The sequence below is a fragment of the Trichosurus vulpecula genome, chromosome 1, assembly GCF_011100635.1.
Source record: "Trichosurus vulpecula isolate mTriVul1 chromosome 1, mTriVul1.pri, whole genome shotgun sequence".
NCBI lineage: Eukaryota > Metazoa > Chordata > Mammalia > Diprotodontia > Phalangeridae > Trichosurus > Trichosurus vulpecula.
The window spans coordinates 566,057,391-566,168,862 of NC_050573.1; the positions used below are offsets into that span (position 1 = coordinate 566,057,391).

At 40.3% G+C, this 111,472-nt stretch overlaps 1 protein-coding gene across 1 annotated transcript; it reads left to right on the forward strand.

Annotated features, from left to right (window-relative positions):
- Window positions 1-9,313: 9,313 nt before the first annotated feature.
- HSD17B3 (hydroxysteroid 17-beta dehydrogenase 3) lies at window positions 9,314-75,547 on the forward strand. Its single transcript, XM_036749701.1, has 11 exons — window positions 9,314-9,467; window positions 14,328-14,374; window positions 34,489-34,564; window positions 39,879-39,986; window positions 41,180-41,247; window positions 44,783-44,818; window positions 49,323-49,357; window positions 55,719-55,800; window positions 57,861-57,926; window positions 63,215-63,364; window positions 75,440-75,547. Exons 1-11 carry the CDS (start codon window positions 9,314-9,316, stop codon window positions 75,545-75,547), a joined length of 930 nt encoding a protein of 309 aa, XP_036605596.1.
- Window positions 75,548-111,472: the final 35,925 nt, after the last annotated feature.

Genomic DNA, 111,472 nt, shown 5'->3' on the forward strand with positions numbered 1-111,472 from the left:
AAGAAAGGGTCTTTTAGGTGTCCCAGTAAAGCTAACATTCTGGGACTTTTCTGATCCTATAAAAGTATTTTAAAATTAAATTTCTTAAGATATTCAGGATGATTTTTGCATTCCAAAGCTCTCATAACATGAGGACTTTATAAATTAAAATTCTTTTTCTACTTTGATGATCCCAATGGCTGGTTTTTTTTTTTAATTTCTTCAGTCGTCTTTTATTTGGCAGCCTACTCAGGAAGAGGGTTATTTCTCTTTACTTCTGTATATTGACCAGCAGAGGGCACCCCAAGAGCATCATAGCTATCTCCTGCTTAGTCAAAGTTCTATTTGGTACCATTCATTTGTCCAGTTGGTGGAGGCAAAATACCAAGTTTCAGAGCATCTCAGCAGAATGATGTCTGACCCTTGGAATTCCAGCATGTTTTGTGAAGCGTGGTGTGTGTGTGTGTGTATGTATGTGTGCGTGTATGTGCATGTGCATGTGTGTATATGTATGTGTGCGTGCGTGCATGTGTGTGTGTGTGTGTGTGTGTGTGTGTGTGTGTTGCTTTTGAGAGAGGGTGGGAAGATTGCTATAGAGGAGTGAAGGGAAATCTGAGGGTTTAGAGAAGGAAGTGTTGGGGTTCAGTTTGATTAAATGGTATAGGTGCTGCCATGAATAGAGCACTGAGCTTGGAGTTAGGAGGACTCACCTTCAGGAATTTAAATCCCACTTCAGATACTTACTAGCTGTGTGACTGTGGACAAGTCACCTAATGCTGTTTGCCTCAGTTTCCTCATCTGTAACATGAGCTGGAGAAGGAAGTGGCAAAGCCTCCAGTATCATTGCCAAGAAACACCCCCCAAATTGGGTCACAGAGAGTCGGACATGATCAAACAAGTAAAATGATCCTTAGCAGTCACTATTGATCGACTTGACGATGAATTTTAGCTTATTTGATATTTGGCATATATTTTCTGAACATTATTATATTTCTTCCAATAAAAAATGATGCAGTTTGTTAACTTGGTGGATTTCTTCCTCTTTATTTTGCCTTCTGGGTATCCATGTATATTTGCACATACATCCTGAGTCTTGAGAAATTAGCTTAGAGAAAGCAGTAAGAGTTGCTGCAGTGAGTCAACCAGCATTTATTAAGCACCTATTGTTTGTAGTTAGGGAATACAAAGAGATAGATGAGACCAGACAGTACAGAATCAGAATCCTTTTCTGTCACTATCAAAAAGAGCAAATATGTGGGCATTTTAGGTAAAGTCAAACAAGGTATCGCCAGAGACTTTGTGCTACCGTGTGTGCAGGGACATCCTGCTCCCCACCATGACCTTCATCCATTTTTATATTGTTAAATTCAGGTTAAGGCTTTCCTTGAAGATTAGTTTAAAGGGGAACAGAGGTCTATACTATGCAGCCTCGGAAATTCAGTAGTACCTACCCAAGACACTAATCTTTTAACATCCTCATCGTAACGATAATTAGCATTTGTCTAATGCTCCAAGGTTTGCAAAGACCATTACAACATTCGGTAGATGCGGGCATAGCACTCAGATTATCTAGCTATTCCTTACCTCTCATCCTGATTGGCCCACCTCCTTTTCTGATCATGCATTTCCTAGATTATTTCTTTCGTTCAATTGAGTTATTATTGATAATCCTGCATCCACCCTATGAGGTAGGTATTGCAAACATAATTATTTTAATTTTGCAGATTCATTTCAATTATGTATTTATTAATCACCATCATAGGAGCCAGAATTTATATATCACTTTTGGGTTTGCAAAGCACTTTGCATATGTTACCTCATTTGATTCTTACAACAACCTTGTGAGGTTTGTGTATTTTTTTTTTAAAACAGCAACATGGGTTGACATGGATTTTCTTAATCAAATTTTTAAGGGGAGTTCAGATTTACTGTAAGGCTGTGTTGGCTATTTTTGAGGCAATGCACTCTAAATCAGAAGGCTATAAATATGAAATCGGACCTCTGCCTCTTGCTCCCTATGTGTCACTTTGGGCCCCGTCAAATGGGAGGGTCGAACTGGATGACTTCTAAAATTCCTTCTAGCTCTATGTTTCTCTTCAATATTCCTCAGCTAGTTTAATTGCACCTGGAATTATACTGAGTCATTGAGTGAATTAGCAATGCCCATGCGAGATCCAGGATTTTCAAGGTCACTTAGAAGCAGTACTAGAATCAATGAGTTGGAAGACTTGAGAGGTAATTTAGTCCAATCTCTTCACTTATATGTAAATCCTATCCGTCGCATTTTTACCATGTTGTATAGGGAGTTTGGTACCCAGTTGATAAAATTCCAGGCTTGGAGTCAGGAAGATTCGTCTTCCAGAGTTCAAATCTGGCCTCAGACAGTCACTAGCTGTGTGACCCTGGGCAAGTCACTTAGTTCTGTTTGCCTCAGTTTCCTCATCTGTAAAATGAACTGGAGAAGGAAATGGCAAACTACTCCAATATCTGTGTGAAGAAAACCCCAAATGGGGTCACAAAGAGTCAGACATGACTGAAATGAATGAACAACAACAATGTAACCCATGGCTTGAATCTTCACTGTTAGCATAAATGGAATGGGTTAAACCTTGGTGTGTCCTTGGAGAACATCAGAATTTGGCTTATGTTATGGACTGGGTCTAAGATTGGTCCCCTGGTACTCTGGAATCAGAATGAAATGAGACATTCTTAATCCATTTAACAGTTAACAAAAGGAAATTTACCTAGCTGTAGCAAGAAAAGAATATTCAGAGCAAGGAAGGAGTGAGTGTTCATCCAGGGGGTGTATTGGCAACCAAAAATGGGCTCCTTAGCACTTAGTCAACAAGTGCCCTTGACTAGTTTGGCTTTTTCCCCTGAACTGAATGCTGTTTGTATGTTGGACTGGAGTAAGCTTGTCGGCCCCTTCACCTTGCTTCCCTTGCTTAAGCTGATGGAAAGAACCTGTGCTTTCCCGGTCAACCCCTTCACCTTGCTTAAGCAGATTGAAAGAACCTGTGCTTTCCCCGGCGTACCTTACACCCCCGCAGAAGCTGGATGGTTAAAAGCAGCTCCCGTTGGAGCCAGAGGCTGCTACAGCTACAGCTATAGCCACAGCTGAAGCAGGAGCTGCCAGTAGCAGAGCTGACCTACGGGAGGAAGCTGAACAAAGACTTCAGGCCAGTGGGTAATCTTTTTACCATAGAGGGGGAAGCATGATTTTGCTTTACGCAATCATGCTTCTCTGTAGCCTCCTGGTTACTCTTTCAAGGCGTACTTATTGGGCCTGGAAGCTTTTGATCAATATATCAAAATGGGGTTGCTGGTTCATGGGTTGGTTACTGTGGAGCCTAAATATATGTTTTGATTCTTTTGCCTTCTACTTTGAGAGTTTCTTATATCCGGCGGTTCCGAACGTTTCAGACATGTTTATGATCCTCTTTGAGATTATAAACTCTGCCCTCCTAATACAGGGGGAAAGAACTGATTCAGTTGAACATTGTTTCCTAGCGTTTTTGATGCAGCTGGTCTGTGGTTGTATGCCAAGGGATGGAGCTCCACCTTGCCCCATGTCCTGGCTTCCTTCTACCTGGGTGATCAAGAAACTAAGCCAATGTCCGGGAACCATAGTTCTCTGAAACACTTAAATCTTGACCACATGTCTAATACCTTTTAAGGAAAAACAAACACAACTTGCATGGAGCGTGGGGGAAAGGGAGAGGTGAGGCTTAGGATATTGCTTCCAGTACAGCTTATCTTGTCTTAGACTCCAAACTCCCCTGCAGGCACTGCCGCTAATGAACTAGCAAACAAATTATATTTATTAGAGATAGTAAGAGCCCAGAAAAGGTCATAGAAATAGTTCCTTTCTAGTGAACTCTCCTCCACCAAGATTCAGCAGCATCTCCCTGAACTCATAGGCCTAGACCTATTTATAGTCAGGAAGACGTGAGTTCAAATCTGTGCCCAGACACTTACTACCTGTGTGATCCTGGGCAAGTCACTTAACCCTGTTTGCCTCAGTTTCCTTATCTGTAAAATGAACTGGAGAAAGAAATGGCCAAGAAAACCCCAAATGGGGTCCCAAAGAGTCAGACATGACTGAACAAAAATTACAAATTACAATTAGATAACCTGACTCAGTCTGTTGTATGTTCCTATCACTTCTAGCTTAGCTCCATATCTTTGGGTAGCATGGTTGCTTTCAGGAAGTCAGCTCCATTGCTCCTTATGGTCATTTGTCTCAGGCTGGATTCTAGGCTGCAGCTCAATATAACTGCTGGTGGTGCTATGCTTCTAATAGACAGCAAACGCACCCCCACCCTAGCCCAACACCAAGAAACTCCATTCTTTCCTCCTAAAATGTACTTCTGACTTGTTGCCATCTGGTGCAAGGTGGATGGGAGAAGGTAGGTGCTGCTTAGGAGTCACTTGAATACCCTAGGATCCACCTAATACACATATGTGTGTATATGTACATATATGTGTTATATGTATTATATATACATGTTAGCTTCATTGCACATTAGCTCACATTTCCATAATACTGTAAGGCAGGGCTGTCCAAAATGTGGTCCACAGTATCATTTATGCAGCCCACCTACAAGCATAGAAATTTACATAAATGCTTTAGGAAACAAGCCTGGCTACCACAGAGCTCTCACTACAATGGCAAATCGAAATATGTTGTCTATTGTTTCAATAAAAACCTAAGCTTGGACAACCCTGCTCTAAGGTTTACAACGTGAACCTGATAAGTATACTAACCTGATAAGTATCAGAGTGCAGCTTTGAACTCAAGTCTCCTGGGTCCAGGTTTCTCTATATTTTCACTACAACACACCACCTTTCAGTATTCTCAACAAGTCGTCATCCTTGGTGTCATCCTTACTTGACCCCTTACTTGTCTTCATTCCATGTCACTAATCTGTTGTAAAGTCTGGTTTTGACCTTCACAACATGCCCCCTTCTCTTTACTCACACACCCACCACCTTGGTGCAGGGCTTCATCATCTCATGTAGTCATGCCTAGACTTTTGTAATGTAGGAGGATAGTCTCTCTGCTACAAATCTTTTCCTGTTCCAACCCATTCTCCATTCAGTGGCCAAGAGGATTTTCCCAAAGGCTAGATCTTATCAGTCAACTCCCTACTCAATAAATTTCAGTGGCTCCTTACTGTTGCCAGATCAAATTTAAAGTCCTCTGGCTTGTAAAGCCTTTCAAAACTTGGTCCCTTTCTGCCTTTCCAGTCTTCTTACACTTAACTCCCCTCTGTGTACTATGTGATTCATTAACACAACAATTCTGTTGTATCCATCTTGTTTTTAAGGGGCATCTACGTGTTCATGATGACTTTCCCTAATTCTTAAGATTAAAATGGCCAAAACAACAAATAGTAGCTAATAAGCAAAAGTGTGGCACTTCCATAGCCATCCTGCTTATTTTATTTCCTTCTGACCTCTAGCTTTCTGCTGTGCATTCTTAAAAGAATCCTTAAGTGATCCAGTTTTCTTTCTTTTCTTCATTTTTTATTTAGCAACTCTATCACTAATATACTTCTCTCTCTCCTAAGTCTCCACCCCCAAACTATATATATAAAAAAGATAAACAGAATCCTTGTACAGCAAACATGCATAGGTAAACAAATATGTGACAATACTGGCTGTGACTAAAAAGCATGCTTCATTCTGTGCCTTGATTCCATTCTCTCTTTGTCTGGAGGTGGGTAGCTTTCTTCGTCATGTCTTTTGGAATCAAGGTTGGTTATCGCAGGGAACAGAGTTCTTAAGTCTTTCAAAGTCATTTTTTTTTGACAGTTCCCACCATCAATTTCAGAGCTACAAGATGGCAGAGGCATTGCTAGAAAATAGTTCATTTGAAAAAGATCTGGGGGCTGTAATGAATTGCAAGGTCAGTATGAATCTGAAGTGGGATAAGGCTAATTCAGTCTTAGAGAGACAGAGTATTGAGTACCAGGGAGGCGAGTATCCCGTTGTATTCTTCCCTGCTCAGATTCTATCAGATTGCGTTCATTTCTTGGTATCACATTTTAGGAAAGACTGGTATTCCCGAATATCTAGATACAGGTCTATCATGTTGGATAACAGCTCTAAATTCATCCTGTATGGAAAACAGTTGAAGGAATTTGAAATGTTTTATCTGGAAAAGAGAAGGTTAGTGGGGGAAACATGACAACTGTCTTCAAATACTTTAAAAGCTGTCACGTGGAAGAAGGGAGGGGTAAGGAAATAAGCATTTATATAGTGCCTACTATGTGTCAGGCACTTTTACAAATACCTCATTTGATCCCAACAACCATGTGAGGCAAGTGCTATTTTGCACTGAGGGAAACTGAGGCAAACAGGTTAAGTGACTTACATAGGGGTCACACAGCTTATAAGCATCAGAGACCTGATTTGAACTCAAGTCTTCCTGACTCTAGGGCCAGTGTAGCTATCGCCTCTACTGTGCCAGTAGCGCTGACTCGAACTGGGTGAAATAGGTGGAAGTTTCAGAGGGGACAAATTGAGGCTTAATGCAAGAAAAACCTTCCTAACAATTAGAACCATCCCCCAAACAGAATATGTCAGGTGGTACGGGTAATGAGCTCCCTTTCTCTTAAAGTCTTCAGTCAGAGACTGGTGGATTGCTTATTGGGCATGCCGTATGAGGGGCTCTAGATCAGGCGCAGGTTGGCCAGATGTCCTCTGAAGCCTATTTCAACTCTGACATTCTGGAATTCCGTAAAATGCTTCTCGTGCTGGAGAGTTCATGAAGTTATGTGGGAGCTAATGAAACACAAACGAATAATAAGTCAAAATTTGCCTTCCTGTAGCTTCCACACACAGGTCTTCATTCTGTCCTCTAGAGCAACATAGAATAAGGCTAATTCCCTTCCTATGTAGGAGCCCTTCAAATGCTTTTAAACCTGTTCTGTCCTCACTAAGACTTTGCTATGCTGGTTCCAGTTATTTCAACATATGTTCCCTATTGATCGTGGTTTTGAGTCTTTTCACCATTCTGATTGCCCTCCTCTGTGTATGATGATCATCATAAAAACAGTGGACATTAATATGGTGTGTTACTGCTTGCAATGGCAGCTAGGTGGCACAATGGATAGCGTGCAGGGCCTGGAATCAGGAAGACCTGAGTTCAAATCCAGTCTCAGAGACTTCCTAGCTCTGTGACTATGGACAAATCATTTTACCTCTTTAGGCCTCAGTTTCCTCATCTGTAAAATGATCTGTAGAAGGAAATGGCAAACCCCTCCAGTATCTTTGCCAAGAAAACCCCAAATAAGGTCACAAATAGTCAGTCACAACTGAAATGACTGAATGTGACTTGCAAAGCCTATTATACATCTATTACCTTATTTGGCCTTTGCAACCACCCTGTGAGGTAGCCCCTATTAGTAACATCCTAATTTTACAGATGTTTCCTAAGTGACCCAGCGGAGAGAGTGCTGGGCCTGGAGCCAGGAAGACCTCGATCCCAAGCTTCAAAAACTTACTAGGTGTGTGACCCTGGGCTTAACTTCTGTCTGCCACAGCTTCCTCAATTACAAAGTGGAGATCATAATAGCCCCTGCCTCCCAGGATCATTGTGAGAATCATATCAGGTGATATTTGTAAAGCACTTAGCATAGTGCCTGGAACATAGCAGGCACTAAATCAATATCTGCTCCCTTCCCATTCTCTTATTCTATGCTTGATCAAATAAGTTTCTGAAACTCTAATGAAGGTATTTACATTTATCATGATTCAATTTCATCATGTTAGATTTGGCCCATTTCAGCCTAAGAGATTTTTGGATTCTAAGCGTGTCATCCAATGTGTTAGCCATCCCTCCCAGCTTCGGATCACCAATTTGATAAGCACGTCATCACGGGCTTCATCCAAGTCATAAAAATATTGAAGAGAATAGGGCCAGTGTCCGAGTCCTGGGGTGTACCATTAGAGATCTTCTGGCTGGACTTCAATTCACTAATGAAAACTCTGAGTATGGCTGTCCAAACAGTTACACCTCTACCGAACCATATGATTGATCGCCTAGCCTACATCTCTTCATCTTATTCATGAGTGACTATCAGATGCCATGTTGAAATCCAGGTATAATAGGTCAACAAGATTTGATTTAAATACCCATTGAATAATCTATCACAAAAATGTAAAAGCAGGAGTGGATAGAGTGCCAGGCCTGAACTCAGGAAGACTCATCTTCCTGAGTTCAAATCTGGCCTCAGACACATACCAGTTGTGCAATCCTGGGCAAGTCCTTTAATCCTGTTGGCCTCAGTTCCTTATCTATAAAATGAGCTGGAGAAGGAACTGGCAAACCACTCAAGTATCTTTGCCAAGAAAACCCCAAATGGAGTCACAGAGTTGGGCACAAGTGAAAATGGCTCATTATCATTAAAGGACATGAAGTTTGTTGGGTTTAATATCATTTTTTGTGCTCTTGTTGGTTTCTAATGATCACTATTTGGTTACTTTCCAAAAATAGTCAGTTATTTCCTTTAAGGAAGTTGAGTTTACAGAAGGAGTAAGGCATGGAGGCATTGTAATCTTGCTGACCTTGAGATCCTCAGAACTACTGCATTTAACTGTAAAGGGTCTGTCTTCCTCTCTTTTTCTGTCCTTTCCAGTTATAAAAAAAGTCCTTTACTGATCCTGGAACTCTTCTCCTGGAACCTTCTTGGATGAGAATGTTCTCTTTAGTTTACTTAGGGAAACTTCCATACAAGCTTACAAATGTACATTCAATTTCAATGCTTACACTTCTCTTTTCTCTTCCGCCTTGTAATAAGGTGTGTGTGTGTGTGTGTGTGTGTGTGTGTGTGCGTGTGTGTGTGTGTGTGAGAGAGAGAGAGAGGGAACCTTAGCTCACTGGATTCTATTCAACATCATTTTTACCCTCCTTTCAGATAGCATTCATTCCCCTTGGGCAAAAAATGAATTGCTACATGCTAATCAAAGCCTCCTGATAGCCAAGTTCTCTCTGTCCTATTACAAAATACTTCTTTATTTGTACTTTCTAGTTTTCCTTCTCTGAAAGACAAATCATAGTCTACCATCTTATGCATGATCAGGCCACCCTTTCCTCTGTTTTGCCCTTACCCACATCTTTAAAAGAAATCTTCTGGCCACTCCAATAGTCTGTGAATCTTAGTTTGATGTGAAAAGATTATTTTAATTTGATCTTTTATGGATCAGTGGGAGGAACTCATCTGACCTTACTTTTCATTGGACATATTTTTTTTTGGCATTGACCTCAAAGTCAGCTGCATAGTAGTCAGTGTTAGAATTTCATCAAGGTTCACAATCCACATTGGCCATGGGTGAAATTCAAGATCAACTCTTTATTCTTGTAGGGGCACTGGTGTGTCTGAACTATTTGCTGAAGTGCGTGAAGTTCTCCAAATATTTTCTACTGCGTTTATGGAATCCATTGCCAAAGTCTTTCTTTCGATCCATGGGAGAATGGGCAGGTAAAAGACCTCATATTTCTTAATGTTAGCTATTGCTTGTGTTCTTGCCATTGTAATCTCAAGAGCCAGGTGAAGTTATTAGGAACAGAGCAGGTAATTCTGGTTATTTTCATTTTAAAGAAAGGTATGGCTTTAAGTAGAAAGGAAAAGAGGCTAGCAAAGATTCTAGAACGTTAGAGCTGCCAGGACACCTCCGATTTTTCCAAGCATTTGTTAACCACCTTGCACGTGCTAAATGCTTTCCCAATATCTCATCTGTCCTCATAATAATCCTGGGAGGTGGGTGTATTATACAAATCTTACAGATGAGGTAACTAAGGCAGGCAGAAGTTAAATAACTTCTTCATGGTCACACAGCTAATTTGAACTCAGCTTTCTGGATCCTAGTCCAGGGCTCTATCCAATAAGTCCTTAGCTTTCCCTAATGATGTTCGGATATTTGAATCCAATCCCTTCATTTTACAGATGGGGAAACTGAGATGAAATTATGTTATTCAGGTCACATAGCCATAAAGTGACCTAGCTAGTACTTGAATCCAGGTTTTTTGATATTTATTCCATTATGCCCTAGATGCCTGGCTTCTGAAAGGAGCTACCAGGATAAAATTCAGTGTAGTGTTATGAAAAAAAGAGTCGGTTGGGATTTAAGACAACAAAGGATAGTCCTTCACCATCTTGTCCATCACCAACTCATGGTATGACTTCAGACAAATGATTTTCCTTCTCTGGGCCTTAGTTTAACAACTACAAAACTGGGGTGGGAGTGGGGATTGGACTAGTTGATCTCCAAGGTCCTTTCCAATCAGCTTTAAGATTCTGATTTTATGAGAAAGATAAAAAATTACAGGGTGCCTTAACTCTAAATTATTGGAAATAGATACTCTTAAGTCAACTTGTCTCTTCTCATTCTATTTATGAACAAGACCAGCCAGCCAATCTCTAGCTCTGAAAATTAAGATATTAAGGCTGGCAATTCTCTCTGGTCACACAGTTTATTTTTTGTATACAATGGTGATCAGATGCTATCATGTCATCATAAAACTCCAACTACATGGCTGCGATTATAGTAAAAAGAATTGTGGATTTTGAAGAACACTTCCCAAGACTTCTCTCCAATGTGATGAGGTAGGCTAGGCAAGGGCTGGCCCCTGCAGCTAGGTACCAAGCAAAGCCAATGACTAAGATTAAATAGAAACATGTAAAAGCAATCCACACTATATGAATTAAGAGTAATTCTATGCAGCCTTAGCAAGGAGGATGACATCATTTCATGGAATCTTTGTTGGAATAACTGAGCTAATAGACTATTATTGTTGATTACTATAATTGAATCACTGCTTTTTCTGGATTTATTTCTTATCCACATTAGGGCAATATTATATACTTTTTTTAGGTTAACTGGTTAAATAGGTTGATTTCCAACATCCAAACCCCTTCCCCCACCAAGATAATATCCACCATTTTATGGTATTCATTCTCTTCTGAAAAGTCATAGTGTAGAATTAAGGTACAAAATGAATACACACATGAATATCTCTAACTGTATAAAGGGACTGGTTGGCCTATGATTTACTTGGTAGACAGAATTCTCAAATGAGGAAACTCCCTCTACTGATCTAGGTTGGCACATTCTCTGTAATTCGTAGTCTTAGAGAGTTGGTTGCCTAGAGCAGTGGTGCCAATAGCACTGCTCATAACCTTCCCAAGTGCAGCCTGAACAAGATAAAAATGTAATTGGAAAATATTTACCAAATTAAATAAAAATACAATAAAATATAGACATAACAATGCAATAAAATAATGATACAATAAAGTATAGACATTCTTAAATTGCTAATACGTGGCCCACAGGGATCCTATGTGTCACTTGCCTGAAGTCATGCCACAGGTTGGTGTTGGATGAGATGGTGGGCCATCTCCTCATTGTCCTAAATCCCATCCCACTGTTCTTTTCCTAACACTACACTGAATTTTATCCTGATGGTTCCTTTCAGAAGCCAGGCATCTATGATATAATGGAAAAAATATCAAAGAGCCTTGATTCAAGTGGCCCCCGGTTTTAAGTTGTTTGACAACCCTAGAGTCTAGAGCACTGAGAAGTTAAGTGATTTGACAAGGAACACACGGCCAGGACAAGACAGAGTCAGGAATTGTTTGGGACTTTAAGGGCAACTCTCTATCCACTTACACCAGGCTACCTCTCATGTCTCTATGTGTGTGTGTTTGTATTTGTGTATACATGTGTGTGTGTCTCTGGGTATGCACACGAAACACACACACACACACACACACACACACACACACAGAGCAATGTGACATAATGATTAGAGAGCTAGCCTCAGAATCAGGAAAGATTTAGTCCTGCGGTTGACAGGTTATTGGCTATGTGACTCCAGTTAGGTAGGTTAATATCTCAGTGCCTCAGGCAACTCTCTAAAACTAAATCCTAGATTGAGAGCTCATCTGCATTGATGGAAGGCGTTTCCTTACCAGTTTTCCATGCTGATAAAATCATAGGTCCCAGCAAAAATAAGTACAGATATATAGATACATACTCACACACACATACAACACACATTCTCACTCACTTCCTGAAAATTTAGACAATAGTGCAATTTGATAGATGGCTGGGCTCAAAAAGTAGTTAATGTTCGTCATCCTGGCTAATATTATCTACAACATTCATTATTCTGGAACCCTTCCTGCTTGAGTTTCTCTGAATGTAGTTAAGCTGAATCTTAAATAACAGATTCGTAAATCATTGCCAGCTCTCTTTGCTTGGAGAACTCTATGCCACGATGAATTCCAGAATTCCAGAGTTAGAAGGTACATCAGAAACTAATCCAACACACACATGAAAGGAATTCCCACGCTAAGGTTTCTAACCAGTGTCCATTCAGCCTCTGGTTGAACAGCTCTAAGGAGTGGTCAGCAGAGTGTGATTTTGTAAAAGTCACTATGAAAGCCTGTCTCTGATAAGGCATTTGGTATTCCTATATGGGGGGCGGGGGGGAAGAGTATGTAGAGAGCAAGGGTGATCTGCATCGGAGGGGGAAGTATTCACAGGTAGGAAACCAATGGTCCTTTTAGTTTTGAATGAAGTATTAAACTACATACACTCACACAGTACCAGAAACTTAGAGCTGACAGTTCATACATTACTTGAATTAAGGGAGTAGGGAGAGCCTAAGAATCTGAGGGAAAATAAGGCAAAAAGCAGCAAAATAGTACTTCCAAAGCATCATGTTTATTTGTTTCCTGATTCAGTGTTTGAGAAGAGAAATAATTGAGGTGCAAGTGAGATGGGAAGCAAGTTTAAAATGAGTGCTAGCCAAAGGAAACTATAGCATTAATAGTGGAAAAATGGCCAAACTGGATTTTGAAGATGTCATATCCCCAGATTATGCAGGTAGAGAGCTTTGCAGAGCATGTCTAGTGATATTAGAGTTTCGTTTTTGTCATATCACCTTGATTTAGGAAAGAATAGAATCACTCTAAGAAAAGGAAATGCCATGCTGAACTTGGGATGACTTGATCTCTTATCATATAGACTGTAAGTAACAGAGAATCTTGTCAACATGTTTAAGCAAATAGGTAAGAATCTGGTGATCATCACAATATTGGGATATTAAGATAATCGGAGTCCTGGACCTGGAGTTAGGAGGAAATTGTGTTTGAATCTTGCCTCTGATACTTATTAGCTCTGTGACCCTGAGCAAGTCACAGTTAAACTCTGGGCCAGTTTTCCTATCTGTAAAATGGACTTGGAATCTGGAAGACCAGAGTTTAAATGCTGTCTCAGATATTTACTAGCTGTGTGACCCTCGGCAGCTAGGTGACACAGTGAATAGGACACTGGGCTTGGAGTCAGGAAGATCTGAGTTCAAAACTGGCCTCAGAAAATTATTAGCTGTGTGACCCTCGGTGAGTCATTTAACTTATGTCTACCTTAGTTTCCTCAGCTGCGAAATAGGGAACATAAGAGCCCAGGAGGGGGATGTTACGAGGATCAAATGAGATAATATTTGTAAAGTGTTCAGCACGGTGACTGGCACGTAGTAGGTCCTGAATAAATGCTTTCTCCCCTCCCTTTCCCCCTCCCCCACCCCCCTTTTCCCCTTTTGGCTGTTCTATGTCTAGGGAAATGGAGTGGTTTCAGTGGAAGGAATATTGGGCGTGGAGTCAGAGAAGCTGAATTCAAATCCAGTAACGATTTTGCCACTAATGAACTGTATAACTTGTACAAAGTCACTTCCCCATTCTGGGCCTTAACTTCCTCGTCTGTAAAATGAGAGGACTGGATCGAGGGGACCTCTAAACCTCTTCAGGCTCTAAGTCTACGATCCTGGTGTTCCATTACTGGCTGCCAATATACTGAGATTCCTTCCTCCATCTATTCTTTGTACTCGATTATGGACAGAGCCTGTGATAAGGAAAACTATTTTTCCAATAAATGAATGGCTCGATTGTTCTTAAAATGATACTACAGTGTGAACCAATAAAGATAATGAAAACACAATGTCTGCCCTTGAGGGAGTGCGGGCTCTCATGTCCAATTTTTTATCACTGATGAGTCCCTGGTCTGAACAGAATGTTTCTTGAGCCTGGGATGGCCTGTTTTTGGAATGTCTCCATCTCTCCCAACATTTTTAACCTTTTGTAAGGGAAGGTGAGATGGCTATTAATGTTAGTCTCATGGTTTAGAGAGAGACAGGCAGCAGCAGTGAGGGGAGAGTTGGTGCTATGGACTATCAAATGTAGAATGGAAATAGGCATGAAGGAAGTTCTGGGGAGGCAGAATAAAAAGTTTGGATGTGGAATGAGGTTTAAAATGCTTTAAACTATTTTCCCCTTTTTCAGTGGTCACAGGTGCTGGAGATGGAATTGGGAAAGCATACTCTTATGAGGTAAATTACCAAGAACATCTGTGTATTAGACTAGCATATTCCTGAAGATTGCTTCTATTCAACATTTTCCTTCCATTTAAGACTTATTGTTATCACTACTGTGCAGAACCAAATACCTAGTTAGGAACCAGCTCTACATGTTGCTCAGCAAAATCCATTGCCTACAGGCAATTTCAAGGGTTAGGAGAATTTCGTTCCTTCTTCCCTTCCTTCCTTTCTTCCTCCCTCCCTTCCTTCCCTTCCGTTCTCCTTTCTTTTCTTCCTCTCCCTTCTGTTCTTCCTCTTTCTATTCTTTCTTTCCTCTCTTCCTTCCTTCCCTCCCTCCTTCCTTCCTTCCTTTTTTCTCCCTTCCCTCCTTCCTTCCCTTCCTCTCTCCCTTCTTTCTCTTCCTCTCTCCCTTCCTTCCTTCTTCTCCCCATTCCTTTCTTCCTCTCTCCCTTCCTCTCTCTATTCGTTCTTTCCTTCCTTCCTTCCTTCCTTCCTTCCTTCCTTCCTTCCTTCCTTCCTTCCTTCCTTCCCTCCCCCAGCGCTGTGTGTTATAATTGATTCCAAAGCATACCAAATGCAGCTTGAGAGGAATACCAATCCAAAGAAATTTATACAAAATGACACTGTTGGGCATATGGTAACAACGCAATAATCCATTAGACCATGGCACCCTGAAGTAGTGGCTTTGATATTTTCTGCCAATACTCATTCTCATTGATTATAAAAGGACCATCTTATGATTTAGAGCTGGAGGGGAACCATAGAATCCATCTAATTCAACCTCCTTTTTCAGATGAAGATACTGAGGCATAGGGAGGTGACCTGATTTGCTCAAAGTTACCATGGATTCAAAACAGCTTCTCTGACTCCAGACCTCTTCCTCTTTCCATTAAACTACATTGCTTTTCAAGATTGTAACTAAGACTAGAGCCAGGAAATTCTATCTTACCTTAGGGTCCTAGATCTTGGAAGCCATCTTTTACTACAGTTGTCCAGACCCCACTATCAAGGGATCCCAGGTTTCCCGTAGCCACAACTGAAACCAACTTGAACCTTTCCAGTCTTCCGTGCTAGTGAAAGACATTTCCCTTGCCCACCTTAGATGAGCACACTGAAATAAGAAAGGATTAAAAACAAGAGGGGATTTGAATCCAAACCTTTCTGAATTCATGACCAGAATGCTATTTACTACACCAGGGTTTTCAAAGTTTTTGGTCTCAGGATCCTTTTATATACTCTTAAAAATCAGTGAGGCCTCCAAAGAACTTTTGTTTAAAAGGGTTCTGTCTATTGCTATGTACTGTATTAGAAATTAAAACTGTTGATATTTAAAAATATTTATCAATTAATTAAACCCATTACATATTAACATAACAATTTTATGAAAAAATAATTATATTTTCCAAAACAGAAAATTTAGAGAAGAATGGCATTTCTTTACATGTTTTTGCAAATCTCTTTAATGTCTGACTTAATAGAAGACAGCTGGTTTCCCATATCTACTTCTGTATCCAATCTGTTGTGATAGATTGTTTTGGTTGAAGAATATAAAGAAAATCTGGACTCACACAGATATGCGTTTGGAAAAGGGAGGAGTATTTTAATAGGCAAATAATGTCTAGTATTATTATGAGAATAATTTTGACCTTGAGGACTCCTGAAAGGGTCTTAGGTCCCAAGGACCACACTCTGAGAACTGCTATTGCCAGAAACTCGTCGTCTTATTTCATTCATGTACTTCCCCTCCCCCCATTCCTTTTCTTCCTTTTCCTCTGTCCCTGACAATCAACCCTTCTCCCAATTAAGATTTTGGGAAGCTGACAGCTCCCTTTCACTGCCCTTCTCTTTGAGAAAAGGATTATCTCTGAGGCCCTTTTTAATTCTGGAATATTAGAGTTCCATGATTTTGGGATTCTGGGAATAGATTAAGTTTTGAGATTTCTGTTTTTCCTTGGCCATGGAGCTAGTCTCTCTACCTCTCTCTCTCCCATCCTCAATATTTGTACTCCTCAGCCAGGGGAAGAGGAGCATTCAGTCAATAAGTCAGTCAGACATACAGTCAAAAACATTCATTAAGAGAGCACAATGTGCCAGGCACTTCACTTAAGAGCTGGGGATATAAAGAAAGGTAAAAGACAGCCCTTGCTCTTCTGAAAAGGACTACCCAATAGAATGCAAGATCATTAAGGGCAGTGACTTTTTTTTTCTTTGTATCCCTAGAACAGTCTTGCATATTAAACAAACTTAATAATTGAACCGGGCACACAGTGTGTGGCCATGCTAATAAACATGACTGTCAAGTAGCCTTTTAATGACCGTGGTAAGAATTTTTTTAAAGTACATTTCTATTGCCTTTTTTGTTTTTTGTTTTGGGGTTTGGTTTTTTTTGTGCCTATTTTAAGTTTCCCCAAACTATAGTTTGGCTTCCTCCAAGCATTGCATCACAGCAATCAGCAACTTCTGCACAGCTGTATTAGTTATCAGATATTGGATAATAATTTCACCTTGAAATGCACTTCAGGAAATCACCTCTGACAGAAAGAATGGTTATTGTAGGGAACAATTATCTCTAAGTCCATTTATTGACTGAATATTTCACTAAAGCTACTTAAAACCTCACCCAAGGCAACTTTATACTCTCAAATTATATTTCTTTAGAGCTGCCCTTAGCAATGATAATGGCTTTAGATCAAGACGTTAAATCAATACATAGTATGCTCCATTGTACATTATGTTCTCCCTGTTCTTGGACAAAATTACCCTTGGACTAGGCAGGACCTGTGGGCAGAATAAAGCAGAAGGAGGCTTGCTGTCTTTGAATTATTATGTTCAACTCTTTTCGGTTTACATAAGAAAATCTCACTTGGCATGGAGTTTTTGTTTTTGTTGGAGTGATTTATTTATCCTTGTTTATTCTGCCATTTTCAAATTCGTATACTATTTTTGTCCTCTAGAAATGTGTCCTAGTCAATTATTATAAGACTTTAAATAAGAAAAAAAAAAGGTTTTGCTTTGTGAGGTGTTTTTGAATAAGTTCACAATAGACAAATTTTAAAAACCCTCCTCTCCAAACCAAACTTACCCGCAGTGATGCCTTCCACTCATACTTTTAATTTTTTCTTTATTTAAAGTTTGAATTCCTTACTTCCAATATAAAAGTCTCTTTCATCTTTCAGAGGTCAGTCCAACTGAATGATGGGTGAACTTCAGTTACAATGACAGTAGACTTCGAAATCAGGCTTTCCAAACACACTGTCTCATGGTTCCCCCTAGCAGAGGAATGGAGGATAGTTAGAGCGAAAAAGGACTTTTGAATCCCTCAAAGCCGACTTCACCTCTCACATCCAGAGAGGGGATGTAATTTGTACCATATAATACAAGGAGAATAGAGAACTGGGATTCAAATTGAAACCCTGTGACTCTAAACCCAGAATTCTTTACATTCTACCATGACACTAACTCTCTGATTGACCCTTCTCCAACTACTTTGTGGTCTCCTTTTTCTCTCACCTCGAATAAATTTATCTCCCAAAGCAATGGTTTTAGTTCCTGTTTAGTTAATCTACAAGCATTTATTAAGCATTTAACTCTATGGCAGGCACTGTGCTAAGTATCTGGGGTAGAAAGACAATAGTAAAATTGTCACTGACCTCAAGGGGCTTATTTATAATGATATTTTTCAATGCTTTAAGCTGTTACCAGTCATTTACACCTTTGTATTAATGACCAACAAGGCAAATCTGCAGATATTTATTAAGTGCCTTCCATGGGTCAAGTGCTGGGTGGAAATAAAGGCAAAGAATGAGCCTCTGATCTCAACAAGCTGGAATCCTAATAGGGGAGACAACATGCAAACAACTCTATATATACAAGATACACAAACATATTAAGTGCTCTATAAATGTTAGCTGTTGTTTTTGTTATATGCAGTCATATGTTGTTATATGTGAATGGGAGGTAATCTTCTAGAGAAGAAATTAGCATTGGGGAGTGGGTGGGGAGATAAAGGAAGGTTGGGATTTCAGCAGAATCTGGAAGGAAGCTAGGAGGTGAGGTGAAGAGTATTCTAGGTATAGGGGACAACCAGTAAAAAGACTGAGTCAGGTAGAGTATCATGTGTGAGGAGTAAATAGCAAGATTCCAGCATTGCTGAATACAATAGAGGACTACATGTGTGGGGAGAGAGGTGTAAGAAGATTGTCAAGGTAAGGTAGGGCTAGGTTGTAAAGGGTTTTAAAATCCAGACAGAGGACATTATATTTGACCCTGGAATTGTAATAGGATGCCACTGGAGTACCAATGTATTGTAGGATAATGGTTTTTGATCCACTCTGCTAACCACTTCCATTTTATGGGAGAGTTCATCCCATTCACATTCAACATTATGATTATTACCTGTATATTCAACTCTATCCTATTCTTCTTCCTGTTTGTCCCTTGTCTTCTTTTACCCTTTCCCACATCACCAACATTTGGCTTCATCTACGACCTCCCTGATCTGTCTTCCCTTCAGTCAGTCCCTCCCCCATTTTTTAATCTCCTCCCCTCCTACTTCCCTGTCAGGTAAGATAGATTTCTATATTCATCTGATTCTGTATATTATTCCCTCTTTGATCCAATACTGGTAAGCGTAAGCTTCAAGTGATGCCCATCTCCCACCCTCACACTTTTCCCTCCACTGTAATAGGTCTTTCTCGCCTTTTCATGTGAGATAATTTACCCAATTTTACTTCTTGCTTCCTTCTGCATCCATTTTACTCCATTCTTATCTCTTATTGTTTTTTATGTCATTCCCTCAAATATACCTCATACCCATACCCTCTGTCTCTGTTTATTACGTACTATTAGTGATACAATTTCTGAGTTGCAAGTATCTTCTTCCCATGTGGGGATGTAAATAGCTTAACTCTATTGAATCCCTTCTGTTTCTTTCCCCTTTTGACCCGTTTATACTTCTCTTGGGTCTTCATATTGGAAGTCAAATTTTTGGTTTAGTTCTGGACCTCTCTTTATGAAGGTTTGAAATCCTTACATTTTGTAGAATGACCATTTTTTCCCTTGATGTATTATGCTTAATTTTGCCAGGTAAGCAATTCTTGGCTGCAACCCTACCTACTTTGCTTTCTGGAATAACATGTTCTATGATCTCTGCCGAGTCCTGTGTGATCTTGATTGTGACTCCCCGATATTTGAATTATTTCTTTCTGGGCATTTGTAGCATTTTTTTCCTTGATCTGACAGTTCTGAAATTTGGGTATAATGTTCCTTGGAGTTTTTATTCTGGGATCTCTTTCCTGAAGTGATTAGTGGATTCTTTCAATGCCTATTCTGCCCTCTAGTTCCAGGACATCATGGCAGTTTTCCTTGATAATTTCTTGAAAGATGCTGTCCAGGTCCTCCTTTTGATTATGGCTTTCAAGTAGTCCAGTGATTCTGACATTGTCTTTCCTGGACCAATTTTCCAGGTCAGTTATTTTTCCCACGAGGTATTTTACATTTTTTTCCATTTTTCATTCTTTTGAATTTCTTTGATTGATTTATGGTGTCTCACAGAGTCATTGGCTTCCACTTAACCAATTCTAACTTTTAAGGTATTGTTTTCCTCAATTAGCTTTTGTACTTTTTTTTTCCAATATCATCAGTTGTACTCATTAAGCAATAGTTTTCTTCAGTGGATTTTTGTATCTCCTTTTCCATCTGGTCAGTTATACTTTTCAAGCAGCCTTCCAAGCTGTTGACTCTTTTTTCATAATTCTCTTACATCCCTTTCATTTCTTTCCTCCATTTTTCTCCTACCTCTCTTATATGATTTTTAAGCTCCTTTTTGAGCTCGTCCATGAGTTCTTTCTGAGCTTGAGACCGCTTCCCATTTTTCTTTGGAGTTTTGCACATAGGTGTTTTGACATTGTTGTCCTCTTATGAGTTTGTGTCTTGATCTTCCCTGTCACCATACTAATTTCTATTGTCAGATTCTTTTTTTCTCCTGCTATTCCCTAACCCCCCCCTCTTTTTTTTTGGCCTTTTTCCTTTCTTTTAAATTTGAGCTCTGTTCCCAGGGTAGAAGGGGCACTGTCACAGGCTTCTTGTGCCAGAGGCTGCCCCTGACTGTTTACCTAGTGGTGCTGCACTGATCTTGTCCTGAGGCCAATGGGAGAATCTTGTGTATAGTGCCGTGGCTATGAGGATGGGGTTGGGGGTTGGCTGGTACTGCTGGAGGAGTCTGGCAGCTTAGCTGGTGCTGAGCTGGGGTTCTAGTGGTAGTGTCTGGCATGTGCTGAAGCCCAGTGGGGTTTTTCTGTGTTTCCTTGGGGACTATACTGAAGCACATGGAGGTCTGGCCCCTAGAGGATTCCTGTTTGCCCTGGGCTATGTTGAAGCATGTGGAGGTCCTCTGTTGGAGGATGCCTGCTTGGGGCTGCACCAAAACCTACAGTGGTTCTTAGAGCTGGAGTCTGCTGGTTTCCTTGGCTATGTTGAGGCATACGAGGGTTGGTGTTTGCCTGCTCCACTGCACTGGGGTTCAGGATCTCCCACTGGTTTGCTGAGGTAAGGCTTGCTTCTGGCTTGCTGGGATATGCTCCCCTTTTACCTGACATTTCTTGCCGATTCTCCAAGTCTCCCAGGCTAAAACACCAATCTGCTCATCTTTCTGTTGACTCCTCTGTTTCAGGATTTGTTCTGGAGTGCTATTTTATTGAAGGTTGTTTGTTTGGAGGTGCCTATGGGAGAGCTACAGTGATTTATTGCTTGGCTCCCGGAAGTCCACTCAGCTTCATTCTGGGAAACTGTGGAATAAAAGGGTAAGCAGGTTGTGCTGGGAGGAGATTGGCTGTAGTGCCCAAGGTCAATGTTGGGACTCTGAGGTTTCTTCCTTGTGTCTTTATCATAGTCAATAGGTTTCTGGGTCTGAGATTGTGGCTTGTACTGAGAGGCTCAAACATACCTTAGACGCAGCATAACAATAGAAAAGGCATTGGGCTTGATGGTGAGAAGGCTTGGGTTCTGGCCCTACCCCTGACATTTCCTAGCTATGTGATTACAAACAAGTCATTTCATCTCTCTGAGCTCATTTCCGTATCTCTAAGATGGGGTTATAAGGTCTATAACGTAAAGTATCTATAAGCAGTTAGGTGGTGAAGTGGATAGAGTGCTGGGCTTGGATTCAGGAAAACTCATCTTTATGAATTCAAATCTGGTCCCAGAGGCTTACTACCAGACCCTGGGCAAGTCACTTAACCCTGTTGGCCTCAGTTTCTTCATCTGTAAAATGAGCTAGAGAAGGAAATGGCAAACCATTCCAATATCTTTGCCAGGAAAAGCCCAAATGGGGTCATGAAGAGTCAGATAGGACTGAACAACACTATTTTCAAGGAAAACACTTTGTAGACCTCGAGTAAGTTTATAATTGTAAGCTATATCAGAAGAGGGGAGCGTGCAATAATGAAATCTACAGTCGCCTGATTGTTCTAGCTGAAAAGATTCCCCCTTCACCCCTACTAAGGAGTACCACCAGTACCTGAATTCAAAATCCTCTATATATCCTTAAGGGATTGAGTTGGTTCATTGTTAAGTTCCATTGTTATGCTGCTTCTAAGGCATGTTTGAGCCTCCCAGTACGAGCCACAAAAATCCTTGCAAAGAATGAGCTCAGTCCAGAACGTTATCATCTAAATAGCCCTTAACAAAGCAAATACAAATATGCTCCAAAGTAGTTAGTAAGGAGAGGATTTAGGAGCACATGGTTAAGATGGAGAACTCTTATTTTTGGAGGGGGGAAGGCAGGGCAATTGGGGTTAAGTGACTCGCCCAGGGTCACACAGCTAAGTAAGTGTGTCAAGTGTCTGAGGCCAGAACTCGGGTTCTCCTGACTCCAGGGACAGTGCTCTACTCACTGAGCCACCTAGCTGCCCCCAGGATGGAGAACTCTTAAACAAGAGAGACAGCTGCTTGTGGATAATGCAGCTTGCAAACAACTGTTTGTTCTAGTTGTTTGCTTCTAGGGCTATATGTCACAATGCTTCCTGATCACTGGCTATTGGCCAGTAGGGGAATAGGCTGGTGAGTCTATCCTCTGGGTAGTTGTGATAGAAAAAAGTAAGACCAAGTGAGTTGGGAGCACGTGTGTTCAGGGACCAGGGAACTGCTCAGTTTGGCTGGAATGTGGCTGATGTGGAGGTGAGTCGCACAAGAGTGGAGAGGTAGAGAGATGTCAGATTATGGAAGGCCCACGATGCCAGGCTAAAAAGTTTGAAATTTACCCAACAGGTAATTAGTCAGTGAAGATTTTGAATAGAAGAATAGCATGGGCATTTTCAATTCAATCAAATAAATACTTATTAAATAAATGCCTTCTGTCTGCCAGGAATTATAATCTGAATATAAAGACCAAAATCTACGAATAAACGTTGTGGCTGCTATTTGTTCTTGAAGAGGACCATGATATCAGAAAGGTGATGCCGGGACATACAAGTGAATTTGATTTAAGTGAGGCAGGTCTATGCAATGTCACCAGCCTTGCTTTCTCCTCTGGAGCCATCAGGAGGACAGGAGATGGCTGGCCCAGCCCATCCTTGGCCTTTTGAAGCTAAGGTCTTTCCCAGGTCTCAGTTCGTCTGAGGCAACACCCATTCCAAACATTATGGCTAGCAGTTAGGATAAATGGATGGAGTGCTGGAGGTGGGGAAGAGAATAGAAAAAAAGTTTTTTGAAAGATATTGACATTTCTCCAACCTAAACTTCTTGAGGTTAGATATGTGTTGCCTACTCTACAGAAAGAGCTAAAAAGTAATTAGTATGTTGGCTCTTTTGTGGTGTAGCATAGCATGTTAGAGTCTAGTGTGCTAGACTTGAAGTCCCCGCAGAACTGAGTTTGAATTCCATCTCTGATACTCACTAGCTGTGTGACCTTGGAGACGTCACTTAATCTCTTTAAGTCTTACTATCTACAATGGTAAAATGGAGATAATGATATGTACTGTGCCTACCCCAACCCTAAGGGTTGTCCTTAGGCTCAAATTAATATATGTAAGTTTCATTGCAAATTACACATGTATATGATATGCATGTTATTTTATTGTTCAATAATAGTTAATTAGGGGCAGCTATGTGGCACAGTGGATAGATAGAGTGCCAGCCCTGGAGTCAAAAGACCTGAGTTCAAATCCAGCTGTAGATACTTACTAGCTTGTGACCCTGAACAAGTCTCTATATTTGACTCAGTTTCATCATCTGTAAAATGAGCTGGAAAAGGAAATGGCAAATCAGCCTAATATCTTTGCCAGGAAAACTCCAAATGGAGTTGTAAAGAGTTGGACACAACCGAAAAGACTGAACAACAACACAATTGCTAATTGGCTGAGATTTAGCTATTCTCTTAACTCTCTATAAAACTATATTCTTCTATGGCCCCAAGCAGCATAAGTAGTTTTATTTCCCTACTAATCCCTATGAAACTGTGTTGGACAAATAGTGCATTCTTAAATGAAACTCTGTTCTAACAATAGGTATCGTGATTTTTGCCCATAACGTGCAAAGCCATAAAATTTGTAATGGAATTGGTTTCCAAGTTCTTTTTTACTCTTCCATACCAAATAAATTGTCTTAAGATTTAGTGTCATTTGTTAAAAATATTTGAATCTATTTTTTTCTTACAAATAGCCTAAATGATCTCATATTGCATGTTTTAACTCAGATCGTACATTGGAAACTTCTGTGAGCTTGTATGACACACAAATTCCACTCAACATCTCTCAGAAGATTTGGTGTTATTCCTGTGCTAACAGACATTATAAAACAAACTCTCAGGAGATGAGGAACTGAAAGAGCCTTAGACCTAGACTAGAAGTCTAGCGCTGCTATACTCGATAACAGGAGGTCATTTTTCCGCTCTGGAGTTCACTTTCCTCATCTATAGAATGAGAGGTTTGGACTATATAATAATAGTAATTTACATTTACACAGTGCTGTAAGGTTTGCAAAACACCTTCCTTACAACAACTCTGAAGTAGGTGGTGTATTTTTCTCCCTAATTATAAAAATGAGGAGACAGCCTCTGAGAGGTTGTGACTTGTCCATGATAATAACAATCTGTCATATTTATATAGTGGTTTCAGATGTACATTATCTCACTGGAGCCTCACGATAACTCTGTGAGACAGGAACGATGAAAATAGCTGCTATTTTACAGATGAAGAAACCAAGGTTCATAGGTGTGAAATGGCTTGCCCATGGCCATACAGCTGATAAATGTCAGAGACAGAATGGAAAGGCAAGTTTCTCCTGATTCCAAGTTTGGCTTATATTCAACTGCTCCTATCCTGCTCCAAGTCTAATAGCATCCCAGGGTGGATTCACTAAAGAGAAAGTTATATGAATTTTTGCTGTAAAGTAGCCATATTTCTCCACATTTTTCTAGCAGTAAATTCTGCAAGTCAGTCTTGGAGCAGGACAATCTAAACTGCCCAGGTTACAAATAAGAGCATTATAATTTCTTTCTTCTCCTTCCCAGTCACGGAAGTCAGTCTTTTCAAGTCAATTATTAGTCATGGTTTTCTTTGATTGAACTTTGATTTCCATGGTTGGTTGGGAGATCTGTTAATGTAGGTCAGGAAAATGTTCAGTGTTAATCTCAGCAGCAGGAATGGATGACACTTAATTTTTTTTTGGAAGGGGGAAGGCAGGGCAATTGGGGTTTAGTGACTTGCCCAAGGTCACACAGCTAGTAAATGTGTCAAGTGTCTGAGGTCAGAGTTGAAGTCAGGTTCTCCTGACTCCAAGGCTGGTGCTCTACTCAATGTGCCACCTAGCTGCCCCACTTATTTTTTAAAGAGCTAGTTGGTGAAATGTCATGGAGGGCAAGTAAAAGAAAGAAAAGAGCCAGTATTTTGTTTCTTTTCTTCATAATTGTGGCAAAATACTATGTGAGTCAGGGGGCTGTGCTCTATTAACCCACTAAGGACTTGGGATAGAGATGACTTTTTCCCCTATGACCTTGAAACTGGACCCTTTATAACTTCTGCCCCTTTTAGCATTCTATTAGGGTCATCCATTTGACACGTATGAACGCCTACAGGATTAGGATCTTGGAGAACAAACTCAATGTATGAGTAGGCAAATTACGTAAGTATGCAGTCAGAGGCGTGCTGGTAAATGTTCAATAAGTAACTCTCCAAAAATAAGTATACACCATACATTTTAAGTTTAATCTATATTATTAGCATTTTCTTTATCACTTTCTTAAGTCTAGGAATCAGGGGTGGAGAACCTATGGCCTCGAGGTCACATGTGGCCCTCGAGGTCCTTGAGTGCAACCCTTTGACTAAGTCCAAACTTCACAGAACAAATCTGTTTGGATTTGTTTGGATTCAGTGAAAGGCCACATGTGGCCTTGAGGCCACAGGTTCCCTACCCCTTGAAGATAATCAACAAAATAATAAATCAAGCTCTGATTTGTAGTAATTTCTATTTCCAAGGTCTAAATGTTCACAATGAAAATTTAAGAATAAGTTCTCTAGCCAGCTGCAGCACAGGGTACAATTATAGATTTGAACCTGGTTCACCTCCAAAGATTTCTGTGGTTCTGAATTCTCTCTGACCCTGGTCCCATTCCTGGTACTTTGAGATGTTTGTGGTCTCTCCCTAATTCTATTCTGCTTTTGGTCCCAGGCCAGAGACCTCTTTCAAAACTCTCCTGCTTGTTGAGGAAATTAGACCTTTCTTATGTGATTCTCCAGGTTCACTTCTTAAGGTCGGGCTGAATTGGACCACAGATGGCTTCCTGGGCCTTGGATAGGAGGACCCTTGTGAATTTACTGTTTGAACCCCTCCTTTCCTGGCAGTCACTTGCATTCTTGCCTTGTCTTCTTTTTCTAATTGTTCTTTATTCTGGGCAAATTTGTGGTGGAGATAGAGTTGGTTTTCTGTAGCCCAGTCTCCCCTTTTTGTCTCCCCTTTCCGTTGTCCATACTTCTCTGTCCTTCAGGAGATTCTTCTGCTTCAAATGTGTACTCAGGAAAACCTACATCAATTATTTACACTTTATTTTGAATATAAGCAAGTGAATGCATTTTCTCTTTCTGAGGGTATTTGTGTTTTGTGGTATCTATAGCCAGAGCTAGAATGGAACTGAAGGCTCTGCTCCATTTGTAGCATTCAGGCAAATGGGGAAAATCCTTTTTTTTGGAAGGGGAGAAAGGAGTTTTCCTGGGGTGTATAAAATCACTCTCAAGGTCCAGTCTTGGGACGGCTAGTTTTACAATGATGGAGCACTGGGCTTGGAATCAGGAAGACTCATCTTTATGAATTCAAATCCAACCTCACATGCTTATTGACTGTATGACCCTGGACAAGTCACTTAATTCTGTTTGCCTTAGTTTTCCCATCTGTAAAATGAACTGGAGAAAGAAATTATAAACCACTCCTCTATCTTTGCCAGGAAAACACAAATGAGGTCACAATGAGTCACACATGACTGAAACAAATGAACAACAACAACAAATGTCCGTCTGTTTCCAGAATCTAATGTCTCTTCCTCCCCCTCTACCCACACATGCACACCTGAATTTAAACTCTTTCTTTTCAACCGTTTCTAGCTAGTGGCAGCCCTCTCTTTTCTTCCTTCCCCATCACCCATTATGTATTAGCATAAATGATCTCTATTCGTTTACATAGACTCCAGAGGCAATAACCTACAGTGCAGGGAATAGATAGGATTGAACACACATGCGCGTGCGCGTACACACACACACACACACACACATACACACACACACAGAGTCCAAAATGTTGTTCGTCGTAATAATGATTACTCATGTTTTGGATTGTCATACAAGAATGAAATCTGGGATGTCAGCCTACTTAAAGACCTTAATTTTCTGAAAAGAGGGTCTGGAAGAATCCAGTGTATAGGGAGTCAGTCTCCCTGACCATCCCTGAAATAGACAAGAGTCCTGTTCTGGGTAGACAAAGGAAACTATGCCATCCCCCAGACAATCAGAGTTCTTTTTGTTTTGAGGATGGGGGGGTGGTTCTTCCTATTCCCTCTCACTACTTCACATGCAGCCCTTAAAATGAGCTTTCAAAACCTTAGAGTGTCTAAGTGTTTGCTGGGGCCCTAGGGAACAGCTGAACAGTGAGTAAAGAGCAGCTTAGGAAGCCTACTTTGCTAAGAGCATCTTTTGTGCTCAGAATGCAAATGGCTGCCCACAATGCCTTTAATGGACAATTTCCCCTTTCGGAGTTTGATGAAGTGAATTGGGAAACAAAGGTTCTGATTTCTCAGACATTCTTTCAACTGTTTCTGAGAGTCTCAAGGGTGGGGGAAAGGTTTTCAATGTACATAGATAGCGCTTTGGGACATCTTTGCAGGGAGTCAGCTTTGAGATTGAACAGGCTTAGTGTTTTGTTCTGAGGAAAATTTAGGACAGACAGCTGCAGCTGGGAACCAACTTCAAGACCTTACCCTAGCTATCTGCAATCCCAGCAGCCTGATTTCTTCTAAGATTATCCAGGCAAATTTACTATTAAATCATCATCCTTTGCCACCTCTGAGAAGCTTTACTTATGTTCATCTTGTTTTAGATAACAGATAGACTCCAAAAATTGTGAATCCATATTTGTAAATGATGTCACGTTCTAAGCACCACAGGAAAGCAGGTTATTTATAAGAACCTGGAAAATGAGTCCTTGTGTGAATTATCCTTTAATTTATTTTTTTCTTAGTTAGATTTTCATCTACTGGGTTTTCATAAATTGGGGCACTACTGTCTCAGTATATGCTTGTCCAGTGTTGAAGATGTGAAAATACTCTAATTTGGGCTGTCATAGACCCCAAAGGTTATCCAATTTATTCCCCTAGGTCTGGGCTGTGTAACACCCAGAGTAGTCCAGAAAAAAGTACATGTACCCTTGTCATATGTAAAGGATGGTGCCGTGGAGCATATACAATGGCCCTTTTCCATTGATTGTCATGGAGGACAATTTCTCACTGAAGACTCTCCCCGCCCTCCAGTAAACTATAAGAGGAACTAAGGAGAAAAAGCTTCACCTCTCCCTGGTTCTCTTTGTCTTTGTCTCTGTCTGTCTCTCTCCATCTCTCTCTCCCTCTCTTTTGAGTCCTGTCAATTCTCCCCCCAAACTTCCTTCCCTTGCATTGTAGTCATTCTTCATTCATTCATTCACTCATTCAATAAATATTAATTAAGCACTTACAGCTGTACCCACATCTGGGTAGATACTAGATTCTTGCCCTCCAAGAATTTACAATCTAGCTAGTATGGGTTATAGGACATGTACACAGATGAATGTAATCTAAATTAGGATGACGAGTGTGTAAAAGGAGTGCAAAGTGCTATGGAATCAGCCGAAGGAATCATTCTGGCAGAGAGGTTTCAAAGAAAACTTTCTCACGAAGGACCTGGCATCTAATCTGGGTTTTAAAGGATAGGTGGGATATCAGTTGTCAGTAAGGAGGGTGTTCCCCATGCAGAAAGCATAAATAAAGGCAAGGAGAATGGGAAAACTGGGGAGTGACAAGTACCTGTGGGGAAGTAGTGAAAGGCCTTGAATGCCAGGCAAAGGAATTTGGCTTTCATTCTGTAGGTGATGGGGAGCCATTGAGAAATTTTGAACATGGGAGTAACATGATCAGATTAAGAGCTAGGAAGGTAATTTGGTAGTAGTGCGAAGGCTAGATTAGAAAGGAGAAATACAGAAGGGAGACAGAGTAAGAGTATGTTGGAAGGATATTGGTTCGGTCATCAGAGAACCTAGGTTCAAATCTTGCCTCTGATATGTACTTTCCATGTGCTGTGTAAGAACAATAGAATGATAATTATGTAAGGGATGTTCAAAGTACTCCTTAAGCAAGTCAATTCACCTCCTCAGTTTACACATTTGTAAAATGGGGGCAGGGCTGTTTGAATATCTTCTGAGCCCCTTTCCAGCTCTAGAGCTTTGATTCTACAAAGCCCACTAAGGAGCATGATCAGGGCTCATTAAACTAGAGTCTCAGAACCAAATCCCTTTTTCCACCTATTTTCGTGTGGCTCTCAAGCTAACCAAGGTTTTTACATTTTTATTCAGCCCCTAGATATTTTCAGCTAAGAAAAACCATTCTTAGCTCTCTAGTTGATCTTACAAAAATGGGCAACCCAGACAGATTTGTCTCTCAGGTAAGTGATTTGCCAGCTCCTGGATGTGAAAGGCACAGAGGGCATGATGGATGGAAGAGATAGAAAGTAAGAGTCAACAGGATTCACTGACAGATTAGTCTTGTGCTTCTTCGAGATAGTTTCCTCTAATAACTAAACTTACTCATTCTTGCTGGGCTATCTTTTCTCGCCCTGTCCTCAATGGAAAGCATTTTATAATTATTTTGGTTCAAGTCTTCTGGATTTACTGGTTTGTTGCTTTGCAGCTTGTCCTTAACCCAGTAAGCCTAGTCCTGACCTGGAGTGCCTTGAATCCACTCCACTGTACCCTGTCCCTGTCCTTGGATAACTGGCTCATCCCTTGTGTTGATGTGGGAGGGAGTCACCATGTCAATAAATATCCCTGTTGGTATCCTTTTTTAGAGCACATCCAGTTTAACCAGCCCACCATTTACAGTCATCCTAGGTCTTTCCTCCTCCTTCCCCCTACTCCACATCTTATCGGTTGCTAAGACGTGTAGGTTATTTACAAAGTAATTGAGAGGCAGGGGAGCATTAACAGCTAGATGGACCCCCAGAGGCCATAAGTGGGAAGTAGAATGTGAACTGGGCTGTGAAGAGACTCCATTCCCAAGAGACAGTGTTGAGCAGGAATTGAATTCCAAGCATGAGAAGATAGCAAAGACATGGGAAAGACGGAGTGTCATGAATGGGACTCCATGTAGGTCATTTTGGTTGAAAAGTCCTGTCTCACCTGGCTTCCTTCAAGTCTCAGCTCAAACCCACTTTCTGCTAGAGGCCTGCCGTAATCCCCCTCCGTGGCAGGGCCTTCCCTCTGAGCTTACTTCCAATTTACCCCATGTACATGCTGGACGGTATGTTCACAGTTGTGTGCATGTTGTGTTCCCATGAGAAGATGACCTCCTTGAGTTCAGGGACTGCACTTATCTTCGAATACTCAGCACTTCATGTGGTGTGTGGGGCACAGTGGGTGCTTGTTGACATAAAGTGTGGGAGAAGACTAATGTCAATTTAATCTGGGAAAATAGGTCACAGCCAGACTATGAATGACTTGAGATGCCAGACAGAGGAATTTATATCTTATTATCTTTATATATTTATCTCTTTATTATCTTAGAAGCAGTAGGGAGCCATCTTAAGCCATGGACTGAGCCAGCCCTGTGCTTTAGGAGAACTGATTTGGCAACTCAAGGAAACAACATACTGTTGTAGGCTTAAGCTCTAAGGCCACTAAGTGGTGAAGGGCGTAGTGTGCTGGATCTGGAGTCAGGAAGACTGATCTTCCGGACTTCCAATCTGGCCCCAGACACTTCATAGCTGTGTGACTGGGGCAAGTCACTTAACCCTGCCTGTCAGGCCACACCCAAAGGGCACCCTTGCTCTAACCAGTACCTCTTCTTCCGCCCTTACCACATTCTGATCATTTCAAAGACATGTATACAAACCTTCTGTCTACTTTCCGTTGCTACGAAATATACTCATGGGGACAAACTTAAGAGGTCGACCTGGCAACTGTCCACATAAGGGCAAAACATGGGGAGTAAATCCCATGCACAGAGCAAACCCATGAATCTGTATTCCCTTCCCATCTTCACAAGCTCCAAGCTTTATGCAGAAAAGCTAATTGTATTGAAGAGATTGGGAACGGCGCGGGGAAGAAAGTGTAAAGGCAAGAAATCACAGCAGCCAAAGCAGGTAATTTGACTATGTGTGTAGGGATACATGGCCGCCTCCTCCCTGCCTGATGTTCTGTAGCTACATTTTGATCACAGCGACTTGTTAAATAACTGAGACAGTTTTGTCCCCCGATGCAGCCCTATAAAGTCATTTAGTTTCTCCTAGATGATATCATTCTGTGCCTCAATTTGCTCATCTGTAAAATGAAGGGATTTGGCTTTATGTCCCCTGAGGTCTCTTCCAGATCTGAATCTATCATCCATATTCCTGCAATCAAGGCAGCTGCCAACAGGAGGTCCATTGGGACTATCGGCATAGGGCTAGCAGTAAGCTGCTATACACAACCAGAAATACAGAAACATGATTTAGCCTCATGCTTGTTAAAAAAAAAAAAACAGCACTCTAACATAAAAGGAAAACTTACTTAATGAAATACTAATTATTCATTATAGACATAGTTAATGCAAGATATAATACAGGGCAAGATTTAAAGGAATTCAAACACCTATGGTTTATATGCTTAAGTCTTTGTCATTAACTCAACTGCTATGAATTTTTATTTAATAAAGTCTTTGTTTTATTTTTCACTCCTGTGGACACTTTTGCTCTCTCTCAATTACTGTGCTTTTAAATATTGGTTCCTGCAAAGCCTACGGACTTTTAATGCAGCTTAGGCATTAAAAGTCCTCGTGGCCTTTTATTTAGCTAGCTACATTAATTGAGAATTGTAGTTAGGACGACTTCCTCTCTCAAAAGTTTAACTCTCACTAATTGGTTAGGCTCTCTCCTATAAAAGAGGAATGCCTTGATAATCACATGAGAGGCTTCAAACCACTTTCCCTTATACTTGCCATTACTTGAGTGTCTTTCTTTCAGTCCTCAAACAGAAAAGAAAGATGATGTCACTTTCTTTCCTTTTCTTTTATTGTTCAACACTATGAATAATTTCCTTCCCATCATAAGTTAGTAAGCAAATTCCTTTACTAGATTAATTATCTTCTCATCTTTTGAGAGGAAAAAGCAATATTCAATTAGTACTGAACCACCCTTTGATAAGCTTTGGAGTTTTAACACCAGCTTGGTCAGGTCAGCTTGTTTCTTAAATGAGCCAAATGCCCCCTCCCATCCCTGATGTTTTTGCTCTGCTCTGAACGTTTAAAATATATTTTAAAACTACAGATAAGTTTCAGAATAGTGTTCATGAATTTCCTCATTTCAAAAAATGACTTTAGCAATAGAAATAGAGGAAAGCCCACTCAATTTATGGAAATACTTCACCCTTGTTGCAGATACGGTTCCTTGCCAATCAAAAATGAGGCTATTCAAAAAAAAAGATTGTTATTTATGTGAATGGGTGGAGTGGGAAAGAGATGTATGAACTATATTATTTTTTTAAAAGTGAAATATACTCTAAGATTTGTTTTTGACTTGAAGTATAACCACTATTTGCAGTTAGCTTTCATTTGCAAGTTGCTTCTTAGACTCATATTTCCAATCCAGTCCTACAAATATTTATTTATCCCTGCACTGGGTTTGGAGTCAGAAAGATTCATCTTCATGAGATTGAATTCAGCCTCAGATACTTACTAGCCGTGGCCAAGTCACCACCCTGCTTGCCTCCGTCCTTCATCTGTAAAATGAGCTGGAGAAGGAAATGGCAAACCACTCCAGTATCTTTACCCAGAAAACCCCCAAAAGGGCTTATAAAGAGTTAGACACGACTGAAAGAATGACTAAATGATAGTAACAGCATGTGCAAGGCACTACGAATAGCACTGGGACTACCAAAACTGGAAATAGCTCCTGCCTTCAAGAAGCTTATATTCTTCCGAGAGGATGTAAAATGCACATACATGATAATTTGAGGAGAGGAAAAGGTTAAATCTGGAGAGATCAAGAACAACATTATTTATGAGATGGCAGTATGTCTCTATGGGCAAATGCAGTTATACAATTTTTGCATTCATCCAGTCAAATGAAATTGTACATAATAGTTAGTATGTTTTGGTTGGTAGCCAGGTTTGTGCAGTGGAAAGATTTGGAGTCAGAGAACCTCACATTGAATCTTGACTTGGCCACTCACTACATCTGTGACATTGAACAGTTCCTTTACCATCCAGGGAGCTCAGTTTCTTTATCTGTAAAATGAGGACATTGGACTAGATAATCTTTAAGGTCCATTCTGTCTCTGAATCTATGATCCGATGAGTATTTCAGGACTTTGATTTTCCCATTTAAATTATGTAGTGAATTAAGTCATGAGTCCTAGTCTCAAAGTCATGTGGGAGGAACGAGATCCCGATGACACAGACCCCTTTGTTTTCTCTCTGACTTTATCTCTCTCTGTCTCTCTCCTCTCTCTGTCTTTATCTCTTTTTCTGTTTCTATTTCTCTCTCTCTCTCTTCTCTTTCTCTGCCTTTGTCTCTCTCTGTCTCCTTCTCTCTGTCTCTCTTTTTCTTATTCTTTGGCCTTGAGCTCTCTTCTACCACTCTGAGTGCCTTTTTCTAGGAAGACACTACTGGAGTTCAAAACTAGATTAATAATTTAATTATTTCTTTCAGGGCTCCATCACCATAGGTTAAAAGATGTTGAGTTGTTTTGTGGGGATCATTAGGACCCAGCACACCCTGAACTCTGGCTGCCTTCACTCAACCACCCCCTGCTCCCTAAATGGAGATTTGCTCAAGGGACATATCTGACTTCAGCATCCCCACTAAATTCCTGAAACATACCCTTAAAGTGCTCAGGGATCCCAACCTGAATAAAATGCCTGTTCACTCACCAGTACACACTGGCATCTCACTCACATTTATGCATCTCATTGACTCTTCCACTGGATGTTAGACCTACTACTTACATACACTTGAGTTAAATTGTCATGTTCTCTTCTTCCACACATTCACCCATGCTACATTCTCTCACAAACAAATAGGAGCTAGGTTCCACATAATGTCCAGGAATATAATAGCTAGCATTTATATTGCACTTTAACTGCACAGTGTTGTAGGCATGTTAACTTGTTTGATCACCTATACCACCAATTACTACTGCCAGGAAAATGTCCCATCAGTCATTTAGAGCCTTTCATTTATTGATAGCTGTTTTGTCCCTTCTATCTTCTGACTGTCTGACTCTTGGAATCCCCACAGTCTAATAGCAGGCTTAAGCAAGGACTTGACAGTGACTGCTATAATTGTGCTACTGCAAAGCCCTGCACTTATCTGTTGAAACAAGAAGCTGTTCCTATCGATAATCTCAAGCTTTTTAAACCTCTCTAGCTAGCAAAACGTGGACTAAATATTGTGATGATCAGCAGGACACTTGAAAAACTCCAGGCAGTTGCAGAAAGGATTGGTAAGTGATTTCTAGTAATGAAAAAACTGTTTTGAGGATTGTAGAACAAGGCTGCTCATCCTTTCTGCATTCAGCTTGCTACCTGATATGGTATCCTTGATATGTTTTCTCTAGGGTAGGGGTCTCTAAAGTGAGGCCCCCGAGCTGTGGCAGGTCTGTGGGAAGGTGAATCCTATTCTACCGTTCCTCTATGCCTTCCCTTTTTGTCCTGCCATCCTCAGCTGCCACCCATAGTCTTGGCTGGTAAAGTATCTTGTCTTTATTCTCTGGCTAGACATAAGAAGTTAACAACAAATGTTGATGATGTCAGGATTTGAGCAATCTTTGTGTCTCCCCTATATCACTAACAGATAAATTAACAAGGAATGTCTCTACAATTAAAACACTAAAACTCTCCATTGAAATTGTCTGTACCATAGATAACTTCCAGGAGCCAAGAAGGTGGAGTAAGCAGGAAATTCCCATAACCCTCCCATATTCACTTCTAAACAACGATAAAATCGTGCCCCCAAATGAACAAAACAGTAGAACCAGCAAAAAGATGGAATGAAGCAATCTTTAGCTCAAGAAACTTAGAAGATTGACAAGAAAGGTCTGTTTTACTCAGGTAAAAGGGGAATGCAGTCTAGGCTATGAAGCATCCCAGCAAGCCATCAACAAGCCCCCACCTCAGCAAACCAGTGGGAGATCCTGAGCCTCAGTGTGGTGCAGCAGGCAAACAAGACCAAGACCTGCCATTTGCCTCAGCATAGCCAGGTGAATAGGCAGACTCCAGCTCTGAGAACCATCAAGTGCTTCAGCATGGCCCTGGGCAAACAGGCAGCCTCCAGCGGCTGGAACTGCCACCTGTTTCAGGATAGCACTGGGCAAATAGGCAGAGTCAACTGTACGGTTGCTTAAGCAAACAGGCAGTGCCAGCACCAGTCCCTCCCCCCACCCCCCAATGTGCTTCAGCTTAGTCCTGGGGAAACGGGCAGCCACCAGCAGTCAGACTACCATATGCTCCAGCATAGCCCTGGGGAAATGCAGAAACACCCCCATCAACCTCACCACACTCCAGGCACCAGCACTAGGACCCTGGCTCAGCACCAAGTAAGCTGCCAGACCCCTACAGGCTCCAGTAGTGCTACCCCTCACCCTACTGCCTCAGTGCAGCACCAGGCAAATAGCCAGGGCCTGCGGCCCTTGGCACAAGAAGCCTGAGACAGCGCTCCTTCCACCACAGAAGCAGAGCTCAAATTTAAAAGAAAAAGACCAAAAAAAGATGAGCAAAAAACAAGAATGAAAAAGAATCTGACCGTAGAAAGTTATTATGGTGACAGGGAAGGTCAAGACACAAACTCAGAAAACAATAATGTCAACATACTTATGGGCAAAACCCTAAAGAAAAAGAAGAAGTGGTCTCAAGCCCAGAAAGAGCTCGTGGAAGAGCTCCAAAAGGAGCTTAAAAATCATAGGAGAGAGGTGGAAGAAAAACTGGGAAAAGAAATGAGAGTGATGCAAGAGAATTAGGGAAAGAGTCAATAGCTTGGAAAAAAAACCCAGTTACTTAAAAGGTGGGATTGGCCAAATGCAAATGGAAGTACAAAAGCTAACTGAGGAAAGCAACTCCCTAAAAGTTAGAATTTGGCAAGTGGAAGCTAATGACCCTATGAGACATCAAGAATCAATCAAATTCAAAAGAATGAAAAAAATAGAAGGAAATGTAAAATGCCTCATTAGAAAAACAACTGATCTGGAAAATAGATCCAGGAGAGATAATGTCAGAATCATTGGACTACTTGAAAGCCATAATGAAAAGGAGGACCTGGACAGCATCTTTCAAGAAATTATCAAGGAAAACTGCCATGATGTCCTGTAACTAGAGGACAGAATAGGCATTGAAAGAATACACCGATCATCTCAGGAAAGAAATCCCCAAATAAAATCCCCAAGGAACATTATAGCCAAATTTCCAAACTGTCTGGTCAAGGAAAAAATACTGCAAGTGGCCAGAAAGCAACAATTCAAATATTGAGGAGCCACAATCAAGATTACATAAGATTTAGCAGCTGCAACATTAAAGGATCAGAGGGCATGGAACATGGTAATCTGGAGGGCAAAGGAGCTAGGACTACAACCAAGAATCACCTACCTGGTGAAGTTAAGCATACTACATCAAGGTCATTCAATGAAACAGAAGAATTTCAAGCTTTCATAGGGAGAAGAGCAGAATTGAATGAAAAATTTCATCTCCATTATCAAGACCCAAGAGAAGCATAAACAGGTCAAAAGGGAAAAGGAAACAGAAGGGATTCAATAGAACTGAACTATTTACATCCCTACATGGGAAGATGACACCTTTGGTTCTTAAAAATTGTACCACTATTAGTACAGCTAGAAGGAATATACATAGATAGAGGGTACAGGTATAAGGTGAATTTGAAGGAATGACATAAAAAATAATTAAGGGATGAGAAAGAGGAGTAAAATGGGTGCAGAAGAAAGGGAGAAGTAGAATGAGGTAAAATTATTTCACATGAAGAGGCTTGAAAAATCTATTATAGTGAAGGGAAAAAGGGGAGGGTGGGAGATAGATATCACTTGAACCTTACTCTTATTAGTATTGGATAAAGAAGGAATAATATACGCAATCGGTTGAGCATAGAAATCTAGCTTACCTTACAGGAAAGTTGGAAGGAAGGAGATTAAGTAAAACAGAGGGAGGGGCAAGAGACTGACAGAAGAGAGGGCAAATTGGGCAAGGGGATAGAAACAAAGCACTGGTGAGAAGGGAAAGGGTGAAAGAGAGAGCACAAATGGGAGGAAAAAATAGAATGGAGGGAAATACACAGTTAGTAATCATAACTGTGAATGTGAATGGGATGAACTCTCCCATGAAACAGAAGCAGACAGCAGAGTGGTTCAAAAACCAGAATCCTACAACGTGTTGTTTACGAGAAACACACTGAAGCAGAGAGACACACACAGAGTGAAGGTAAGGGGCTGGAGCAGAATCTATTATGCTTTAGCTGATGTAAAAAAAGAAAAAAGCAGGGGTATCAATCCTAATCTCAGACAAAACAAAAGCAAAAATAGATAAAATTAAAAGAGATAAGGAAGGAAACTACATCTTGCTAAAAGTACCTTTTGTGAACTGATCCAACCATTCTGGAGAACATTTCAGAACTATGTCCAAAGTGCAACCAAACTGAGCATAACCTTTGATTTAACAATACCACTATTAGGTCTGTATCTCAAATAGATCATGAAAAAGGGAAAAGGAACTACATGTGCAAAAATGTTTAACAATAGCCTTTTTCATGGTAACAAAATATTGGATATTGAGGGGCTATCCATTAATTGGGGAAGGGCTAAATAAGCTGGGTATATGAATGTAATGGAATACTATTTTTGCAACAAAAATGCTGAACAGGCAGATTTCAGAAAAACCTGGAAAGACTTATACAAACTAATTCAAAGTGAAATGAGCAGAACCAGGAAAATATTGTACACAGTATCAACAACATTGTGTGATGATCAACTACAAGTGACCCAGCTCTTCTCAGCAACACAATGGTCAAGTACAAAGCGCTGATGAAGGAAAATGAGATCCATAAACAGATAAAAAACTGATCTAATCTGAATGCAAGTCAAAGCATACTTTTTTCACTTTTTCTGTTCTTTCTTTGTATTTTTTTCCTTTGGATCTGTTTCTTCTTTCAGAATTGTGACTAATATGGAAATATATTTTACAGGAAAGCGAATATATAACATATCAAATTATCTACCATTTTTGGAAGAGGGGAGGGGAGCAAGGGAGAGAGAAAAATTTGGAATTCAGAATATTATAAAAATGAATGCTAAAAATTATCTTGACACATAATTGGGGGAAAATACTATTAAAAATACAATCACACACACAAAAGAGAGAAATTGTCTGCACCAATCTCAGAACAGAGAGACTGAGTGGCCTCTAGTACCCCTTATTTATGCAGGAATATTGCATGTATTCCTGTGCAATCATGAAAATTGTGTACCACTCCATGTTAACCACCATTTTAGGTAATCTGTTTGAGATTCAAAAAATAGTGGTTTCAAAATTCTTCCCCCACAGATTTGGGAATTTAAGAACCCTAGGCAAGATTGTAAAACTCTATGAAACTACCTATTCCCCAAGTCTTCCCTCTTTCGATCAAGTGAAAATATGAACTCAATTTTGCCCTCTAAGGATGGTAATATACTTGTACTGAGGCACAGCAGTAACAGCACCCCAGAATTGAAGCTACCATATATGGTTTAATTACCAATGTGCTAATGATTGACCAAGCTACAGCACTGGTTTTAGTTATTCCTTGGATCATCAAATTAAAGTACTTTGCAGTTTGATATTCAATGGAGAATATAATAAGGTTAGAGAGTGCACCTGATCAGTTTAAATCATTTTAAATTGTCTTCAGTTGGCTGAAGTTCCCTTCATACAGTGTAATAATAGCTTCTACAAAATCCAAAAGGTGGAGACAGCAGTGTCCAAAAGCATAGTCATGTAGCTGATGAAGGTCAAGGAAACAGGGGTATTTGAGCCTGATGCCCGATGATGGTTTTTTATTGTAATAGAATTCTGAAGTATAGAGTGCATACAGCATATCACCTGGCAGACAATAGGTGCATAATAAATGCTTATTGACTGATGACTTCAATGACTCTGGAAGAGAGAGTGAGGTGGACAGCTTTGCCTCACTTAAATCCTGTTCACTTGCAAGTCAAGACATTACCTTATGATGTCATTGGTCCTCATTAAAAGCAAAGGACAAACAGCAACATTGACTGATTATCATATTGGTTAGCTAAACTATTTGTAAAATTTTTGACATTAACAACATGTGTATATGTATATATGTATGTGTACACACACACACACACACACACACACACATAATCACATCCTCACGTACTATGCACCATAGACAGCTGCAACCTTGGCTCTGCCCACAGGACAGCAGAATATGAACTGAAGGCAGACAGAATGTGTATAAGGATCAGGTAAGTGGCACCACAGTAACTGACCATAGGAACTATAGCATATTCTCCATGACAGATCTTGAGCAAGTCTGTTATTTGCAGTGTTTTATTTTATTTATTTGCGGTGATTTATTATGTAGTGGAATTTATGTTTTATGTCTTAATAAGGAGAAAGGTCCATCACAGATTCCTGTGGTGGCGTTCTTCTTCCAAGTGTCTTCTTTGGGAATTTGAAAAAAATGGGGGCCACTTATCAGCAAGAGAGAGAGAATCAGGATCTTCTTTTGTACACTTTTTCTTCTCATCTTTGCAGAGCAGACAACAGGTAGAAACGTAAAGATCATCCAAGCAGACTTTACCAAAGATGATATTTATGAGCACATCAAAGAGAACCTCCAAGGATTAGAAATTGGAATTTTAGGTAAGTTAATTAGGAATGTAAAACTTGCCTTGATGACAGTGGAAGTTTGCCTTAACAATTGTCTGGCTAATGTTTACAGCTGCATCTACTAAATCATGGCAGTTCTAAATGAATGCATAGCTACATTTTAAATTACACTCAATTTTTCATTGGTCACGCAAATGGAAGGGAACAGTGATTTCAACAATCGAATAATAGTTTACATTTGTGTGAGTGCTTTATTTTACAAAACATTTTACACGTATTATTTTATTTGGTCTTTACAATAACCTTGTGAGAGGGTAATGTATATTTTACAGATAAGGAAACTGAGGACCCTAGTGGCTAACTGAGGTGAGGAAATGACAGCATTGAGACTCAAACCCTGGTATTCTGAATCCAAATTTAGCATTTTCCTCCATTACACCACAGCTTGTGCCAAATAGAAAAATTCTTTATAGCTATTTTAGGAAAACACACTCTACTACCTCTCCCTCCCTACCTTCCCTCATAAGATTTACCATCTTAACTACATTCTCCTTAAGTTGACCTTCAAACACATTTTCATTCCATTACCAGCTCAGTTATCCCAGGAGGTCGTTGCTCAGTGAGCTGAGGTGGCAAATGGAAGCTAGCTCGGGCATAGAAAGTTGCTGTGAATCTTCTGTAGACAATTCACATGTGGGTAATCGAGGGTTGACTATTTAAAAAAATGTTATGTTATTATTTTTTTAAACGTGTGGGAGGGGGAGAGGGGCAGAACAAGATGTTAACATTTAGCCTGATCCATATGCTTTGGACTGGGAACCCTACCTCACACACTTACTCTCTTTGTGATTATGGGCATGGCACTTAAACTCTTGAGTTTCAGTTTCCTCACCTGTAAAATGGGCACCATAATACTTACACTACCACACAACAGGATTGTAAGGAAAGTGTTCTGCAAAACTTAAGGTTCTATAAATGTTGCAGTTATTTTACCGCCCCTCCCCCGGGCCCCCCCGCCCCGCAATGATATAAGTCTAAGTTGTACTTGGGAAGAAAATCCGTCTTTTCTCTGGTCCTTAATAGTCAAGCATATGTAGATTTTGATTGGTCAAATATACTTTGGGGCCTGAAAGTTCTAACTTTGAGGAAGATCAGGTTGTTGTGGATCTGTTTTTTGTATCACACTTAGCTTCTGACATGCTTCAAATTCTTCCGTTTTCTCGTAGTCAACAACGTCGGAATGTTTCATCGTTATTTTCCATGCCGTTTCCTTATCGGATCAGATGAAATACAGGTCAGTAGGTTTGCTTTCTTATTTATATATTGTTCATCTCACCTAGCAACAACTGCATCCTGGGGTGGAGAACCTGAGGCCTTGAGGCCACTTGTGGCCCTCTAGGCCCTCAAGTACAGCCCTTTGACTGTATCCAAACTTCACAGAAATCCAAACTTCATAAAAGAATTTGTTCTGTAAAACTTGGACTCAGTCAAAAGACTGCACCCAAGGACCTAGAAGGTCACATGTGGCCTCAAGGCTGCAGGTTCCCCACCCCAGTACAATCACAGGGGTCAACAATGTAAGGTCTGGGGTTTGGGGGAGTCAGGCCACATCTGGGTTGACCATAGCACAAACTGCAAGCTAAGTGAAGTCTGTCTTTGATGACTTCTCCTTATTTTTGCTGCTCCCTCCTCACTACAGTCCCCCTTCACCCCCATTCCCCCGCTTATCCAGGAGTCTAGGATTCCATACTGTGATGCTCCAGTCTAAGAGTTCAGGAGTTCAGGGTTTCTATTAAGAGGCCAGGATTCCATGCTGTAGCATTCTAGCAATGCCTATCTTTCTCAGTAACCTCCACTAGCTAACCGCCACTAGCAGGTTGGTTCCCCACAGTGAGTCTACTATGTGTCTCTCTGAAGGTCTAGTAACTCAGAAGAGTTGAGAGTAATTTTCTAGTACTATATAGCTCACAAGCCTTCACTACTGTGTCCCTCCCCCATATGGATTATCAGCTGGTATCAGTCATTCAGACTTAACTAGCTTTTAGTACCTACAAAGTACCAGGCACAGTGTCTGGGGATACAAAAAAGGCAAAAGCAAGTCCTGCCCTTTGAGGAGATCAAGATCTAATGGAAGAGACAACAAGAAAACAACGAAGCACAAATATGTTATATATAGGATAAATAGGAAATAATCAAAGGTGGGGGAAGGTACTAGGATTAAGAGGGATTGGGGAAGGTTTCCTGTACGAGGTAGGATTTTAGCTGGCACTTAAAACCTGAATTTATCAGCAAGAACAGTTGATTACTCCCCACCCCACACACACACTCACACACACACACACACACACACACACACACACACACACACACAGGGGCATAGATGTATAGTACATATAGAATCCAAGGGAGTGTGGGCTTAAGCACATGGAGCAAAGGAGATAACTCATAATTCCCAGCTGTTGGAAGGCCTTTTTTCCTCCTTTTGTGAAGTTCCCCGTAGGTATAGTGTTTCTTTCTGTTGGGATTCTTATAGCCACTCAAAGCTGCCTTGCCTCAGTATGTTTGGTTTATCCTCAGCTCCTGATGCAGACACTGTGGCCAGTTGCTGCTAGCTCAGGAACACCACTAGGATGTGGATGAGAAGTCACAATCCTTTGAGCCACCAGGTTATTTTCTGGTCCCTCCACCTCCTTTCAAGGGCTTGGCTCAGACTGCTGTCTCCTGGCTTGTCACTAGAAGCCTAACTTGTTTGTTAGTTTACACAAAACCCAGAGGGTATGACTGATTTGGTTCGATGGATTGGTGCTATGCAAAACTTAGTTATATGAATGTTGTGGTTATTTTATTACTTAGTGATGTGAATCTAAATTGCACTTGGGAAGAAAATCCTCCCTTCCTCTGGTGTTTGATAATAAAATATAAGTGGATTTTCATTGATCAAATATACTTTGTGGGGTTTAGAAATCCTAACCGTGAGGAAAATCAGGTTGATAAAAACCAATGATCCGTTTGATATCAATCAAACGGATTAATTGAATCAACTTTACACCAGCATGGGAACCTATTTTATTACATTTTTCCTTTCCTTTCCACAAATAGAAACTTCGCAGGCAAGGCTCCACTATCAACTATCCAAAGTGAAAATCTGGTAATCTGATAAATGGATTCACCCCCAATGGATATTAACACGTAAAAGAAAGCAGGTTCACTCTTTGACTTTCTCTCTTTTCCCAGATGAGACATGGATTTATAATGCAGAATGGTGTCTTGGCCAATGGAATTTCACAATAATGTCACTAATATAATATAACCATATCCTGCCAAAATGTCCATTTCCTATTTACAACATATTTTCCTATGGAACTCACTGCTTGATAATATTGTTTAATGTATTATTGTATTTCAGAGAAATAATTTAAAATTGTAGGTATGGAAATCTATACAGACATTTTAACCTTCTGAGGATCCTATCTCAGCTTTTCTTGTCTAAGGAAGGGTAAAACCCTTGTTGCCTAACCCAGGCTAACAAAGGGATATCATGAAAAAGTGCCTAGCTTGGAGCCCAAGTGCCACATTCCAATGCCATGCTATATCATCTGTCTAGGGGTGGAGACGGAGCTCAGTCGCTGAGGGTCAGATATATAGCTCTAGGTCTGTCGAAGACACACTTCACCATTTTTCAAATATCCTCCAATTTAATTCAGCAAAGATGGATTCGCCACCTGTTATGTATAAGCTACTGTTCTAGTTTCTGGAGATACAAAGACAGAAATCAAACAATCTAGAAGCTTGCATTGTTCTGGGGGTCTACGAGATGTAGACCAGTAAGAAGAGCTCAAGGAAGGCTGAATCTGGAGAGTTAACAAATGGGTAGAGAGACATCCTCAAAGATAGGACCCCTAAATTGAGTTTTGAAGGAAGACAAAGACTTTTGAGAGGTGGAGATGAAGAAGGATTGTGTTCTGGATTTGGGAAGGAGCTCACATAGGTGAGAGAAAGAAGGAATACTGAGTTCTGGGAATAGCTATTAGTCCAATTTGGCTGATTTATAGAGTTTGAGAAAGGGACCATAAATTTAGGGGAGGGGCCTCCTTTTACAGATGAAAAAATGGAGGCTCAAAGAGGCTGCTTCTTCTAGCATCACCCAAGGGCAGTGTTGAGATTCAGAACCAAATCTTTTATCTCAGAATTCAGTGTTCTTTCCACTGCGCTATGCTGCTTTGTTGCTTCTCTCTTTTGCAGACTAAAGAATCTTTTTTCAATTGATCTTTTTCTGTCTAGTGTAATAGAAGCCTTTTACAATAATAATAATAATAATAATAATAATAATAATAATAACTTGCATTTATAGCAATTTAAGATTTACAAAGTTCTTTAGGAATATTATCTCATTTGATCCTTACTACCACTTTGGGAGGTAGGTGTCCAATTCCATCCCCATTTCATAGATGAGGAAACTGAGGCACAAAGAATTCAAGTGACTTGCCCAAAGACATACATCTAATAAAGGTTTGAAGCTAGATTTGAACCCAGGTCTTCCTGACTCCAGGTCTAGTCCTATATCCCCTGTGCTGCCTTTTAGAGTTGATTTTCCAGTTCATGTTTACAGCAAGAGATAGCTCAGTGCTAAAACAAGGTTGGGAAGCTGACAGAGGGAAAGGGAGCATAGAAAGAGAAGGTGGAAATGTCTGTTTTCCAGTGGGGCTCAGAAACAACTCAGATACTACCTGATATTTTTTTTTGGTCCACAATCCTCTTCCTCAGTATAAGCCATGCCGTCTAAGTCATTTTCCCAAATAAGTGTGAGAATTAGTTGTTGTTTATTACAGAACCTGATCCACTGTAACATCTCTTCGGTAGTCAAGGTAGGTGCCAAATATATTCATTCATCATTCAAGTAAGTATTTATTATGTATCTAATATCTGAACTGAACTGGGTACTGGGGTCAGGGGTGGGTGGAGGAAAATTAGCTAAGTAAGACTCAGTGTTCCCTGACCTCAGGGAGCTTACTATCTAGTAGTGAGAGAGAAGAAAAATACATACTTCTAGAAGCCACTATTTCCTAAGTGTGGGTACTTCCTCCAGTCATTCATATAGAAACCTCTCTACCTTGGTAGAGGGCTATTAAGAGCTGCTGTGGCAGAGAATTTATCATCAGTGAAGGACTTCCTCTCTAGATGTCGCTAGATATTTGAAGCCGTGGGTTAGATTTTTGTCTTCTGTGAACTTCCGAGGGCATAGACTGCAGTTTTTCTTTACTGTAACTAGTCTCTCTATGGGATCTAGCTTGGTCCGCCTTCTCTTTAGAGCCTTTATCACATCAACCTCAAAATGTTGTTTTGCCACATCCTTTATCTTCTTGCTTCACATATCTGTCTTCGTCCTGATCTCCATTTCTGTGTATGTGTCTCCATCTCCATCTCCATCAATTAATAAACATTTATTAGGTGCCTACTAAGCACCAGGAGCTGTGCTAAGTGCTGGAGATACAAAGAGACTCTGGTCTCTGCCCTTAAGGAGCTTACAATATTATAGGGGAAAAAGTATGCAAACAAATACATAGAAAGCAAGCTATATATAGGATAAATAGGAAATAACTAACAGAGGGAAGGCACTGGAATTAAGAGGTGTTCCTGTAGAAGGTAGAATTTTAGTTGGGACTTAAAGGAAGAGAGGTCAGTAGTTAGAAGGAAGAAGGGAGAGAGTGTTCCAGGTATGGGGGACAGCCTGAGAAAATTCCCAGAGCCCAGAAATGGAATGTCTTGTTCACAGAATAGCCAGAAGGTCATGTGTATGTATATGTATATTGTCTATATTCTGGTGTTTAAAGAGTTTGAGAGACAATTTCTAGGTAAGTAGCCATTTTATTAATAATGCTAGCATTTTAATAACGAAGATCAGTGGCACTGTCAAATGCCAAAGATCCTCACGTCAGTGGCTCATGGCTTATATGCCCTTGGAAGAGGGGTCTTCCTGAGGATGGTAATCAACTCTGATCAGTTATCAGTTAATGAGAAGTGGACTTTACAAAGAGAAGTGAGCTCACTCCAATGAGGGGCTGAGAGTGCCTCTTGGAAAGAGAGACTTTTCTTATACCCAGACCACCTCTAGCCTTGGGCAATCTAGACAAAAGGATTTATCTTCACCTAAGCCTGATTGAGCAGAATTTCACCTTAGAGTAGAGATTTCTTGTAAGGTTGTGTGGGGTCTAATCAAGACTGAGGAGAGTTAATTCAATGTCCTTCAAGAAACTGAACTTTGAAATGAGGACTATAGACAAAAGGGGAACTCTGGATCTCCCCAAATCATTGTTTATTAATAATCGTTTCTTTCAATATCAACATCTTCTGTGGCATATCTGTATACATAGATTGGATGTAGAGAGATACACGGGTCCATGCATATTTTTAAAAACATCTTTTAGTTGTCGTTGTAGTCGTTTTAACTTTTATACCCAGCCTTGACTCGTTCTAATGAAAACAGTAACAATGTTGTTAAGTTGTTTTAGTCATGTCCGACTCCTTGTGACCCTATTTGAGGTTTTCTTGGCAAAATACTGGAGTGATTTGTTATTGGCTTTTCCAGCTTATTTTGCAGTTGAGGGAACTGAAGCAAACAGGACTGAGTGACTTGCCCAGGGTCACATAGCTAATAAGTATCTGAGGATAGACTTGAACTCATGTCTTCCTGATTCCAGGCCCTATCCAGCGCACCACGTCACTGCCCCAGGAGCAATAATAGGTAGTGTTTATATGCTGCTTTAAGATTCACAAAGCATTTACATATACCATCTCTTTCGATGCCTACGACAGCTTTTTGATATAAGTGCTATTATGACCCTCATTTTACATATGAAGAAACTGAGGCTAAGAGAGCCTGTGTCTTGACCAGGGTCACGTAGGTATTAAGTATCTCAGGCAGAATTTGAACTCAGTTCTTTCTGACTCCAAATCCACTCTCTCTACTGCACCACCTAGCTCCTGAGCTGCTAAGCCTCTTGACACAGTTCTTATTTATGTGACTCTTTTGTGCTCAAGCTCATTTACTTTTCTTTGTTTCTGTCTTCTGTAGCAACTTTTCTGGCTTCAGTCAGTGAATTTCCTGGGTGTCCGTGTCAGTTTTTTTTTTATGCAATTCCCCTGTTTCTTCCTCCTTAGACTCATTTCTGCTCACCCATCTGGGACCAGTTTCCCTTTCAGATGTTAGGATGTTGGATCCTACCTATCCTTTCTCAGAACCCTCGGGAATACAATTACTGTGTACTTGGTACTACAATAATTAACAGAAGAGAGACTATTCTTGGGTAGATAGAATGGCCTTTTAGGCTGTGAGTGTCTGTAAAAGCAAAAAACATTGACTGGAAACTGGGAGCTTTGAGATGCTACTCAAAATAAGGTCATAGTGTTGTAAGATTTAGAATGAAAAAGGACTTTGAGATCATCTAAGAGCCCAATGTGGGAAGGAAGAGGGCCTGGAGAGAAGTGGCTTGCTCAGAGTCACACAGGCAGTAAATAGCAGAGCTGGGATTTGAATCCAGGTTCTCTGACTGGAAATCCAAAGCTCTTTACACGACATCACCTTGTGGTTCAACTAGAAACACGGAATTGTTGTTCAGTCATTTCAGCTATATGCCACTCTTCAGGACTCTGTTTGCTTTTTCTCTTGGCAAAGATAGTGGAGTTGTTTGCCATTTCCTTTTCTAGCTTATTTTACAGATGAGGAAACTGAGGCAAACAGGGTTAAATCACATAGCTGGTAAGTGTCTGAGGTCAGATTTGAACTCAGGAAGATGAGGACCAGAACTCAATAACATTGTGCTGCAGTATAGTCCAGGTCTATTGTACTCTATCCACCAGAGAAGACTGGTAGATTCAGTGGGGTGACCTTTGGGGTCATTCGAATTTTTGTCTCACTGTAAGCAAAGTACCTTTAATGAAATTAAGGGAGTAGAAGGAGTTTAGGAATGATTAAGCCTCCCTGGGGTTTCAGAGTGATGGTCTTGGATTATTTGTAACTCTTCCTTGCCGTCTATGAAAGAACAATTTTGGAGAAGCTCTGTACTTTATTGGGTAGACCTGGCCTAAACCCAATGACATTAGTAGGTACCTGGACAAACCTCAAAATTCAACCACTTTTTGATGCAGAGCCAGCCCAGAGGCAATTATGAAGTAAGCAAAGTTTATGACTCTTATGACCTCAGTTTTTCCTATCTGTACACTTTTCCCTTTTCTTCATCCCTTCCTTTTCCTTTGAGGCACTCAGTGCTCCTATGCCCCCATCAAAATATGATTTTAGGAAAGGATTTGAAATTTGTCATTTATACCTCATCCTGGATTTAGCTATTAAGCCAAATTGTTAACACAGTCTAGAATATCTTACTACCATCTTAAGCTTATATAGTGCCTTAGAGTTTACAAAGTTCTCTCCTTTCAATAATCCTGTGAGGGGTCACCCCATTTTACAGATGAGGAAAAATGAAGCTAAGAGAGATTAAATCAACGTGTACATTGTCTCCAAGTGAATACGTATCACGGCTGGGATTCGAATCCAAGTCTTCTGGATTTGTCTAGGAGTGTTTTTGCCATCCTGTGGTTTTCTTAGTATTGTCTCTAGTTTCTGGATAACAAATCTGGCATGCATACGGATATATCACTTTGGGTTCGACAATAACAATATTTATTTGTATTTAAAATATATAAATATTTAATAAAACTCAAACTAAAATCCTTAGTACTTGTATAGCACTTTAAGGTTCGCACAGTGCTTTACGCATATATCATTTTTTATTCTCACAATAACTTGGGAGGTAGGTGCTATTTTATTCTCATTTTACAGATAGGAAACTGAAGCTGAGAGAATGTAACTAGAAGAGAGGTTCTTCACTTTATTTTGTGTTGTGGACCCAAGAATGGGCTGGTTTAACAGCCAGCTCTCTTTAAAAAAAGTGGACCCCCTTAGACAGTCTGGTGAATCTTTCTCAGAATGTTTTTCTCCCAAAAATCATATTACAAAAAGAATTGTTAAATTTTAACTGGAGATGAATGACTATAAGTATTCAATTTTTTTTTTCTCATCCAAGATATGGGCTCTCTGAAACTTATGCATAGAAGCGGTCTCTGGACTCCACATCAAGAACTCCTTAACTAGAGAGATGGTTTTCCAATCCTTCTTCCTCCAAACCTCTTTATCCTGGGGGACACATTCTTTTCTCAGCTCTAGACTTTGGTGGTTTCACAATTTTCCCACTGTTTGTTGCAATTTTTATCAGTCTTGTTGAAAGGAGTAAGACCTCCCCTCATCTCCTAACCCTCCCTTCCTCCCACCCCCAAATATCTTTGGCAATACTTAACTCCTGTTATCTCTCTTAGATGACTCGGTTGATTCTGAGAGACATGGAAATAAGGTAAGTGTTGAACCAGCCAGTCCCTTTCTAAGTTCCAAGTTCCATTTTCTGGCAGATTGCCCAGCTATTCATGCTCTCAACTGGAGAAATTTTAGAGGTTAATCTCCCAGGGTGCCGATACCTGAGATATTTGATTCCTGCTGCTGTTACTGTTTTAACAAATGACAGAAATTATGATTTTAAAAAAATAGACATTAGTTCCTGGGCCAACTTTTCTTTTTTTATTATCAACTTAAATATTGAAACTTAAATAAGAAATAAGAAAAGGGGAAAAAATCACTGCCAAATGCACAGAAGAACTTAAGAGGATTCAAAATACACAAAAATAAATTTCCATTTCAAGAAAGCCTATATAATAAATACTATACATTGTGTTGAGAGCTGTCCATCTTTTCTTTGCTTCCTTGTAAGTCTTCTTTTGTTCTCTGCTATGCACTTTTTACTTTGTTCTTTTTTCCCCCTTTCTTCCCCTCCCCCTAGAAGGCTACAATTAAGGGTGGATATAGAAATACACACACATACACATTCACACACACACACACACACACACACACATATACAAATGCATACATACATACATATACCCTTACATACACTTGCTCACACATGCATATACTTAGTTATCTGTATCGAAGTCCCTACTATGCTTATTTGTCCTCTGTTACTCTGAGGGCGGATAACCTCTTCCTTCATAATTCAAAGTCTTTCTATATTTTTCCAAGACCACCAACTCATCATTTCCTCTACCACACAATATTCCAACCTCATACTGTCTAGTTATTTTAAATAGTCCAAAATAATGTTGATGAACATGGCTGACAGATAGTGTAGTTTCCCCATAAACACCCTTCTATACCCCCTTTTAATGTATTATTTCCCCCTACCTTCTAAAGATCCCTCCTTTATCCCCTCCGCCCTCCCTATCTTCTTAGCATTTTATTTATTTCTTAGTTTAGAAGACATTTATACTCTTCTAGATATATATGTATTGTTCCCTCTTGAACCCATTACCGATGAAAATAGGTTTCTAAAACTACCAGCCTTCCACCCCTATCTAATTCCTCTGTGTTGGTTCTTCCTCTCACACCTCATTTGTATAAGACAATTACTCTCTTTGGCTGTTCCTAAATGGTTTTCCTTCTAAAAATCATATCATACTCAGGTCTACCCCAATTTGTCTTATGAATTACCCAATTACTAATAACAATCTTAGACATATGTTTTATATTTCCTCATATAAAAGGTAAACAGTTTATCCTTACTGCCCTTGTAATTAGCTTTTGGTAGGTACCTTATATTTCTCTTGACTCTTGTATGTCAAATCTTCTATTGAGTTCAGGGTGGTTGTTTTTTTTTTAAACAAAATCCTGAAAGTGTGACAATTCATTAAATGTCCATTTTTTCCCCATTCAGGATTATGCTTACTTTTGCTGCGTATATTTTTGGCTGGAACTCTAGTTCTTTTGCTCTTTGATATGTAATGTTCCAAGACCTGTGGTTTTTTAGTGTCACTGCTGCTAGGTCTTGTGTGATTCTAATTGTGGCACTGCCATATTTAAATTGGTTTTTTTTCTTGTTGCTCATAATACTTTATCCTTGGGCTAGGGCTTTCAGAATTTGACTATGATATTCCTGTGCATTATTCTCATAAGATCTCTTTCAGGTGGTGATTGGTGTATTTTTTTTCTATTTCTAGTTTCCTCTCTTGTTCTAATGTTTCAGGACAATTTTATTATTTCTTGTATCGTCATATCACAATTCTTTTTTTTTTTGATCACAGTTTTCAGGTAGTCCAACTTATGTTTTCTCTTTTTGATGTGTTCTCCAGATCAATTGTTTTTCTTATGAGATGTTTTCTATTCTCTTCCATTTTTCTTATTCTTTATTTTTATATCCAAACCTTATATTTATTATTTCTTGGTCTCTTATAACATTGCTGTCTTCCTCTTTCCCTTTTCTGATTTTCAAGGAGTCATTTTCTTCCTTAAGATTCTGGATCTCCTTTTCTAACTGGTTGACTTTCTTTCCACAATCTTCCTGTTTTTCTTGGATTTTTTTTCTTCCAGTTTTTCCTCAATCTCTCTCATTTGATTTTTAAAGTCTTTTTGAAGGTCTTCTATGAATTCTTTTTGGGCAGGTGACCATTTGACATTACTCTTTGGGATAGAAGAGGATTTCTTTGCTTCAGTATCTTCCTCTCAAGATGAACCCTGCTCTTCTCTTTTCCCACAGTAACTCTCTATGGTTGGATTCTTTCTCCTTGTCCTGTGAATTGTTTTTTTTATTTGTAGCAGCTTATTTTTTGTAATCACCTCTAGTCCTGGGGTATGGGCGATGGTGACTTTGGTTTTATATCCTCCTTCAGTTCTCCCCTCTGGCCTGGAACTGAAACCAAGACCTCCAGTCTCCTGTAAGTGCCCACAAGAGTGTCATCTTGCCCCACTGCTTCTGCACTCACCAGGTGTGTGCTGGTTCCTTCTCACCCAAGGCTGTGTCTGCACAGCACAGCTGGGTCTGGCGTTCCTTGTCAGCAAAGATTCTCTAGATCTTTCCTGGCCCAGATGCCCAACTCCCCTCATTGTCCTGAAGGGTAAAAGTTCCTGTCGCTGGGTGTTGAGGCAGCCTCCCAACACAGATAACTCCAGAGCTTGTGGATTGTCATTTAAGTGGAATTAGCCTTGAGCTTTTTTATTCTTCATGGGGACCAAATCTCCTCCTGGGATTTTTATTCAAATTTTCTCTGATTGTCCCAGGAGGATCACTCTTCTGCCTCTACTCTTATTTATTTTTACCACACTATGTTCACCTGGAGGTGCTATTTTATCTCATTTGTGGGGGAAGTCTGGAGAACTTGGATTTTCTAACCTCCTCTGCCATCTTCCCAGAATCCTCTGGCCAACTTTTCATATGGACTTGGTAATTGTATAAATCGAAGTACTCTGGCCCTTTTAATTCACACTAAATTCCATTCTTCAAGGATCCCTGCTTTCAATTCAAATCACCTAAACCACTAATTAATAGGGACTTGCCTGGCTATCCCTGGAGACGCAGAAGCAAAAGACAAAACAATCCCTGACCGTAGGAGTCTGGGGTAAGATAAGGATGACAACACACAGAGAAGTACGTATAAAACGTGTATATATATATATATACATGCACACAGACATGTACACACACACACACACACACACACACACACACACACACACACACCCCATAGTATATAGAGTGCAGGTTTGGAGTCATATAGACCTAAATTCAAGTCTTGCCTCAGACACTAACTGTGTGATCTTGGGTAAGTCACTTACCTTTGTCTACCAGTTTCTTTTTCTGTAAAATGGGGATAATAATAGCACCTACCTCCTAGGGTTGTTGTGAGGATCAAATGATATAAGAATTGTAAGACATTTGGCACAGTGGCTAGCCCGTAGTAGAAGTTTTATAAATGTCAGCTATCATTATTATTACTAGCAACTATTTGAAAACTTCTGTACTAATACAGTTTCTTTCAGGTGGTCTTCAGTGAGTAAATAGTTGATTTTCTAATTTTTCACAGGAAAAAATATTTTGGAGCTATAACTTCATTCCTAGGACCATTAAGAGCCATTAAGGGACCTTAGCTGTCCTTTCATTTATAAGACCTTTCATTTATAAGACCTTTCATTTTATAGATTGAAGCAAATGAAGCCCAGAAAGCTGAATGTATTTGCCCAAGGTCACATAACCATACAAATGGAAGAACATGGAATTTAAAGAAATTCAATTCCATAAACATTTATTAAGCATCTATTATGTGCTAGATATGGCTTTAGGCAAATTTGATATTCATTAATCAAATGGATCCATTTTCTCATCAATTTGGGGTTGTCCTTCAATGATGTGCTTTTTAATCCAGCCACGCCTCTGTGCGTTTCCAAAAGTTTACCACAAGGGATCCTCCCAACATGCTAGATGCCTTGCTCATTTTCTTCTGATATTGAAAGTGTATCAGAGGAGCACTCTTCCTGTCTACCTATCACCCCTTGATCAGCCTCTCTTTCTATTATATAATTTCCTTGCTTCTGTTCTTCAGTGGAGCTCCTTGTAGACTGCTCACATATAGAGCGTGTGTCTTTCCATTGTGTTCTGTGGGATGCTTCTCTCTAACTCTTCAGAAACAGTGATACATACTATCTGTTTGCCATTATTATACACCTGTAAAATATTGGTATTGAAAAGATTGGTCTTTGCTTTCATGGGAACCTGAGATTCAAAAATGTTTCAAAATTTCCTGAAAGCAGTCCAACCAACTGTCTTCCTCCTGTTCAAATCTGGGCCAGCTCACTGTCCATCTGCATTATATGTCCCAGATATACAACTGTGGGATAAGTTCGTTAGGGTACTTATCCCTAAATACATGTTAAAATCTGGAAAATAGACATTCTTCATCCACTTGGTTTTTCCTGTGTGATTTGACAACTCAGACTCCTTTGACTAATTACAGATCTTTTCTGGAAAGCTCTGCAATGTTTTGTGGGTTGATACAATTAGGACAATCTCATCCATAAACAGGAGAATTTGTGGAATCTCAGTATTCCCATGGATTTTGTCTTTTACCTGGGCTCCATGCTGGATTCTTCCAAATTGTACAACACAGCTGGTTTTCATGTTGCTGCTGTATGTTCCCTTGAACAGATGATATTGGGTATAACTTGTGTATGGCTAATGGTGATGCCATTGTATTAAAATGCTAACATTTGATCTTATTCCAGCTACCATCTCCTGAGTTTGGATTTTCATGTGAAATATTCCAATAAAAATAACCAAAAATACCTTTGGGGAGCATACATCTTTCTTTTTTATGTGTCACCTGATGTTTGTGTCTAGAGAAACAGACATTGAAGAGGGTTATTTCTGTTGTATCTTCTAAGAAATCTTGTATGGAAGGGAGATACCTATTTGTAAAAGAGCTTGTAAGGCAATATTGTGGCCTCTTGAATCAAATGCTTTGAATATCAGCAAACAATAAGCAGAGTCTTAAATTCTCTACATCTCTCAGTTAGTTGAAAAATGGTAAAGATGTGGTCAATTGTGTGATATCAAGTGCAAAAATTTGCTGTTTCCCAGCTACTACTCTCACTGTGTTTGCCCTTGACTATGGAGAAATGACTCTTGTAACAATTTTGCATAGATGGAAGAGTAGGTTGATAGTAACCTATATTCTCTTAGTTACCTTTTCCCAATCTTCAATTTTTCCCCCTACACCTTTGGTATCTTCTGCTCCTTCATATGCTTTGTATCTTAGTCCTTCAATATCAGCACAATTGTATTACCTCTGACCCGTATCACTTTTTAACCTATACTTGGTAAATCTGAGCACTTTCCCCATTTTTGTTCCTTTTGCTGTTTCTATAACCTTTGGAGAAGTATGTCTAAAACTGTGGTCCAAATATGATGGTTCCACTGTCCTTGATGGAGAAGATGGTTTGTTAGTACGGTTTTTGCAAATCTCCATTTTTTCTTTGGTTTGTTGCCCTTCTATCTTTTTCATTCTTGAATGCTCTTGTGATGACTTTGCTTAGGTGGATATCTTATGCTTTTTTAAAACCATTTTTAGCCTCCACTGCAAGGTAAATACAAAGACAAAGAAATGAACTACATCCAAGTCTTTAGGAGCTTACATTCTCCTGGGGCTAGAGGCAGAGGAGGAGAATACATTTATCCAAATACATGAACTCAAAATAATTACAGGAGGAAGTGGTCTCAGATCTCCTGACTTCAAATTCAGCATTCGATTCCATTTTACCAGAAGCCCCTCTAGAATGTATGCTCTCTGAAGACAGGAACTATTTTTATTTCTTGTTTTTGTATCACAAGAATAGTGCTTTGTACATATTAGGCACTTGATAAATAATTGCTTAATTGACTTGAATTGAGAGATCATATGGAATTTATTTTTAAAAAGAAATTTCTACTTTAAAAATAAGGCAAAGAAATAGTTGGGGTCATTCTGTAAAATTACCTGCATCAGCATGACACTGGAAATAGCATGAGTCCATCTGGAACCATCTGGAATTGGTTACCAGAAAGATTGTGAAGGCTTCTATTATATTGAAGTCGCTTCTATGGCCTGATCCCACAGCATGAACCCTGAAGATGACGTTGCAGCTATTTTAAGTTCAACACACATTATTGGGGAATCCTGGTTAGTAAAGGGGGATGAGCAAAGCCATTTTATAAGATTTAGAAGCAATTATGTTAATCCAAATGGGAAGATGGAGAGCAGTGTGGCTATCCCCATGAGCCTCAGTTATTGTTTTTTTCTGTACATGATGGAATCTTGTCACAAGTATGTGTGAAACTTTGCTCATTTTGATTTCAGGCGGAAAGGACTGGTTCTGAATATCTCCTCAGGGGCAGGTCGCTTCCCTTGGCCACTATTGACCATGTACTCATCTACAAAAGTGAGTGAGAGCCCAATTTGTTGCCTCAGTGTTCATCAAGTTGAATGGTGTCACATAGATGTCCCCATTTTGTCCTCCCCTTCCTTTTTCCAATCTGATTTATGGGAGATTTTCCAAAATGATTTCTCATAGACTCAACTAGTTTAAAATGTTATCCAGAGTAGAAAGGGTTCACAAGAGGTTCAGGATAAAGGTTAGGGTTAGGATTTGTTGCTGGGATGAGTTCTGGGCAGTCTAGGCAGGGTTTCTAAGAAAGAAGCTGACTTTCCCCCCTCAGTTAAAATCGGTGGACATTTATTAAGTGCCTACTGTGTGCTAGATACTGAGGGGAATACATGATTGATGCTGCCCTCAAGAAGTTTAAAAACTAATTAAGAAACTTATAACATAGTAGCACTGATGTGGCAGCAAAAGGTCGTCCAACCACGAAAGGCAAGAGGTTAGCAGGGATGTCCACAAAGTCACAAGTCTAAGAAGAAAGGACATTTGTTGTTGTTTACTTGTTTGTTACGTTGTTCATATTTGTGTGTAAGTATTATTAATATTATTGGTGTTGCTGTTTATTATGTTGTCATTTCAGTGGTGTCTGACTTTTCAAGATACATTTACCACCTCCTTCTCCAGCTCATATTACCGATGAGGAAACTGAGGCAAACAGGTTAAGTGACTTGGCCAGGGTCACATAGCTAGTGAGTGTCTGAGGTCACATTTGAACTCAGGAAGATGAGTAATATATGAGAGAAGAACATAAATTAAATACGTTGAGTTTACCCCACTAAAATGACTGATCTCATTATTATGGGAAAGCTTTTTTTTTTCCCAATCCGAGGCAATAGAAGGATCTCTGTGGAAATCAACACTTATTCATGATTGGTAAATTGCTATATTTTCATTTCAATTAAAAATTAAATACCTCCTACATACAATGCACTGGGCACATAACAAAAATTTATTGAGTACCTACTATGTGTAATATGCTCAACATAAAAAGATGAAATGTGTCGTTGGACCTCCTTTCATAGAGTATACAGACTGTTAGGAGGAGTCAGGGAGCAGGGAGCATATATACACACAAATAAATGTCATACAATATAGATAATGCAGGAAGGAGCTTTGAAGGGTGAGCTAGGTGGTGCAGTGGGCAGCTTGGAGTCAGGAAGACCTGGGTTCGAATTTGGTTTCAGATACTCACTAGCTGTGTGACCCTCTTTGCCTCAGTTTCCTCATCTCGGAAACGGGGATGATAATAACAGCACCTGCCTCCCAAGGTTGTTGTGAATGTCGAATGAGATAAAAATTTTAAAGGGTTAACACAGCGCTTGGCCATAGTAAGTGCCGTATGAATGTTAGCCATCTTTACTATGAAGAGGGAGCACTCTAGGCATGAGATACATACGTTGGAGTGAAAAGGGCAGAGGGTAACTAGGATAGAGGGTAGGATAGGATAACTAGTATAACAGTGGATAGAGAACTGGATTTGGAATCAGAAAGACTCATCTTCCTGAGTTCAAATCCAGCCTCAGACACTTGCTAGCTGTGTGACCGTGGGCAAGTCACTTCACCCTCTTTGCCTCAGTTTCCTCATCTGTAAAATGAGCTGGAGAAGGAAATGGCAAATCTCTCCATTATCTTTGCCAAGAAAGCCCCAAATGGGGTCACAAAGAATCAGACATGGCTGAAGTGACTGAAGAGCAGCAGAAAAGGGCAGAGTATGATCAGAATGTAATTAGTACCTTTTGGATAGAGAACAGAGTGCAATAAGGGGGAGCGATACGAAATAAGACTGGAAAGGTAGGTTGCAGTGAGATTTTAGAGAATCTTGAATGCCTGATAAAAAGTTTGTATTGAGTAGGGAGTAGCGGAGGGCTAGGAGAGATTTTTGTAGATTTTTAAATAGACGCAACTGGAAGTAGGGGATGAAGGAGAGAGAAAAATTAAAGAAGATACTGAGATTTTCAGGGCTAAAAAAGGAATCTCCTTTGGGATCCCTTCTAGTGGTTGTGTATCCTTGGGCTGGTAGGAGAGAAATTTTTTGGATGACGAATTCCCTTTCTTTCTAGGCTTTCGTATGCATGTTTTCCAGAGCACTGCAAGTTGAGTATAAGGAGAAAGGAATCATTATACAGGTGATTGTAAATGGCGCAACCTTAAGGGAACTTGGGCTTGAGTTTTAAACCTTGTAACATTTTAATCTTGCGACACTCAAGACTTCTTTTTTTCTAAAAAGGGTAATGAAATTACTATCTCAATCATCTATTGGGGTGGGGCGGGGCAGAATAAGGGCGCAGTTCAGTTTTGTTTACAATTCTCAAAGAGAAAAGCTTTTATGTCTCCCAACAATTCATCATTTTCTTATAAGATAGGATTCAGGCCAATACCTGGGGAGGAAGTTAAAAGTCACAGGATGATTTACCTCAGATCACCGAAGACTAGTGTGAGCTTCCTTGAGTTTTTACAAGATAAGTTATTTTAGCAGTTCCTCTACGGCACAAAACATTGCACAGAATCTCCCTTAGGCATTTATCAGAATCAGTTATTAGTCTCTGAGCTTAATGTGCTACCTGTTGCTGAAGGGAACAAAGACTTATTCATCCACTGGAGGCAGTGATGATTTTACCATTCAGCCACAAGCCCCAATACTTAGCGTTCAGTCTTTTCCGTCTTTCCAAAAAGAAAAGTCCTCTGGGCAGGCCAGAGCAGACCAAATCTTCTGCTTCAAGCCCTTAACCAAAGGACTAATACCTTTTAAATATCTTTTCCATAAATGTCACAAGACAATAGCAGTCTCTACTTCCAACAGACTTCTCCTGTTAGACTACTACCTCTCTGTTCTTGGCCAGGAAGGAACTAGGAAACAGGGCTCCTGAACCAGTGCCTTGATTCGAGAGTAGCAGCGTTCTCTAAGAAGCTGTTAGGTCCAGCAGCTGAGATGGAAAATAGGGACATCCAAGACTTCTGTGTGATTGGGCCCTGTGTTCACTGAAGGAGTAATGTACAAAGACTGAGGGGGAAGGACATTGTCCCTCTATCAGTTAATTTGATAGCCCTTTCTTTTTGTAGGATCACAGATTTAGAACTAGAATGGACCCTACGGACTCTTTAGTCCACCCCCTCGCTTTATAGATAAGGCAACTGAGACTCAGAGGTCAAGTGACTGGCCTGTATGACCTTACCATAGTGGCAGTGAGTGATTCAGGTCTTCTGACTCCCAGGTCGTGCAGTAGCATCACATTGTCTCCACTTCAATTCAGTTCAACGAACATGTTAAGCGCCTACTGTGTGTAAGGAATTGTGCTAGACACTGACTCTCCTCCTGCCATTACTATCGTTGCTATTGCTGTCCTCATCTCACAGGGCCCAGGAGACAGTGGCGGGGGATGGATGTAGGAGCGAGGAGACCTGGGGTGATCATGCTTGATGGGTGCATTGATGCCCATTAAAATAGCCTAATACACCTACCGGTCCTCTGTTTGACTGGAAAAAACATGTTCTCTATCACTCTCAGGCATCACATTCTCCATTATATTCTCACGGGTGATAGTGGGTAAAAGCAGGGCAGAAGTGGGAGAGAAAAGGGTAGAGATAGGGTGGACTGTGGGTAGTCCCCATAGAAAGGATAAAGGGAGAGAAGAAGGAAAAGGCATTTAAGTGCTTACTTTGTGCTGAACAATGTACTTGATTTTGGGGATACAAGCAGAAAAAGGAAGATGGTCCCTGCTCACAAAGAGCTTATATTCACTTTGGGAGAGACAACACATATATGAGAGTTCAGCTTCAAGGAAGATGGAAAGGTCCAGAAATTCTAAGGGTGAAGCTGACGGTCAGATGGTAAGGCTGAGGGTGCATTGGCAGGGCAGATGATGGTGCCTGGGATCTGAAGGTCGTAGTAGCAGGTCAAATAGTTGTGTGTCCTTCATTCTCAAAGAGAACCATGGCAACAGGAAGGTGATGTCATGACTTGCAAGTGGATTGGGTTTAAGTGAGAGAAGGATGTGTAAAGTCACCCACTTCACTGTCCTCAGGAGCCATCTGGGTCCAGAGGCAAGATATAGATCAAGATGATTGGACATGGTCCCGGATATAGTGGGACACCTTAACTACTTGAAGCTAGGGTCTTTCCCAGGTCTCCGTTTGACTGAGGCAGTGCCCATTCAGTGGTTAAAGCTAGGTAAGAAATGAGGCAAAGAATGTCCCCTTTTACCTAGTTAAAAAAAATCCATCTGGGAGGGGAAGGTTTGCAGGGCTTCTGGGCAAAACAGACATAATTACTATTTTCACTCACTCTGAGTCAACAGAGCCCCAAAAATGACCAAGGTGTGGCTTGGGCTGGGACCTATTGTTGGCAAATCAGTGAAAGCCAGAGTGATTTGAATTTAAGGCATGGTCCTTAAGAAAGAAATCTAGCCTGTAAATCCCAAGATATCTCATGACGTTTCAGCGATCAAAATTTACATTCCTTCGGCAGAGCACTTGCAGGAAAGGAAATGATGACAGTGCCTGGGATCTGAAGGTCATAGTGGCTGGTCAAATAGCAAGTAGCCTGTTAGACCTCCATCTCACTGGAAGGACTGTAGCTGGTGACTTCATGTCATGCGAGCAAGATGAACAGCCATTTGCTCTCTATATAAGGAACTAGCCCACTACCACTGGAAAGCGGAAGAGGGTTCTGAGGGTTCAAGTAAAAAACTATGTAAAGAACAATTGTTTCTGTTTTGGCCAGAAACCCCGAGGGTCTTCCGCTCCCAGACTGATTTTTTTTTCCTTTAGGAAGCTATTCTCTACCTCATTTCTTATTAAGCCTTAATCACTGAATGGGTGTTGCCTTTGTCATACTGAGCCCTGTTAAAGGCCTTAGCTTGAAAAGGCCAATGTCAGCCACGGCATCCTGGGTCATCTCCAGCTGTCTTGATCTATATCTGGCCACTGGACCCAGATGGCTCTAGAGGAGAAAGTGAGGCAAGTGACTTTGCACAGCCCTCCCTCACTTAAATCGAATTCACTTGCATATCATGGCACGACATCCTTGATGTCATGGTCTTCTTCGAGAATGAAGGACAAACAGCAACTTCTGTAATAAATACTACACATTGTTTTCAAAACTACCCAGTTTTTCTGTGTTTACTTCTAAGTTTTCTTTTGTTCTCTGCTGTGCACTTTCTTTCCTTCTCCCTCCACACCCCGTCCTAGATAAGGCTACAATTAAACATTAAAGAATACACACTTACATACACACACACACACATACACACACATATATATATATATATATATATATATATATATATATATATATATATATATATATATATATATATTTCTATTTCTATTTCTCAGTTCTTCCTCTGGAGGTGGATAGCACCTTCCTTCATAGGTCCAAGTCTTTCCATGCTTTTCTATTATCATTCAGCTGATCATGCCTATAGCACAGTAGTATTCTATTGCAATCACATAACCACAACTTGTTTAGCCAGTCCCCATTTGAAGAGCATCTACCATTTTAGCCAATCTGATAGGTGTAAGATGATATCTCAAAGTTGCTTTTATTAGCATTTCTCAAATCAATAATGATTTGGGGCATTTTTTCATATGAGTATATATAGATTTGATTTCTTCATCAAAAAACTGCATATTCATATCCTTTGACCATTTATCAGTTGGGGAATGACTCATATTCTTATAAGTTTGCTGACAAAGTTCTTTATATATTTGGGAAATGAGACCTTTATCTGAGAGACTATCTATGAAAATCTCACCCCAATTTTCTCCTTTTTTTCTATTCTTGGCTATATTGGCTCTTTCATAGAAGAACTTTTATAGTTAGTATAATTGAAATTATCCATTCTATGCTGCACAATGTTCTCTATCTCTTGTTTATTAATAAACTGTTCTCCTATCCATGAGTCTAATAGGGAATATGTTCCATGTTCTTCTAATTTTCTTGTGATATCTCCCTTTATATCAAGGACATGAATCCATTTTGACCTTATCTTGGTACATGGTTTAAAATATTAGTCTATGCCCAATTTCTACCAGACTGCTTTCAGGATTTCCCCACAAATTTTTTAACCAAATGATTAATTCTTATTCCCAAAACTTAAATCTTTACATTCATCAAACACAAGCTTACTGTAATTGTATTATATATCTACTCCATTCCACTGTTCTACTTTCTATTTCTTAGCCAGTACCAAACAGTTTTGATAATCACTGCCTTTATAATCTACTTTGACATCTGGCACTATTGAATCTCCTTCCTTTACATTTTTCCCCATTACTTTCTCCCTTGGACACTTCCTCAGCAATGGCTAGGGACCCCAGTCATGCTGTCCCACAAACACTCTTGCTCCCTGCTGTCCCTCTGATGGCTGCAAACCAGCTCTCTCTTATTCTCTGGAACCAAAACCAGGAACTCTGCTCTCCTGCAAGTGCCCACAGCCAGCAAGGTCCCCACCCCTCTGCTACCATACTTGCTCACTGGTTGCTTGTGTGCTCCCCCTTTTTCACCCACGACCCTGACAGCAGAGGGTCTTTCAATCTTCCCCAGTCAGCTGTCCGACTCCCACACTGTCTGGGAGGTGGAAGTTCCTGAGGTGAGGATGCCTCCTGACTCAGTTCCCCTGCTCTTGCTGATTCAGTGGAGTCTATCTGGGGTTGTTTGTACTTCACTCAGGCCAAACCTCCATCCCAGTTTTAGCGAAGTCCCATCAAGTCATCTTAGGAGGACAGCTGTTTTACCCTCACTTTTACTTATTTCTGCCACTCTAAGTTCACTCTGAGGCCATGTTCTGTCTTTTTGTGGAGGACATTTGGAGAGCTTGGAGTTTTTTGACCTACGCCACCACCTTCCCAAAACTTCCTGACTCCAAAGTTGGTTCTCTTTTCTATTATTATATCTACATATAATATATTTTATTGTATTTATTATATATCATGTCGTATCATATTGTATCATATCACATCATATTAATTATATCATATATCGTGTCATATCATATTACATCATATTCTATTCTATATAATATTATTATATACATTTCTACATCTCCATTATATTATATTGCTTCTCTGGAGAAGCTCTAGGGATTTAAAAAAAAAGTCCAAATAAATAAATAAATTTAATGACAGTCTTTGCCCTCAAAAAGATTACTTCTATTCTACTGGGCAGGAGCAGGAAGGAAGATGAGGATATGATATGAGGACACAAACACTGATGAGTATGTCTCATAAAAATTTGTCTCTATATTGTCTCCTCCATCAGATTGCAATTGGGTGGTGACTGTTTTTTGCCTCTTTTTGTAATTCTCAGTGCTTGACACAGCAGCTGGTATACAGTAGATGCTTACTAAATGTTTATTGGTTGATTGATTGATATACTGCACTGGGGCAAAGGTCTACTCTCTCTTCTTTGTTTTAGGTGGTGACACCTTACTCTATTTCTACCCCAATGACGAAGAACCTCAACCCCAACTTAATAACGAAGACAGCAGATGGCTTTGTTAAGGAATCCTTGGATTTTGTTGCAGCTGGAGATGAAATTTGTGGTTGCCTGGTTCATGAAATCTTGGTAATTTAAAACTCATTTCTTTAGGAGAAATGACTGAGGAAAGGCACATGGGACCTCCTGCTGCATAGCTACATTTCTCTGATTTTTGGTGCACTTAACTAACAATTAAAATTCTTCTCTAATGCTTCAGCATGGCATGGAGTTCTTTATAATGTGGGTTCTTGATAACAATGTCAGGGGAAGGACACACTGAAAGGTCCGTCCAAGCTGGAAAGGATTCAGAAACAGAGATGGACAATAAACTGTGTCTGTAATCTGAGAACAAGTTTTGTCAGTTTCAAGCAGGATCATAGTCAAACAGTTTTCTACCAGGAGATCAATTTTTCATTTTTAGCAATTCATAAAGCCTGTCTACTAAGTTGTAGAAGGATTTTGGTGGAGAGAATACTCATGCCATGAAATAACGGATCCTTAGAGCAAGAAGAACTCATGATTACCTCTGGTTAGTAGGGTTAGCTTATGAGACAGCTCAGTAAGGCAATGCGTAGAGGGCTGGACTTAAAGTCAGGAAGACTTCAGTCCAGCCTCACACACTTACTAGCTGTATGACCCTGAGCAAGTCACTTAATCTCTATCTGCCTCAGTTTTCTCATCTGTAAAATAAGGTTAATAACAGCCCTGATCTCCTAAGGTTATTATGAGGATCAAAATTAGATAATATTTGTGAAAGGCTTTGCAAACCTTAAGGCTCTATATTAATGCTAACTCTTAGGTATTAAAAGAATACTTCAAATTGTCCGTATTTTAACCTCTTCTAATGCCCACTTATCTTTTGAGAAAAATGTCACTGAGATCCAACCTTGTAGCAGGTCTGCTTCAAAAGTTAGGATTTTTCTGAATGGATTCAAAAAGGCATTCCCATAGAAATAGGGCTATAGAAGTGGTAATTAGTTTCCCAAACCAGCCCGTAAAAGCCTGTTCATCCATGACATAGCTGACCTATAGAGTAATGGATTTGTAGTCAGAGGTCCTGGGTTCAAATTCTTGCTCTTCCACTTAGCCTCTGTGTGACTTTGGGCATATCACTTAACCTTTATGGGGCTCAGTTTCCTTATCTGTAGCATGAAGGGGTTGATCTAGAAGAGACATTCTGAACCTTATGTCATGGACCCCTTTGGCCATCTGATGAAGCCTATGGACCCTTTTTCAGAATAATGTCTTTAAAGGATTGGAGCAAATGCTTTCAGTTAGAGGTGGGTGAAAATAAAGATATTTTCCCCATCCAAGTCCTCACACCCTTGGTCATCTATCAATGAGGACCTCAAGTTAAGAACCCTTGGTCTAGATAATCTGCTAGCTTGAAATCACTGACTACGATCCTCTGATCCTCGAAGTACCATTTGAAAAAAGGTTTCTAAGAGAAAATTCATTCCAAGTTCCAATTCAGAACTTCAATTAGGGAGAACTAGGGACTCCCCTTTCTTCCTCTTTGTGCTAACCATAGTAACCAGTACAGAACTCCACATGGTGGGGAGGGAGTCTCAGGTAGAAAAGAGGAGATCTAGGTCTTCGGTAGCAGAACCAGTGATCTAGGTCTTTGGCAAACATTGTGGGAGGTTGAGATCTTCTGTGGCAGTGGGGATAAAGGTAGGGAAAAAAGAAGGAAGAGAACAAAAGGGAGGGCAATGGTGATTAGCAGGACAGCTGGGAAAAACAGTCCTGGAGGCGCTGGTGTTCCAGAGAGAAGAGATATTCCTGTAGCTCTATCCTAAGACGTGATACTCTGGCTGGGAACAGCTGTTGATAAATAATACATTTGTAAGGTATATTGTCAGGACTCAGGGAGTTCTGTATTTCCAAACAGAAATCTCATGGGGTGAAAGGAGAAACTAACAGCCTAGAGAATCGACTCCCAACGACTGCACCATAATTCATCTTCCAGGGATGATTAACCTGTCTCACGGTGTGATCCCATCAGAAAGAAGCTCAGGAAAAGTGCTAGGGGAAAGGAAAAAGAAAAACTACAAAGAATTCTTGCTTTAATGTACTAGCCATTGACTTCATCCCTTCATGAAACATGGAAGTAATGTTACAAGGCTGCCCGACGAGAGATGTGCCTGGAATTTTGGAATTGCTTTTTCCTTTTTGTTAAAAAATGCAAAAACTGATTGACAGACTAGTCCTTCACACTGTCATTCTAGGAATGTGAGATATCAGGGCAGTACTATTAGATTTGTAGGCCAGTCCCTTTATCCTTGTAAAAGGTCCTAATTCCTGCATCTGTTCTTTGAGTTTTATGCCATGACAAGTATACCTGTAATTTCTTGCTCTTTCTTTCTCATGAATGTTGGAAGGATTTAAAGCATTTAGAGACATATTTTCCCAAGGAAAATTTGCTATAATTTAAAAGCTGAAAGTTGAATCTAATTCTTCTAGCCCACTAACTTAACAATAGAATACTGATCATTCAGAATTGCCACATGAAAGACCTGAGGCCAAGAGAGGCTAAACTGTCCTTATTATCAGGAAATTATTAATAGAACTCAGGCTTCTAGTTCAAGGCAGAGCATAGTTAAGAATGTGAATGAAGAGCTTTGGGAAAGTTAGTCCTGTTTCCTGTCTCCTTATCTCTTCCTTCCTCCCCTCCCAAAAAAGTCTCTTGTGTGAAAGAACCTGGAATTTCCCATATTTGTTATGGTGAAGGCCGTGAGATTCGTCTTTTCTCCTCTTCATCTCAAAATTTCTTAGCATCGTCCTTCTTGTCCTTTATTGCAGTCCCTGATAATGAGCTGATCTGTTTCCTCAATAAGACCTATCCTCCTATATGTACCCTTGGTCCCGTCTTCTTCTATTTTCTCCTTCAGAATGACATCTTAGTCATACCCTCTCTCTCCTTATATCTTAAACCTCTCTCTACCATTCCTTTTCCTGCTGCCTTCAAACATATCCAAGTTCTCTCTATCCTTAAAATCCTCCACTAGAACCTGCCCCTCTTAAGTCATCATCCTATTTCTCTCCTCTAGTTTGTTGACTTCCAAATGCCAAGAAAAAAAAGGAATATACGTTCATTGTCTCTATTTCTTCTCACTCTTCGGTTCCACACTGCCCCCCTTCTTACCTCTTCACAACTGAAATTGCTCCTTAAAAAAATTACCAATCATTTCTTAATTGCTTATTATCTGTCTGAATGTAGCATTTGGCATCATTAAGCATCATCTCCTCCTGGATATTCCTTTTTTTGGTGATGTTCATCTTTCTTGAGTCATCTGCCTGTATAACTGCTCCTTCTCAGATTCCTTTGCTGGCTCATCATCCCTCCCAACTGTAGGCATCCCTCCCAAAATTCCATCATTGCTCCTCTTCTCTTCTGTATCTACACTCTTCATTTGGTCCTCTCTTTTCCTTTCATGGGTTTAGTGATCATTTCTGTTTGTATAAGTCACAAATCTTCATATCAAACCCTAACTTCTTTCCTGAGATCTAGTCACATACCACCTATTGAACATCAAAGTGGATTTCCTATAGCTATTTCTTTTTTTTTTAATAAATTTCTTTATTTATTTTTAGTTTACCACGCACAGTTCTACATAGTTTTGAGTTCCAGTTTTTCTCCCCTCCCTCCCCCCTCCCTCCCCAAGACGGCATGAAGTCTCATATAACTGTCATGTATAACTTCACATTGAATTAACTTATGCACTAGTCAAGTCGTGGAGAAGAATTTTGACCAATGGAATGAATCATGAGAAAGAAGAAACAGAACCAAAAAAAAAAACAAAAAAAACCCCAAAAACAAAAACAAAAGAGAAGCAGAAAAGGCGAGCATGTAGTGTGCCTCAGTCTGTATTCAAACTTCGCAGTTCTTTGTCTCGATGAAGATAGCATTCTCCATCGTGAGTCCCCTGGAGTTGTCCTTGCCCCTTAGGTTGCTGAGAAAAGCACAGTTTGTCAGGGTTGGTCCTCACGGAATCCATATATCTGTGGCTGTGCACAACGTTCTCCTGGCTCTGCTCCGCTCACTCAGCATTATGTCGTGTAGGTTTTTCCAGGTTGTTATGAAGTCTGCATCATCCCCATTTCTTATGGCACAATAGTATTCCATTACCTTCATGTACCACAGTTTGTTCAGCCATTCCCCAATTGATGGGCATCCCTTGATTTCCAGTTCTTGGCTACCACAAAGAGAGCCGCTATAAATATTCTTGTACATATGGGTCCTTTTCCCGCTTGCGTGATTTCTTTGGGATACAACCCTAGAAGTGGAATTGCTGGGTCAAAGGGTATGAACATTTCTATAGCCCTTTGGGCGTAGTTCCAAACCACCCTCCAAAATGGCTGGATCAGCTCACAACTCCACCAGCAATGCAACAATGTTCCAATTTCCCCACATCCTTTCCAGCACTTATCATTCTCCTGATTTGTTATTTTAGCCAATCTGACAGGAGAGATGTGGTATCTAAGAGTTGTTTTGATTTGCATTTCTCTAATCAGCAGCGATCCAGAGCATTTTTCCATATGCCTGTAGATAGCTTTAATTTCTTCCTCTGAAAACTGCCTGTTCATATCCTTTGACCATTTCTCAATTGGGGAATGGCTTGTATTCCTATATATTTGGCTCAGCTCCCTGTATATTTTAGAGATGAGGCCTTTATCAGAGATACTAGTTGCAAAGATTTTCTCCCAATTTTCTGCTTCCCTCCTAATTCTTGTTGCATTGGCTTTTTTTGTACAAAAACATTTCAATTTGACATAATCAAAATTATCCATTTTGCATTTTGTAATGCTCTCTATCTCTTGTTGGGTCATGAATTCTTTACTTTTCCACAAATCTGATAAGTAAACTATTCCTTGCTTTCCCAAATTACTTAGAGTATCAACTTTTACTCCTAAATCATGAACCCATTTTGACTTTATTTTGGTATATGGTGTAAGATATTGGTCTATGCCCAGTTTTTGCCCTACCATTTTCCAATTTTCCCAACAGTTTTTGTGAAATAGTGAATTATAAGCCCAGAAACTGGCCTCTTTGGGTTTATCAAAGAGTAGATTGCTAAACTTGTTGATTTCACCTATTTGTGTACCTATCCTATTCCACTGATCCACACCCCTGTTTCTTAACCAGTACCAGGCAGTTTTGATGACTGCTGCTGTGTAGTACAGTTTAATATCTGGTGTGGCTAAGCCACCATCTCTAGCATGTCTTTTCATTGATATCCTAGATACTCTAGACCTCTTGTTTTTCCAAATGAATTTTGTTATTATTTTGTCCAGCTCAGTAAAAAAATTTTTTGGTAGTTCGATTGGTATGGCACTGAATAGATAGATTAATTTAGGTAGAATTGTCATTTTTATTATATTAGCTCGGCCTAACCATGAGCAAGTGATATTTCTCCATTTATTTAGATCTGATTTTATTCGCGTGAAAAGTGTTTCATAGTTATGTTCATATAGGCCCTGGGTTTGTCTTGGCAAATAGACTCCCAAATATTTTATAGTGCCTTCAGTAACTTTGAATGGAATTTCTCTTTCTATCTCTTGCTGTTGGGCTTTGTCAGTAATGTATAGGAATGCTGAGGATTTATGTGGGTTTATTTTATATCCTGCAACTTTGCTAAAGTTGTTTATTATTTCAAGTAGTTTTTTACTTGATTCTCTAGGATTCTCTAGATAAATTATCATATCATCTGCAAAAAGTGATAATTTAGTTTCTTCTTTTCCTATTCTAATTCCTTCAATTTCTTTTTCTTCTCTTATTGCTACAGCTAATGCTTCCAGTACCAAATTGAATAATAGGGGTGATAATGGACATCCTTGTTTCACCCCTGATCTTATTGGGAATGCATCTAGTTTATCCCCATTACAAATAATGCTTGTTGATGGTTTTAGGTAGATGCTATTTATAATTTTGAGGAAGGTTCCACTTATTCCTATGCTTTCTAGTGTTTTTAATAGGAATGGGTGTTGTACTTTGTCAAAGGCTTTTTCTGCGTCTATTGAGATGATCATATGATTTCTGCTAGTTTTGTTGTTGATATGGTCAATTATGCTAATAGTTTTCCTAATATTGAACCATCCTTGCATTCCTGGAATAAATCCTACCTGGTCATAGTGTATTATTCTCGTAATGAGTTGCTGCAATCTTTTTGCTAATATTTTATTTAAAATTTTTGCATCAATATTCACTAGAGAAATTGGTCTATAATTTTCTTTCTCTGTTTTAACTCTACCTGGTTTGGGTATTAGTACCATATTTGTGTCATAAAAAGAATTTGGTAGGACTCCTTCTTTACCTATTTTCCCATAGTCTACAAAGTATTGGAATTAGTTGTTCTTTAAATGTTTGATAGAATTCACATGTAAAACCATCTGGCCCTGGAGATTTTTTCCTAGGGAGTTCATTGATGGCCTGCTCAATTTCTTTTTCTGATATGGGGTCATTAAGAAATTTCACTTCCTTCTCTGTTACTCTGGGCAGTTTATGTTTTTGTAGATATTCACCCATATCTCTAAGGTTGTCAAATTTATGGGCATACAGTTGGGCAAAATAATTCCTAATTATTGTTTTGATTTCCTCTTCATTAGAGGTGACCTCACCCTTTTCATTTTTTATACTGGTAATTTGATTTTCTTCTTTCTTTTTTTTAATCAAATTGGCCAAAGGTTTGTCAATTTTATTGGTTTTTTCATAAAACCAGCTCTTTGTTTTATTTATTAATTCAATAGTTTTCTTGGTTTCAATTTTATTAATCTCTCCTTTGATTTTCAGTATTTCTAATTTGGTATTTAATTGGGGGTTTTCAATTTGCTCTTTTTCTAGCTTTTTCAGCTGTATGCCCAGATCATTGATCTCCTCTTTCCCTATTTTATTCATGTAGGCATTTAGAGATATAAAACTCCCCCTGAGAACTGCTTTTGCTGCATCCCATAAGTTTTGGTATGTTGTTTCATTATTGTCATTCTCTTGAATGAAATTATTAATTGTTTCTCTGATTTGTTCTTTGGCCCACTCACTCTTTAGAATTAAATTATTTAGTTTCCAATTAGTTTTTAGCTTGTTTTTCCATGGTACTTTATTAAAAATGATTCTTATTGCATCATGATCTGAAAAGGATGCATTGACTACTTCTGCTTTTCTGCACTGGATTGTGAGGTTTTTATGCCCTAGTACATGGTCAGTTTTTGAGTATGTGCCATGTACTTTTGAGAAGAAAGTATATTCCTTTTTATCCCCATTCAGTTTTCTCCAGAGGTCTATCATATGTGCCTTTTCTAAAATTCTGTTTACCTCCTTAACTTTTTTCTTATTTATTTTGAGGTTAGATTTATCAAGTTCAAAAAGGGGGAGGTTGAGGTCTCCCAATATTATAGTTTTGCTGTCTATTTCTTCCTGTAACTTCCTTAACCTCTCCTCTAAGAAACTGTATGCCTTACCACTTGGTGCATATATGTTAAGCAATGATATTGCTTCATTGTTTATGGTGCCTTTTAGCAGGATATAATGTCCTTCCTTATCTCTTTTAATTAGATCTATCTTTACTTTTGCTTTGTCTGAGATTAGGATTGCTACACCTGCTTTTTTTACTTTAGCTGAGGCACAATATATTTTACTCCAGTCTTTTACCTTAACCCTATGTGTATCCCCCTGTTTCAGATGCGTTTCTTGTAAACAGCATATCGTAGGATTATGGTTTGTAATCCATTCTGCTATCTGCTTCTGTTTTGTGAGAATGTTCATCCCCTGCACGTTCAGGGTTATGATTTCTATCTGTGTCTTTTTCTCCATCCTAATTCCCCCTGTTTATGCTTTTATTTCTCCCTTTCCCCTTCTCCTCAACAAAGTTTTGCTTTTGACCGCCGCTTTCCTCAGTTAACCCTCCCTCTTTATTCCCCTCCCTTATCTAACTGTTACCCACTTGCTACTTCTCCTCTTCCTTCTGCCCTCCCCCCTCCCTTTTTCCCCCCTTTCCCTCCCACTTCCCGTAGGACAAGTTAGATTTCTAAACTTATCAGAGTATGTTATTCCCTTCTTGAACTAGATCAGATGACAGTAAAGCTCAAATACTGCTCTTCTCCCTCCCTTCTTTCCCTCTACTATAATATGTTTTTTTGCCACTTCCTTTGGTGTAATTTACCCTTTTCTACTACCTCTTTACCACTTCCCTCATACCCCTCCCTTTATATCTCTTATTTATATTTTATATCTTTACATCGGTTAATTTATACAGGCATTCACAACCTATGTATATCCCTTTCATTTGTCATAATAGTTGTACCATTCACAAGAATGACTTATATATGTGTATATATATATATATATATATATATATACATATACATAAAAAACATACATAAGATGATATAATCCCACTTAAAGATGTAAACAACCTAAGCTTATTGGTTAATGAGGTTTGTGGGGTTTTTCCCCTTGGTTACCTTTTTATGTCTCTCTTGAGTTTTGTATTTGGAGATCAAATTTTCCGTTGAGTTCTGGCCTTTTCATCAGGAAGGTCTGGAATTCCCTTATTTCATTGAATGTCCATCGCCTTGCCTGGAAAATTATGCTTAGTTTTGCTGGGTAGTTGATCCTTGGTTGTAGTCCCAGCTCCTTTGCCCTTCGGAATATCATATTCCAATTTCTCCTGTCTTTTAATGTGGAAGCTGAGAGATCCTGCGTGATCCTGACTGTAGTTCCACGATATTTGAATTGCTTCTTTTTGGCTGCTTGCAGTATTTTCTCCTTCAGTTTATAGCTCTGAAATTTGGCTATAATATTTCTTGTTGTTTTCAGTTTGGGATCTCTTTCAGGGGGTGATCGGTGAATTCTTTCAATGACTATTTTGCCCTCTGGTTCTAGGACCTCTGGGCAGTTGTCTTTGATAATTTCTTCGAAGATACTGTCAAGGCTCTTTTTTTCATCGTGGATTTCCGGTAGACCAATAACTCTCAAATTGTCTCTCCTGGATCTATTTTCCAGGTCAGTTGTCTTGCCAATCAGATATTTCACATTTTTTTCTATTTTTTCATTCTTTACGTTTTGTTTTATTACTTCTTGATGCCTCATAGATTCATTAGCTTCCACTTGCTCAAGTCTAATTTTAAATGAGTTCGTGTTTACATTTTGCTTTTGAGCCTCCATTTTCAATTGGTTGATTTCACCTCTCAGGGTGTCATTTTCTCTCTTTAGATTCTGTATCTCCGTAGCCATTTCACCAATCTTATTCTTTAGGGACTTTTCCATTTTTTCCATGTTTTCTTTTACCTCCCTAATTTGGTTTTTAAAATCCTCCTTTAGCTCTTCCAGCAGTGCTTTTTGGGCTGGAGACCAGTTCATATTAGCTTTTGAGGTATCTGATGTATCTACCGTGTCAATGCCGTCCTCCTCCATGTCGATATTTTGATCCTGCCTGTCTCCATAAAAAGAATCTATTGTCCTCGGTTTTTTTGTATTCTTCTTCATATTTGTTGTTTTCCCTTTTCCTGGCGTTACAACGAATTTCTATCTTTGGGCTCTCTGTCCCAGCTTTCTTATTCTGGGGGTTGTGAGTCTAGAATTAAAACCTTCAGTTTCCTGAGGTGTGGGGGAGGGGTCTGGCTCCCTGGTGTCTCACTCCCTGTGGGTGCTCTCCAGCACTTGCTTTTCAGCAATGGTCTCAGCTGTTTGTTGTTTGAGCTGATGTCTGGCACTTCCCCTGGGGGAGCAAGGTTACGTCTGGGCTCCCGGTGTTGACCCCTGCCGACTCTGCGGGACTAATGAACTTCTAGTATTTGTCCTGTGAGGCCCCGCTACTCTCTCCTCTGTTTCAGTTCTCTTTTTTTTCCCGAGGAATTCTCTGGGTGGGGAGGGGAGGGATTAGAGCCGTTTACCTGGCCATTGAGTCTTCCGGAAGTTCAAGAAGCCGAGTTCCTGGGTTTTGCAAGCGTCAGGAGTGGGTGTTTTCACGGCTGGTGGCGTTGCGCTGCCTCTCATCGCTCCTGTGTTGGGAGGCCTGGGGATCTCTGCCAGTTTCGGGTGCCCAGCTTTCTCCCAGCCCGTCTCCCATGTGGATTTCCCGGCCAGCCGCTTCCGCCTTGGTCTGGAGCCGCTCCGCACCGAGCACTCTCCGAGCCTGCAGGTTCGTTCCTCCGGCCTTTCAAACTCTCCCGGCTCGGAAATTTGCCCCACGCAGACTGCTCGCGGTTTCTGACTCTCTCAAATCTGCTCAAATTCACTTTTTTATAGGAATCTGACAGACCTTGTGAGAGAGCTCCGGTAAGACGCTGCCTTCATGCGGCCATCTTGGCTCCGCCCCTCTCCTATAGCTATTTCTAATTCAACTTGACCAAAAGAAAACTTTTCTCTTCCCACCCAAAACACCCCTCTTCCAAACTTCCCTATGTCTGTTGAGGGCACCATTCTTCCAGTCTCCCAGGGTCACTACTTTGACGTTGTCTTCCACTCTTCAAACTCTCTTACTCCACATAGCCAATCAATAACTAAATCCTGTGATTTCAACAACCTTACAATCCATTCTCTTCATGTGGTTACCACCATAGTTCAGGCCTCAATCACCTCTTACCTGAACTATTTCAATGGCCTCCCAATAGGTCTCCATGCCTCGTGTATTTCCCTACTCTAATCTGTCCTTCTCACAACCAATGTGATTTTTCTCAAGTGCAGATCAGCCCCCTACCCAATAAACTCCAGTGGCTGGCTCCCTTTTGGCTCAACGATAAAATAAAAATTGCTGCTGGGCTTTTAAAGTCTAGAATGACCCTGTCTCAGTCTGTCTTTCCAGTCTTATTACTGAGACATTATCACTCTTTCTGCTGTCCCCCTCCCTTGGCCTCCTTGCTGTTCTTAAAGTAGCACGCCATGTCCTACCTCCATGTCTACAACCTGGGTCTTTCCTGCCTAGAATGCACTCCTTCCTTCCCTCCATCTTGTAGAATCTCTTTCTTCAAACCTCAGCACATGCACTATCTTCTGTATGAAGCCTTTCCTATTCTCTCAACTGCTGCTTCCTCTTTCTCTAAATTACTCTTTATTTCTTTTTATTTATTCTGCACATACTTATGTATCTATATATGATCTCTAAGAGGTTTGCTCTCTGAGAGCCTGTAATAGTTCATTTTTATCTTTGTATTTCCAGTGCCTAGCACAGTGCTTGGCAGGTAGTAAATCTTTAAAAACGATTGTTGGATTGAGTGAATGGAGTTTTAATTTCCTCCGCCTGCCCCAAATCTAGTTTACGTTAAACTTAAGTGTAATCTAAATTGTTGAGTTTTTTTTAGTGTATCACCGGATTACTTTTTATTCTCAAAAATAGCTCATCATAGGGAAACAAATCTGTAAGGGGAGAAGTAGCCTAATATTTAGGTCAGAAGGTTAATTCAATTAAACATTTAGTCATTCAGTCTTTTGGCTTCAAACTTTGCCCTCTTTTAACAATGTAAATACTTTGAAGGGAGACGCTTGTCAATATAAATAATTGATTACTTTTTTTCTTGGAGGGGAGAAGGAAAGGCCAGTGGGGTTAAGTGACTTGCCCAAGGTCACACAGCTATTAAATGTCTGAGGTCAGATTTGAACTCAGGTCCTCCTGACTCCAGGGCCAGTGCTCTATTCACTGCACCACCTAGCTGCCCCTAAATAATTGATTATTAATATTTAGTGTATAGCCTGGGATTTCAGACAAGATTTTAATAGGGAAAGTGGATAGGGAAAGACACTCAGGGGTCTGCCCATGAGGAAGAAGGAAATAAAAAAGAAGGTAGAATGGGAAAAGGCCATCTTCTCTTGATAATTTTCATTCTAACAGTTCAGTTAAATCCAATTTGATAAGCATTTATTGAGTGGCTACTATGAAGAAAGCCTGATGTTAGGTACTGGGCCCTTACCCAGTTTGGCCAAGCCTGACCCTTAGAGCCAACTGAAACATTTTCCTAAAGTGCCTGAATTGCTTTCATGAAGTAGCTTGAAAAGTCAGATTCAGTGTCTTCAAGTGTTATCAATGCCCTGGTAGAAAAATGCTAGCTGTTAGAGTCTGTAAACTGAGAATTCTTAAAGTCACATCTCTAAACTAAAAATCTTTCACTTGTCAACTTACTTGCTTTTCTTTCCTCCTAAACATGAATGTTTGTGTTTTTTGATTTGTGAAGGCACACCTCATAGAATTGATTCCTTCCTGGATATTGTACAGTGACACGTGTCAGAACATCACTGAGACCTTTTTCAAAAATGTCCTAAAACAAAATTCCAGTAAGTAACCCTCGGAGAGGAAGAAGTCAGTGGCTACAGCCAGCAACGGTACTCTTGATAGCACTTGTATTCTCCTGAAGAACACTAGAAACTGTAGTTCTCACTTCACTAACCTCAAGTTAGGCATTGTAGATGTTTAAAATATTAAACAGCTTTGTTTCTCCTCGTGTCTGGAAAGTTATTTGGACAGCTGGTGAGTGATGAAAAGATGTGCGTGGTAAAAAGGTGGGACTCTGGGCTTTGTGTGAGCATGAGAGAAAGGACAGGGGATGTCTGTGGGTGTGAAACTGGAGCTCCATCTTAATATGTCACCAAATCACAGAATCTCAAGATGTGGAAGGGACCCCGAGAGGCCACCCACTCCATCCAATACCTGAATGAGAATCCTTTGAACAACACATGCAACAAGTTGTCATCTATCGTTTGCTTTAATAACCCAGAGTTTCAAACTCTAATCTATTCCCCAAACGGTGGAGATGAAAGAGAACTATATTTGGATTCCCAGAACATGGGTTGAGTCCTCACCTGATAATTTAATAGCTGTGGGACGTAGAGAAAAATCACTTAATTTCCCTGACCTTGGGTTCCTTATCTATTAAACGGGGCTGGAGATACTTCCATTCCATACTTCATGGGATCATGGTAAATAACTGGCTTTATGGAACCTTTAAAGTGCCCTCAGGATTGAACTGTTTCTGGAGTTGTTCCTTAGATAGCATCTTGGTTTAGCTGTTGGGAAGATTGAGCCAGAACTACCCGTTTAATTAGACTTTCTTCAGCAAAATAATGTCACAGGGCGCCAAAGAGGGTCAGCCAGGGGCCACAATTCTTTTAATTATGTTAGAATTCATCTGATGGGGTGGGAGGATGGGAAGAAGATTTTAAAATTAGTTGCATATGCATGTAACGGTCTGGCTTATGTCACCACTGCCCTCTACTGGTTTAAAAGGCTTGTTTGCTGATTTCACTGGGGACTTTAATTCTCTACAAAACTGTATTAGAAAGTCTAACTTTGTGGAAATTAATATTACAGAATTTCTGAACCAGTACCTTTTGGAGACAGCATTAAGAGGGGAGACTTTCTGTGTGACTTTCTTTGAGTCCCAGTTTCTTCTCCTGTAAAATCATGGAGGTTACATTAGATGATTTCCAAGGTCCTTTTCAGCTCTAAAATTCAATTATTCTAAGGTCTGGTTAAGTGCTGTTTTTAGAATTCCCAAATAAATTCTGGTTTTAGACTTGTTCCAGATCCCTGTAGGTCAAATATCATCTCTCCATTTTTGCATTATGGCTCTCAAGAACAGTGCCTTTCTCTGAGTAGAAAATGGAGTTGATGATCAACCCAAAAGTATTGCTCTGTTATTCAATAACTAAGCCTATCAATTCATGCCCAGTGTCCAAGAGTTGTCATTTATTCTCTCAATGAAGTTCTCCATGGGTATGCCCTGCATCTTCCATACGGACATGAGTCAAGGTCTCAGTCAAAAGATAACCTCCACATAATCTCATGAAAGTTGATCAATGATTCTTCCCCATCAACCTCCTAAATAAGCATTTTTCAAATGGGGGGGGGGTGGGTCACACCAGTCTATGAGGGGTGTAAACCTGGAGAAGAGGGGCCTGTGAGGCCATGGCCAAAAATATCGTATAGTCTGGCATACAGCTCCGGGGTTTAAAAATCCGCTTTTCCCAATGGAAACAAAGTTGAAACCAAAGTCTACAGAGCTGAAGTTAACACAGCAAATTTGCTCCGATTGACAGTGAATGCAGAGCAGTAGTGATTTAATTGAATATGCACAAATGAGGTAAAATTTGTTGAATTTCAACAGAGGAATGACTTGCTGTCTTTACCACTCTACTGTACAGGCTTATGACACAGATGAGCCATATCATTTGACTGCTTCCTGTATTTGAAATTAAAGTGTGTAATCTAAAAATTTAGTAATTTTTATGTGGAAGTTAAAAGTATCTGTTGTGTTTCTTAGCATCATTCATTTTGGCAAATATGAATAAATAAAAAACTCATTAAGCATTTATGAAATGTTAAGCATCAAGTTTATAAAATTAAAACTGACAGTCCCTGCTCTCAAGAATTTCATATTCTAATGAATGGGGAAGGAGAGGGAGAGAAGAAGACAACACAAACAGGAGGGTTGAACTGCTAGGTAGATGGCAAGGCCCAGAAGTCCTTAGGGTGCATTGACAGACAGATGACAATACCTGGGACTCTGGAGAACATTAAAAAGGAGTCAAAAGGTGGAGTGCCAGGGCAGATAATAGAGTCTGGTGCCCCTTCCTATTACTAGATGGGTTGTCCTTGGTGACTTCTTGCTCACAACAGAGCAGTGCCTGAAAGAAGGACTTTAGCTGAACCCGGTGGGGCCAAGTTTCATATGGAGAGGAGACCTAGTGAGCCCAACGGATTAATGTCCCCTGCAGAGTAATGTGCCTGGATAAGGCATCTCCCACAGAGGGGAGCAGCCCAAGCAACATTGTAAGAGGACAGAAGGGGCTCTGCAGTATCAGAGGTGTGTTCCCCACATATGGGTCTCATATATTTTTTCTGTACTTGTTCACTCTTCTACTGATTATATACATGTTTGTGGTAGTGTGTGCCCAAAGTTTATAGGGAGAGAAGATGTTCATTTGTAAATCTTCTTAATCTGCTATTTGAGTGAACGCCTTCCTTTGAGTTAATTGTGATCTCTGACAGACTCGAAAAGTAAAGATATGAATGGGGAATTCATGAACTATAGTTTCAGGAGTATAAAGCCAGAGAGAATTTTAGACCTTGGGTAACCATTCTACAGGAGAGCCATCTTATAGTTTAGGGGTGCTACAATAACAAACTCTTTTGACTATCATGGACAATAAATAGACTCTAGTGTCATAACCCCAGGTGTACATAAAGGATAGGCAGATATGGAGGAAAAAAACAAGACAAAAATGTACATGGTAATAAGAATGCACACAAAAATGATTTAACAAAAGTTAGGGTACTTACAAGGATATGGTCCAATGTAAAAAAGTAAAAAAAAAAGAATAGGCAGAAGTGGTAAAAAAGAGAACAAATATGAGAAAAGCAGCTGGAGTAGGCCAAATATACATGGAAGAGATTTGTACTGGTTTTGAAGGAAGGGAAGATACCAAAAATTTGAAAAAAAATCTCAGCTCTTACTAATACCCAAAGAAAAAAAAAAGATTAAAAGACCATCAACAGCCATCGACCTACATGTCTACTTTCCCATCTCTAAAGAATATTTAGAAGCGTCAACTGCATTCCCATAGAGGGCATCCTCTATGAGAGTATTGATAGAGAAGTCAGCCTTTTTTGCAAACAATATTCCATAATAGGCCACATCCTTACTGTTGTGCAATTGACTGAAAGATGTAGAGAATACAATATCCAACTGTGCTTATTGTTTGTTAATTATGAAAGACACGATTTAGTGGAACAAAATGCTGCCTTAAATTCATAGGTCAATCAACGAGCATTTATTAATTGTCTATTATGTGTCAGTCCATGTAATAGGCGCTGGGGGATACAAAGATGAAAATGAAATAGTCCCTTCCCATAAAATTACTTGAAAGACATAAATAGAGCAGAAAGAGATATATTTCTCTGCCTCAACAATGGGAATTTGTTTTGCTTGACTATGCATATTTAGTATAAGGGTTTTTTTTCTTTTAAATTGGGCAGGGTGGGTGGGAGAGATGATAAATGCTCATTAATTGGAAAATAAAATGAAAAAAGAAAGCTACAATGAGCAATAACCTTGTTCATGGACCCACTGATCACACACATCGAATGAGTCATGAAACAGGCAGACATAGGGCTGCCCAAAGTGTTTGCTAGTAGAATGGAGGAAATGCAGCTCTGAGTCCAAGTTAAAGAGAGGTTATGGACAGTGAAGATAACCTCATTCCAGGCGCATCAAGCCGAAGCGGGCTGGAGCCAGTTAAATTGGTTATTGAGAGATCACTGTTAAATTTTCAATGTGCTTAGAAATTGGAGAATGTTACACAGCAGAGTTTGATTTATTGTTTTGTTGACTGTCTAGACTTAATAAAGCGATGGAGAAAATGTTAATGACGCAGATTTAACTTAAAAGTGTGCTGTAAATGTGTTTGTTTTTCTGGACAGTTGGTTGTTAAATATTTAGCAGCACATCCTTGCGTCAAGTCCTGGAACATTGCAGAGCCTCCTCAAGAGAATGTGACCTAACTATTCGTATAGCAAAGACCAGGTGGCTGAGGAATGTTTATTTCCAGGACATACAGTTAGATGGACAATCTATATCTTTTGTCCATTGGACAGATAGTGCAAATAGTCAACAAACTGGGTCCAGAATAAAACAGGAGGAGTAGAGTGAGTTGTATTGCCTTCAGAACATTTGCAATCTCCTTTCATGACTCCACCTTTCTCCCAAAAACAAAAGCCCATCTTTTAAAAACCAATGGTGAACATGGTATGATGGAGAGTAAATCTCAGAACCAGAAAGACCAAGCCATGTCTCTGATACATACTGCCTATGTGAACCTCTCAATGCTCTGGACAACTCCCTAAGACAGCAAAGGACTTGTTGACCTGTATCAATCCGCTTCCAGGGATTTCTTACACCGACAAAATCACAAACTTGAGCCCTATCCCTACCTATACTCAACCAGTATTGTTGTATGACTAAGAATCATAGAAAATTAAAGTTTTGAAAGAATGTAAAATGAGTAGCAGACACAGGGAAATGGAGAGGCTCTGGTGGGTTTGAGCAGGGAAGGAGAAGGGAACAAAATTTATATAGTGCCTACTATGTGCCCTGCACTGTGCTAAGGCACTTTATAAATATTACCTCATTTGACCCTAAGGATAACCTTGTGAGATAGGTAGGTGGCTATTTTTCTCATTTTACCATTAAGGAAACTGAGGCAAATGGAGGTTTGAATGATTTATGCAGGATCACAGAGCTAGCAAGTGACTGAGGTAAAATTTGAACTCAGGACTTCCTGACTGTGGGCCCAGCACTCTATTCACTGGGGCTACCTGGATGCCATTTCAATATATGAGATTCATTTGAGTATTTGAGTTTCATATTCCATAGGCACTGGTCCCTCTAGGGTCTGGAATAATGGAATCCTCTCTCTAAGGGTCTGAAAAAGCTTTCTATGATCCCGAATCTCCGAACATGTACTGCAGTTCCCTTTTGGAAATTTCCCTTCCCCTCTCTGTTGGTGAGATTATTGAAGATGCTGATGACTCAGTTCTGCCCAGAGGTCTTAATACTTCAGGGAGCTTTCTATACCCACATTTCTCCTGAATTTCTAATTCATAAAAGGAACAGTGGGAATATATAGATAAACCACTGCTAGTATTCCTAAGACTAATAGGCATTGGAGGAATTTGAACTTTTGCTCTGGGGAACTGTGAAGAATATACCAGATGAAGGTCATTGTGACTCTGGCCTAGATGCCTAACAATTCACCTGAAATGGAATTTGAACTCAGGCTTTTCTTGATTCCAAGTCATATGCCAAGTTACTGGAACACCAAAGGCTGTCAGAAGATCAGATATCAAGTGTCACTTGAGTCATTTATTAGCTGCGTGACCCAGAGCAAATTATGTCATCTCTGAGTCTCAATTGGGGCAGTGGAAAGAGTGCTGGGCCTGAAGTCAGGGAGACTCATCTTACTGAGTTCAAATCTGGCCTCAGACACTCACTGGCTGTGTGATCCTGGGCAAGTCATTTAACCCTGTTTACCTCAGTTTCCTCATCTGTAAAATGAGCTGGAGAAAGAAATGGCAAACCACTCCAATATCTCTGCCAATAAAACCCCAAATGGGGTCATGAAGAGTCAGATATGACTGGAAAACAACTCAATTACAACAATGAAATGAAGGGATTGGATACTGATCACCAAGGTCCTTTTCAGTTCTGTGCTTCCGTGATTTATTGTCCCCAAGGAATCTCTTTCCTGTTGGGCAAGCCCAGGAGAGATATGTGAGGTACTTCATTAAGTTTTTACATTAAACACTGGAGTCCTTTTAAGAACCAAGGAAGGGATAGTGGGTTTCTCAGTTACATGATTGGAAATCAACATTAGAATTTTTGCCCCAAAATTGTTTTGGAGGTTGAAGTAGGGAATTGGCAGGGGCAGGGTGGGCTTCTTTTGGGACTTCTCCTGCTCTGGGGCTTTCACTACCAATCTCTTTTCTGCTTTTCAGAGTCTCCACAGAGGGGCAGTCTTTTACCACTATAACCAACTCTAGACAGGTCTAGACAGCTAACCCTCTGTAGAGCTGGATTTTTGACATGACTTTAGCACTGTAAATTTATCCAATTTCCCTTTCTGGATATGAACATAAAGTCCTAGAGTAAGTTAGATAACAACGTGGATTTAAATAGTTCACGCAGGGTAGAGTAGGGGGGGGAGGAGGGGAGGACTGAGAATTGAGTGATGATGGGAAGGCAAGTGCATGGTGGGTATTTTGTGGTTATTATTAAGCCAATTAGCTTCACTCTTTAATGGCCATACAATCTCAGCCAATCATTTCATTTCACATGCTACCGATGGGTCATGTTCAAATGAAGCACAAATCTTTACTACTGAAAAAAATTACTCAAAGCCCATTTGTCTGCTGGCATTGGGCTTGTACGGCCATAGTCAGAGGAGAGTCTGCTGTTGTTATTCGTGTTGTTTTCAGCACCCTTCCATGAGTAATAGTTCGCATTTATATAGTTTTAAGGTTTGCAAAGTACTTTATACACATTATTATATTTGAACTTCATTGTGGGGTAGGGCTTAGAGGTATCCCCATTTTAAAAAGAGGAATCTGAGACTGGCAGAGGTTGGCATACTGTTAGAAATGGTAAGGGGCAGAATCTGAACCTGGGTCTCTCCTGAGGCCAAGTATACCACTTTTTCAGAACACTGCTGCTCTCACTACATTATGCCTTTGGATTCTTGAAGTTCATTCCTATAAAGCAGGAGATCTGGCATGTTCTCCCTACCTAGAAACTCTTCAATAGGTAAGGGAGGGGATTTTTATTCAAGAAACAGGATAGGTAAGTTTAGAGAGGCTCATTGCCTGAAGATTAACTGTTTGTTAATGATTTAAAAAAAAAACAAAATGAAACAGAATTTCATGATAGTTTTTAAAGGCAAATTGGAGGGTTTGTGATTGATGTTGGTTGAAGGACTCAGTAGCCTGCGACTGGCTGGGTTTATCTTTGGGTCTGGGATCCAGTTTGGACTCAGATTGAGAGCCATAAAGGTCATCTAGTCCAACCTTTCCATTTTAAAGATGAGGAAAACTGAGACCCAAGGAAGCAAAGTGACTTGCCTTGGTCATCCAGGTATTAAGCGGCAGCATTAGGATTTGAATCCATGTGGTCTGACTCGAAATGGAGATCTCTTTCACAGTGCTCACACTGATGCAATCACATGTTAATGAACCATAATTTTCTTGATGCTTTGAAGTAAGCAGGGTCCTTTGGATGGCTGCAAGAGCTCTTACTAAAGGCATGGCAGTGGGTACATGCATTCGTTGTGGGACTGACTTAGGACTTGGTGGTATAGGGGGAAATAGACCACATAACTTGGGTGAAAAACAGAATTCCCTTTCAGCCTCCTTCCCAATGAAGATGCTTCAAATTTGCTGGCTTTGAAGAAGTCTTCTGCTCTGGAGGTCAAGGAAGAGAGTGTTTACTCTTTGTGATATTAAAAAGAAGTGAAATACAGCATGCTTTATTCCCCCATTCTGCAGTTTTACATAATGCTTCTACAAACAATCTCCTCCTGTGATTTGTTGTTGCTGTGGAAATGCAAGAGAACCAAAGTCTAGAGATGCCTTGGTTGCTCTGGAAAAAGTGCAGGACGCTTCTGGTTTCTGTAAGTCTTGAAAGAGATTTCTGAGAAGGCACATAGCCAAGATGGAGAGAAGGCACATGGAGAGACAGAGAGACAGGTGCAGATACCCCTATCTATCGACAGATAGAAAGTAGAGAAAGCAAATGGAGCTGAGATCTCTTGATGTGACAGCACACAGCGGAGAAACATGAGCTGATTGGGAGCCAGCAGCTACTGGGGTTGGTAAGACTGGAATCCATTCCACAGCAGCTTCCCTCTCCCTGCTTCCCTGGAGTGAGAAAGCCATACTCTATTTACCTGTCTGCTCACTTCCTGTTTCTCCTTAGACTTAGAAGAGGTTCAACCAACCCACCTCCTGGGGTTGACCTACAAATATAAGTCATTTCTTTCAGTACTTATTTGTATATGTATGTAACTTGAAGTTGCTATTAAAGCGTATGATCATTTACAATGCCTCTAAGCATACAGTCTGGATGAGTGAAGGGGCATATTAATCCCAAAGGGGTTAATTTCATTCCTCAGAAGAAAACAGGAGGGTTAAAGGCACACACAAACAAATGGTACCATTTTGAAACTGTGTTGAATTTTTATATACTTTAAAAAAAAGGAAATAAGTTGTATGTAGTAGAGATTTGTGGTTTTATACACAATCTTTTTTTTTTCTTTGTCTATTGAGATGTTCCTGTGTTGGTTAATGCTTGTCAGATTCAGAATAACAAAAATTTAAAAATCAATAAAACAAAGTACAGATTGGATGTTGTCTTTATGAAGTTGGCTTGTATCCTTGAGAATTAAGGAAAACAGAGGGTGACCATAATTGCATGTCATAGACTTAGGCTGTAAAGAAGGCAGGAGGGACATGTCGGGAATATGAGGAATGAGGAAATGGCCTCTCATCCCAAGACTGGAAAGAAAAGAAAAAAGAAACTGATAGAAATTATTCTGTTGGAGGGTAAATTGCCCATCATTCCACAGCAACCTGCTGTTTAATATTTGTGGCCTCGTCATAGTCATAGAATGCTATGATACAGTGATCTATTTATTCAGGATTTATTTCTTAATGAGCAATGGGACCCCCCACCACCACCCCTCCAATCCCTGCTTCCCAACTGAACAGTAAAGTTCTAGGCATTTGACAAAGGCATCCATATGTGTTTGTGTAAACAACGTGTTGCCAGTTCATGTTATGTCAACCTGTTAATCATGCTGAGTGGTTAGTTGAATGGTAAATCAGATGCATATTTTTCAAGACCTCTTCTAGACAGAGACACATCTGCTTTTTAGGATAGCAGGATAGCAAAGACGAAATTCAGTGCTTAGAGCAGTCTCAGTCACTAGTGACTCTAAGTCGACACTTCACAAGGAAGACGGCCAGCTTTTCATATTGTAACAAGAATTTTTTCAAAGACTAAATAGGAAACGTGTTCTACAGACACAGCTCAGCTACAGGCATGCACCAGTTAGCTGTTCTCAGCGTACAGGGTGTACCCTGGCTCCATCTGCCTCTCAGGGTTCTAGGGAACTCTGAGGGCTTAGGGTGGGTCTCCTCTCTATTTGTATCAGCTCAAGGTCCTACAGGCTGTGCTCCCTTCATTGTTAGCTGCCAGTGAGTAGCATCCTAGGTCCATTTAACAGCTTAACACTGATCAGCTTTTATCAAATTGTGGTGGTGGTTCAGCTGTGTCTAACTCTTTGTGACTCTATTTGGGGTTTTCTTAGCAAAGATACTACAGTGGTTTGCCATTTCTTTCTCCAGCTCATTTTAAAGATGAGGAAACTGAGGCAAACAGGGTTAAGTAATTTGCCCAGGGTCACACAGCTAGTGTGTCAAGTGTCTGAGGCTGAATTTGAACTCAGGCCTTCCTGACTCCAGGCCCAGTGTTCTATCCACTGTGCCACCTAGCTGCCCTGTAAAGTGCTATTGACTTAAAAGATACTTTGCAAGAACACAAACACAATCTCCCACCCCAAGTGCCTCAAAGTCCCATTCACTTTTATGCTACTTTTGTCTCGGGGGAGAATGAACTCAAATTTATCCTAATTCCTACATAGCATTGGTCCCACCAAGTTCACTTCCAAAGTCATTGCTGCTTCCGGTGAATCCTTTTCTCAGCTACCACTGATCTCAATCCTGAAGGTTACTTCCAAAGGTCATTCCTTGCTCCTCGGGGCATCAGTAGTGATCTGACTGCTAAAACTCCCCGAACACTGGCAAGCCAGAGTTTTCAATTCCTTCACCTAGAACAGAAATACCTTACTGGAACTAGATTCTGAACGACTGCATACACTGCACAGTCTGTCCAAGGCACTTCTGCTACATATCAGCACAACTCTCCCAGGAACAGGGTCCTTAGCCTCTACATGTACGAAGATGTCGATGGAGGCATCACAGGGAGATATTAGTCCCTGTTTTATCAGTAAGAATTCTGATTGCAAATAACTTCTGTTATTCAGAGATTCTCAATTGTGTTGGAGATTAATTCAAGTGAGCAAAACTGATACGTTCATCCCCTTGACTAAAAGAAATTTCCATGATTTTAATTAAGCTTCTTGCAGAAGAGTTATACCAAATACTAAGATGAAAATATCACGTTTATGGTTTCACATCAGAAAGAACCCCAAAACAATGTAAAAGGATCAGGATGTATACTTACTTTGTTAAAAAAAATATTCTAGATTATATACCACATGAGGATTGGATTATATTTTATCTAAACCTTTTATCACCCCCGCCACCCAGCATCTAGAACAATTCTGTATCAAGTAGATGTATGTTTGCTGAATTGAACTGTCTTATTCCCCCGCACCCACCCAAATCTCCCAACAAACCCAACATTTTCCTCCCAACCACAAAACACCCACAAATCCTTTGTTGTCCCAAGATCTCTCTACTGACGGAACCGGTTGTCCTAAGGTCTGATGTCCCTCCCCAAGGTCTCCATATGCTGCTTTACCAACTTAATTTGTCTCAAAAAGTTGATTCCAGGGCACATTTTGTGCTGTTTTCCCCGTGGGGTATTTTATGATATTTGTCCTGGCCACCAGAATCACTAGTTACAGCTCTTGAGATAGTCAGTGAGGAACATTTTCTTCTAATCCCACTCCACCCTCTGAAGTACAGCCATGAAACAAAATGATAGGACAGTCCTTGTCCTGTCAGCCCAATCTTCTCCATCTCTTCCTATTCCCTGGAAGATCACCAGCTGCTTATCCTGGGTGGCCTAGCTCCCCAGAGCCATCTCCCAAGGGGGAGAGCAGAGTCACCCTCCCCCATCTGGATCACAGAAACCAACAGAGTTGGATGAAACTGTCCAGGGTGTCAGTCAAATTAAAGAATATTCTTTTAATACTGAATAACCATGTAGGCCTGGCAGCGCTCCCTCTGCCTTACAGATGGCAAGCACATGCCGGCAGCCCTGCACTCCACATCAATCTCTCTCCCTTTGCTTTCAACACTCTCTTTCAGCTAGGGCTCCTTTCTTGCTCTAGCTCATAATTGTAATGCCTAATTTCTTTTTGGGGAGCCCATGGTACCGTGGAGAGGAGAGCAGGGGGCTTGGAGATTCTGCCAAGGCCAGGATAGGAATTCAGACTAGTGAGATCATTGGGTCACAAGGGAAAAGATAAGATGCTAGTTTTGTTTGCTGTTGCATCTGATTGGATCCAACAGTAGCACCCGTGTGTGGGGGGCAGAATGGTTTGGCGATTCAAGAAACAAATGGATGATCAGTTTCTCTGGGCTTGGCCACTCACAGATTTTGTAATCTTGTATTATTCTTATTATAAGAATATTATTATATTTTGCATGTAAAAAACCCCAAATTCTTCTCTTTCTTTCCCTCTCCTTATTCTGAGATTTGAAGTGCTGTAAAAAGGTTTTCTCAAAATGTCTCAATGTGTTAGTGAGTATTAGATGATCAGCTGCTGGCGATATTGTAGAGGGGATTTCTACTTGGGTATAAGTAGGACTGACTGACTTCTGAAGTTCCTTTCAACTCTGAAATTCTGTGTTTTTGTTGTGGGAAAGAGAAGAGACAAACATTTTATTTATATACATTTTGTAGATAGAGAAATATGCATAAAACTACTGAGTATTCAGAACAATTTCCCACAGGCATAGGAAGGCTTTGAGATCTGGATGCATGAACTTTTGGAAAATGTAGTCTGGTGTTAGGTATTCCAGTGCTGGAAGGAATGGGAAGATCATGATGGGGAGTGATGCAGATGGTAGTATGATTTCAGAGAAAAAGCAAAGCAGGTATGTTGGCAGGAACATGATAGCTGACTGTAGTTTGATAGTCAGAGACAGGGGGAGAGAAAGGAAAAAGGAGGAGAGAGAGGCAGAGAGACATAGAGACTGATGAACATTGAAAGACAGATGGAGAGAAACTTCAGCAGATATTTTGAGATGCATCCAGACACTGGAGAGAGTATATGCTGCAGGCAGCTGGTCTCCCTTTTACCTGATGTCTCTACATAGACTCCTGAGAAAGGAATGTGGCCGGAAGGACATATGTATAAGGTTAGTGAAGTTCTGATTTGTTTCTTCCCCTTTCCCTGCAGCCAGCAGGAATTTACTATGCAACTTCTCTATTTAAGTTGGTCATAATTTCTGATTTTCATAGTAACCTGAAAGTTTTGCTATCCCTGATATGTAACTATGATTGGTCATGACTGCTATGCAATTTGTTTTTCTCTTAATTCAGTCAATTGACAAACATTTATTAAGCAAGTACTGTGTGCCAGGCACTGTACTGAGTACTGGGAACCAAAAAGAAGCAGAAGACAGTCCCTGTTCTCTTAAGGAACTTACAATCTAATTAGGGGAACTTAAAATCTAATCAAATGGAGGAGATGCTAGAGAGAACTAGTGAATGCCTTGCCATTACAAAGATTAAAAAAAACATAGGACAGAGGTTTGAACCTTGTTTCAAAACTCCAGAGTTTGGGACCCCCTGCCCCCATAGATGGGAACTAAACCAAATGGACAGAATTTTATGGTTTTGATTGATTTGTTTAGATAAATTTCCTTTAAAAAGCAATATTTCAACTGGGTCTTCTGCCCCTCAGACTAAAATGAGATGGTAAGTCATTGAACGTCTGGCTAACAGCCAATAGGAACTGTTGAACTACTTTGACTCTTCTTGAACATATTCATAGTGCATTGACCGTGGTGACTAGGGTGTAGTTCCACAGGGTGGGAGGAGAAAGGTATGTTTTGGGAAGAGTAGCTTCTCCTACTACTGAAGATTGAAGCTAAAGGAGAGAAGAATACTTCTTCCTATTACTTTCATTTCCGCCTTAAGGTACCAAACCTTGGCAGGCAGTGCCACCTGCTGGTTGCAACAGGGCTTAGTGGCTCAAGCTCATACTGCAAAGCAACAGTATAATTGGACATGTCTGTTAATTGCTTAGAGGAGAGAGCTGTGGTGCTCCCTCTCTTTAAAACCATTGCAAGTGTTTGAGTTGCTATTTACATAATAAAGAAAATCCTGTTTCATCCTTATCATGTCTATTACCATTACCGTTATTGATGAAATGCTGATTTGTGTGCCCTGTTGTCTCAAAAATTGCACAAAGGAAATTATGTTATTATGGCCCTTGCCCTTTAGGAGCTTAAAAAAATCTGAAGAATGACTGGTAAACACAGGCTGTGTTTTTCTATCTCTCTCTGTCTTTTAAGCCCTAAAGGTTAATTCCTCCACCAGGAAGTAATTTATAGGAACTTCAGAGAATTAGAATTAGGCTCAATGTAAGGAAAACTTCCTAACAATTAGTGCTATCCAAAATTCGAACAGGCTATCACACTATCTCTTATCGGAGATCCTCAAGCAAACACTAGACGACCATTTGTTAGGTATATAAAGATATGTCTCAAAGTTGCTCTTAAGCTTTGATCTGGCTGTGTGTGCACACTGAAGGGCCAGGAATGGGACTCAACTGAGAAAAGAAACAAGGACTTAGCATATGTAATGCCTTTTCCATGCCCAATTATCTATATATGAGAATGGAAGGGGCATAGCATTGAAAAGTGGAGGAACTCTAAATTGCATAGCAATTTGGTAGTTTTTGAGCAAATAGGCATTACCTGCTTATTGTCTGGGCTTCAGGGAACAAAATTGGGAGATGTATGGAATGCAAACCATGAACTAGATTGGGGTTGATCAGGGAAATCCCCAAGTCAATGACCAGGAAGTTGAGTCTGAAGAAAAGATTAAACCTGGGCGCTTAACCTGACAGAATAACCCCTTTGTTTAAAGAATTTGGTCCCTGGGGCTGAGAATCATCTGTTGAATAGATGAGACTCTTCAAAATTAAAACTCTAAGTGAACCAGATAGAAAAACCTGAAGGGAAGCGGGGCTTTTTGTTGTTGTTGTTGTTATTGATCCTAAGCAAAGATTTCTGCCTTCTCTAAAAGAGCTATAGCAGTAAACAGCCTGTGGACTTCCAATTGGAGTATGACTTGAGAGCATTACCTACTTGGGAGGACCCTTCTTTTCCAATCTGTCATATGGTTTGGAGGAGAACCACACTAGAGCAGTTACATGCAAACCCAGAGAGGAGAGTGTCTGGAACAAAGAGGGCAGTCAATAATATCTAACCCTGGTTGCCAGTAATCCTCAAAGAGCTTATGGTAGAGTAAAAGACTTAAAATGCACACATAGATACAAATACAAAGCGGGGTATGATCAGCATGTATGTCAGATCAGTGTGTGATTAGCAATACAAATTGCAAAGTATTAAATATTAATTTCCTGTCATCCCCTCAAGCTATTGCTAAGCTTCTACAAAAAGCTGCCTATCCTCATTAACTCCACTTGTTTGCTTTCTACTGACTTCTCAGCCTCTAACAATTTGGCTTCCATCCTTACCACTTGACTGAAATTGCTCTCTCCCAGGTTACTATTAGGGATTCACCATAATGGGTTGTCTTAAGAAATCCCACTCTTTGTGACGCCTGTTTTCAGAAGTGGGCCAGATTCAATCTACTGGGCTAGATTGAATCTGAGCACCTTTGTGGAGGCGAGATGGAGATTATATACAGAAAGATTGTGGGAGGGATCGAGGGGTGGTCTGGAGTGACTAGAGGTGGGGTTTAGGGAGGGTCTTGAGGAGGACAGAGGGCTTTTTTCAATCCTCATCCGCTTGACCTCTCTGCAGTGGATACTATTCATCACTTCTTCCTTCTGGATACTCTGTGGGTCTTCATGGCATTACTGTCATGAAATGGCATGATAAACTGTCATGTTCTCCTATTTGTATGATGGATCTTCTCAGTTTCCATTATAGGATAGTCATCTTTGTCCCATCCCCAAGTGTGTGGATGTGCTCTAGGACTGTATTCTGGGTCTTGTCTTCTTCCTTTATATATGTCTCTTGGTGACCTTGTCAGCTCCTACATCCTGATAAAAGATCTACTCCTCATCTCTCTCCTTAGCTCCAATTCCACATCTCCAACTGCCCACTGAGCAAGATGTCCTATAGGAACCTCAAACCCAGTAAATTCAAAACAGAACTCCTGTGTCAGAGTCTTCTCTTAAGTGACTATACGTGATGCTTATACTTAGTTCCTCTATGTGGTTTCGATCTACTTCCATGGCTTAAATGAGAGCTCTCTGAACCTTCAGTGGATCTTCTTTCCCTTTCGCACCCCTCTCAACTTCCCTATCTAATCTCTAGCCCTCTTAAAATCATATCTCAGTTCATTTGATTTCTCATTTTTAAAGTTTTACTCTTTTTAGTCATAAACCAGCTATGTGTAAATAAATCGAGGCTCAGCAATATTCTGTAGCCACATGTCAACAACACGGTCTTCCTTTTCTTTGGAACTTTCTTTGTCTTTGGAACTGTGTTTCCTGTTGCTCGTATTTCTCTCTCTCTCTTTTTAAAGATCTTTCTGTCTTTTTATATCATCAAACTCTTCATACACAAGTGAGGAATTCAGCTACATCATACACAAAATGATTAGAATCTTTGTTTTTAAATCACAGTTCATTTTCTCTCCCAAACTGCAAAAATACTTTCTGAAAACTAGCTTCCCCACCCCAACCCCATACACATAGATTTTTTCTTTTTTCTACTTCTTATAGATATCAAAATGTTCATTTATCACGGTGGTAATATGCTATATATTTTGACAGTTCATATAAATCTTTTCCTCCACACAAAAATACTTTTTTCCACTAAGCTGTTCCAGATGAGATCCTTAAAGAAACAGTATATGTGTGCTTGCTAAGTCCTATAGATGATATTTCATCTCCTACCTCTATGCTTTTGTATAGGTTATCTATCCTTCATCCCTGATATTCTTTCCTCTCTCTGATCTCCTCTTCTTGGAAGCCTTACATCCCTTCCAGGTTCACTGCCAATGCCGTCTCCCACAAGGTGCCTTTTCCAATTCCCCCAGTTGTTAACATCCCTTCAGTAAATTGGTTTCTACTTGTCTGTGTACATGGTGATGTTGCCACCCCTGTTCCTCCCATATGTGTTTCTTGAGGTCAGGAAGTTTTATTTTTGTCTTTGTGTCCCCAGAGCCTAGTATAGTACCTGACACATAGTAGGTCTTTGATAAAGTCTTCTTCAGTCGAATCAAATCGAGAGATTGCTTCCAGCTGGGCAAATGAGGGAATGATTCATGGAAGAAGAGGTAACTGAGCTAGGTTTTAAAGGACTCAAAAGATTCAGCATGTGAAGATGTGAAGGGAAGGTACTCTCTACAGAGGGAATATTATGGAAAAAGATTCAGTGGTTGGAAAGCACAGTTTTTCATAAGTAAAAGATCCTTTCCCACCTTTTTCTATCACCAAACTCTTCCCACACAAATAAGGAATTCAGCTATATCATTCACAAAGGGATTTGAGTCCTTGTATTTAAAATACAGTTCGTTTTCTTTCCCAAACTGAGCAATGACAACTAATCTAGTTTTGCTGGACTTCACAGTGTGAATAATAGACTAATGAGAAACTATTCTGGGAAGTTATATTAGAGTTAGGTTGTAGAGGGCTTTGAAGGTTAAAGAATTTCAATTAATTGATCAATAACTATTTGTTAAGCGCTTATTATGTACCAGGCACTGTGTTAAGCACTAGGTTTAGAGCTTGGACTTTAGTAACCATTGGATAGTCACCAATGCACAGGATAAATTAGAGGGTGGAGAAATAAGATGGGGAGACCAATTAGTCCAGGAAAAAAGTAATAGATGAGAGGCTGAATAGGATGGCATAAAAGCAGCAAACGGAATATGAAATTATACAGTGAGGTATTTACCCCAAGAAAAACAATTTAAGAACAATTAAGATATAATTTTTAAAATAGCTATTTATTTTGGGGAAGAGAAAGTGCTGCTCCTTCTTAACTAGCATTTCCAATTTTTAGTTATTATCTGAAATCACTTCCATCCCATTTCCCCCCTTCTGGTCTTAGGGCTTTGATTTTGCAGTGAATAGTCACTACAAATCAACGACGGTGTTTGTACATGTACCTAGATACAAGAAATCATGAAGCAGGTAAGCTGATCTGAGGGGTTCCAGGAATCTGGGGGAAGCTCCTCATGAGCGGTTTGGTGGATCTCACAGGTAGAGCTCTAGACATCACATGGATGGCTTACTCCCAGGGGCAAATTCCAGGCATTGAACATCTGAGTATCCATCTGTCACATTCTGCAGCCAACGGGAAAAAATCTTCCAGAGAACTGCACAAGTTGTTATTTTTTTTTTTAAGCAGTAACAAAACAAGCTCTCCATAAAGCTTTCTCATACGTTGTATTTGAAGGCTATTTTCATGCTGTTTATTGGCTTTCCTGTAGTTATTTATACTACTTTTGCATTTGCCGAGTTCCTTCTTCCAAATGACTTTTTTTCTTGTTACTTTTAATCTGTTTCTCTTCATTCAGCTTAATTCTTTCAATTAATATCTTCATGGGTGAAAAAGTACGCCCAACTAAATGCTCCAAGAAATTCTCTCGTGGACAATGCTGCTGGCAGAATTGAAGGTTAGCCTGGATGCACATTCTTTACAGTTTCCAGGGGGTAAAAGGAAGAGCAAAACTGATCTATCCCTCCCCTTAGTCCATTTTTCTTTTGGCCTCTTTTTTCAGTCACCCTATATAATTTCCTTTCATTTTTTTCTATTTTTCTTTCCTATCTCTTTCCTTTCCTTCTTTCTCTTACTATAGTCATTATCAGTATCTTCTCTTCCTTCATTCTTTCCATTTTGGCCTCCCTAGAAAACTGTCTCTGTTTCTTTCTTTCTTTCTTTCTTTCTTTCTTTCTTTCTTTCTTTCTTTCTTTCTTTCTTTCTTTCTTTCTCTTTCTTTCTTTCTTTCTTTCTTCCTTCCTTCCTTCCTTCCTTCCTTCCTTCCTTCCTTTCTTTCTTTCTTTCTTTCTTTCTTTCTTTCTTTCTTTCTTTCTTTCTTTCTTTCTTTCTTTCTTTCTTCTCTGTCTCTGTCTTTCTGTCTTACTCTGTTTCTTTGTCTCTCTCTTTCTCTCTGTCTGCCCCCCTACCCCCGTCTGTCTCTCTTCTCTCTCCTCCCCTTCCATAATTCTTGCCTGTTCTTATTCCTTTCTTTGCAGCTTCTCTGATCTCTAAAGACAACTCAGACTTTGCCATGAAGCAGCCCCACCCCCTCCATGTCATTGATTGACCCAAGATGATTTTTCTGGCAATTTTTTTTCCTTTGGTCTAATATATTAATCTAGGAGGGTTCTACTCTATTATAATGCTATTTCTGGTGTATGGGGAAAGTTTGTTCTTTTGCCCAGGTTTCCAGCTGGGTGGACTGAAGCAGAAGGAGGTCAGAGTGACTGCTTTGTCCAACATGTCACAAGGCAAGTCAGCAGTCAGGCAGGATAGAGAACCAACCCTGGCTTCTCCCTCCCACCCCTCCTCCACCACCCCTTTAGGCCAACAGTGAGCAATTGTCTCCATTGGTGGACTTGGCTAATACAGGAAGTCCAAGAAGTCATAAGTAAGTCATTTCCCCCCTCCCTTGCCCAGAAATGAATTTGCATACACATGGCTTCTGGTCCCTGAGGAATTAGCTAAACTTTGCATGAAGGAGCCCCCTTCATGTCACTGATTGACCCAAGATTTTTTCCCTCTTATGCAGTTCCCAGAGGGACAAACAGATCCTTATCCCAGAGCTCTCTTTCTCTTCTCCCTTTTGGTTTTTGGGCTACAGGCTTGAGGGAGTGTGTTATAGCAGAGAGAATACTCGATTTGAAGTCTGTGGATGGAGCTGGGTTTGAATCCCAGCACTGCTATTTACTGTGTAACCCTTAGCCAGTCATTTCAACTCTGCCAGTCTCATCTTCTTTATGTGTAAACTGGTATCGAAGGTTTCTTCCAGCCCTCTGATCTGAGGTTCAGAGGATTAGTCAAAGATACTCTTTCTTAGCAATGTTCTTCTAAAAAGTAGCAGCCTTTATGTCTTATCTCCCCTAAAAATTTTAAGCTCTTGGAGATCAGAGTCTCTATCTTATTTGTTACCATATGTCGCTGAGAGGCTGCTCAATGTTTGTTTGTTGGGATGGACTTAATAATAAACCCAAACAGAATAAGGCAAAAAAAAAGAAGGAGCAGCCTTGCTCAGGATCACATGGCTAGTAAGTGTCTGAGACAGGATTTGAACTCGGGTCTTCCTGACTCCAAGATCAATACTTTCTCCATTGTGCCACCTACTTACATAGTGAGGGTAATTAGCAATTATTTCTGTTTTGGCCAGAAACCCTGAGGGTCTTCCCCTCCCATATTGATTTCTTTATTTGGCCAGGTAAAAGAGGCCATTCTTTGCCTCATTTCCTACTAAGCCTTAATCACTGAATGGGTGTTGCCTCAGTCAAATTGAGATCTGGGAAAGATCTTAGCTTAAAAAGGCCATGGTCTCCCATTGTATCCAGGGTCATCTCCAATCATCCTGACCCAGATGGCTCCAGAGGAGAGAAAGGCTGGTGACCTTGCACATCCTTCCCTCACCTAAATCCAATTCACTTGTAAGTCATGGCATCACCTTCCTGATGTCATGGTCCTCTTTGACAAAGAAGGACAAACAACAACAATCCTCTAAAAAGTATTTACATGATCTTAGCAAGAATACTAATTACTAACAATTATTAAATATTAGAATATTAATTACTTGACTTGAGCGTCAAGTATATGGGTGTATAAAGCCAGAACTTATCAAAGTGAGATGAGTAGAAAACAGGAGAAAAGAAATCAAAGGGTCAAGAATAACATTGCAATGTAAGTATTACAGTGGAAAAGAAAGCAATACATTTTTGACAATTTATAAAGTGACTTCATATAGTTATATAAAGTTATAGAGGTGAGACTTTATATAGTATCTTTATAAAGTGGCTAGAAGACTGGACTTGGAGGCAAAAAGATGGGGATTGGACATTTTCTAGCTATGTGAACCTAGGCAAATAATTAAGCTTCTGAACCTCAAGCAATTCCCTAAGACTTATAGACAGATTGTCTTCTGTGCTGGTGGATGGAGTTCCCACACTAATGAAATCACAGATATTTGGCAAAGTGAAGGCTGAAGAGATCAGGTAGAGAGAAAAGTGTGGGAAGAAATAACGTATATCCTTCATGTAGCAGATGATGGATACTATAGGTCTTGCCACTCCCCTTCTCCCTTTCCCCTTAACCCCCTCCTTCACCACCACCACTCTTGCCCCCAAGGGGTTATACAGTTTCAGTTGTTTTTTTTTCCAGTATTGTCAAATGAATTCATGCTGATTCAATTAACTTCCCCCACTCCTTTAGGATAGCAGGCTAGTGCTAAGGATAGAGAATGAAGAACAGTTGCCCATGGCACTTGGCAGTCCTCATGCATTTTATCCTAGCCTGCATTTGAGATTAACTGTTAAACATTCCTTTTTGAAGCCCTCTTCTCTGGCTTCCATGACACTGTACTTTTTTTTTTGAGGCAATCAAGATTAAGTGATTTGCCCAGCGTTACAGAGTTAGTAAGTCTCTGAGGCTGGATTTGAACTCAGGTCCCCCTGACTCCAGGGTCGGCGATGTATCCGCTGAGCCACTTTCCCCCTTCCCACCTTCCCACCTATTCCCCAAGATTCTTCACTTCCATCTTTATACTCTCTTCCTTGGTGATCTCATCTACTACCATGGCTTCAGTGCCACCTCAATGTCAATGATACCCCAGTCTATATTTCAAGTCCCCAATCTCTCTTCTAAGCTTTAGGCCAGCATTTGGAGCTCCTTATTGGGCACCCCACTTAGATGTTCTGCTAGCATTTCATACCTGATATGTTTTCTCCCCAAAATCTGTTCTTCCTAATGTTAAAACTGTTTTCCCAGTTACCAGGGCTTAAACGCTTTGCTTCTTCTTTATCCCTTGCTTCCCTAACCTACCCCTCTCCAATCCGATCTAATCAGCGGCTACATATTATAATTCCTACAACTACAATATTTCTTACATTGTTTCTCTTTCCTTCTTGCTGCCACTAGTCTGCTAATGCTGTATCTGTGACCTTTATTCCAATGAGCCACATCTCTATTCCTTCTCAGCTACCCACTGGAATAGTCAGACTTCCTATTTTACTATCATTTGAAACTTCTCCACCTTCATGATTTCTACTTTTAAAATTTCAGTTGTTTAGTCGGGTTGGTCATTTCATTAGTGTGTGCGCTATCACCCTAGGATGCACCCTCCCCTTGACCTTCCTTCTTTTCTACCTTGCCAAAATACAACCCAGGTAACCCCTACTGTGCACTTTCTCTGCTCTTGTTCCTGGAGCTATTTAGCATCTTTGGAAGAATTTCCCAAACTCTCCTGATTGGTCCCACCACAAATTCATTCTATATAATCTCAGCTTGGTCCTCACTATGGCTTTGAAATCATAGGATCATAGATTGAGAGCTGAAAAGGACCTTATAGGTCATTGAGTCCAATGCCATCATTTTACAGCTGAGAAAATGGAGTCCCAGAGGGGTTGAGTGACTTGTTTAGGGTAACACAGCCATTAGGAGACTGAGAGGAGATTTAAACCTGGGTCTTACTGACACCAAATCTACCATACTTCCTCTCAAACCTTTATGACAATGTCCTTCTCTTGTTGACTCCTTATTATATTTTCCACAGTACAAATTCCAGGTCTATTCCAGCCTCTATAACATTGTTCCATCTATATTTGCTTCCTGTTTCTCCTTCTGTTGCTTTCAACATACTGAAGAATGGTAGGTGTTCCTCAGTCTTGTCTTTGGCTCACTTCACTTTTCTCTTTCAAATAAAAGCAGTATACAGCATTGGAGCTTAAAAACAACACATAGGATTATAGAGCTAGAGTTGGTGGGGATCTCAGAGTTTAACCCCCTCATTTACAGAGGAGGAAACTATGGCATGGAGAGGTTGAGTGATTTGCCCAAGACCACACAGCTGGTTAGTGTGAGTGACAGAGCTGGGACCCCATGTCAGATGTTCATACTACTAGCCCAGAGTTGTTTCCAATATACCATGCTGCATCTACATTCTCTTCCTTGTCAATTCCAGTCATTCCTATGACTTCAAAATATCCACATTAATTAAATCATAGAACCATTGAAATATTAAGGAAGAAGCATTGGCTTTCCAAACTGTGAAGATGATTCGTGGATCTCATTTGACAGCCTCTTTGGTACTCTATGCTTATTGGCTATGTGACATTTAAAACCTCTTTATACCCCAGGAATATCCCTAGGGCTTATGTAATAAGTATAGACAGAATGTAATCTCTGCTGACTGAAGGAGTTCTCTCATTTTCCTTAGGTTGACAAAGTCACAGATCCTTCACAGATTTTCATACTACACATATGGAGCCATGCTATGCACACTTGCTCAGTTGTTTGATCAGGTCTGACTCTTTGTGACCCCATGGATCAGGACATGCCAGGTCCTTTCAAACTGAGGGGCTAATCTTTCAATGCCATATCTTGTAGCATTTTAATACTGTCCATGGGGTTTTCTTGGCAAAGAAATGGGTTGTTTGCCATTTCTTTTTCAGCGAATCACCTTTTTTCAGAATTCTACATATGACCTGTCTGTCCTGGCATAGCTCATAGTCTCATTGAACTATGCAAGCCCTTCTGCCACAAGGCAGTGATTCAGGAGGGGTCTTTTGAACTAGGTGTCTCCTATTCCTGGAATCCACTCTCTCCATACCATATTTTCTTCAAGACTTACCTCCAGCTCTACCTTCTATAAAAAGTGTTTCTTGGAGGGAGTGGAGCCAAGATGGTGGCTGGAAAGCAGGGACTTGCATGAGCTCCCTCCCCAGGTCCCTCCAAACACCTATAAAAATGGCTCTGAACAAATTCTAGAACTGCAGAACCCACGAAATAGCAGATGGAAGCAGGGCTCCAGCCCAGGACAGCCTGGATGGTTGCAGGGTAAGGTCTGGGGAGCGGAGCGGAGCAGAGCCCAGTGTGGGCCATGCAGACCAACCAGACCAGGAGCCGGGCAGAACAGGCCCTAGCACCCTGAATCAGTGAGCTGTGGCAGTTACCAGTTTGTAGGTAGTCAACCCACAAACACCAAAGACAACAGAGGAGGTTAGTGGGAAAAGCTGCGGGGACAGAGTGAAAGGAGATCTTGGTTCGTCCCAGACAATGGAGGTGGTGCAGCTACAGTACTACAGCTGCAGTTGCTTCTGGCCTCAGGCCCACCTGGTGGGAGGAATTAAGTGGTGGATGTGAGTGGGAGTGCAGAGCCAGCTTAGATCTGAGTCTGGTCCAGGTTGGTGGTTCTTGGGGGAGGAGGAGGGCTGGCGTGGTAGAGCTTGCTGTGTAGAAACAGCTCTGAAAACAACAGCACAGCCCCTCAAGCTTGGGACAAAGTACTCTATACTCTACAAGCAGTTATACCCCAATAAAAAACTCAAGGGTCAAGTAAGGTGGCTGGGAAATGGCCAGGCAGTGAAAATGGACTCAGATTCAGACTCAGACTTTGGAATCTCTCTTTGGTCACAAAGAAGACCAAAACATACAGCCAGAAGAATTCAACAAAGTCAAAGAGCCTACATCAAAAGCCTCCAAGAAAAATATGAGCTGGTTTCAGGCCATGGAAGAGCTCAAAAAGGATTTGGAAAAGCAAATTAGAGAAGCAGAGGAAAAATTGGGAAGAGAAATGAGAATGATGTGAGAAAAACATGAAAAATAAGTCAAGGACTGGCTAAAGGAGACCCAAAAAAGTACTGAAGAAAATACCATCTTGAAAAATAGACTAACTCAGATGGCAAAAGAACTCCAAAAAGCCAATGAGGAGAAGAATGCCTTGAAAGGCAGAATTAGTCAAATGGAAAAGGAGGTCCAAAAGACCACTGAAGAAAACACTACCTGAAAAATTAGACTGGAGCAAGTGGAAGCTAGTGACTTTATGGGAAATCAAGATGTTATAAAACAGAACCAAAGGAATGAAAAAGTGGAAGACAATGTGAAATATCTCATTGGAAAAACCACTGACCTGGAAAATAGATCCAGGAGAGATAATGTAAAAATTATTGGACTCCCTGAAAGCCATGATCAAACAAAGAGCCTAGATAGTTATCAAGGAGAACTGCCCTGATATTCTAGAGACAGAGGGTAAAATAGAAATTGAAAGAATCCACCGATCGCCTCCTGACAAAGATCCCCAAAAGAAAACTCCTAAGAATATTGTCACCAAATTCTAGAGTTCTCAGGTCTAGGAGAAAATACTGTAAGAAGCCAGAAAGAAACAATTTGAGTATTGTGGAAACACAATCAGGATAACACAAGATCTAGCAGCTTCTATATTAAGGGATTGAAGGGCTTGGAATATGATATTCCAGAGGTCAATGGAGCTAGGATTAAAACCAAGAATCACCTACCCAACAAAACTGAGTATCATGCTCCGAGGCAAAAAAAATGGATTTTCAGTAAAATAGAGGACTTTCAAGCTTTCTCAATGAAAAGACCAGAACTGAATAGAAAATTTGACTTTCAAACACAAGAATCAAGAGAAGCATGAAACGGTAATCAAGAAAGAGAAATCATAAAGGACTTACTAAAGTTGAACTGTTTTGTTTACATTCCTACATGGAAAGATGATGTGTATAATTCATGAGACCTCAGTATTAGGGTAGCTGAAGGGAATATACACACATATATACAGAGAGACGGAGGGCACAGGGTGAGTTGAATATGAAGGGATGATATCTAAAAAAAAAGATCAAATTAAGAGATGAGAGAAGAATATATTGAGAGAGGGAGAAAGGGAGAGATAGAATGGGGTAAATTATCTTGCATAAAAGTGGCAAGAAAAAGCAGTTCTGTAGGAAGGGAAGAGGGGGCAGGTGAGGTGGAATGAGTGAATCTTGCTCTCATCGGAATTGACCTGAGGAGGGAATAACATACACACTCAATTGGGTATCTTACCCCACTGGAAAGAAAGAGGAAGGAGATAAGAAGGGGGGACAATAAAAGGGAGGGTAGATAGGGGGAGGAGGCAATCGAAAACAAACACTTTTGAAAAGGGACAGGGTCAAGGGAGAAAGTTGAATAAAGAGGGATAGGATAGGAGGGAGCAAAATATAGTTGGTCTTTCACAACATGAGTGTTGTGGAAGGGTTTTACATAATGATAGGCATGTGGCCTATGTGGAATTGCTTGACTTCTTAGGGAGTGTGGGTGGGGAGGGAAGAGGGGAGAGAATTTGGAACTCAAAGTTTTAAAAGCGGATGTTCAAAAATAAAGTTTTTGCATGCAACTAGGAAATAAGATATACAGGCAAAGGGGCATAGAAATCTATATTGCCCTACAAGACGGTAAGGGAAAAGGGGATGGGGGGGGAGTGGGGTGACAGAGGGGAGGGCTGACTGGGAAACAGGGCAACCAGAATATATGCCATCTTGGAGTGGGGGGGAGGGTAGAAATGGGGAGAAAATTTGTAATTCAAACTCTTGTGAAAATCAATGCTGAAAACCAAAAATATTAAATAAATAAATACAAGCAAGAGAAAAAAAAAGTGTTTCTTCATCCCCCCTCACTTATAGCCCTTCTTTCCTATTTCTTCATATATCTATTCTTTGTACATTGATATATGTACATATTCTCTCCCTAATAGAATGTAAACTCCTTCAGGGCGTTGTTTGTTTCATTTTTTGTCTTTGTGTCACCAAAGCCTAGAATAACATGTGGCAAATAGTAGGCAATATATACTTACTGATTGGTTGATCCTAGAACAGAGGCTATTTTATATATTTTCTGTGTTATATTGCCTATTGGTAGACAATCTGGATCCACAGCTACTAAGTGTAGTCGGAAACTTATAGGGTAAACCCAGTGGTATGTTGAGGCCAGCTCCAAACAATAAGCCTGTTGCTTAATTTTTATTATGAGCATTTACACCTCAGAAATAAGCAAACACTTTAAATAAGGACTGGACTTTTATTGTTTTGTTGGTTGTCTAGACTTAAAGCATGGAGAAAAAAATGCTAATTATGAACGTTAAGCTTAAGAGTGTGTCGTGAGGATCTTTTTTTTGAAAGTTGGTTCTTAGCAGTTTACCAGTATACCCCTATTTGAACCTGTCCCTGGTTGAAATAAGAAAGGAGATGCTGGGATTGCTTTGCAAAATGATTGTGTTAATCATTCCCTAAAGGAGTAGGAAAAGAAGGATATGCAGCAGCCCAGAAGATACCGAATCAATTAGGCAAAGATATAGGAGGAAAGCTAGCTAGGAACAATATATTTTGGTGCCTTGGGTATTTATTCAAACATAAAACAACATATCAGATATATGGTGAGGACAACATTGCCCATAAAATAGGATTTCTATCCTAAGTTGATTTGTAGGAGGGCGATTTGTGAAGGAAAATAACTTGTGGCCTTCAAAGACTGCTTTAGGGGTGAGATTGTGGTGCCAAGAAGAAAAGTATAGTGCCAAAGTGAAGACAGCAAATGACTATATCTGCTTTTCAGGCCACTAAAAATCATTTCTAGTAAAAACAAAATTCCCTGTAATGAAATGTAATGGAAGTCCATTAGCATGATGTTTTCTCAGATAACATTCCTACTGTTGTCTATTATGTCTATTTTGGCTTCAAATGGAGAATGTTCTCTAACCAGACCAACTACTACAGAGCTGTGGTCTTCCATAATGACTCCCCAATTTGAGGCCTACTTCCTGAGGAGCTATTGAATCCTGTGATCAGAGGCAGTTATAATTTCTTTTTAAAGGTTTGTGTCACAGACACATTGCCATGAGCACTTCGGGTTTAAATAAGGGTCCAGCCCCAGAGTCAAGAAGTTGACTGTTATTACTTATTTTTTCTTTTCTTTCTCTCTCCTCTAGAGGTCAGTACCAAAAGATGAGTTTGGAAGCACAATTTTCCCTGGTTAGGGTTTGTGGAAGTTGGAAAACATAGCCTCTCTTTTAAGATATAAATGGTAGTGACCTTCCACCATTAACGTTGTGTTTATTGTAGATGGCATATGAGAGAGATCCTTACGGACCTAAAATGGACTATCTGCTTTCTTCATGTCTCAGAAACTACTGGGCAAATATCATATGGAAATCAAAGAAGCATTTCACAAAGTAATGGGAAGCATCGCTCTGTGTGCTAGGAGTGATGGGAGAAAGGGAGATAAGACGCTAACACATGAAAATTAAATAACTACAAAGGATTTGAATATTGGTTTGAGACAACAGTAGAAGGAAGATCAGAAGTCAAGTGAATTCAATTCAACAAATATTTATTAAACACCTAATATATGTAAAGCACTGTTTTGTTTTGTTTGTCTGGTGGGGCTGTGGTTTCATCAGGGTAGGAAGGTCTTTCTACTAATGCAGATCAGGCATTGTTCTGTAACTCGGAGTCTTAGAGGATCGCTTAGGGGCACATATAGGTTAAAAGTGACTTCACCAGAGTCCCACAGGTAGCATGTGATATAGTTGGTACTTGAACCCAGTAGTGGCCTCTATCTACTAGGTCTGGAGTCAGGAAGACCTGAGTTCAAATCCAACCTCAGACACTTACTGGCTGTGTGATTCTGGGTGAGCCACTTAACCTTTGTTTGCCTTAACTTCCTCAACTATAAATAATAGTAACTCCTACCTCCTTTGGTGGTTGTGAGAGTCGAATGAGATGATAATTGTGAAACTCTTAGTGCAGTGCCTGGTACATAGTAAACACCAGATGGATGATTTTTAAAAATCTTTTTTCAACATATTTACTTTTACTAGATCACCCACAGGACATATTAGTTTAAAGCAAAAGACATTTTATCCAATGGCATGATAAAATAAGTGACAAGGAAGACCCTCATTCACAGAGGATACTTCCTGCTAGGCTCTAGGGACACAAGGACAAAACCCTGACATAGTCTCTTTCTTAAAGGATGCCCTACTGGGAGGCAGGTACAAGACTGGCAGTATTTAGTTAAGTGGAAAATAAGTGTCCCAGTTAATAACTTCTGTGGGAGTTAAAAAAGTGAGGGGGGGGGTCAAGTTAGGCTGGGAGGATGAGGGAAGATGTTATAGAGGCAACAAAATGTGAACTGCAGCTTGAAGGATGAGCAGTAACTGGATAGGTGGAGGAAGGGGGCAGCAGGTGGAACATCGTGAGCCAAAACATGTGAATGAGAAACCATTTGTGGTAGGGGTGGCTTGGGAAAATGAGTAATTGGAGATAAGGCTAAAAATGGGGCCAGAATGGAGTGGGCTTTGAATGTCAGACTGAGGAGATCGGCAGCCATTGTTCCTAATATCAAAACACATAGATCCAATCTGAAGTAAACATACTAATACACATATCAATATATGTAATGTGAAAATTAGAGCAGTTAGGTGGTTCAGTGGATAAAGTGCTAGGCCTGGAGTCAGGAAGACTCACCTTCCTGAGTTCAAATCTGGTCTCTGACACTTACTAGCTGTGTGACCCTGGGCAAGTCACTTCACCCTGTTTGCCTCAATTTCCTCACCTGTAAAATGAGCTGGAGGAGGAAATGGCAAACCACTCCAGCATCTTTGCCAAGAAAAGCCCAAATAGGGTAACGAAGAGTCAGTCATGACTGAAAAATGACAAAATGTCATCAACATGAAAGTTACACTCATCATACATTCACAAGCCCCGGAAGTCAGTTCCCAAGTAGAGAGAAAGAAAGAGATTTCCGACACATACCAGGAAGCTTTTAAGCACTGTGTATGTATCCAAAGGGAGGACTGAGACAGAAGGTAACTTGGGAGAGTCCCACCTGTGGCCATGCCAGGATGACCTCAATGGTTTAGGGGCAGGCAATACAAACAGCTACAAAGCACCAAATGAAGCTTTGGGGAATCAGGTCGAGTCATAAAACAGTCATCTCTCTTGAATTTCCCACATTTTGGCTTCCTAATCTTGTGCAGATTTCACTGGCTGTGAATCTCTTCCTGGCAACCTGTCTTCTGCTGTCTTAACCCCTGGATTTCTGTGTTTCACACACAGCCTGACCTAATCAAAAAAGTTGGTCACCTCCCAACTCAGATCCTGTCTCCTTAGCTCCATTCAAGGATCTTCCTCTCTGTCTCACCTGCCCTGAAGTTTCCTAAGCATTGGCTCATTCTTGGCCCTGTAACAGAGTCATCCTTGGACTCTTCATACAGACAGCTTAACATTTGAATGGCTGACCTGCTTGCCATATTGCAAGACTCCCAGTAGAGGGATCCAGAGACTGCATAGCTCAGATACCAGTTGTCTCAGACCTCTGATGAGCTAGCAATAAGGGCAAGATTCCTTTGAGCCTTTGGGGACCTCAAACTTCTAGCTTAGTTTTGAGAAGCAATTGGTTCGGCCCCAGACAGTGCCTGAATACCCATCTTCCCCAACGTTTTTTTCTAGGTGGGATGGAGAACCTTCTAGGGGTCTTGACCCAGTACAAATTGGGCCACATCACAGATAATAGTTCCCTCCTGGTCAATATGGAGAAGATTTTCCAGAACCTTGAGAATTTTGAAACTTCTTTCCTTGACACTGCTCACCCCTGCCCTTTACGTTGAGATTGCAAATTTGCAGTTTTATTGGCTCCAGCAGGAGACAAGGGACCATGACAGAAAATATACTAGCTCCTTTCAAATCCCAAGTTGAGCTTTGGCATGAATATCCTTGTTCTTGTGGATCAATTTTTGGGCATCTGAGACAAATTAATATGGAGGGGGGCATGACTGTTGACTTGCTTGCACTTTTCCAGTAATGAGTGTGCACTGACAAATCACTGCCAAACTTCTGTCAGCCTGACCAGCATTTTCCCAGCCCACCTGCTAAGAGCTGGTTGCACAATAGTGAATGTACCAAGGCAGACAGTCTAGCCCACTCCTACTTCCTGGTCATGGAATTCCAGCTAGGCAGGGAACAACTCACATACCAGTCTGCTTGACAGCATAAATAAGAGGACTTTGAGGAGCCTAATCTTATCCACCGGCCCCCCCCCAAGACTGAAAGCATCACATATTTTATCCTGTGGACCATCTATTTCTAATGCTCATAGCTCTCCACTTTACTTCCTACATTTAGTGGCAAATGCTTCTCTAAATGAGTGATTGTGTGTGTGTGTGTGTGTGTGTGTGTGTGTGTGTGTGTGAAATTAGCTTTACTCTGTGAAAGAAAAAAGAGAGAAAGCCTACTCACAGAACTTACACATTGAAATGTATTCTTTATAGCCAACTGAGGCCTCAGGAGAGCCAAAGGTGGGAGATAATACAAAGTTTGTGACTTAGGTAGGCCTTCACTAGCTGTCTAGGTAACTGTCTTTGGTGCCAGATAAGCTTATAGAGGGGGTCAGGGGCAGTAGGCAACCACCATAATGGCTTCCCAGCTTCCTCTTTTTAGAAGGGTTCTAGAGCAGCAATTGTTGAGGAAGCAAAGATCTGTGCTTTAGAAGGTTAGAGTGCTGTAATGCTCAAACATTAAGGGGGAAAGGAAGGTAAAAGGAGTAGGATGGGGGAAAATCTGGTTCACCCTATGGCTGATTTTATAAATGGAATGGGCCTGTTCTCATAGAACTAGGGACCTGCTTTCTTGAGCCAAAGGCAGGTAGGTGGTACAATGAATAGGACATTTACACTTAGAATAAGAAAAACCTATGTTCAATCCTGCCTCAGAGATTTACTAGTTATGTGACCCTGGGGAAGTCACATGGTATCTGCCTCAATTTTCTCATTTGCAAATTGGAGCTAATGATAGCCCCTACCTCACAGGGCTGTTGTGAGGATAAAACAAGGTATTTGCAAAGTGCTGTTTAAATGCTGGCTAACTATTATCATCAACTAGGATCTCACTCCTCTTCTAAATGGCCATTAGCCCAAAAGGGGCTTTATGACAAAGCAAAGAACAAAAGGTGCCATTAAGTTTATAATGGCTTGATTTGATTCAACTCTCAGTGTCCAGACCCTAAAGTATGCCATAGGCTCTGTAAAGAAGTTAACTTTCATACATGGCTTTTTCTTCATTACTTCAATTATTCGGTTGTCTTGCATCTATGTGATGGTCCAGCAGAAAGGTCCCAAAGTCTAGAAGACCTCCAAACCCTGAGATAGAATTTTCAGGGTCCTCGAGAATTTCAGGACTTGGGTATGGGATACTTGGGACCTCTGGAAAATTTGTCAATTTGGTGTTGGCCAGGGAGAATAAATACTGCAAAGATCTCATGTTGTTCCGGTAATATTTGAAACAATTGATTGGTATACCTTTGGGCCTGGATCGTTGACCTGGGGAACCAAGGTCCTATTTGACTAAGTATATATTGTAAGAAACTTCTTCTTGTTGCTGTTGCTGCTTGTCCTTCGTTCTCAAAGAGAACCATGACATCAGGAAGGTGATGCCATGACTTACAAGTGAACTGGATTTAAGTGAGGGATTGCTGTGTAAAATCATCAGCCTCTCTTTCTCCTGGGTCCGGTGGCAAAATATAGATCAGGATGACTGGAAATGGCCCAGAAATGGTCACTATAGGAATGGTCACCTTAGGAAAGGTTCTTGTAGTCAAAGGCATTATCTAGAGGTGGGCCTTCCTGCCTCTGAAATCTTGGCCAAAAGCTCTGGTCCTGGCTCCACCTCTCATCCCTCTGATTGCAGCTTGGATCCTGGGGACAACAGAAAATTCCTAGAGAGCTCTAAGTACCTAGTCCGTGTGCCCATCAGAGACAGTACAAACTAAGCTTAGGTTAAATATAAACAGCTCTTCGTTTTTTATTAATCCATCGATAAGCGTTTGTTAAATTCCAGTTACGTGTCAGGCACCGTGATAAGCACTAGGGACAAGAACACAGAAATAAAGTCATTCGAGGAGCTTATATTGAAGGATGGATACAACATGTCTAGATAAATCCAAGCTGATTTTGGGTGGGCACCAACAAACCGATAGCATAGAGAGTGAAGAATGAAAGAACTAACGGCAACAGCGAAGGTTAGGCCGAGATGAGATATCCTCAATTTGTAGCGTGTCGTTGTGCCGATCGGCCCAGCATGCGACCTTCTCTAGGGCATTCCACTGAGAGAGTGGATGGCAAGGGTCACCCAGGGTGGGAGTCTGACAAGGTAACACCGGTGAAAGAACAAGCAGGGGATAACCAAGCGACAACTAGATAGAGCAGTGAACTTGGAGTCAGAAGGATCTGAATGCAAATCCTGCCCAAGACATGTATTTGCAGTGTGATCCTGGCCGATAATTGAATCCCTCCCAGCCTCAGTGTCCTCATCTGCAAAATGGGTGTGATAGGAGCGCCCAGTTCACAGAGCCATCGTGAGGACCCTCAAGCCGCTATCTCAATGTCAGCTTTTGTTATGACAGGATTGCTGAAGCTACGAGCGACCTTGTACATCATAGAGTCGGGAGAGGGGAGTCAGTCAGGTCAGCCCCAGGATAATGGATATCAGACTGGGAGAACAGGGTGGGCTGGGGAAGGCGAGAGGGAGAGAAAGAAGAATGGGAGGCTGTGGTCAGAGAGCAGAATGAAAGGGCTTGACACGGCGAAGGCGGCACAGTGTCAGACAACGGTCAGACCGGGGGCACGATCCGCCCCGAGAACCCGCTTTCTGGAGCCCAAGGCAGGCGGGCAGTGCAGTGGACAGAGAGCTTGGATGCAGTGAAAGAAAGACCTGCGCCAGTCTGCCAAAGCACGATCTGGAGGGTATATTTAATGGCCTAAAAAGTGAGTCCACCTAAGCCTGTCTATCTACAAATGGATTCATAGAAACAGATCATCATGGATTTTGAGTCTTTGGACATCGCCGTGAGGCTGAAGCGCTCTCTTCCACACCCGAGTCCTTATTGCTCTTTCTCCATAAATCGACTAATGCAGGAAAGAACTCTACAGTCTAGGAGGAACTGCTCACGACCAGTGTCATTGGAGCTTGGAAGGTAAGGCACTTCATCGGTTTCCTCCAACAGTCACAGAATCGTGAGTTTTAGAGTTGGAAGGGACCACAGAAGCTATCTGGGTCAACCCAAGCTTGGATCCTTGCTATAGCATAACCAATGGGTCGCCATCCAGGCCCTGCTTGAAGCTCTCCAATGCCTCCCAAAGCAGGCCATTCCACTTTTGGACAGTTCTAAAGGTTACAAAACTTTTGCTGATATCAAAACTAAATTTCTTCTGCAACTTCTACCTCTTGAGCCTGATTTTACCTTTTGGGATCAAGCAGTGTAAGTTTAAATCTTTCATATAATAACCCTTCAAATATTTGAATACATCTATCTTGTCACCCTGACCCTCCCCACCGTTCCACCACCTCCTCTATTCTCTTCCCTCCTCCTCTTCCCTCTCTTCCTCTCCTGTCCCCTCTTCTCTGCTTCTTCTCTTCTCTATAGAGCCCTAGACTTGGTTTCAGGAAAACCTGGGTTCAGAGCCTGCTTCAGATACTTATTAGCTGTGTGACAAAGCTTAGGGTCTAGGCCCCTCAATAAAAGGAGTTATTCTGTGAAGTTTGGATTCGGTCAAAGAGCTACACTTGGAGAACTAGAGGGCCACATGTGGCCTGGTTCCCTACCCCTGGTCTAGGGCACTCACCTCTGCTCTCCCTGTACTCAGTCTGGCCTTTTGGTCATGACACTGGTTTACTTGACATTGGATGGTTGTGAATTTATAACCCTGGGGTGGGAGGCTCTCTCACCTAATGCTGGCAGCCGGGTCATAAGCATCCTATAATTAATAGATCTTAAGGACCATTTCCTCAGGGAAATTCCTATGAAAACATTGTTCTGCATATCTGAAAAGCTCTCGACCACCTCTATAGGCTAGAAATCAAAAACAACAGAAAACCAAGTCTAGAGCAGCTACAAAATCCCAATTAGTTCTGGCTTCTGTGTCATCTCAACTTGGAGAACTGTTTTCATTCCAAGTTAGAATGGAGTGCAGCATGTCTAAATAAAAGGCATTTTGATCTCTGGTTTCCTTTCAGAACAATATTTTGTCAAACAAAACTAAAAGGGAAAAAAAGCAGTCTTGTGACCAAGTCTCCATGTTGGCAGGGAAACCTTTGGTTTGGCCAGAGGATGTATCTCTTTTGTATGTTATACAATCAGGTTACAATCAACTGCTTTCAAAAAATCCCCTAACACCTTACAATATTAATTGTGTTAGAATGAAACTATGTTTCCTTCCAATAACTAGCTAGGGAAATTTTATCTGGCTCTTCCTCTTGGTAAAATGGGTAGATTAATTTTTAATGTTTGTGGTTTATAATTAGATTTAGGATGAGTTACCATGTATGTCTCTTTTAAAAATGGGGAGATAAAAACATAAAAACATAAAGTGGTCCCACTACAAGTGAAGAGAAGATCCCAGAGCTTTACTCCCAGAGCTCAGATCTTCTGTTTGTTTCACGAGCATCCACTTCCTAGTAATAGAATAAATCGTTGTTATTGTTCAGTCATTTCAGTCATGTCCAACACTTTGTGACCCTGTTTGGGGTTTTCTTGGCAAAGATACTAGAGTGGTTTGCCATTTCCTTCTCCAGCTCATTTTACAGATGAGGAAACTGAGGCAAACAGGGTTAAGTGACTTGCCCAGGGTCACCCAGCTAGGAAGTGTTTGAAGAATAAGTACCATATTTTTATTCTTTCAGACCAGTAGGACTCATAGGATCACACAATTAGGGGTGAGCCAAACTCCTTCCTTTTACAGATAAGGAAACTCAGATACAAAGCAGTTAAGTGACTTGGTATGGTCACACATATAGTAAACAGGAAGTCTAGGATTAGGACACTGGGCCTCTGACTTCAAAATCTAGCCTATTATGCTATACCACCTCTGATATCATTACTTCTGTATGCACTAGATTCTATGCTCTCCTAGGAACTGCCTAGGGAATGACTTAAATAAGGGGAGACAAATCTGTCTTTTAAAATTCTGAAATAGAATTTAAAATATTAAGCTTTAATTTCATTTGTCTCATCGGATTATGAAGTTTAGAGAGGAAGGGAATTATGGAGATCATCTAGTCCAAGGCTATGCTGGAGCCAGCTCTTACTGGACATGGAATCCCATTGTTAAATTTTTGGTGTAACCTTTCATAGGTTTGAAATTGGCAAATGCTATAAATCAAGGTTTGATTTTTTTCTATTGTTGACTTTCTAGGCTAGAGTATAGGCTTGAGAAAGCAATGGAGTAAATGTTAATAATGCAGATTAAACTTAAAGATGTGTTGTGTGTATATTTTTGTTTGTTTTGCAGAGCTGGTTGTTAAACATTTACCAGCATACTCCTGATCTACTCCAACTCTTTCATCAGAAACTCAGAACTCAGAGAGTCCAGATGACTTGCCTATAGTCACTCTGGCAGTAGGATACAAAACCAGGCTTTAAACCTGGGTCCTCTGACTTCAAATAGAGCGTTCTTTTGGTTATACCATGCTGTTAATTGACCAAAATTCAGGATATATCTTTGAATTTAGTTTTTCTTATATTCATAAGGCTATATTTTCTTGCCATGTGAAGCATATGTGAATAAATCAATGTTTATACCTATATATTTTATTGTTTTCTATCTCTTTATTATACATTTCCAATTCATTTTCCTTGAGCTAGAATTATTTAACAGTCAGCCAATTTCAACGATACATCTAAAATATGGAAT

Bases quoted from the DNA above. Each gene is read 5' to 3' on its own strand.
- HSD17B3 (XM_036749701.1), top strand. From the start codon at position 9,314: ATGGGTGAAATTCAAGATCAACTCTTTATTCTTGTAGGGGCACTGGTG. The intron at 9,468-14,327 runs GTAAAAGACCTC...CCCCTTTTTCAG, and splicing joins ATCCATGGGAGAATGGGCAG to TGGTCACAGGTGCTGGAGAT. The intron at 39,987-41,179 runs GTAAGTTAATTA...GTTTTCTCGTAG, and splicing joins ATTAGAAATTGGAATTTTAG to TCAACAACGTCGGAATGTTT.